We start from the raw sequence: 144179 nt of genomic DNA on the forward strand, positions 1-144179 counted from the left end.
AGGGTATGTGGGGTGAATGCAAGTGGGGAGATAAAGATAATGTCAAGGCAGTGAGCCTGGAGGAATGGTGGTACCCACAAAAACAATAGGGAAGTTCAGAATAAGGCAGGGTTCGAGAAAGAAACACAATTAGTTCTGTTTTATACATGTTTCGGATGCCCTGGAGGCAGTAAGTAATGAAAAGACTGGAGCTCAATTGAGAGGTTAGAATTAGATATATAGATCTGAGAATCAACTGCATGGAATTGACAATTGGCTCAATAGGAACCACCAAGTAAGACAGTACGAAGGGAAAACACAAGTATCCTTGGGAGAGAGGATAATGGACATGTTAATGGAATGACCTGGAAGCAGATCCAGCAAGGAGCCTGAGAAGGGATAGTTGGACAGATAGGAGAGGAGCTGGCAGAGAGCAGTGCTGGGTCAATCTAGAGAGGAGGGAACATCAGGGGAAGAGAGAAATCCACAGTGTCAAAAACTTATCCTTCTTAATAAGGACTAAGCAAATCCTTCCAGTTCCAACATTCAATAAGCTTTTGTTTCCTGACCATACTTTTATCCATCATTTTAACAGTAGCAACCACTGGATCTCTAGAGATTTTGGTTTAATAAGCACAAATGCACACACACATACATAGCACACCCATAGGAATTTCAAAGCATGAGTTGGCTGGCCCACTTAGCAATTGATTGACATATTGCTCATAGATTATGCTTATCTATTCATTAGAATAGTTCCCTTAGAAAGTACTTTAGTAGCATATTTCCATCTGAGCTAAGTATTTGAACTAAGCATTTGAAAATCATTCTCTTTTCCTGGAATGTTTTCTCTCTCTTTTTTTATCTGTTGATTCTGACCTATCCTTTAAAGCTTGATTCAAATGATGCCTTCTTTGGGGATCTTTCTCTGATGTTCATTTGGTATTGACCTTTCCCCTTCAGACTTCACGTGGACTAGTTTCTATTGGGCTTATCATGTTTAATAGTGTGTTATGCTTGTTTTGCGTTAGACACTTCAAGTAGACTATAAGCTCCATTAAGATTGGAACTATATTATTTCTAAATCTTCTGTCTTCCACAATGCCTAGCAGAGTGTTCTGAACACAAAAGATGCTTAGTACATAAGTGTTGATTTTGATTTGTTGACAAAAGCACTTTGGATCACAGAGATATGTCGGTATGATGTTTTAAAAATATATTTCTAAAACAGATCTCTTGATAAATTTAATGACCAGAAAGGATCAGAAGTTATCATGTTCATTTTTAATAATGAAAAATCCACACATTTAAAATATTCTCAGGCACGCCTAGCTTGGCAAATACCATTGACCTTCATATTATTTTTCTCTGGACTCACTTATGAACTAGCCAGCACTTTGGTGCTGGACAGCTCCCTTTGGCACGATAATGCAATAATTTATTAAAACTCCAACAGTTAATTAACAAGGGTGCACAAATATCATGCAAACATTGAAGCTGTGCTCACAAACAAACGTGCATCATGGACAAAAAATTATACCAAAAAATCTTGGAGACAGGAAGGGGGGTGGAATGTTCGATAATTTCTGTACAAAAATGCAGGGTGTTTTTTTTGGTTGGGGATAATCTGTAAAAGATGCGTCATAACGTCTGGCATTTCCAAAAAGAAAGAACTGTATAAAAATAAATATCCTATGTACAAACACACACACAGGCCAATCCAAGGTTAGGGCCATCACTGCAAGAGAAAACAGATGCAGGTTAGTTTCAATGTCAGACCTGGGCTTATTTCAAATATGGTTAAGGCTGAGATCCCATTTTATGATGGGAACAAGGCTTAGGACTTATTTTTGTTAGACTACAGGCTCCTCAAGAGCATTCTCAATATTCCTTGACTGTCCCACTCTGTCTCCATATAAAGTACATGTTCCTCTGAGTCTAGCTAAGACTTAGGACAGTCGGTGGTTCCACAAGGGCAGATCTCATCTCCCCCAGATCTTATGATGCCTGGAAATGGGTTTGTTTCCCCCACACCCTTGAGAGGTTCCCAACCAAGGTGATTAATTTCATTCCTCAGGGTTTGAGGCAATCCTAGAAACCTCAATCCGAAGGCAAAGTGTTTGATTATCTTACACCATCCATCTTTTAGTACATTCGACTAAATCTAAAATGTTGCAGATAATAGTCCCATGTATAACTTGTCCTGGGCTTCCTTTCCTTTTATAATTCAACTCAAGTATTATTCCTTCCAGGAAACCTTCTTTCAGGCACATACATCTTAGTCCCAGAAGCTCATTGATAATTGTTGTGCCTCTCGAATGCCATAGGTGATTGTATGTTATAGTTATCTTGCTGTAGGGTTTAAGACACAGATTCCACTTTGATTCCTTTGATAGAGGGAACTCCTGCAGAAGGGAAATTGCTCTCCTTGCTCTACTTCTCTGTATATTTTAGTATGAGAGCTGCCTTGTTAGTTGGTTGACAAGCATTTATTAAGTTCTTACTATGTTCTAGGTACTGTCCTAAGAGCTGGAGATACAAAGAAAGGCAAAAACATAGTGTCTAGAATAATCAGAGGTGTAATGACTTATCCAGGATCACAAAGCCAGTATATGTCAGATGCAAGACTTGAACTCAGGTCTTCTTAGTTCTAAGGCCAGCTCTACCTACTCACTACATGTTGCTTTTTCTATTTGTTCAAAGTTAATCATTATTGTTTATCTCCTTACTAAGGAAGTAAGCTCTTAGAGAGCAAGGTTTAGAACATAGCTCTGTATCCCCAGCACCTAACACAGTACCTCCATGTGGCAGCTATGTATTAAATGCTTTTTGTTGAATTAATGACTATGTATTTGTTTCATATCCCTCAACTAGACTGTAGTCTCTTTGAGAGCAGGGGAGTAAGTCTTAAGTACATTTTGTATCTCTTCTAGTATCTATCAGCTCATCTGTATGCAGTTGGGGCTTAATGAATGTTGGTTGGATCACTTGACTTATTCACATTGGGGGAGGTGAGGGAGTTTAACAATTATGGCTTAAACCGCTGGTCAGGTGTCCTCTGGTTTGGCATTCTAAGATCTGTCCAATCAGCCTGAAATGGACTGATTCCCACCTGAGCCAGGAATTTTAAGAATCATGATGAGCTTCTGAAATCCTTCGGAACAAGGACTCCCTCTTCTCATTCTTTGATTTGGCCATCACGGAAATTGAGTTGACTGTCAATAGTTTTTTTTAGATTTTTACCAAAATGGGCTACGTTTTAAAAGTTTTGACTGAAGCTATGAGCTCACTGAGGGATGTGGGAAGGATGATGACTGATGTCCTTGAATAGATTGTGGGGGTGAAGAAATGGCAAATGGCTACTCTGTGAACTGTGAGCAAGAGTTGTCCCAGTCACGTCTTCCCAGAGCCCCCTCAAACGCCTGTGAGTCAGAGGAAGCAGGCTATAGCAGAGCCTGTGGATCTCATCATTCGAATTAGCATGGTAAAGTGGAAGGGTCTCTGACACTGAAGATAGAAGACCTGGGTTTGAATTTCCATTCTATTTATTGACTGAGTGGTGTGGGGCAAAGACCATTCTGGACCTCAATTTTCTCCTCTGTGAAAATGAGTGAGTTGGACCAGGTGATCTCAAAGGTCTCTTCCAATTCTAAATTCTGTGATTCCACAGATCTAACTGAGCTTTAAGATCAACCAATTAATCACTGTCCATGGGTTAGGGAATACATCATAAGCAGTACTCCCATTTCTTTTGCAATAAACAATTCACGACAGCTCAAGAGGGACTATTTTGGTAAAAATTATTATTCCTATTTTACAGACGAAAATGCTAAGGCTGACTCATAAAGTGTCAGAACCAAGATCTGACCTTAATTCTCTCCTGATTCTAATCCCACTTAAAATCCATTTACCAGGGGCTAAGCCTTCTTATAATTTAAGTAGCAACTTCTAGGAAGAGATAGAATGATCTAATTGGCCTTACATTTACTCTGAGAATTAACAGCTAATTAATAACCAATTTATAAGTATCTCTCAGAACTCCTTGAAGAAAAAGTACAGCAGAAATGTAAACAGAATAGATGACCCTCCCTGATGTGAGAACCCCTGAATTAGAGCTACCTGGATGCCAAAGAAAGATCTATCTAAAAATGTTTCTTGAAATGGCCTGCTTGGTAGTGAAAAGGGGAAGAAGGATGTTTGAGAAGAATATGTTTATCTGGAAATGAAGATAATGTAAAAACAGGAGATAGCAATAAGAATGAAAAAGAATGCATCCTGAATGCTTTGGGGAAAGAATACTTTCTGGCTATAGAACGGTACAGGGATGTGTGTGTGTGTGTGTGTGTGTGTGTGTGTGTGTGTGTATGTGTGTTGTGAGTGTGTTTTCACTATTGGAAGATATCTCCAAGTGTACCCATGCTGCTAATGTACTGCAGGCTTCAGAAAACCCTACCTTATTCCAGCAGCCCTGGACTGGCAAGCCATCTTCCCCCTGTAATAGAGAAGGACAAAAGTAGGGCTTAAACTCTCAGGTTTAAGGTGGGAAAAGTTTAATAATCTTGGGCGCCTGCTACCTATATTTGAGGCAGGTTAGGATGGGATCACCAACATTGTCTTTTATGTCTTTTCCCTACTGCTGACTTAAAGGTGGAGGTTCTAGATAACTTGGTCTCCTGGGTTGGGTCTCCTATGTTCTCTGTGTGAATGAAGGGACTGGGGCAACCTAAATGAAGGATCTAGAAAATAACTTTAAGTTATTCTATATCTCTTGGTACTTGACCCATCCATGGTTCTGAAAATTCTGCAAAGGAAATGATGGCTAGCCTCAGGTCTTTCTTGGGATGAGAATCTTGTAAAGGATGGGATCAGCTGGGTAGGAGCCATTGATTCTGATTGATTTCATCCAAATGCAATTAGCAGAATCTACTGTTTAATGCTTCTCATTGAGTTAGTGGTGGGTGTTCATTACAATGATGGGGAGCTCCAAGATTATTATCCTTACATCCTAATTATCCTAATAATACTGATAATTATAATTTTAAATTTAGTTATTTTCATTTAACAAGAATCAATTTTTCTTTCTCTTAATTTTTCTATTGTTTCAAAATTTAATATCTTCAAGAAACCAAAATCTATTTTCTTGCCCTCCCACCTGCCCATCTGCCAATAAAACAAAATTCTCATAACAAATATGCATAATCAAGCAAAACAAATTCCCACAAGGCCATGTCCAAAATATATGTCTCATTTTGCATCACGAATCCATTCCCTCTCTGTCAAGAGGTGGGTAGCATGCTTCAGATAACAATTATAATTTAAAAACCCACAAGATCAACAAGTATAGCACTAAAAAATAGCAAAGGGAAAAGGCAACATTTCTACAGGATGTTTTTTTTGGGGGGGAAACACTTCTTTGGGATAACATTTTCTCAACGTGACTTGTTTTTGAGAAGAGGAAGGAGAAGATCGGGCTTTGTTGTTTCGCAGAGTCATTCTTGCGACCCTTTGATATATAGGGTTTGGGAAACAACACGAACACCAGGAAAGGAGCCACCCCTGGCCAGAGTGGCATTCCCATTGGCACACCAGTGACGGAGGAGTGATGTGATGTGGAGCTCGGGTCAGAGCGGAATGAAGTGTTAGGTGTGTGGATGGAAGCGAGGGGGACGAGGAGTTATGACTTGCAGATCAAAAGATGGTCTAAGGAATAACAGGAAGAGTTTGGGGCGGGTGAGTTTGGCAGAGGAAAGGGCCCTTGCTGGTTATTGTCAGGGGCTTGTGGGAGAGATGGAAGAAATCCCTATGGAGTGATGTTAGACGGCATGCTGCATGCTCTGGGTTTAGCGGAATGGGGGATCCGAGAAGGGGCTGGTGAGTTTTAGTGGGCCCATGCTCATTCAGCACCTGAATGGGTTCTGAACTCTCCTAAAAGGGATCTTTCACACATGAGTTCTAAGAGGAATTCCCTGTGGAAGGATTGCTGGTACTCCTGCCCCTTTCCTGATAATTCTTTCCATCTGAAGATGGATCGTTGTGTGGATGGGGAGGAGGATGAAGTGATGAAATGGAATGATACTGGGACAATCAAGGATGCTTAACCCTGCCTTATTGAACTAAGGGGGATGAAAAGGCCATCAAGTAGTCCCCACCTGCTTGTGACACTGAGAACGTGGTAGGGGCTTCCTTGGCCCAGGCACAGTTAGGTGCAAAAGGGTGAAGAACAAGGACCTACGGTTATGCTTCCTAAATAATACTAGTAATAGTTAATGTTTATATAGCCCCTACTATGTGCCAAGTGCTGTGCTAAGGACTTTGCAATTATTATTGAATTTGAAGTAAGTGCCATTTTTATTTCCATCATGCCCATTTGGGGGCAGAGTTTAAGTGAGCTGCCTAGAGTCACACAGCTAGTGTCTGGAGCCAGATTTGAACTCAGGTTTCCCTGATGGCAGGCCTGGCACTGTCTGCTCCACCACCTAGCTGTCTGGAGAAACAGCTTGTCAGAATGGGGAGAATGCAATGTACTCTCTTTTATCCTCTCCTGATGTCTCCTTTACTGCTTTCTTCCTTCCCTTTCTTATCTCTCTCAACTATTCTCTACATCTTTATTCTTCTCCTGACATGCTTGCTTTGGGTATTCAGTGATGAACAAAACTCTTCAAAAGGAAGACAATCTGGGGATGGGGGAGAGAAGGCGGCTTCTTGGCTGTTTTTTAATTTCACTCAGAAAGGATGAATTCTATTTTGTTATCTCAGGCTGAAGCCTGGTTGGTTTGTTCCTAGATTTTGGAGAATGAGTTGGTGACAATAAGGTACCAATTGTGTTAGACACAATTTGGAAGAAGGTACAGCCTCTAGAACAGGCCAGATGCGGCAGCTGAGGACGTTTATCCCCCTCACCCAGGGCTATGAAGTTTCTTTATTTAAAGGCCCACAAAACAAAGTTTTTATTTTTACTATAGTCCGGCCCTCCAACAGGCTGAGGGACAGTGAACTGGCCCCCTATTTAAAAAGTTTGAGGACCCCTGTTCTAGAACCTCTCAAGCCATTCGACAGCCTGACAAAAGAGACTGGGGCTGCAGAATTATGATCGGGGCACAGAGGAAGCAGTGAACTAAGAGAGGCAGTAGGGTACAAATTGGACTCTGAACCAGGAGACCTAGCCCCCACCCTTCTTTCTAGCTGTGTGATTCTAGACAAATAGTTTTACCTCTTTGAACCCTGGCTTTTCATCTATAAAAGAAGGGTACTAATGATGTTTTCCTTAACTCTAAGGATGATCATAAGAGAAACATTTTGTAAACTTGAAAGGGCTGTGGAAATGTGAGTTATGATTAGGAAAAATCCAAGTGAGAGTAGAGAAGTAATCTCGACTTATTAGAATGGAGGCAGCTTGGAATGGTGGAAAAGAACATTGGCTTTTGAGTCAGAGCCTGTGGATTCAGATGCCACCACCTCTGATGCTTGCTACTTGTGGGATGTTGGTTAAGTTACTCAACTCCTCTGGGTCTCAGTTTCCTCATCTGTAAAGTGATGGGTTTGGATGAGATGGTCTGATCCTTTCAGCTCTACCCACATTGTCCAGTGTTTCCATGGACTACTTGCCCAGCATGGCAAATTTCTTAATGTCATTGAAATGTCTGGAAGTTAACTAGCTTCTAGTCAAGGTCCACATTTATTACTCTTCATGTGAAGGGTATTATGGGGGGGGGGAGAAGGAAGTAAGTTCAGATGTTAACTCACAATTTCAGGTCACATGATCCAGAAGAGAAAGCCAAAGGGAGAGAGGGAAAGGCTGATTATCCATTAGAGAGGCAGATCCAAGCAAGAAGACACCCACATCTGGCGTCGTTAGGAAGCACACCATGGAGGACGGAGGAAAGAGACATGCGGGAGGAAGGTCCATGAAAGCCAATAGAAACCAAGCAGGAAAGGGAAGGTAATGCCATACCAATGGGCACGGGGCATCCAGTCCGTCCAGCCCTGGTAACCCCGGCTCCCCCTTCTCTCCTTTAAAACCTCGATGTCCCTGTTCACAAAATCAACCACGATGATTATTTGGGTCAGAGATGGCCAGCTCCATCCCATGGAGGAGAGGCCCAGTCCTCCCCTGGCCAGGACATAAGACACTAAAGATGTCACATCCAGGGACCAAGATGTGGGGGCAAATCTCTCCAATATAACTGTGGCTCATCCTTTTATTTCTCCAGGAATTCAGAATTTAAGCCCTGGGAAAGTAGGCTCAGGAAAGGGCTTGAGTTCTCTCTCTGTCTTTACTCCCATCATGGATAAACCTGGTTCAACATCTTAACAGGATTTTAATGAAAAGCTATAGTTATAATTAGATTAGCTGTCCCTTGAGGGCAGGACTGCTGGTTCTGTAATCTTTATGTTTAGTCTTGCACATAGTAAATACTTAGAAAATGTTCTTTGAATTGGATTGAAGAATTGATAGTGGATGGAGAAAGCTTTTAAGCTCAATCAATTATTGACTGATTGATTGGGGGGAAGGCTCCTGATAAACTCTTGCCTATTTCTTCTAATAGGCATAAAAGACCTTTTCTCTTTAAGAATCTTGGTCTCTTGCTAAGTCTTTGGGTGCTGAGACTTTCCTGGCTGTTAGCAGAAGGAATCAGGCTGACTGAAGCAATCCCTTGGCTGGCTTTTATCCTAGCAGAATCTGAGATAGATCGTCTACCTGGGGAGCTGAATGAGCCCTAGTGTCTTGTGTACTCAGGCCAAGTGAGGACCCAGATCGTTGGTAGTTGATTGGAGGTAAGGAAACAAAGAAGGGCAACTCCATTGCTGGCAGTTGTTATTCTGGCTCCCAAAGTCAGTCCCAGCTGAAAGCACGGGCCTCCTTTTGGCCAATCCCTTTCCTCCTGGCTTGCTCTCTACAGCACTTTTATTTATGAAGCTGCTAAAAAGAAAGGGATTTTAACCAGAATTTTGTACTCTGTGGCTTTGAGCCCAAATCAACAGCATCCAGAATTCCTCCAGCCTTTAATATAACAGAAGAATTTGGGTACCAGGGCTGTAATTAAATTTCACATTTTAATCTGAGTTTTCCTTCTTTCTTCCCAGTTTGTGAACCTCAAGGAAAAACAAAACAAACAAACAAACAGAAACTACAATACAAGCGATTAAATTAGAACATACCAATGGACAGGGGGCATCTAATCCAGGCGCTCCTTGGTCTCCCTTATCCCCTTTAGGCCCCCTAGAGCCTTTCTTCCCCCTTTCCCCCTGCAAATAATGGTTTAGGCCAAGAAAAAAAAATAACATCAAAGCTTTAGGATCATCCATTGTATCAAAGTTAGAGACAGAAAGATACAAAATAAAACAGAAAGCCAGAAAAAGTAAAAGTAGATCCTCCTAATTAATGTAATGTAACTAATGCAATCTTCTGTGGAGATGTGAACATCGGCTCTGAGCATCTGCAAGTCTGCAAGGTCTGTGTGTGTGTGTGGTGTGTGTGTGTGTGTGTGTGTGTGTGTTCTTGTCCCTAAGGGGACCACAGCTGGTGATGGGGGAAGGAGCTGTCCAAAGCAGATCTTGCCACTGTCTGCAGTGTCTGTGTAGCAAGTTCTAAGGGGCAAGATCGGCTGCTGAGCAGCCGCTTTCTGGAGCATCTGGATCACGTGAGGCTTCCTTCTGACGCCAAGTTACCCTCAACTAGCTCTGCCTTTTCCTGGGACTGGTCATTTCCTAATGATGTCTCACTCGGGATACTCTTGCACATGAGTTTGTATTTCCTAATTGTGTGTCATGGGTGGGGTGAGGGGGAGCACCTGGACTGAGGGTAGAAATTGATCATAGGTAATTAATAACAGGATAAACTACGTGTAATTGGCTAAGGAGTGATCACGTCAGACTCTTGCTTTTAATAAAAAAGGTTGGAGGTCTTAACTTTATCAGAAAGAGGAAAGTGTCCTAAAACTGAAGATATTTTAAAGACCCATTTAAAGAAAATGGAAAATTCCCCAACTCACCTCCTCCCAAACCCTCAGAGTTACATAAAATGAGATGAAAGAGGATTGGTCAAAGAGAGGATTTTATTCAGCATTTGGCAGGGGTTAGAAGGTACAAATAAAATCAAGCAAAAGAGATGTCTAAAAAAAGTGGAAAATAAAAGAGTTTAGATAAAATAAACTCAAAATTGGAAAAAAGAATGGATGGGAAAGGGAGATGACTAGGAGAAATTGTCTACAGGGAAAAAAGTCTCCAGGGATGCAGAGGGAAGAGGAAGGAAGATCCAGGCCAAAGGGAAAAAAAAAGAAGAAAAAAAAAAGAAGAAAAGGCAGCAGGGATAGAGGTAAGGGGATAAGAGAAACCTGTAGAAATAAGAAGCAAACACACATCACATGTTTCACATGCCAGATAGAACATTTCAGAAAGAGACTTTTTCTGTTGGGTGATTCAAAGGTTATACCATGGCATCTACATCAGTGCAATCACTGCCACCATTTTTAGGCAGAAGATGTACCTTTTTCAGATATTTCTCAAACTAAAATTGCACATGGGCCAAATTTCCAGAGAACTTCTGGGTAGAGGAGACAGATGATGTTTATACAACTGCAATTTAGGAATAGGACATTATTATTTTTGTCTGGTGTCCTATTTGGAAAATGTTCATATTCTTGGCATTGGAGCTTAGAATGATTACTGTCTTTTTATTAGAAGAGGACCAAAAACTTTTAAATTTTTATTTTTTTGCAGAATGTCAGTTCTTTGAGGACAGGGAATGTTTAATTTCTGTCTTGGAAATCTCAGGGCCCAGCACATAGTAGGCACTTTAAAAGACCTGTTGAATTTAATTGAATTAATAGAAAGGAAAGACACTCATTTCTTAGGCTGGACTTTCATCAAATCACATGAGAATCGCTGCATTGGATCAGTCCCATGATCTATTCAGTTAAGCAGAGAAAATCAAGATCTTGATGACCAAGGCAGGGGTTGAAAAGGATACTTTTCAGTGATTTAGAAATATTGTTTTTGGAGAAAGTTAGTGGATCCTTTACAAGACCTTCAGATGAAGCCTTCAGCAACTTCCTACTGTTCCCCAGACTTTTGTTAAATAAATCTCTGCATATAGGAGCCATTATCAAATTCTAAAACAGTAAAGAGAAGGAATCTTTATAAGTTCTTACTGTCTAATTCATTAAAAGCCATTTCATGAATTTTACCTCCATCACATCATTTACATCCAGTAACATCTCTGACAAGGAGGAGTCATGGCTCTAATGGCCTTTTCTAATCAGCAGAGCCTGAGCCTTGCCATCTCACATGGCTGCCTATAAAGCTCTCCAAAGAAATCATGGGTTCCATGGTTTGCTCTGACCTCAAACCAACAGAAAGAGTCAAGGAATTCAGTTTGAATAATTTAGCAATAGCAATAACAATTAAGTGAAACCCAAACTCAAAAGAAAGGAGATAGGAAGGATGTTAAAAAACCAAATTGTGGGTAGAATGATCACATTTGTTTGGAACCTTAAGTCTGTCCACAGGAAATTCAAATTTCCCATCTTGTCTAAAATGCCGATTCTGTTTCTCGCAGTTATGTTTTGGGGGGCAGGAAGGAAGTTGAAGAGGGAGGCAGTATGGTGTAGTGGGTAGAAAGCTGAAATTGGAGCCAGGAAGACTGGGCTTCAATTTAACAGATTTAACTCTCTGTGTGACACTGGGCAAGTCACGTAATCGCTCTGAATCTGTTTCCTTATCTGTAAAATGAAACAGGTGGGCTAGGTGACCTCTAAGTTTCCTTCCAGCTCCAGATCTATGGTCATTTGAACTCATACAGTTCCCTTCTTTCCTCTTCCCCCATCCCTCTTAATGGCTAGGATTAATAGAACCAGATTCTATAGTATGATGAACCACTCTGTAAATATTTGTTGTAAATGAATCAAATTCATCTTCACTGGCAATAAAAAGAAAAAGGAAGTATCTATATTGCCCCGTCATGTGCATTAATGTTCTCAGGTACTTGCTAGCAGACTAGCTGGGTTGCCAGTGCAGCAGAGTGACCAGCAATCTTAGCCACAGAATAAGAGGGGCTTCCTCAAACAGTAGCTATTAATGCCAACTACTTAATTCCATTTCCAGCTCTGTGGAGCATTTTCCCATTAGAATGTAAGCTTCTTGAGGGTTTGTATTTGTATACCCAATGATAAGCACAATGTACTTAATATTTATGTTTCTTCCTCCCTCTTTCTAATTTTCTTTCTTCTTTCTTTTTTCCTTCCTTCTTTCTTTCTTTCCTTCCTTCCTTCTCTCCCACTTTCTTTCTTTCCTTCCTTCTCTCCTTCTTTCTTTTCTTCTTCCTTCCTTCTCTCCTTCTTTCTTTCCTTCCTTCCTTCTCTTTCTTTCTTTTTATTTTTTCTCTTTCTTTCTTTTTTCTTCCTTCCCTCCCTTCCTCTCACCCTTCCTTCCTTTCTTTTTTCCTTCTTCCTTTCTTTTTCTTTCCTTCTTTCTTCCTTTTCTTTCCTTCCTTCCTTCCTTCCTTTCTTCTTTCTTTCTTTCTTTCTTTCTTTCTTTCTTTCTTTCTTTCTTTCTTTCTTTCTTTCTTTCTTTTCTTCTTCCTTTCTTTCTTTTTCTTTCTTTCTTTCTTTCTTTCTTTCTTTCTTTCTTTCTTTCTTTCTTTCTTTCTCATTTTCCCACCTGTCTGCCTATCATGTGGTTGTCTATCATCTTTGTCTGTCTGTCTTTATCCATTTTTCTTCTATTTGTTTATCTATCATTTTTCTGTCTGTCTGTCATCTATCTGTCACCTTTCTGTATGTCTGTCTATCTAGCCATCCATGATTGTTTTACTGGAGTAATATCTTGGCAGAGTGTCATGCTTCTAGGGAATAGAGAGCAGACAAGAGCCAATGAAAACATTATTAGACAGAAGGAACAATAAGAAAGTGGGGAGAGGCTGATCTTTCTCAGGAAGGGCATCTGTCCGGTCAGGACTCTGTCATCTGGGATAAGGAAAAGGTAGAAAGGTCACCCTTCCATAGACTAAACACAGCCTCATTATTTTAACCAGGGCATCCAGCTTTCTCAGTAGCAAGTACCATGATGAGAAATCCACATGTGTGTGGGGCTGAATACATTTTGTAAAAATAACTTCAATTATTCAGCCAAGTCTGTTAGCATGACCTTTGATTATACCAAGAGGTAGGTGGTCAAATAATTAAATCATACTGACCCACTAGTTCACGTGTGCTGGTTAGCCAGGTATAATACATTTTTGTTTTTATTTTGCCGAAAATTTCAGACAGGCTACATCCTGGGGTTAGGCAGGTCCCAGATGGGACACCTGCGTTTAGACCTTTCTGTCTAGCTCCTCTAAGAGGAATTACAGCTGGAATTTCACAAAGAACTGACTGCTTAAATCACCTAGACTCTCAGACTCGAGCTGGAATTCCTTGCCGTCTTTGCCGGTGATTTCAGATTTAATTTGACTCCTGTTTGTAAAACCTCAGTCCAGGGTATTGATGCATTTAGACATGATTCTGAGGATCATAGAATTGGGGCTAGAAATGAACTTAGAGGGCATGTAATTCAACCCTTTGGTTTTACTGATGAGGAAATTGAGATTTCCCCAACGTCACAGAAGTATTAAAGGTCAGCCCGTTTCCTCTGATTCCAGGGCTAACACCTTTTCCACTACCCGATGTTGCCTTCTAATCTTGGCTAGTAGGGCACAAACTTTGGCAAGTCTTAAGCCTTTGAAAACAGGCCCAGGAACACGTCTGTTGTCCAAAGTCCAATCTTGGAAGGCTCATCACCAGTAGGGTGGCTATTAACAAATGGATTTTTGGGGGTAATAACTCATTTACGAAGGTGTGGAGAGGAAAGAAGGCATTCATACAGATGATGAAATCACAGATTCTTGCCGTACTGAGGCTTAATTATTTAGAGCAATATGGCCAGAGAGATATAGGCACGAGGTTATTTTTCATGGACACTTAATGTGACTATAAATGGGCGCCAAAAGGTTTAAATCTTCCTATATTGCATTAAAAGCACATCTTTTTGACTCTCCACTGGGAGTCCAATCTCAGTATATATTACAATATTAAGCATCTCACTGGAAAGCCCTCTAATTTGGGGTGATTTATCAAGGAAACTTGAACTTCCTCCTTGGGCAGGTCATTTCAAATTGATCATTCCACCACATCCTGAAGACATTAGTAACCAAATACAAGGAATTCAGCTCCTGACTCACCCGGTTTCCTTTGTCACCGGGTGGTCCGTGCAAACCCTAGAATAAATCAGAGTCAAAGTCACAATAACAAGCGAACCCCCTGGATAGTCCTCAGGCCCCTTCCCTTCCAAGCTTCGGAAAGCTCTTTCCTGACATCCTACTCTGGGTAGGTTGGGGGGGAGGGGGCCACAGAGAGAAAATTTAATTATCCCCATTTTACAGACTGGAAACCAAAGGGAAGAGAGCCTGAGTAAACTGACCTATAAAATATAGGATGAGTTATGGGCAGAACTGTGAATGCTACCCCAGTTTCCTGGCTCCACGGTGGGGAAATGAGCTCTGTCCAGGTGGCCTCTCATCACCTCATTGGGAGTCCATTTAAACAAATGAATAACTGGCGCAGAGGGCATGTCTTTGGAGCACATGAAAGGCAAGCAGACTCCGGCAGGGAGGGCCCGCATGTTGCCATTCTGTCTGCTTCCTCCTTTTCAAGCATGTCGATGAGTTGGGGCTTTTTGACCATTAATCTCAAAGCCCCGAGTGCCATCTCTGGATGTGGGTAGGGGGGATGACAAGCTGCAGTGTAGGGCTGTCCTGCAGCAACACAAACGTGGTTTGGGCAGCCTGCCCCGCTAGATTGGGCAGGGTGTACTTTGGTCCTCTTCCAAAACAAGGATGAACAACAACGAAGCTTCCCAAGATCGGATCTTGCTAAAGTGTCTCCTAGCTGGTTAGTCAGACCTTACCCATAAGTGAAGTAGATGGCTGGCCACATGGGGTAATCGAAGGAGCTCTAGGAGGCCTTTCTGTCCTAAGTTTTCTGCTTTCCTCTATTTTATTGCTTTTGTTCAGTTGTTTTTCAGCAGTGTTCAATTTGTGATCCCATTTGGGGTTTTCTTGGCAAAGACAATGGAGTAGTTTGCTACTTCCTTCTCCAGCTCATTTTACAGATGAGGAAACTGAGGCACATAGGATTAAGTGACTTGCCTAGGGTCACCTAGCTAGTGTCTGAGGTGAGATCTGAACTCAGGTCCTCCTGGCTTTAGACCCAGAGCTCTATGTACTCTGCCACTTAGTTGCTTTTCTCCATGAACCGATCCAAATCTTAGCATAAAGCATTTCAGTTAAGACCAAGAAACATAACGAAGGGTCATGGAAAAAATAGGCTGGATGTCCCTTTAGTGAGGAGAGACTCAAGTTCAAATTCTGGCTCAGATATCAGCTGTGTAATCCCAGGTAATATTGAGTCCCCTTAACTTCTCTGGGTCTCTGTTTCCTTATTTATAAAATAAAAAAAATTGTAAAATGTTTCCTCATCTGTAAAATAAGGGGACTTGAACCAGTGATACCAAGTTCACAGGCTCATCGAAGCTTGCCTATATGAAGGTGAATTAAAACATCAATGGTCCCAGTGATCTTTTAAAAAAAAGATGTCAATGGATCACACTGAGCCGGTGGTGCCCTCTTGTGAACGATCCCCTTACAGATCTCGGGGTCAGGGACCATGGCTTCCTCTCTCCCCAGCCACCTTCTAGTCTAGGTTTTGCTGCTCTCTGAGTCTTGGTTTATCTTTGCAAAATGAAAGGGTTGGGACCAGTGATTGACCACTTTCTTTCTAGCTCTGGGATTCTCTGACTCTCTTCCTGGGAGAGTTCCCTCAAGTTTTGATGGAGGAAAGCTGGGACACGGGATCAGACAGTGAGAAGCAAGACTAATCCTGTGGAACGCATGGATCGAGTCAGGAGGGATTCTGAGCTTAGGGGGACATGATCTTAGCCGAGGGGTATAGAGAGAGACGAGCTGTGGAGCTGTAGTCAGAGGACATCGATTCAAATTCCAACTCCATGATTTGTTATTTGCCTGTTCATGGAAAACTCACTGAGCATCTCTGGGACTGTTTCCTCATGATGAGGCAGTTAGAGTAGATGCTCTCTGAGATCTTTTCTAGTTCTGATTTCTATGATCCAATGAGTCTGGGTCCTGTGGGTTCTGGGCTGAAGCTATTTATATCTCCGCCACCCCCTCCAGGGTCATGCTGCCAGTCTACATTGGCCAACTCCAAAGCCCTCATCAGCTTGGGAGCCGGAGCCCTTCTTTTGTTCATGGGACTCTCCCTCTGGCTTCCACTCTGCCCTTCCCCCCATGAAGTCCAATAGTTTCACTTGCGATTTCCATAAGAGCAGCAAGAGAGAACACCCAGGATGATCAAGAGCATCCTCGGCTGCTGAGAACAACGTGGGGATGAGGAAAAGCCCGCCCAACTTACAGGAAGCCCAGCTGCTCCCATTGGTCCTGTGATCCCAGGGTCTCCTTTACTGCCCTGGAAGAAAAGACAAAGCCACGTGTGATTCTCTCTGACGAGATGACTCATGTTCCTTGATGCACAGAGAAAACCATCTGACGATGACTGCCCCTTGACCAGAACCACCATTTCTCTCCCCATCCAAACCCACCATGGGTCCTTCAAAGGTCAGCACGTCAAACCTGGGATCATGAGATTTGGAACTGGAAGGGATTTTAAAAATCATTCAACTCACTCATTTTACATCATTTTACAGAGGAAAAGGAGTCAAGGAGAAGATATTTGCTTAAGGTCACTGGGCTAATAAGTAAAAGGGACAAGATTTTTCCAAAAAGTCTTGTCTGCTGATCGGCTCAGCTGGCCAGCTCCTCCCTCATCACTGTGATTTCGCAACTAACTGGAGAAAGTCTCTTTTGGTAACAGAGTACGGGACTTTTGGTGGGTAGATCTGGGATGACCTATATTGGAATTCCATTTGGGACACCGGCCATGTGAACCGGAGCAAAATACTGCACCTCTCTCTGCCTCAGTTTCCTCATCTGTAATGATAATAGCATCTACCTCAAGGGGCTGGTGTGAGGATCAAATGAGATCATATTTGTCAAGTGCTTCGCAAACCTCAAAAGACTCTATAATTGTGAGTGATCAGGGCGTTATCATCTAACTTCTAACAACATAATAATAAAATAGCAGCAGGGTGCATCGTTACGGTCCTTTACATGGGCTTGCCCCACAGACCTGCCCCTTGGAGTTAGTCCAACAATGTAATTGAGAAATAATGAACCAAATAAGTAAAACCACTATACTAATCATTGAACAATATTAGGGCATCTTTCTTATCTATAAAATGAGCTCATCACGTACTAACTCAAAGGAGTGGGTCCATGGGACATCCCTTGTAAAGGATCCTAGCGATGTGACCTGCTGTTATTATTTTGTTGGAAGTTAGATGTTAACGCCCTGATCACTCACGGTTACATATCTTTTGAGGTCTGCAAAGCACTTGCTCTCATTTGAGCCTCACACCATCTTCTCGAAGTAGGGGCTGGTATCATTACAGATGGGGAAAATAGGTCGTTTTTGAGGTCAGTCTGGGGCTTGTGGAGATGGATCCTGACGTGCTTAGGGGCACCCGCTGCTGTTTGAGTTTGACATTACTGGTCTGGAGAATTGTGCTTAAATGACTTGCCCAGGATCACACAGCCAAGCTCCGTCAGGGGCAAGACTTCGAGATGGGGTTTATAGCACTTGACGCTCAGAGGACTGTTGTGGGGAAAATGCTTTGTAAATGTTATGTCACCAGGAGGGTATGGATCGTTATTATTCATTATTGTTGTGTCACCATTGCCATCTGGCAGTCGGAGGTGATGAGGAGGGGAGGATGAACCCGCCGGTGAGCGGGGAGGAAGGGGCTCGGTCAGCCAGAGCCCATAGACTGACCACATGAACCAACGCCAACGCTCTGGGTCAGCAAAGCATCGTGGTGACTGTCTGGCGTCTCCCCATCCCTCCTAGAGCTACTTGCGGCCTCCAGCTTATTTCTCTCCCCTTTCAGAGCCGCCTTTGGTGTTTATCTTTCTCCAGCCGTTACCTCGTTACAGCCCTGGGAGAAGGGAAGGGGACTGTCCCTGCGTTGTTCTCTTTGGGTGTAAGTGGTGGCCAGAACCACCCACAAGGGAACAGGAGCTTATTCCCAGGCTAATGGAGGCACCTTGAAAGCTATAAATCCCATCCAGAAACCAGCTAAGAAGCAATAATTAGAACCTCTCTTAGTGTACGGAGCGCTAAATGTGCTCCGTCCAAAGCCTCCCACTGACAATTTCTAGTGTGTCACTTTTTCTCATGTAAAATGGACATAATTATGATAGACGGTACCTGCTGTGCAAAGTTCTGGTGAGCAAACCTCAGAGCGCTACAGAAACATGAGTTATTATTACTGTTATTATTCTTAATTTTATATTATTCTCATATTAGCATTATCACTGTTATTATTGTTGTTAGTGATGTTGTTGCTGCTATTCGTTTATTCGTTGGCTGTGGGCAGCCGGGAAGCCCATTTCCATGTTCCTATCAAAATGCCGGGCCCGTAATGGCGGCTGGCTGAGTGCTGGTTGGCTGGCTGATTCGGGGGCACCCCTAACTTTGGTCCTGGGACTCTCCATCCACCCCCCTGCCCAGTCTGGCGGGCACAGCTCAGCTGAGCAGGTACACTCACCCTTTCCCCTTTTGGTCCTGCTGGGCCGGGAACCCCAACTGGTCCTGGAGTACCCTGTGGGGTTTGAAAAAAAGGGGAGGGGGCGGTCACGGCCCTGGTGATACGGGCAAATCTCATTAAGGGACAACGGACTCCTGCAGGCAAAACCACAGTGGATGTGGCAGAAAATCTGGGGAGCAGAGGCTCGGTTTATTTGCTGACAGTTTTCAGGGTTGGCAAGGCCAAGGTCAGGGAGAGTTGGGCAGCTGCGGTCCAGTCCCTTTTGGGCTTGGGGGAGGGGGCCAGATTACTGGTTTCAACATCCCAATTCTGCAGAATTGAGCCCTTTTGCCTCACAGCCAAGCCAGCCAAGCCGAAAACAGGAGGAGGGGAATGGCGCATTTTCTGAAAGCGTTTGAGAGGAAAGTCAACGGAGTAGAGAAAGGCCCTGGACTGGTAGGCCCAGTATCATGCAGGCGGGTGGGCAGGTCACCATGCCATGGGGACAAAGGCAAGATGCACACACAGACAGAAGCAGGCAGAAGGGCTTCCATTTCCTCTCCTTCCCTGAGAACTCCGGCCCCCTGGAACAACCCCCAAGCACAGCCCTTCATCCTCTGTAAACGTGGGCCCTTCCTTTCGCCCCTTTCCTTTCATCCACGGCTACCATACCAGGAGAGCCTTGGAAGGTCTCCAAGACCATCCCTTAGGGATCCAGGACCTGATGCCGCTGGCGGGGGCCCTGTCCCTCCCTCATAACGTTCCATCTCCCGGCTTTGTGACGATCCTCCACCGCCTGGAAAGCCCTCGCTCTCTACTTCCACTTCACTGAGTCGCTCGCTTCCTTTCAGTTCTGGGTCATGGATTATCTTCTGGAGAAAACCCTTCCCACTGCAAAAGCCCTCCCCCAAGCCACCCCACATCGGGCCACTCTGCACATGTGTTCGCTTTCTGCTCATCCCAGAGACATTTTTGGATATACTGGTCTGCCTTTCTGGGATGCAGAGGAGGGATCATTTCCTTCTTTCTATTTGTATCCCAAATGCAAAAAAAACTTAGCACATAGTAGGTGCTAATAAGTACTGGAATGATTGATAAGTTTTCTTTTAGCTCTCTCATTAAAAATATATGCACAAATAAGCACACATCAGTGCTTATGTGTATATACACAGACTGTACCAAAAGTCTCAGTGCGTTTTTTGTGATATTAAAAATTATAACTGCACTGAGACTTTCGCTCTCGCTCTCTCTCTCCCTCTCTGTGTCTCTCTATTTTGTATGGACCCATTTATATTAAGCTGCTTCCTTCATTAGGCTGTGAGCTTCTTGGAAGCGGGAACCTGTTTTCATCCATTGTTGCATTTCCTGGCTTGGTACAGTGCCTGGCACATAGTAGGCAATTAACAAATGCTTGTTGACTGACTGTGTGACTCCTAATTCTCAATCTGTGATCCTGTGTTAGACTGATCTCCCATCTTAGGAAAGTGAAACTGGTCCTCTCAATGCCTCGTCTCAAAATCTATATCAGCAAAAGTAGTGGGGCAACGAGTGTGGTGGCTGGCCCTAGAACCAGTGGTCCGGCATTGGAATTCCTGCTTCTCTGTAATTCATAGTCTGGGTGATCCTTGGCAAGTCACCCCCCTGAAATTTGGTTTCCTCATTTATCAGCAGAAAATAGTGAGATCTTGTTGTTTAACAACCAAGGATGTCATGGAGATGGGAGTTACTCTTCTTCATTAATTGAGCTGGGAAGAAGAGCTTATGATTATTCTAGTTCAGAAATAATGGAAATGGGGTGGATGGGCTTGGAGGCAGTGCTGTCTGGAGACCATTTATTGGAGGACCGTAACATTGGGGAGATGATGCCATAGTGTGCAAGTGAATTGGATTTAAGTGAGGGAGGGCTGGGCAAGGTCATCTGCCTCACTTTCCCCTCCAGAACCATCTGGATCCAGATATATATATATATTTAATATATATTATATTTAAATTTTAATTTAATCCATAAATATATTTTACATATAAATATATTATAACATATTTATTAGGATGACTGGAGATGGCCTGGATATAGTGGGGGACTAAGCTAAGGTCTTCAACAGGTCTCAGTTTGATCAAGACTAATTTCTACCCAGCCTTAATCACTAAATAAGAGACCCTTAAAGCTCCATTTTGTCAACTGAACCTTCTACGCGATAGAAATAAGAGTTCAACAGCTGGCCTTTCCAAAGTCTCTGTGCCCCAGACCAAGCTAAGCCGGACTTAGAGTTTGCAGATCTGACTCAGAAGGAACTCAGATCTGTGAGCCTTGACCTCTGTGGGTTGATTTCTGAGTTGTTCAATCAACTAGCATTTTCTTTAAAAATCTAGTGCGAATGAAGACCTGGGACTGAGTTCCATCCCTTGCTGGGAGCAATAGCTTAACACAGAGAAGACGTGGTTTTCTGGCCCCAAGACACTGATCATACTCTCAACCCAACAGGCCTTTGGTTGGTTCCAAGAAAGCTGGGAAAAGGGCACTACTTGCCACAAATGGAAATTCAGTTCCAAGCGAGTGTGTGTGAGAATGAACGGGAAAACTGCTTTTGTATTTAAATACAATATGATGTAATTGTTTTGGGGGAGAGGAAGGAACAGAAATGAGGGAGACTCTAAGACTGGATTTTGTATCCATTTTGTAGTGTGATTTTGGACTTTTTCTGCAAAGTGAGCAGAACTCTAAGGCCTCTTTCAGCTCCTACATCCTACGTTCCAATGTCCCTTTTACCTCTGATATTCAATTCTCTCTTCTAAGGAATTTTCCTTCTCTGATATTCCATGCTCTCAGGTCCCTATGTATCTTGGAACTTCTTCCCTCCCTTCTAAGGACCTTTTGAGCTTTGACTTCTGTGAAGATTTTTTCTTTTGGGGGGAATAAACTTCTTAATGATTAAAGAAATTAAAATTGTTCTTTGCCTATGAGTCTTCAATAGACATTAATCTATAGACATTAAGACCCATTTTAAAATGGGTGACTGTTAATAAGATTACCATGGACAAGAATGAGATGAACCCAGCTCAGAGCATGAGGACAGGGTGAATAGTGTAATGAAGACAGACAAAGGATGTTCCTGATTCCTTTCAGTAGAGAAGATAACCTGGGGACTGGGGAGGTAGTGTGAAAAAGCAACGACTTTCAAAGTCTGCTTCAAAATCAGCCATCTGCATTTGGTAAACTTATAGCTGGTCATCCTAAAGTGAGGACAGTTTATGGGAATATTTAGACTGGGCTCAGCCACATTTTAAGGCAGGATGATTATTGAATCCCAGTTCTGGATAATAGAGCCCAGCAAGACTTGGGCTCTAGAAGCAATTCCTTCACTGTATGGTATTAGGGAAAAAGTCCTAAGAAATTGAAAAAAATTGGTTTCCTCCTCTGGGCCTTGCCTTTCTGCTCTGTAAAGTTAGGAGGTTAAAAGAGGTGGATTTTAAAGATATTTTGTGTTGTGACATTCTGTGTTTTATACTCTAAAAGCCACACCCAGCTAAGACGTTCTATGTTCTCGGGGTTCCTTCTAGCTCTGAAATTCCATGTTCTACAGACTCCTCCAGTTCTGATACTCTATGTTCCTCCACTTCTGACACCCTGTGTTCCTCCAGTTCTGACACTCTGTGTTCTAAGATCCTTCCCAAATCTGACACTGGAGAACAAGCTCTCTCTGAGCTCTGACCCCCTTACTGTGCTCTAAGGGCCCTCCCATCTAACATTTCAGGTTCCACGTTCTGAGCATTTCTCTCACATTATATGACCCATTTGCCCCAGGAGAACTGCTTTCAGATTAAGCACAACTGGTTCCTTGATGGTGGAGGCGGTAAAACGTGGTGACTCACAGCATAAACGAGGCTACAGTGGGACAGACAAGACAATCACAGGCTGGGGCTGGGGGAGAGGGAGGTGAGATAATGGAGAAACAAGACTCACCGGTGGCCCAGGCCTGCCGTCCAAACCTGAAGCACCCTGGACAGAAGGGAAGGGTTTAACAAAAAGAAGGCAGGGAGGAACGGGAGGGTGTCGGGGTGGGGAGGGGGAGGAGAAAAAAGGACATGGGGAGGGAAGAAGTGAGTGAAGCAATGACTCTGGACAAACATAACGCTCGTAATCAAACAAAACGGGAAAATAAGCTCTCGAGGACAGGTGATGATACCGACATGGAAATCAACAACAACATGGAGACACTGGATGCAGTGTGGGCTGACCAGGCAGGGCTCTCTGCAGGGAATCCAGGAAGGCGGCCAAAGGGGTCCGCTGTGCTTCCCCCCTCCCCTCCCAGGAACCCTTCCCTTCCCCTCTCCCTCAGGCTCTCAATACCCCATGGCTTTCATGCAACCAAGCAGGGTGGTAGAGTTGAAAGAATTCTGGATTGTGGAAGCAGAGGGCTTGGGTTCGAGTTTCCTTTGGGTCACTGACTCCCTACGTGACCTTGGTCACAAGCTCTCTGGTGCTCACTTTCTTCCTCTGTAAAATGGGAGAGTCTTTCTGACTCTAAATTTACTTTAAGTTTTATTAATGTCCCCTTTTATTTTCAGAATTTCAAACTTGGTATTGAAGTGAAGGTTTTAATTTGTTCTTTTTCTAGTTTTTTAGTTGCAAGCCCAATTCATTGATCTATTTATTTTATGCTAATAAACATCTAGATATATAAAATTTCCCCTTATTACCACTTTGGATGCATCCCACACATTTTGGCATGACGTCTCAATATTGTCATTCTCTTTGATGAAGTGATTAATTGCGTCTGATTTGTTGTTTCACCCATTCATTCTTTAGGATTAGATTATTTAGTTTCCCATTAATTTTTGGTCTATATCCCCCTATTTGGCTCTAAATTTATGATCTCTTCAAAGAGCAGGGTTGGGGAGGTAAGTCATGGTCACCACTTAGGAGATATGGCCCTGGCCAGCTGAAGACAGAGGGATAGCAAGCCCTGGGTTGGGTCAAGGGAGACAATGTTTCTTCCTTTGGTCAAAGTGGGAATGAATAAAAGGAAAAATCCTCTTGTGTAGGGATTGGGGAGGGGAATGCATTGGGAGTTTGACTTTAGAAATTATAACCCAGCCTCCCAGGAGTGTTTTAGATGCTCTATATCTGGGCAAAGTTGCTTCATTTGTAAAATAAGTGTGTGTGTGTGTGTGTGTGTGTGTGTGTGTGTGTGTGTGACCTAGTTCTGATATGCATGGCTAGGCAATCAATGCTTTGGATAATAGTAACTCCTAAAGAAGTGTTTAAGAGAGGAGACAGAGACAGAGATAGAGGGAGCTAGAGAGACAGAGAGAAAGAGGACACAGAGAGAGAGCAGAAACAGAAAAATGAGAGAGAGAGAGAGAGAGAGAGAGAGAGAGAGAGAGAGAGAGAGAGAGAGAGAGAAACAGAGACAGAAGGCAGATCGAGAGAGAAAGAGAGGATACAGAGAGAGACAGCAGAAACAGAAAAATGAGAGAGAGAGAGAGAGAGAGAAACACATATACATAGAGAGAGAGAAAGAGAGAGAGACAAAGACAGAGAGAGAAAGAGAGAGAGGGAGGGAGGGAGGGAAGAGAGAGAGGAAAGAGAGAGGAGGAGAGTGTTAAGTGGTTTCCATGTCAGGAAGACCTAGATTCAAGGCTTGACTCTGTATATACTGGCTGTGTGACCCTAGTCAAATCTTCTCAATGCTCTCAGGACATTTCTAAATCTAAAAGTTGTAGGGAAGGTGCCAATTTGGATTGGGAGAAGGAATTTCCTCCTTTGGGAGTTCCCTAAATCAATGAGATTACAACTCTGGTCTATTAAGGCATGAAAAGGTTAGAAGGGAGATGATATTGATGACATGGATCCTTAAAGCAACATGGTTCTAGGATTTAATATATTTTCACCTTTGGGGGTGATTTTTGTTTTCTTAGAGAATCACAGCAAGGGAGAAATGTTTAAATCAAAGGAATGAATGCAAAATGGTGGAATCCCTATTAAAATAGGGGTGATGCCTAAATTCGGAGCAGTGACATTCTTATACCTTCAAATCACACCATGCAAGTGGTTTTCTTTCCATTTAGAATGGTCCAAATGTTGGAATTGGAGCCTTGAAATCTTGACGGGCCAATTTCTGCTTTTGGTGGAGATGGCAATCAATACTGTGAGATGGCTCTTGTCTAGCCTGAGCCATAACTTAGGCTGATGCCATTCTCTCCCCAGAGTTCAATGACAAGACAACAAAGGGGCATTGAAGTCAGAAGACCTAAGTCTGAATTCTGCCTTTGACATGTCTGTGTGACCATGAGCAACTTAGCTGAGCCTCAGTTTCCTTCATCCTAAAAGAAGGAAGTTGGATGAAATGAAGTCAAAGGTCTTCCCAGCCCTAAATGTTGGACCCTATGATCTTTTTACCTCAGGGTCTGAAAGATGTTTGCAAAAGACGCATGATTGGCCTGTGGGGAGATGGAGACATAACTTCAGATGGCATTGTCCTAAAGTTTGTCTCCTTCATCGTTATCCTTACAGCGTAAGAAAAAATCTTCTAAAAAACCTTAGTTTTTTAGTGAATGGGTATCTCAGAACTAGAATCTGAAGCCAGATCTTTCTTTACTTCAACCCCACAAGTCTCTCTGTTATGACACACTGCCTCTCTGTCCTTTGAAAAGCTATTAGAAGATAATAATATATTCTCTATGGCAGTCAGCTGAATAGTCAAAAAAGAAAAAAACCCAACCCTCATAGGTCCCTTGCCAAGCCCTAATTGGTCAGTGTTCAGATCCTGATTGACTCAGAGTAAATGTAAGTAGCAATCATTTTGCTCTGCTGCTCTGTCTGGAGATAAAGCAGCACTGAGACAGTTTCTACATGGCCATCTCCCTGGAGAAAACAGTACCAACTCAATGTGACCTTCTTGGAAAAATGGCACATGTTTGTATGGCACCAAAACGCAAGTGTGTTGGTTTAACTTACTTTCCAACTCGGCACCAAACTGTTCCCTCTCAGGGAAGCACTAGAATCCATTGACATTAATTCTTTTAGTAGTCTTTTGCCTTGGGGTCCCCACTTTTGTTGAATGTGAATATTCAGCTTGGAGAGGATAAGTCTATGATCAGTCCAGCACTCTGCACCATACATTGCCTTGGTCATTCTCACTTCCTGCCGGTCTCTTCTTCTGACAATCACATAGTTTATTAAATGACAATGTTTGCCATGAGGGTGCAGCCACAAAGTTTTGTTGTGTTTAGGTAAAGAAGCTATGTCCCAGGAGTTCAAGGACGACTCCAATGTCCATATTTATAAAGGTAAAGGGAATAGATTGTCCTGTGACAATCACAGGTCAATCTCTCTTAGTACTTGCTGGCAAAATTCTTCCCAGAATTGTAGACTAACCTACACCTAGAAAAAGGTCATTTACCTGAGAGCCAGTGTGGCTTCAGAAGGGACCAAAGAACAGTCGATATGGTGTTTACTGCCTGACAACTCTAGGAAAAATTCCAAGAGCAGAACAGAGGTCTGTATAGAACATTTGTAGATCTGACCGAGACCTCTGATACTGTTAGTCGTGAGGGCTCATGGAAAATTATGTCAAAATTTGATTGCCCAGAGAAGTTCATCAGTATAGAACGTCAATTTTAGGATGGCCCGGATTCTGGACAATGGGCAGTGCTCTTGAACTTTCCCTGTCTCCAATAGAGCGAAACAAGGCCGTGTGCTTGGTCCCGTGCTTTTTAGCAGGATGTTTTCAGCCATATTGCTAAATGCCAAAAACCCATGTAAAAGCTGAATGTAATAAGTCAGTGAAATATTTGGATATTTTGTCTACATGACACAAAATAACTGGGTTTTGGGGGATATCTTAAAAAATGGTTGGATTTTCTAGTTTTTTTTCCTGGTTGTTCTTACTGTTGTTGTTTGTACTTGGTTCTTGAAAAGAACCGTGACATTAGGGAGGTGATACCATGATGTGCAAGTGAGTTAGACTGAAGTGAGGGAGGGCTCGGCAGGGTTACCTGCCTCATTTTCCCTCAAAATTATCTGGATCCAGTGGCAAGACAAAGATCAGAGTGCATCCCCTAGAGGCACTGAGAGATTTGGCCTTTTTAAGGGAAGATCCTTATCATGCCTCAATTTGCCTTTCCCTTCAGTGATTAAGGCTAAGGTAACAAAGGAGGTAGAGAATGGTCTTTTTCACCTAGCCCTTCCCCCCTTTAAAAAAATCTGAATAAATAATAAATAAATCAGGGCGGGGAGAAGACCTTCAGGTTTCTGGCCAAAACAGAAATGATTGCTATTTACATTTACTCTGAGTCAATCAGGATCTGAACATTGACCAATTAGGGCTTGGCAAGGGACCTATGAGGTTTGGGGTTTTTTCTTTTTTTGACTATTCAGCTGACTGCCACAGAGAATATATTGTTATCTTCTAATAGCTTTTCATAGGGCAGAGAGGCAGTGTGTCATAACAGAGAGACTTGTGGGGTTGAAGTAAAGAAAGATCTGGCTTCAAATTCTAGTTCTGAGATACCCATTCACTTTGTAACTAACCAAAAACTAAGGTTTTCTAGCCTCTGCTTCCTTATCCGTGACACAGAGATAATAATATTTATATTCCTTCCCTCACAGTGTTGCTTTGTAAGTTTTAAATGTGAGTTATTATTATGGTGATTTCAATCACAAGACTGGATAGATTAATCACTCGGTACACAATTTACAACAGTGGAAAATATTTGCTAGATGTTAGCTTTGTGCAGTCTATTAGGGATAATTCAATACTTGACTATTTCTACATGTGATGGATTAGCAGGAGAGTAATTCTGCCTTTTGCTTTTACGTTTTAGTTGCTATTATACAAATGAAATCCATCAAACTTTAGAAAAACATAGAGGAGAATTCAGGGCCTTGTAATTATGTAGTAGTGTTTCTTATTGGATTCTTAGACAGGGAGCTGGAATGGAGTTTGAAATGTGAGGCAGAGGAATGAATATCCTCAAGGGCAAGTGGTTGGAAGGGAATCAGTCTGAAAAGGTCATAGGAGAGTGCTAGGTTAGGGGTTGGAAGCATTTTATTAGCTATGTGAGCTAGACCAGGGCTTCATAAACTGTTTCCACTCATGACCCCTTTTAACCCAAGAAATTTTTAAACAATCCTGGGTATATGGATATTAAAAATAGGAATGCAAATCAAATATTTATTGATAATAAATCATAATTTTGAAAGCCCCACATTCAATTATAAGATCCCATATAGGATTATGACACAGTTTAAGAAGCTTTGATCTAGACAAGACTCTTTTCTCTCCAAGATTTCCTAAAATGAAAACTGAACTAGTGGGAACTCTGGAAATAGCTCTCTGGCTTTTAAAATAAGGAAAAAAAAAGGCAAATATCAGTTCTGAGTCACCAGGGTGGAATTGTAAGACTGAGACCAATGCATTGGGAAGTCTGTGACAGAATTTCTTTTGAATGCTGGAAAAGATCATAGGAGTGGAGAAACTGAGGCCCAGAAAGCTAAATACAACTCAGTAGGTGTTAAGTTCCCCATCCCTGGAAATCTTCAAGTGGGAACTGGATAATCAATCATAGATTAAAGCACAAATTAGCTGCTTATACTGTGCTAGGCAGTCACATAGAAGACAAGCAGCATACAAGAATGGATGGCCTGAGACAGGAGGACCTGGTACCTCTGAGCCCTACTCTGAGCCCTTTAAGGTATGGGTAGACTAGAAGAGCTCTTCCAACTCTGTGATTCTATGATATAGTCTGGGCTATAAGGATGATTAAAAGTTAGCAGATGCCCAAGAGGTAGGGGATTCTTTCAGGTCACTCTGTTCTCACAGGTTCAATACACTTTCAGGCTCTCCAGGGCTCAAATTCAGTTGGGCTCAGACCCAGTAATCTATATTACTTAGACCTTTTGGACAGGTAGTATCTGTCTGTCCATCCATCCATCCATTCATATCTCCATCCATCCATCCATCATCCATCCATCCATCTATCTATTCATCTATCTATCCTTCATCCATCTATCCAACTATACATCTAATCTAATCTATCCATCCTTTCTTCCATCTATGAATCATCTATCCATTCTTTTTATCAATAATTTATCTATCCATTCTTCCATCCATTCATATCCATCCATCCATTCAACCATCCGTATATCCTTCTATCTATCTATCTATCTATCTATCTATCTATCTATCTATCATCTATCTACCTATCAGCATACCTATTCATTTATTTATTCATCTATTTATTTATTTTTGGAGGCAATTGGGATTAAATGACTTGCCCAAGGCCACATAGCTAGTAAGTGTTAAGTGTTCTGAAGCTGGATTTGAATTCAGGTCCTCCTGATTCTAGGGCCAATGCTTAGCAATATTTGTTGAGTAGAAAGGATCTATTATCCTGGACTTAAAGTAAGGAGATTTAAGTTTGAATTTCTGCTCTGGCACTAGTTAGGTAGCCCTTGGTGAAACTCTGAACCTCAGCTTTCTCTTGCAAAATGCATGCCCTTTTCATCTCATGGGATCGTTGTGATGAAAGCACAGTATCTGGAAGGTGTGGTGGCCATTTTCCATAGCTGGGTTTTGAGTCACATTTCTTTCCTTACTTCCCATCTCCCACAGGACAGCCCAGCCTGGTAACATGTACTATTCAGGATTAAACATCACTTACAATGCTCTTGCTAGTTCCCAGATACTTACAGGCAATCCCAATGGACCTCGGTCTCCTTTTTCTCCCTGGACACCCTTTTCTCCTTTCATTCCATCAAGTCCAGCTTCCCCCTGAAAGAAAGACACATTTAGGGGGAAATCATGACATATTGTTCCCTAAACAACACATCTTGAATTATGGAATGGGAGGCAGGGTCCTGGTCCCTAGTTTTGCCACAACCTGTATAGCTGGAGGCATTTGGTGGTCTCTTCCATCACTGGATAACATGGATGATCAGAATGGCTATTCAAGCTTATAGAGTACCAGAGGACTCAGAGACAGAATGGTACAGTTTTTTGGTGGACAGAGAAGGACTACCATATGATATGATTTGGGGAACAATGAGAAAGCCTTGATGATGCAAAATAATCCTTTCCATATGTGAGGGATGTAGAAGACCCTTACCCAAAATGATTACTCAGAGATCACTCAGTAGAAGGCAGAAAAGTTGTTTATTGAAAACCTCCAGAAGATGAGCTGTCCCATCGCGAGATAAGAAAGAGAAAGCTCATGGTAGGAGGGCTCAACCTCCGGAGGTTTTCAATAAACAACTTTTCTGCCTTCTACTGAATGATCTCTGAGTAATCATTTTGGGTAAGGGTCTTCTACATCCCTCACACATATATTGAATAGTTAATCAGTACACAGATATTTATCAATATGCCTACAATGTCCCAGGGACTGTGCTAAGAGCAAGGATAATTCTATGATAAGTGCTTTGTCTTAGACCCAGGAGTCCTCAGTCTTTTGGCAAGAGGAAACAATTTCTTGTTTTCTTGAAGTTTCTCTCTCTCTCTCTCTCTCTCTCTCTCTCTCTCTCTCTCTCTCTCTCTCTCTCTCTCCCCCCTCTCTCCCTCTTTCTCTCTCTCTCTCTTTCTTCACTTCTACCCCCTCTCTTTTTGTATACACATTAACTGAGGAGGATTTGGGACCAGACATGGTTACAATATCCTTTGACCTCCAGCCATAGTTGCAACTCTTATCAAAGTGAAGCTATCTTCAAAGAATGACACTGTTTCATGGGATGGCTAAAATTGATTTATAGCTACAAAGCTGCAACCATTGACGCTTTAGGTGAGTGAAGGATGGAGAAACTTTTGATTGGAAGGTGGGAAAGGTAGCCCTAGAAAGTTAAAAGGAACCTCAGACACTTTCTAATCTAACCTTCTTGTTATCTAGTTGAGCAAACAGATCTAGAGAGATTAAATGACTTGTGCAAGTGCATACAAGTGAAAGAGAGAGAATCTGTCTTCTAGAGACAGTCTTCTCCTGGCTTGGTGCCTTTCCTAACATCATCTCCCACATCTAGTATAGACTCATTCCAACTATATTTGTCCAATTCTCTCCCTTTCTTCAAAGCCCACCTCAGGAATGACCTGTGCCATGAAGCCTTCTTTGAACTCCACCAGGTGAAAAGGATCTCTTTCAAATTTCCCTTCTCTGCTAGTAAAATCTTCCTTTGTATCACAGCTCTTTGCATCTATGTCTCCTCCTCCATTAGATTGTAAGTTTCTTGATGGAAAGATTTGATTTGTATTTCGATTTACCTGGCCTTACATAATAGGTGCTTAATGTATGTCCATTAAGGTGCAGGGAATGGGTAGAGATTCAGACATTAGCAATCACAAGTCAATGGCAATAAATGCTGATGGAGCACAGGACTTCCTCTCTTTTGAGACTGTTTCTACCTTTCTGCATCGGTTATTTATTTCTTAGATGTATTGGGAGATGAAGGGAGGCTGACGGTCAACCATATTGGGAGATGAAGGGAGGCTGATGGTCAGCCATAGTGGGAGATGAAGGGAGGCTGATGGTCAGCCATAGTGGGAGATGAAGGGAGACTGATGGTCAGCCAGACCGCTAAGTGTTCTCCTATTACTCCCTTCTTTCACTGCTTTGGCTCCTTGGCTGTATCTTACCTTTGGTCCAGGAACGCCTTGGAGACCCTGCATTTAGAAGAGAAATAAAGACCATTAAAATGCATTTCTGGTAGACCAGTCATCCCCTTGCCCATGAGGTAGCATGTCCTGCAGCCCAGCCATGAGAGAACTCCAAGGCTTTGGAAAGGATGACTTCATCCATGATCACCTGGGTACAGTCCATTTGCCCTTTACGAGTTTACAGTCCCATTGTGAGGGCTACTCGGGACTGGTATGGGGCCCTGGGCATGTGAAACCATCTGCATTCAGCCACGCTGAGATGAAGAATATATCAGTTTGTCCATGAGGAGCATCAGCTGAAGCAGTGATTGGCTACCATGATAATGTTTGTGAGATGGCACTGGCTAGAATTTCCTGGCTCATGAGCTCTGGATTAAAGGTGGGAAAAAGGAAGAATGTTATTTATCAGCAGGCAGCTATGGGAAAGTGGAAAGAACACTGGATTTGGACTAGAAAACCTAAGCACAGATCTTGGTCCTGCTGCTTACTAGCCACGGCCAACTTCCTTAATCTCTCTGGAGATTAAATAGTCTTCACCGGTAAATAATATTATAACACAGGGCTGCTGTGAGGCCCAAGGGAGATGGAAAGTCCTTTGTTAATTTTGCTGAAGCGTATGATTGTCAGTAATTACTATTTCTTTATCCCTAAACCTTGGCTTCCTCATAGGGATAATACCCTCACCCTTTTACTTGTGAGGATCAAGTGATTTGGGAAGTATGTAGAATAATAAGCACTGCCCTTGACTCATTGGGACATACCCAATGAGTTACTAATTCTTGTTGCTTCACCTCCTCAGTATCTCTTCCCTCCATCCCTTTCCATCTTCTAACAGTCACCCCCTAGTTCAGCTGCTTAGATTATTGCAATAGTTCCTACTGGTCTCCCCATCCTCAAGTCTCCTCCCTATAATTCACTCCCTTCCCAAAGCTACCAAACTGATTTTCTGAAAATATAAGTGTAATCACATCATTCTCTTATTCAATAAATGCCATTGGTTTCCTATTGCTTCCAACATCAAATATAAGCTTTTAAAGTCTCTCACACCCTAACTCCAAACTGTTAGTAAGTAATTATGCATTACTTTCCCTTGCATGGTGCAGGGGTCCTCAAATTATGGTCCGTGGGCCAGATGCAGCAGCTGAGGACGTTTATCCCCCTCACCCAGGGCTATGAAGTTTCTTTATTTAAAGGCCCACAAAACAAAGTTTTTGTTTTTACTGTAGTCCGGCCCTCCAACAGTCTGAGGGACAGTGAATTGGCCCCTTATTTAAGAAGTTTGATGACCCTGGTACACTCTGGCCCAACTGTCCATCTCACTATTCATGATCTGCTCCATCTCCCATCTCTATCCTTTTGAATGGGCTGTCCACCATACCTGGACCACACTATCTAAGCTTAACTTCTTCCTTTTCTTTCTCCTCTTCCTTCCTTTCTTTCTCTCTTTCCTTTCTTTCTCTCCTTCCTTTCCTTCTCTTTATTTTCTTTCTCTGTATCGCTTTCTTTTTTCTCCTTTCCTTTCCCTTCCTTTCCTTTTCTTTCCCTTTCCTTTCCTTCTCCTAATCTCCCAGCTATTGTCACATTCTCTCTTACAAAAAATTTCCAGCTTGATTTATTGTGTATATATTTATTTGTGAATTATCTGCTGAGCATCCCAATAGAGTGCATCCTCCTTTAGGGCAGGCCCTGCTGTATCTTGTCTTTGTTTCCCCAGTACCCAGCACCTCAGGAGCCCTTTCTAAATACATGCTGATTGCTTTATTTTGCAGAGGTCTGGCTTGAACACTGGGGTCCTGCTACCTCTTAGGGTAGATGGTCAGATTGTATTGGAATGATGAGTCCCACAAGACAAGAATGTTCATTGGCTTGGGGCAGAGTCCCTTTAAACAAGTCCTTTGAAGTAGAACTCATGGAAAGATGGCCCAGCAGGGCTTGTTTTAAATGGGTCATTTTCTATTTTAATGCTGATGTTCTTGCCAACTTGTTAGCATGTGAGCAGCAGACAGGAAGGGGAGGATCAGATGCCTCATAGCAAAGGGTTAAGTAAATACGAAGCACCGTTTTTGACAGACAGGGTCCTGGAGGGCGGTACACCAGATGTTGCGATGGCTTGAACCAGTGGCTCCCCAATTCATTAAAAAAAACCAAAAAATCAACTATTGTGCTTTGTCAGGACAAACCTCCTCATTGTGACTGAGATTCAGCTCAATTAAACAAAGACTGATAAAGCACCTACTATGTGCTAGGATGTGCTGGGGGAAAGAAGGAGTCCCTGCATTAAAGAAACTTATACACATCTTGGAGGATGTGGGGTGGGTGGGACAGATTATTTAATCTAAATAAGGAAAGGGGCAGGACAGGGAGAGGGCAAAGTCACAACGCTGACTGGGAAATCATCAGGATTCAAACTTAGTTCTTCTCACTCAGAATATAATGTTCCCTCATACGCTTCTGCCTTGGAGGGAAATGAGATGTCAACACCAACCAGTGGCAATGGAAAGGCCGTGGAATTACAGAGACTATAGAGGGATTGAAATGCCTCCATCATCCACTAACCCCAAATCAATAATGAGAACTTACTGGGGGTCCTGGGGGACCTTGGGGCCCTGGTGGGCCAGATATCTAAAAGTCAAAAGAGAAAAACATCAGAACATATTTGCCAAATAATTCTCAAAGAACAGATCATCTTCTTCCAATATCACAGGATCGTGGGTAGAGAGGGGCTTTCAAATCTAAAGCTGTAGAATTCCCTTTAAAGTATCTGGTCTAGGTTGGGAGTCCAAGGTTAAGAAGAGGTAGATGTGGGGAAAACAGAGAAAGTCTAGAAGACATTCATCACTTCCCCTCCCTCCATATTAAGTACATAGTAATGTGCCAAACACTGTGCTAAGTGCTTTATAAATAGTCATCTCATTTTATTCTTACGACAAGCTTTGGGAGGTGGGTGCTATTATTATCCTATTTTTAAACATGGGGAACCTGAGGCAGACAGAGTCCCACAGCTAGTAGGTGTCCATGGCTCCATGCCAACCAAAATGAGGATGAATTCTTTAGCAGGAACCTCAGAGTTTCCTAAGAAATCTGGGGAGGAGGAAGGGCAAGGAGAGATGGAGCTGTTCATTTCACATGATAACGATAATCCTCAATTCTATAGTTCTTAAAATCCACAAAACATACTTAACTCACCACATAGGAAGAAAAGAAAAAAAGAATTTACTAAATGCACATCATGTGCCAGGCACTGTGCTAAGTGCTTTATAATTATTATCTATTTTTATCCTTGCAACAACCTTTGGGAAGTAGAACCTATTTTTTACTTTACAATTGAGGAAACTGAAGCAGGTAGAGATTAAATAGCTTGTCCAAGGTCCAATGGCTAATAAATGTCTGACTCAGGTCTTCCTGATACAAAGACCTATGTTCTATCTCATAGCATCTCATGGGCGACCGTGGTAATCTGTCCCTGATTTCAGGGGTGATGTCACAGGAGGCAGACATGTCCTTCCACTAATAATCTTTGTGATTATTAATTAATTAATAATTAATAAGCAAAGAACCAAATTCTAAGACAATGGAGCTTCTTTGGGAGGGAAGTTCTTATATTCTTATCAAGTAACTGTGAACATCCTTCAAGATGAGGATGTACTTGTGGAGTATTTGTGGCCCAATAGTAAGGAAAATTAGCTCCCTGTAGAGCTATTCTGCATGAATGAGGAGGAAGAAAGCCCACCTACCTCTGTTCCTGGGTCACCCTTCTCTCCAGGTTCTCCTTTCTGTCCCTGTGAATGCAACACTTTGGTGTGAATATCTGTACCAGGGTGAGTCCACATTCAATTTAATTAAATTAACCAACTTTTATTAAAGTGCCTATCATGTGTTCCTTTGTTAAACATCTCAAATCTTTGACATATTGGAACATGTCTAAATGAGCATGACCAGGTCAAAGAGGGACCATGTGACATGAGGAATAACTGAAGAAAATGGGGATATTTGACCTGGAGAAGACTAAGGAGGAGGGAGATTTAAAGAGTTGGTTTACTCTACATGGTCCCAGATAGGAGAACTATAATAGGACCATGGACAGGAAACAATAAGGTGGAAGATGTTGGTTGGTCTCATGAGACTCCAAGTTCACACAAGGAGAAGCCAAATCACCATCTATCAGAGATGTGATGGACTCAAGTAGCAGCAAGAGACACATTTTTGGACATGGTCATTATGGAGATTTGTTTAGCTTGACTGTATATTTGATACATTGTCATTTTGTTTTTTCTTTCTTTTTTTTTTGATGTAAAGTCTAGATGGGAGGGAAAGAAATAACTGTTTTTTGAAAAGACTAAATTGAAAATATACAGTCATTTTTCAAATAACTATCAGAGATTCTCTAGAAAGACTTTTGTCTTGGGTGACTGTTTGCATTAGACAACCTTTAGCTTCCAAGACTATGATTCTTATAAGACTTAGAAATGGGAAGTCCATGGAGATCATTGACTCCAGCCCCCTCATTTTATAAAAAAGGAAATTAAGGTCCAGAGAGCTTCAGTCACTTGTCCCACAGTTCAAAGATTGCACCGGTAGTGGGGTCAGAATTTGAATCCGTTTCTTGGATTCCATTCATCCTCTTCCAACTTCCAAAAAGGATTACAATCCCAACTAATCCTATGGTTTCATTATCATCAGGAGCTCCCTATAAGGAAATTCTCTCTCCCGATTCAGAGGCACATCTGTTCTGCAATTTGTAATCTTAGTGAGATTGCCCAAGGTCACACAGTCAATATGTGGAGAGTCAAGATTTGACCCCGATTATTTTTCTGATCCCAAGGCTGGCTCTCTGTCTCTCCTCCCTCTTCCCCCGTCATTGTCTCTGATTCTGTGAAATCCTGTACAGAGGAAACCCTAAGCCAGTGGGCAGTATCAGTAGGCAGCTGTAGCTGGAGTCTCCTTCTAGTCTCTAAATTACTTTCTACAGAAACTCGCACCAGTTAGCAGTTAGCAACTTCCCAACCTTGCCTTGAAGGATGGGGGTTAGTGCAGTGCTTGACTCATGGCTAGGTCCATGGCATGATGCCGTGGCAGTGCCCCGGAAGCCGTGTTACCCTCCACCTCCACCTTCCCCTGCCTCAAGACGTCCTCATGGTGGGACCCTCTTACTGTAAATCCCGGGAGCCCAATTGGACCAGGCAATCCCGCAGCTCCTGGTCTCCCTTGGTCACCTGGTTCTCCTTTCTCTCCAGTGGGGCCATCAAGACCCTACAGATCGACAAAGATGCAGGTTAGTTAGTTAAGCTTGGGGTGGTTATCTCGAAGCACTTTTTTTTAGCATGCATTCACAGCTCCCTTCCTTGTTAGGGCTGTGAGGGTGCCCATATTGCTGATGGAAAAATGGAATGCGGAGAGGAAGGAGTCTCCCCTAGACAATTTCTTGTGACATTAAAACCCAGCAGTACCCACTCTCTGAGCATGAGTTGACAGTTACCTTTAGGCTCCAAAGGATGAAGGAGAGAGCAATCAGACTTAGAGATAGAGAGAGCCTTAGAGTTCATCTCAACTACCCTACTTATTTTACAAAGGAGACAACCAGGGCCAACAGTCACACAAGGAGCAGGTGGCAAAACCTGGATTTGAACCCAGGTCCCCTGATCCCAAATCCAGTGCTCTTTCCAGGACAAACTTAATGTCTTATATTTGCTTTATCCTTTATCAAACTCTTTTCACGAAGAGTCATTTCATTAGATACTTAACAACAACCTGGTGACTCTGGCAAGGAGGTTATGGCTAATCCCATCAGTCACTTGTTCATGGATGCATGGATAAGTATCCTGGAGGCAGTGTGATACAAAGGAAAGAGCAATGGGCTTGGGAGATGAGGACCTGAGTTTGCTGTGTGGTCTCAGGCAACTAAAGCTACGACTCTAGATTACATTTCCTACATTTGTCAAAAGAGAGGGTTGGTCTGGCTGAGGAAGCAACGTGATTGTTGTTGTTTAGTTGTATTTCGTTCATGCTCTTTGTGGGGCTCTTTGTGATCAAATATAGGGTTTTCTTGGCGAAGATCTTGGAGTGGTTTGCTATTTCCTTTGCCAGCCCATTTTATATAGGAGGAAACTGAGGCAAACAGGGTCACACAGCCAGTAAGTGTCTCCAGTGGAGGCTGGATTTGAACTCAGGGAGATGAGTCTTCCTAATTCCAGGCTCAGTGTTTTGTATACTATGGTGCAGCCTAGTCCAAGCAGAGTGGTAGAAGAGAAATAATGTAGGGAAGATTTGAATTCAAATCCTTTTCTTTGGGTTTCAGCTTCCTCAACAAGAAAATGTGAAGATTAGGTTATGAAGCTTAGAATCTTCTAGTTTCTAAGTTACTTTCATCTCAAAGGAAGGAAACAAACATTTATTTGGCACCTACTATATGCCAGGCACTGTGCTCAGTGCTTTACAAATATTACCTCATTTGAGCTTCACAACCTAGGAGCTAAGTGCTATTATTATCCTCATTTTACAGATGGGGAAACTGAAGCTTAGATTTCTGAAGCTCGAGATCACTCAGCTGACCAGTGACAGGTCTTAGTCCTGAACCTGAGTTTCCTGAATCCATCCTCAGAATACTTTTGGTCATCCTGCTCTATTTTTCTAATTGCATACATTAAAGCACTTACTGTAGACAGTAGGGAGAGAGGAGAAAGAAGACAACAAATCATTTCTGCTAACTTACGGGAGAGCCAACTTGTCCTGCTTCCCCTTTCTCTCCAGGTGTCCCCACATTTCCTTTTTCTCCTTTTAGCCCTGGAGGTCCATCCTTTCCTTGTGGTCCTTGGGGACCAGGGGGGCCGGTCTCTCCTGGTTTTCCTCGAGGTCCCTAAAACAAATACAAGTGACTCTTGCTTTTATATGCTAATGACAAGAAAAATAATCTAACAAACACCTAGAACTTTAAAGTTTGCAAAGCAATACATATACATATACACACAATTTCACTGGGTCCTCACACAATTCTGTGAAGCAGGCACTTTTGTGATTCCCATTCTACAGATGAGGAAACTAAAACTGAGAGAGGGTAAGCAACCTTTACTCAAGCCTCTAAATTTAGATCCTATGTCTGTGGTTTGTCTCTACAGATTATTCTTGTCTCCTTAAATTAGAAGTTATTTTTGGTGGTTTGTCAGGGAGCCATTGTATGAATCTGGAGATATGCGCTTACCTTTTCCCCATCATGTCCTGGAGGACCTGGCAGACCAATTTCCCCCTAAAGCAGAGAACAATAAAAAGTCACTCTATTCAAAGCTTTTACCACTCTTTTTTTTTTAAATTGCCATGTGAGGGCAAATGTTTCATAGTAGTAATCACCACAGATGACTGACTTGGGCTGTCATTTTGAATAGCATCCTAAATTCTAAAGGTTTTTCTAAAGAGTGGCTTGGGTTCCTCCTGTCTCTGAGAGAAAAATGAACTGATGGGTGGTTTTTTGTGATGGATTTCTAAGTTAATAGCTGAAGTAACTCAATTTTCTATCAGATTCCCCAAGAATATAATTAAAATCCAAAGGGAATCTAAATGGGGGGAGGAAATTGAGACAAAAAGAAAGAATTATATAGCAGAAAGGACAGATGGGGAAAAATGACTGTCTAATGAATGGATGAGGGACTTCTGGTATTGCTGAGAATTATAGGGCATATGTGGAAAGGGAGAGAATGACAGGATTACATCCTCTGAATAGGGATGATAGTGGAGTGGGACCTGAGAGAATTATAAGACAGACAACAAACAAGAGAAGGAAGGTGGCTACAGTCTAATGATATTCTGGGATTTCTGGAATTTTTGATGGATTCCCCTCAGAACTGGAGAAATACCTTACCTTTTGTCCTGGTACACCAGGAGCTCCTGGTGGGCCTGTTTGCCCTGGGAGTCCAGGAGGTCCCTAGGGAGAAAAAAATGGTTCCAAAGTAAGATTTTTAGTTGACCAAAGAAGGGTGAATTCTATTCTGTCATGTACAGTAGTTTTGAAAATATCTTAATTCCTAAATACTGAGTAGAAGAATCATAAAGCATAAGTATTTTTTCCATGAAAAGTTACAATAGCTCATACTTCCTGAACATGGTTTTATGTCATTCCATAAGACAAAAGATACTTAATAATCACTGTGTGCCCTTCTTGATTTATAATTGGAGGAGGTCTGAGTGATCATCAGTCCAAACCCATCATTTTAGAAATGTAGGAACTTTGACCTATATCATAGAGCATCATGGAATCATAGGATTGGAAAGGACTTAGAGGTCATTAGTCTACTTTCCCCATTTTATAGCAGAGACCCATTGAAATTATATGATTTGCCCAGGATCATACAGGTGATGGAGCCTGGGACTTGAAACCAGATCTTCTGGGTTTAAATTTGGTATTCTTTCCATTACACCACAGCTGTTAATGTGGAGTAGAAACATTTTAAAAAATCAGAGTGAATTGAAATTAATTGGATTTTGTCTTCCCTCTCCTTTTTTCTCTTTCCCTCTCCTCCCAACTCCTCCCCTCCTCTTCTGTTCCCTTTCCTTTCCCTTCCCCCTTCCCTTCTTTTCCCTTCCTTTTCTTTCCCTTCCCTTCTTTTCCATTCCCTTCCTTTCAATCCCTTCCCTTTCCTCCCTTTCCCTTCTCTTTTCTTCCATTCCCTTTTGTTTTCTTCCCTTCTCTTTCCATCAGTTCCCTTTTCTTCCATTTCCTTCTTTCCCTTCTCTTCCATACCTTTCCCTTCCCTTCCCTACCTTTCCCTTCCCTTTTCTTTCCTTCTTTCCCTTCCCTTCCTTTCCACACCTTTCCCTTCCCTTTCCTTCCCTCTCCTCCCCTTCCTCTCCTTCCCCCTCTCTTTATCCTTGAGATAAATGAAGACCCTGTGAGGTGGTTAATTAACACATACTTAAGGACAGCCTAATGCATACAAGGCATTGATCTAGGTGCTGAAACTTAGGACTAAGGCCAAATGAGACTCTATAGAAAGGAGCAAAGTCATGGAGTGTTGCTTCAGATATTCTGGAGCTGGGACTCCTCTCCTCCTTTATCTTGCTATCTTTCTCCAAGTTACCAAGGGCAGCTGCTTTCATTTGAGCCCTAGAAAGTTAGAGCTGAGAAGGGTCTCAGAGATCACGGAGTTCACTCCCTTTGTTGCCTCCTTCCCTCTGTCCTTCCCCTTGCATTTTATAGAAGACTTCTTATGAGACCCAGTTGTAAAAAGAAACACGACGATCTCCTGACATACTTAGCAGGAGCATCCTGGCCTTCACCATGTCCCCAGACAGAGGCCCTTTAGCGATATGTCCCCAGAACACAGGGAGGGTGGCCTTGGCCATGGTCTTGGAGGCTCCTTGTCTCCTGGCGTTATGGTCACACTGTCTCGTCCTCTTCTTGTGATTTTAGAAATCTACCCATCAGTACTTCGACAACCCTGAGTGTCATCGTTTTCTCTCCAAACTAGTTCCGTTTTCCAAAGGTGAGAAGAAGAAGCCATGGGTACCAGAGTCTGCTCCCCAAGCCAACCCCTGAGCAACTCTACCCACCCCACCCCAAGGATAAAGAATGGGCACTCACCATCAAGGCCAAAGTGCGGATCTCCTGCAAGGCAACCACCACAAAGTCAACAGTTGGGCAAACCAAGACTCCTCTGAGAAATGTGTCCAATTACAACCCCCAGGCTGGCCAGACAAGGCCAGAATCTTGGTGTGGGTGACAATGGCAGGGGTGAGTGGGTTACCTTTCTAACAAGACCTCAGGATAGAGCTGTGAGACACAGTCATAAATGGGGAGATTCTACCCGTTATTCACTAGTCTTTGGCGGTCATAGAATCCTTCATCCAGAGCTGAGTGGGGTCTTAGAGGCCATTTTACAGATGAGGAAACTGAGGCTTAGAGAATTTAAGACTTGCATTGAGTCATATAGTCAGTGTCAGAGGTGGGTCCTTGCTGCTAACTCTCCCATTTTGCCCGCTGCATGCAGCTCTTATATGGGAGGCATCCCTTCCCCCACCACTTCAGGAGTTTTTCTCCGAGTCCTCCAAATGCCGAGCCAAGAGGCTCCTTTTGTTGGAGCTGAAGATCACAGATGCTGCTGGAGCCAAGGCAGCTATGCCGGCGGCCTGAGGCAAGAACGACTCTCTTTCCTATACGTTCCAACATGGACTATGAGGACATTCACTTTGCTCGTCTGACTATGCTGAAGCCTAATTCTGAGGTTTAACATGTTTGGTCGCTTTTCTTTGTTCATTTGGTGAAGGGGAGATGGGGAAGAGAAAAAAAACGAATATTTGTTAACTGAAAAGATACAATAAAGTTTAAAATGTGATTCTCTTTATCCCCTCCATCTCCATCAGTGAAAGTATCAGGGTTTTCCCCTGATGCCGGGATTCATCAAGGAAGTCAGTGTGAGGAACTGGCGGCTGTTGCTGAGGGGACTAGAGACTGAGAGCTTGCTTACCCAAGATGCTTAGAGTTTAAGCACCAGTGGTTTCCCTGATGTGTGAAATTGTGTGTGTGTGTGTATGTGTGAGAGAGAGAGAGAGAAAGAGACAGAGGGAGAGAGACAGAGGGAGAGAGAGAGACAGACAGACAGAAAGAGGGACAGAGAGGCAGAGACAGAGAGAGACAGACAGAAAGAGAGAGAAAGAGAGAGAGGCAGAGAGAGACAGAGACACAGAGAGACAGAGACACAGAGAGAGACAGACAGAAAGAGAGAGACAGACAAAGACAGAGAGAGAGAGAGAAAATGAGAGACAGAGAGAGTCCAAGCCATGAATGGGACCTTAGGGATCATTTTCAACCCCCTCATTTTACAGATGATATAACTGACCATCAGGAAAATTAAGGCTTGCCTAAGCTCCTGCAAGTAGTAATAGTCAGAGGTAGGATTTGAACCCTGGCATCTCTCAGTCCAAATGGTGAGTCAGTGGGCATGGCTGTGCTGGCAAGCTTCTGACCCATCTCACCAAACAAGGACTTTTGTAATGTTTCTGGTGGCCACATTCTCCCTCTTCTCCTCCCCTTCTCTCAGGACTCAGATTCTCAGGCATAGATGCCCATCTTTAAGCCAATCCCATAAAGGAAAGCCTGGACCCACAAAAGCGATCTCAGGGACCATCAAACTGAATCTTGTCATTTTTAGAGACAAGGAGCTGAGGCTTGTGAGGAAATTTTGTCCAAAGTCCCTAAGTGTAAGCAGCAGGGAAGAACCTTGAATCCAGGCCTTCTGAGTCTTTCAAATCTCCTCTAAATGGGAGTAGTGATTGCCTTACAAAATAATTATTCTTATAAAAGGATTCACATCTTTAAAAAACTATAGTTTTTGCTAGCACGTTTAAAATACCATTTGATTTGAAAAAATTGCAGTGGCTCAGCCTGCACTGTAGAAAACAGGGTCCCCTTATTAGTTTTAGTGCTCCAAGGGCACCAGAAAATCTTGATTTGTGCCTTCTGTTCATATGCTGGAGCGCCCATAGACCAACCACATTCAGAATGAGCAAGACCATACAGTGGGTCTCATGCAGTCTCCCATTTTATGAAGGAAAAAAGAAAAGCCCAAATCCACGTGGATAGTAAATAGCAGAGCCAAGATTTGAACACAGAGCCTTTGATCTGAAATCCAAGGCTCTTTGCCCACCTTTAAGCACAACTTGGAGCCATGGCACTTCTGATGGGGAAGGAAGGAGAATGTAAAGGGAGCAGCAAGGCTGGCAGCTCTGGAAACGTCCTGCCCAAACCACTCGTTATTGGTCTTTTCCCCTTGTAGAGGATCCTGATGGCCAACCTGGTTTCCAGAGCCATGATCTCTGGCTCTGGGCTTCCCCCTTGCCACCTTTTGGGTCACGGAGGATGAGAGCTTGGGAGGACAGAGGTCAAGGGAAGCGAGGAGTCCATTTAGGCTGAGCAGGGGAAAGGACCGGGAGCAGAGATACTGCATGGACCTCTCACCTGGAGAGCTTCATTGATGTTTCCATTGTAATCCACCATTTCTCCTTTGCCCGGCTCTCCCTTGGCACCCTGGAACACAAATCAGACCTCCTGATCAAGATGTCTGCGGCTGCCCGGCACGTGGCCTTCATGTGAGGGACAGAAGAAGCAACTGTCCTCAGGCCCTAGAGCTGGGCTCCTGGGACAGTGTTTTCTGGCGCTTCCACGGCATGTTAAGCCAACCTAACACAAGTGGTGTGGCAGGGGAATTTCCTGTTCTAGCGTGGGAGACAAGAGGCTCTTGGGAGGGAATTCTGGAACCTCCAGAAAGGATTCCATGAGGGAATTCTGAAGCTCCAGAGGCTTTTAGGAAGAAATTATGCAGCTTTAGGGAAAGGCTTCCTCAAGGGAATTCTAGAGGCTACTACCAGGGAATTCTGGATCTCCCAGACAGGCTCCAGACAGTATTCTGCTGGACATTCTAGAAAACTCAGAGAGGCTCCTGAGAGAGAATTCTGAATTCTCCCAAGGGGATTCTGCTAGGGAAACCTGGAATCTCCAGAGAGGTTCTGCAAAGTGGCCTCTAAAACCAACCGGTCTGGGTCTCCTTGCCCTTTCTTCCTCTCTACCCCAGCATTTTAAAGTCTGCAAACACCATAGCAACTGAGAGCCCCAGCAGGAAGCAGTTAGTGGAGAATTGTTCTCACCTTGGGGCCGGCAGGTCCCTGTTCTCCAGGGGCACCGATTTCTCCCTGAAACACAACCAAAGCAGAGTGAAACCCCCGGATAGAGGAATATCAGGGTGCTTTCTTGCCCACAGGGTCAGAGCACCAAGGGGTGCCAGAGGGCTATTCCTAGCTGGGCCACTGATGTCCTAGGGTATTATGGGGAGTATTCTCCCCTCCTCCTTATTCCCCCCCTCACGAGGCTGGGTTTTATTAGTAAAATGGGAAGATAAGAGCTTCCTTCTCCAGTCCTCTGACTGGCTAACAAGCCAGGAAATGCTGCTTGCCTCTCATACACTGACTGTGGGATCCTGGGCAAGTCACTTAAACTGTCAGTGCCCCGGCCAGTCTTTTAAGGCACAAGATTCAGAGAACGTGCAGCCTTAGAGGGAGCTTCCTCACCAAGTCTTTCATACTAATAAGTCCCAGGGCTGGTCCAAAAAACTGGAACATTCCCTGCCCCCCGCAGTCAAACTTCAGACGCCCACCTGATACCAAGTCACCAAACACTATAGCATCAGGCTGAATCATGTACCAGTGAAACAGGAAGCATATTGATAAAAAGCTCAGATTTCAGTGTTTTATACCCACGATATCATTTGGCCAGCACAATAAGTCCGTGAGGTCCGAGGCCTTTGGTGAGCTGTACAGAATTATCCTAAGAGGGAAGAGGCCCACGTCCAGGGCCCTCATCTTTAGCCTACGCCTTGGGGGCAGCCACCCTGTGGCCAGAATCCCTTAAATGACCACTTAATGAGAGTCCCTGGAGGCCAGACTTCTGTGTACCTTGTCTCCTTGCCTCCCAGGAGGCCCAGTCTGGCCACTGGTGCCAGCTTCTCCCTGGGAAAAAATGAGAAGAGATAAGGGGAGGCAGAATAGCTCAGGGTGCGAAGGGGGACAGAAGAACCTTAGTTTAGGATCATAATTTTATGCATAAATTTAAAGCTGTAAGAGATGTTAGAGACAATCCCCATTCTACAGATGAGGAAACTGAGTCACAGAGCAGTTACTGTGACTACCTAGAGTCATATAGCTACTAAGTGACTAAGGTGGGATTTGAATCCAGTTCTTCCTGACTCAAAGTCCAGTGCTTGCTACTATTTAGATCATCTTGGAGAAGGTTTTTCTGTATTTTCATCTTACTTTCATACTATGCTCTTCAGCAATGCTGATCTCAATTATTGACCTCAGCACCCAGCATGTTGGTCTGGACAAAATAAATACTTCATAAATATTAATCAATGAGAAGAAAGAAACTGATCATCTGGGTGATAAACCATTAGCCAGGTTTTATCTTGGACACCACATTTCCTTTTTCTGGGCCTGATTCCTTTTTTTATGAAATGAAGGAACTGGATGGAAGATGTCCAAGGATCCTTCTACTGGTACAATTGCACAGCTCTTTAAAAGAAGCTGGAAACGTTTTTGGGTCTTTGCGTATCTCAGGTTGTGGGATTTATTGAGAAAAGGTCCAGTTGGGGGTGAGGGGCAGGGAGAAAAGGGCAGCCTCACTAGGAGCTACACCATGGAGAAGGGCTGCGGGAAACTACCCTTTCTGTGGGGTCCATTCTTAAGGGAAAACTCACTTTTGGTCCTGGCGGTCCCGGTATCCCTGGGGGCCCCGGCTCCCCTCGTCCGCCTCCAATGGCATTGCCTGCATCCCCTTTCTCTCCCTGTTGAAGATGCAGAATTGTCATTGCCAGTGCAGAATGTCACAGGAGAATGAGATAGCGGAGGATGTAAGGGGACACAGAGGAAAAAATGTGAAGACAACAATGAATTCTAATCTAATACTGTGGGCTCTTAAATGGACACAGGGTTTGTCAGCCTTGGGATGCAGGGCTGGAGGGAAGAAAGATTTGAGGGAGCAATGAAGCAACTGTAAAATGGAAAAATCATTAGGGTTGGGGGTCTTATCAGAAGGTGGGTCTACAAAAATTGGATCAGGAAATGGCTACAAATTTATCTCTATGAGCTTGCAGAGTCCCCACCCGGTCAAGGGTCTGGCAGGGATCCCCATGACAGTGTCTAAAACTTCTGACCATAACTTTGTTTTGCTCACCGCCTCCCAATAGCCTCTAAGCTACAATTCAGACATATCAGTCTGGCATTTAATACACAGACTTTCCCCATCTTCTTTCCAATTTCACCTACTTATGTGCTTTATCTTCCATACAAATTACACAAGTTACCATTTCTCGACTTCAGATGCCCCTTTCCCATCTTTACGCCTTTGTCATTTTCTCCATGGCTGGAGGACACTTCTTTTCTCTGTTTCTTGATAAACTACAGTGGTTTTTCCCCAAAATGCATGTGTACACACACACATATATTTCTATATACATGCATATATACACATATGCATATATAAACACATATGTGTACCTGTATGCAGATAGGTATGTATATTCCCCTCATTCCCATTTAGTTTCTTCAGCCCTTGACAATCTGGCCAGATCTAATCTTCTTCAGCTTTTTATACATCCTCCTCCCTCCCAAACTCTGACATCCAGCCCCGTGGGCCTTCTCTCCCTTCCTCCTGAGTGACAGACACGCTGTCCTCCGACTCCCTGACTTTTTTCTGACGACCTGCCATGTCTGAATCCTCACCTCCACTTCAAGGAATCCCTCTCTTCCTTCGAGGCTCAGTTCAAGGAGCGCCTTCTGCCAGATCCCAGTATCCTCCTTCCCTACTTGCCTGGTCTGTAATTACTTGGATTCTTCTTTTCATATTTGCATTTGTTGTGTCTCCCATGAGAACTTAAGCTCCTTCAGAGCAGAGACTGTTTCATTTATTATATTTCTATTCCTAGCACGGCTGCTTGGAGTACTTAAGTATGCACTTAATAAATACGTGTTAATGATTGAATGATTTTTTTTCATTGTTGTATCCCTAGAGCCCAGGACAAGACTTGGCACATAGTATTTAATAAAAGCTTGTTGAATTAAATTGAATTTTCCCAATTCCTTGCCATTCCCTGCTTCCCTGATTAGATTATAGAATCAAGGCCCCTCCACCTCCCAGCCCTCCTGACCTGACAGAGTGCCACCCAATAATGTCCATGCCTCCTGTGGGTGATGAACCATCAACCAATTGACCAACGGGAGCATTCATCAAGTGCTTACTTCTCACCAGTACTGAGCCAGGCTTCTGATAAGACCTCCCCTCCCCCCCTTCCCCTACTCTATTCCATCAGAACCAGTTACTGACCTTCTGGCCCAGGAATCCAGGCAGGCCGGGGGTACCAGAACTTCCCTTCTCACCCTGGAGGAGAAATACAGGTAGGTTAGAAGGTCAAGTACGTGGAGAGTCCTCCCAGAGGATTCGACTTTTTCTCCCCAGAAGCCTCTGAGGCTTCACGCTCTAATATCCCCTTATGTTTTTCTGGGTTGGCTTTTGACCTCTGACTCCCAGCTGAGTCATGGTACCAGCACTCATGACTCCCAGCCCATCATCATGGGCCATTGCCTGGTGAATAGCGACTCGCCTGCTCACCCAGCCTGAGAGGCCATTTGTGAAGAGCAAACTGTCTATTCTATTCTTTGGGCATCTTCCAAGCAAAGATGATGAGATGGAAAGAGCCTTGAAACCCAGGTTCTAGCCTTGCCTTCGGTGTTTGCTATCTGTGTGAACTGTGTGCCTCTCTGGGTCTCAGTCTCCTCATCTGTAAAATGAGTGACTTGGTCTGTGCAGCTTCTAGGGCACCTTCTAGTTTTGATTTTTATTATGCCTTGTCTGGGCTTGGTGCCAGTGAATTGAAGTGGATCTATACTGACAAAAGAGCTCTCAAAGAAGTATAGTCCCTGTTCTAGGAAAGACCCTTGGGGGCTCTTGATGCCTGCAGTTAAGGGGTATCCAACGGTCTTTTGTGAGAGCAGAAAAGCACTCACAAGAGTAGGATTCTAGGAAATAATAAGTTTCCACATAACATCTCCTATTTCCATAATTGGTAAACAAATAGGTATTAAGCACCTACTATGTGTTGGGCACAGTGTTAGGTGATGGGCCATATTTGAGAGGGACAGAACCTACTTCCCAGGGGCTTTCATTCTACCAGATTTCTGTAGCGCTTTAAGATTTGGAAAAATTTAAAACATAACATAACAAAACAAAAAATTTAAAAAAGAAAAGAAGAAAGAAAGAAAGAAAAAAGCATTTGGAAAAATTTAGCCTAGAATCTTCCATAGACATGATAGGTCAATGTCCATTTCACAGATGAGTAAGCTGAGGCTCAGAGAGAGGCTGTTCCTTGTCTATGGGTGTACCATTGTTGGAGCCAGGATTCGGGTCTTCTCCATCCCATATTTCCACCTCTCTGCATTGCCAGTTAAACCTAGCACACTCAGCGACACATCTCAAGTCATTCCCTTCATACCCGCCCAAAGTGCCTTTCTTTTTTCTTTCTTTCTTTCTTTCCTTTTTTTTTTTTTTTTGGCTAAGGCAATCGGGGTTAGGTGACTTGCCCAGGGTCACACAGCTAGGAAGTGCCTAAGTGCCTTTCTTGGCCCTCTCCCCTAAAATGCACTAAGGTCAGTGAAAAGGGAATTTGCCTTCGGCAAGTCTGAGAGTGAGACAGCTGGAGGGGACAAGGGAGACCCCGGAAGGCAGAGCCCGAGGGCACAGAAGGACACACCGCTTCCTCCGGCCTCCTGCCTCCCCCCGGGCAATAAATAGCTCCTAAGGAAGTCGGGTAACGCTAAGCAGAGCCGCGCGGGGCATCTCGGGTGTCAGCGCTCGGAGCCCTGGCCAAGCTCGGCTCCCTCTTCCCCTGCCCGGGGCCGCATGCACACGCGCGGAGGTCCCGTCCAAGTCCGAAGTGGGGGGGGGAGGGAGGGAGGCAGACGCACGGGGGAAGGGGGGTGAACGAGCCACACGCAGAGTCCTACCCGCTGCCCCCTCTTCCCTGGCAAACCTGGGGGCCCCGGCATTCCCGCAGCTCCAGGCTCTCCCTTGGAGGCAAGGCAAGAAGACAGAGTCACGGGTGAGAAGACGGACTCGGGCTCCCACCCGCGCCCCCGGAGCCCGGCCCGGCGTCCCGTGCGCCCTCGGAGGAGAAAGGCTCCCCCCAGAGCGGCCCTGCAGGGGGAGCGGCCGGCCTGACGGCCCCCAGCCCCGGCGCCGAGCCCTCCCGCAGCTCCTCGGCCCCTTCTCTGCGAAGTCGCCCCCTCCCCCAAGTCTAAGCTTCCTTCGGGCCGGAACCAGCCGGGGAGCTCATTTCGAGCCTCAGAACCAAATTGGAGAAGGGAACCTCTCCGCTCCCTTCCGGACGTTCAGACCCTTGAAAGCAGCTCGGGGCCCCTGCGGTCCCCCTTTTCTGAGTTAAACAGCCCAGCATCCGCCAACGGATTCTCCCTTCTCTAACTCCTTTTCAGTTCCCTTTTGTGTGGAGTCTGCCCCAGACTCAAGGCCGTGGAGGGCAGGGATTTCTTTTTGCGCATTAGTACCATACCTTCCAGACAGTAGTAGGTGCTTAATCCTTCCTTTCTCTTTCTGTCCTTCCCTCCCTCCCTTCCCTCTCTTCATTCCTCCTCCCTCCTCCCTTCCTTCCTTCTTTCCTCCTTTTCTCCCTCCCTCCCTTCCTCCCTTCCTCTCCCTCTTTCCCTTCTTTCCTTTCTTCCTTTCTCCCTCCTTTCCTCCTCCCTGCCCTCCTTCCTCACTTCCTTTTTTCCTCCCTCCTTCCTTCCTCCTTCCTTCCTTCCTCCTTCCTTCCTTCCTTCCTTCTTCTCTCACTTGAGTCTTTCCTTCTTTTCTCCCTCCTTCCTTCCTTCCTTCCTTCCTTCCTTCCTTCCTTCCTTCCTTCCTTCCTTCCTTCCTTCCTTCCTTCCTTCCTTCCTTCCTTCCTTCCTTCCTTCCTTCCTTCCTTCCTTCTTTCCTTCCTCTCTTGCTTCTGATATCTGACAGTAAAATATAATATCTTCCTCTAAAATATGATCTGACCAAGCTGGAGGACAGCACGTTGGGATTTTCCATATGCTAGGCTCTATGCCTTTAGTTATGTAGTCAAAGGTCATGGTAGGGTTATGGGGGGCATAGTGGATATTGTTTTGGACTTGAAGTCAGGAAGAGCTGGGCTTGAGTCCTGCCTCACAGATTCATGCCCCGGGTGACCTTAAGTTACTTGGCCCCTCTGGGTCTCAGTTTCCCCAACTTTAAAAAGGGATTGGAGTCTAATTTCTCTTTGTGATCCTATGATTCACCAAACATGTAACCTCCAAAAATCTATTTCCATATAATGGAGACAGGGGCAAGGCTCTCCAGCTGAAGGAGATTCAGAAAAAAACTGAACAGACACCAACTAAAAGGGGCAAATTGAAAGATCTCATATACCTTAGAGCTTGGTATAGCGTACAGAGAACTGGGTTTGGAGTCAGGGGTCCTGTGTTCAAATCTACCACAGTAACTGTGTGATTTTAGACAAATATCACTTTCCTTTCTCTAGGTCTTTTTCTTCCTTTGTAAATTTAGTTTGTTCTAGAATAGAACAAACAATTGTTGGATCAGTTGACTTCAATGATCACTTGTTAACTCTACATCTGGGGTGGGGAATGTCTGTGAATCAGGCAGTGATGAATTGAAAGCTAGGTACAGCAACCTCCCACTGCTTGAGTTTTTAAGGTGATAATCTTATATGGCCCGAGAATTATGTTATAAATATCCAAATGGTCCTTGGCAAGGAAAAAAAAAAAGGTTCCCTACCCAGGCTCTAAATCTTAAGGCAAATGCCTTAGGCCACTTTTCCATTTATTCTGTATTTATCTTGCCTATTTTGATACATTGCTTTCCTCACTAGAAGATAAGTTCCTGGAGATGGGAGCTTTTTTTTCTGAGCCTGGAGTAGTACCTGACACATAGTAATGCTTGTGGATGGGCTAGGTGAACCTGATTGCAATCTGGCCCTTTCAGCTCCAAGATCCATGTGCCTAACTCATTGTTTTGACTTGTTCTCACATGTTTTGGATCCCTAACCATCAGGAATGGCAGCATGGTCCTCTCCTTAGTACTTAGTACCCAGGAAGGGTACTCCTAAACCAGGCAAAGACTTCTCAATTTGCTATATTTAATCCAAGCCCCTTAGAAATATTTTAATCCAGGGATTCTTAATTTGGGGTCAGTGGACACTCAAGACATTTGTGAACGGATCTGTGAGTGTCTGTGAGCTTGGAACAGAAAAAAACAACATGTTAATTTCCATTCCATTCCAAACCCAATGGTTTGCTTGGCGATCCTGGGCATTTTATGTATTCACAAGCAGAATTCTGAGAAGAGTCCACAGGTTTCACCAAAGAGATTCATCACATGCACACACAAAACATGAAGATCCTCTCATCTAATCCAATCCTATTATTTTGCAGAGAAAAAGGAAACAGTCTTGGAGAATGACAGTGACTTGTCTAAAATCATACCTAGGTAGTAAGTAGCTGAGGCTAGATTTGAACCCAAGTCCACTGACTCCAAATCTGGCATTCCAGGATGAGAAGTGGGAAAAGCAAGAAGGAGCAGAGCTGGGGCCAGGGAAAATTGGGATGATTTTTGAGTTCTCTTACCCAAATGCTACTCCCAGCGGGGTCACACACAGGACCTACGCTTGGGCGACGGAGTAGAAATGGGGGAAAATAATACTTTTTCTGGCAACAGAGAAAAGTAGAGGGAGAAGAGTAGAAGGAGAAAGCAGCTACCATGATGAGTTGGAAGCCACATGTGGGCCTATCAGTTGCCATAACAACTCAGTGGGTTTGCCGGAGACAAAGTAGGAAAATGAGTGTGTCCACTGTGCAGCAGCAAACACCAGGAACCTTTGGTGGAGAGGACCAGAGCATCTTTTGCCACTGGTGCCCATCCTCGCCCACTAGGATATTGGGAAAGAATAAAAAAGCCCTGGGCAATTGTATAGTGAGGGCAGCCCTGCCAAGGAAGTTTAAAACGCCAGGGCAATACTTTGGCTTTAGGGAACTGTGGCTCAGCCTGTGAGTAGGAAAGATAGAAAAATAAGGAATGAAGAAGAAAAGGGAAACAAACTCCGAGGCAGAGGCAGAGAACATCCTGTCCTTTCGGAGCAATGCCCAGGGAGTCACTGCGTCTTGGAATGAGTTCAAATCCTGACTTTGACACATGCTACCTGGGTGACTATGGACAAACATCTCAACCACTCCCCTGCCCCAGAACTTCCTGGGGCTCTAAGTTATGGGCATCTGTGGCAATTAAATTACAGGGCTGACTGGTGTCCCTTCTCCTCCACCTTCCCCCAAAATCCTCCTTGCTTTGGCTGAATGATTTTCAAAATGGGAAAACAACACTGAAGTAATTCATCTTTACTGCCTCCCATATTTACTTCCCTATTTTGGAAATCCCTGTTCTCCTCGCAGGGGCAGGAAGATGATCATGTCATGGATTTAGAGCCAGAATAGACAACTGAGATTTTCCAGTCTCAAGTTGCTCATCATATGGAGGATGAATCTGACATTCTCCAAAGCAAAGTGACGCATCCACCAATTCCCACTCAGATTAAATAGGAAGCCAGAATTTGAACCCGGGTCCTCTGATTCCACATGCAGCAGCATCCTTTTAGTGGGAGGGACCGTGAGGACTGTTTCCATAGGCACAGTTCTGTTATGGGATTGTGCAGGACTGCTGGGAAATGGAGCCTGGAAAGAGCATCATGGAAGGTGTGGGATCCCTGAGGGAGGGTCAGCCTACCCAGGAGTCTGGCGGATTAGGGAGGAGGAGGTGCGATTGTGTTCATAGAGTTCCTGGGTTTGTCTTGGCAGGTAGACAAACAAATATTTTATTTTGCCTGCAGTTCTTTTAAATGGAATTTCTCTTTCTACCTCCCGTGGCTGGGCTTTGTCAGTGATCTATGGAAATGCTGACGATTTGTGTGGATTTATTTTATATCCTGCAACTTCGCTAAAGTGTGAATTGTTTCAAGTAGGTTTGGGGGCGATTTTCTAGGATCCTCTAAGTATATCATCCTATCATTTGCAAAGAGTGATGAGGAGGAGGTAGGGGTCCTATATGGATAAAAGTACACCAAATGAGAGAACGTTCATAAGCACTTGGCAAAATTAAAGCATGAGAGCTCCTATCGTCACCCCGAGTTCAAATCCTGGGTAAATCACGTCATCCTGTTTGCCTCAGTTTCTTCATCTGTAAAATGAACTGGAGAAGGAAAGGATAAACCACTCCATTATCTCCGTCAAGAAAACCCCAAATGGAGTTAGGGAGAGTGGGGTGTGATGAAACAACTTAATAACACCAGTAGTATTTATATACCACTTTAGAGGCTTGCAAAGCATTTTACAACTATCTCATTTGATCCTCACAACAACCCTGAGATGTGGGTGCTATTATTAACCCTATTTTTACAGATGAGGATACTGAGACAGGAAAGTTAAGTAGCTTGCCCAGGGTCACACAGGTGTCACACTCCGGGGCTAGATTTGAACTCTACAAAACGACAAAACATTTTCCACACAAATTAAGTCTGATCTAACCAATTGGGAAAATATTAAATGCTCTTGGATAGGGCGAGCAAATATAATCAATATGACAGTAGATTTGAACTCTAGCTTGTGTTCTTCCTCTTCAGTCAGTGTGAGAGGCTGATAGAGCGAGTCTTATCATTCCCATTTTACTGATGAAGAAACTGAGACACAGAAAGGACATATGAGAAAGCCAAAAGTCACCCAGGAAGTAGGGGATTTGCTGGGATTTGAGTTCATTCCCAGCTTCGAGGATTTTGTCTTTTTTCCTTGCACAATTGTCCTAGCGCTGCTTCTGCTCCTGCCCTTCCCAGATTAAGTTAAAATGAAACTGACCTTCATCCCGAAGGCAGCTGTCCCTGGAGCCCCCTGACAGAGAAAAAAGACAAGGACATTTATGGGAGGAAGGAGAAAGACAAAGAAAAAGCGGTATCACACTCACAGCATGCAGGTGCCCCCTCAGCCCTCTGGGCTCCCACAGCTGGGTCACCTAGGCAGCCTGTCCTTTCACTGGCCGGGGGGAGGGGGCAAGGTGAGGTTCCCTATGTATGGAGCCCACTGGGGGCAAGAGGGGGCCATAAAACAAAGCCAGATCAGGATGCTAAGGGAGTCCTGTCTTTCCTCTGCCGCAGCCCAAAGACACACTGAGACCCTGGTGGGGTTTTTCAGGTCTCAAGGTGATTCACAGTACTGTCAGTGGGGAGATTGGAGCATGGCAATCCCCGGGAGGGATTCTGGGTAGAAGAGAGAAGGCAGCCAGTTAATGACAGAGCCTTCAGCTCTTTCTCTTCTCAGAAAGGTTACACAGGATGCCAGGGCTGAGAGGAAGGAAGGAGGAGAAGGTTAGGAAAAAATGCTCAGGCCAGATCATTGGGGATTTCCTCAGAGATCAAGGAAGGAGGGGTGGATGAATGCAAACTAGAGCCATAAGGGAAGGGCTGAGGAAGAGATGAGAATGACTAGCTCCAATTACTAGCAGGCTGTAGGGCACAGGAAACGATTTCCTCACAATACATCTACGAGGGCGACACTACATCTATTATTAAGTCCATTTAAACACATGGGGAAACTGAGGCACAGAAATGGGAACCTGACCTGCTTAAGGACATACACAGCAAGCTGGGATCAGAGCTGGGAGGGGAGAGAAGGGAAAATGCAGGGAAAACAGCAAAGCTCAGTTCATTATCCTGAAAGGTACCTTGGGTCCCGGCCTTCCTGGCATCCCGGGCATGCCCCTCTCCCCCTGAAGTAAGAAATGAGAAACAAGAGTGAGAACAGAGGTGGGGCTACCAGCAACATGCCGCCCTGCCCAGAACAAGCCAAGGAGGTCTTTGCCAGAGAGAACCAGGGTGAATCCCTCACAGAAACCATAATCTTAACAAGTCACATTTCTATGGAGACTGAAGATTGCAGAACACCTGGTCCCTCAACATAAGGTGGGCCAATATTATTAAACCCACTTTACAGGTGGGTTTGAGGCTCAGAGGTGATTTTTCCAAAGTGATCTAGCCAAGAAGAGCTGAAAGCAGAATTTGATACCAGATTCCATCTCTCCAAGACACTTTCCCCTGTTCCATGTGTGATGGAGGGGCTTGTCTGGCCCTGGATCCACTCCCGGGGTAGATTATGACACAGCCTCCAGAAAAATCTATTGTATTTCAAGAAAGAGAGTGATCCTAGGACTTTAGCTTCAGAATTGGAAGGGATCTCAGAGGTCAATCCAGTCCAACCCGCTCATTTTACAGATGGGGAAACTGAGGTCCAGAATAGTGAGTGTCCTTTCCACTGTACCAAGGGAATGGGGGACTGAAGACAAGCTTCTTATCCAACAGTTTGCCCTGAAACTTAATACCCACAAACACCAAGTAAGCCCTCCCCAAAATCATCATGGCGTTGTCAGTTTTAAAAAGAACTATCCTTAGCAAAAAAAAAAAATGCTGAGAGGATGGGGCAGGAGTTAGAATACCCATTATACAGATGAGAAAGCAAGTTCAGAAAGATCAGCCAGTCAGGTCAACATTCAAACCCAGGTTCTCTGAACCAAGTGAGTACTTGAATCTGCTGGCAGCCATTTTTCCCTCTAAAGGCTCCAGGAGGTGCTTTCCTTTCCTGTTTCCTAAATTTGGTCTATCCCAGAGGGCAGCAACCCATCCAGGCATTTGTCCAGGGGCCTGTGGGGCTACTTGCATTTCCCCAGGAGTGAGGAAAGGAGGAGTAATCCTGGTAGCCCTTATCCCCATCTCTATGCTCACAGATTTAATAAATAAATCAAATCATGGGAGCCTGCCCAGTTAGTTTGGGAGAGATTTCCAATTCTCCCCACATCACCTGACCATGGTTTTTTTAAATGACAAGTTTGTTCTAATATCAATTAGGAGAAGAGAGAGAATTAGTTTTCCTTTTCTGAGGGGATAATTTTCAAGCTGGAGAGATTATCTTCAATTTACAGATGTGGAAACTGAGGCTCAGAGAGGGAAAGGACTTCTGGGAATGACCAGAAATCCTCTTGCCTCCAAATTCCCTCCTTTTTCTCCTCTATGCAATTGTCACTGGTTGTTGTTATTATTATTGTTGTTATTGTTATTAGTGAGGCAATTGGGGTTAAATGACTTGCCTAGGGCCTCACATAGTAAGTATCGATCATCTGAGTTTAGATTTGAACTAAGGTTTTCCTGGTTTCAGGGCTGGTGCTCTAACCATTGTGGAGTCTAGCTACCCTTCACCAATTAATTTTTTTTTTGGTTGAATAGGAGGAAAAGGTAGTGGTGGATGGGTGATGGGATGGAGATCACCAGATAACAGTAACATAACATTTCTATACACTGAATTCTTACAACAAATTCCATTATGATGCCCATTTTTTCAGATTAGGAAACAAGTTCCTACTACTTAGAGCATGAATCTGACTACTCCACTCTCCAGCTCAAGAAACTTCAATGCCTCCCTATTATCCTTATAGAAAGATATAAACTTTTCTGTTTGACATCGTAAACTTTTCACCATGACTCTTTCCAACAATGAGATGATTCATACCAGTTCCAATTGTCTTATGAAGAGAGACATCTACACCCAGAGAGAGGACTGTGGGAACTGAGGGTGGACCACAACAGAGCATTCTCACTCTGTTATTGTTCACTTGCATTTTGTTTTCTACTCATTTACTTTCCTTTCTGATTGGCTTTTTCTTGTGCAGCAAGAGAATGATGTAAATATGTTTATGTACATTGAATTTAACATATTCTTTAACATATTTAACATGTATTGGCTACCTGTCATCTAGGGGAGGGGGTGAAGGGAAGGAGGGGAAAATCTGAAACACAAGGTTTTGCAAAGGTCAATGTTGAAAAATTATCCATGTATGTGTTATGAGAATAAAAAGCTTAAAAAATTGAAAAAAAAAGCTTTTCACCCTCTGATTCTAGTTTCTTTCTAGACTTATCACACACTCTTCCCCTTCATCACTTCTATTTTCTATTCAAATTTTGTGTTCCTCATCTATGACATCCCATCTCCCATCTCTTTTTCCTACTGGCCGGTCACTATGTCAGGAAAGACCTCTCCCTTCATGGCTGCCTTTTAGAACAGGTCTTTTAAATTTCAGCTCACATGACAGGAAACCATGGCCAGTGCCCTCCCAACACCCACGTTACTTATATTTCTTCCTATTTATCTATATGTATACACGCTGCTTCTTCCAGAGAGAACAGAAATTCCCTGAGATCAGGGATTGTCTCATTTTTGTCTTCACATCCAGTCTGACACACAGTAGGCGCTTTAGTGGAATCCCTATCCATCATACTTTCTGCTCCTATTGAAAAGGCTAGTGGTTCAGCTGGGGGAGGAGCACAGAAGAAGAACAAGGCCAGCATTCTTTGGGCAGGAAGCCCCCGCAACCTGGTCCCCCAAATGAGAACTGCCAAGCTTGAGAGCTCAGGGCTAAGCCAATCTGATTGTCATTACTGCCTATTTCCTGAAGGCCAGAATCATTAAATGATGAATCAGGTCCTGCTCCCTCTGCAGCTGGTTCCGGGGGCCCTTCCTCAGGCCCTGCTCCCTCTCCCCTTCATTTCTGGCCCCTCAGGACAATGGCGGGGTCAGCAGAGTCTGGGATGGGAGCTAAAACAAGACCCCTGAGTGGCTTTCATTCAGTCTCGATGACCTCTTCACCTTTACTTGCCTCTGGGATCAGCCTCTTCTCCTGGGAAATGACCAAGTTCCTTTAAACCCACATCCCCAAATTCCCTGGCAGCAGGAAGGATGGAGGTTTTCCAGTTTGAGCCTGGTTGTCTCCCCAAATCCTCCTTTCTTCCAAAATAATGCGTATTAGAAATGCTACTTCCTCCCTCAAAAATCTTCAGTGGCTCACTATGACCTGTGGTACAGTGAATACACCACTGAGTCTGTAGTTAGGAAGACTCAACGTCATGAATTCAAAGTCAGTCCTAGGTACTAATTGGACAAGTTGCTTAACCCTCTCTGCCTCAGTTTCTCATTTGTAAAATGAGCTAGAGAAAGAAATGGCAAACCATTCCAGTATATTTGCCGAGAAAACCCCAAATAGGGTCACAAAGAATTGGACAGGCCCGAAACAATTAAACATCATCAAGATATTGATCTGATTTTTCTTGTCTGGCAAGAGAACTGTATAAATGTTTACACATAATGGATTTAACATATATTTTGACACATTTAACATATATTGGATCGCTTGCCCTCTAGGGGAGGGAGTGGAGAGAAGGAGAAAAATCTGAAATACAAAGCTATGCAAGGATCAATATTGTCAAATTAGCCATGCATATGTTTTAAAAATAAAAAAGATTTAAAAACGAGTATGACAAAACTAAAAAAAAATCAAGATATGCTTTAATGTGGCATTCAAGGCCCTTCCAAAGTCTCTCTCTAATTCTTGTTCATGTACCTTATATTAAGTAAAACCCAATAATCTAATAAAGACATTAAATGCCAACTATGTGTCAGGCACTGTGTTAAGCACTGGGGATATAAGTAATCAAATGAAAGAATTCTGAACAAGCACTTAGCCTTGATCTCAATCTCTATACAACTCCTGAGCTTGGATAGGGTATTGCAGATGGTAGACTGATAAAGTGCAAGATTTGGAGTCCGGAAGGCTTGAGTTCAAATTCTCCTTTTCTGTGTGACCCTAAGAAAGTCACTTAACTCCTCCATGCCTCTATTTCCTTGTTTGTGTGATGTTCTCTTACTCATAGAACTTTTGCAGAACTTAAATGTCTTAAAATATTTAAAGTACTTTGCAAACTTTAAAGCCCTTCCTAAAAGCTACCATTATTATTATTATTAATATTATTCTATAGCACCCGAAACTCTACCTGTGAAAATCCTAACTCTCCTGAAAGTAAGAAGACCTGAATTCAAATCTTGCCTCAGACATTCACCAGCTGGGTAACCCTGAAAAAAATCACTTAATAGCTATCTGCCTCAGTTTCTCCATCTGTAAAATGGGGATAACAACAGCACAAGCCTCCCAATCTGTGTGATGTTCCCTCACTCATAAGATTTTTGCAAACCTTAAATATCTTAAACTACTTAAAGTACTCTGCAAACTTTAAAGCCCTATCTAAAAGCTATTATTATTGTTATTATTAATATGGTTATTCTTCAGCACCCGAAACTCTACCTGTGAAAATCCTAACTCCTGAAAGTAAGAAGACCTGAATTCAAATCTTGCCTAATCGGTCACCCTGAAAAAAAATCATTTAACATCTATCTGCCTCAGTTTCTCCATCTGTAAAATGGGGATAACAACAGCACAAGCCTCCCAGGTTTGTCGTGAGGACCAAGTGAGATGATCATTGTAAAATGCTCAGCATAGTGTCTGGCACACAGTAGGCATTTAATAAATGTTTGTTTCCTTCCTTCCTCCAGCTGAGACCATCTCCTTGAAGAAATCTCTTCTGAAAACTGCAGTTGAAAAGCAACCTTCTGGGATTTTAACCCTTTCCTCTCTCCTGCTCTGCATCGGGCTTATTTTGGTCCCGAGGATATCGCCTCTTTATTTAATTTTTGTTCAGACCTGTGGGTTTTTTATTGGTTTGTTTTGTTTTTGGTGTGAGGAAAATCTCTCCTCCGATGCAGATTGCCAAATACTCTGCAACTTCAAGACTCCGAAGGTATTTCTTAGGTGTCAAGAAATAAACGGAACAGTTTGTACGGGGCCTCCCTCGGTCCCTGCCCCTGCTTATTATTATTAGGGCTCGGAGCAGTCATGGCTGGCTTAGGGAGGGATTCATAAAACTTGCCGGGTCCCACAGATGTTCTTTCTTTGAGTTTTCACACCGCCGCTGGCGGGGAGGGCACGTCAAAGGCAAAGAGCTGAACAAAGTAGCCAGAAAGTTCCCTTTTTGAGAATAGCTACTAAGTATCTGAGGGTTTTCTTGAGGAGGAAACTGTATCTGGTTTCATCTTTGTTGACCTGAAACCCGGCCCAGGGTGGGTGGATTGTGGGCTGCCAGATGCACCTTGGGAGATTACTAGAAGGCTCAGAAAGAGCCCTCCGCAGCCCAAATCCGGCTGGCTCCCGCTCACTGCCAGCTCATCGGTTCAGAAGATAATGGGGAGTGTCCTTGTGTCTACTGGGAGGGAGTTATGCCTGAGCCTGGCCCCTGCTCCCGTTTGCCTGCAGTGGCCAGTAGGGGGAAGCACAGGATCTTGTTTGGAGCCCCCCCATTCTTGGAAAAGTTCTGGGCCCCGAGCTCCCCCCCAACCTTTTCCATGCTCAGTCCTGCTTGCTTTCCACCTCCACCAAGAGGGCTCCATCGCCTTTCTCTCAGCTGGAACCACAGGCTGGCCTTTTGCTGGGGTAAATGTGGTGGGGGTCTCCGGGCTCCCTGGACAATCGTGCTGGTCCTTCTCTCATGAGCAGACCCCGCAGACCTTTCGGCTCTCTGGGGTTCCCTGAAAGACCGTTGCAAACTTATTCTCCCTTCCCCTGGGAGACCTCAGAGAAAACGTCCCAGGGAAGCAAGATGGAGGAAGAAGGGCAGTACTAACTGACTCACCTGCTTATGATCTAACCTAAATCCCAGCCTCCTAGAACCCTGGGTGTAGAACTACGAAGGCTCCCTGAGGCCAGTTCCCCCTTGGACAGATGAGGAAAACTGAGGCTCATCAGGTAACATAACATGCCCAAGGTCACACAGGTAGAATTTGAACTCGGCTCCTTTAACACCAGAGATAATGTTCTTTACACAGTACCAAGCAAACTGGCTTGGCTCCTTGCTTTCTCCTCCTTATGAGAAAGGCAGCTGCTGGAGCACTGGAGAGAGGCTGGCTCTGGAATCAGGAAGACCTGAGTGCAAATACACCTGAAACACTTTTCACATCTGTCTCCCGTAGTTTTCTCAACTGGGGATAATAACAAATTATACTCCCAGGGCTATTGTGAGGCTCAAATGAGAAAATATTTGTTAAGTGTTTAGCACCATGACTGGTATACAGTAAGCACTTTATAAATGCTTATTCCCTCCTTCTCTTCTCTTGCCTTTTTAGGTTGTGAGTTTCCAGCGGATTTTAACTGGAGCCGGGCCTTTGGTCCCAAGCTTTACTTTTGTTATTGTCCATGTGACCTCTGGCCAATTGTTTCCTATTTCTATTCCTGGGTTTTTAATGCTCTATAAAATGGGGTCTCTGGACAGAATGTGACTTAATTAATTCTCCCATTGCCGTGAGTGGGTGCAAGCTGTGTGTGCCGGCTGCTGGGATCTTGTTTAAAGTTAGGAAACGGGGAAGACTTGGACAGGAAGGACATTTCTGGCTACTTTCTTCAGCTCTTTACTACTGAATTTTGGCATTCCCTCCTCCCCCCCCCCCCCAGCCAACTGTTGGGAACGGAGGCCTGGGGGCCCGCGGCCAACTTTTGGTCTGGTTTCTGTGCTTTAAGAAACAATGGGTCAGGTTCTGATCCCAAGTACTTTGAGAAAGTCTGTTCCTGCCACTCCTGTGGAATAGGGGTGATTGATTGTCTCAAGTCGTGTAAGCCTGTGGTGGGTTTCTCTCTCTACACGTACGGAACAGTCTCTGACCGGAGTTTCAGGATAGAAAATGTCCATTCTGAATAGAGACAGATGTGCCAGATGTGCTTATGATTAAGGGTAAAGAAAAGGGTGGGAGTGGAGGAGAGAGAGAGAGAAGAGATAGAGAAGAAAAAAGGGAAGGGAAGAGAAAGGACAGGCAGGGAAAAGGAAGGGCCCTCAATTAAATCTCTGACATAGGTGTGTATATATACATACATACACACATTTGTATATGTATATTATATATAAAATAGACATATAGTGTGCATATATATGTATGAAATATATACTGTATATATAACATGTGTATGTGTGTATATATGTGTGAATATGTTTATATACATATATAATGGGTATATATATATTCATCTGAAAGTGTGTGAGAAGATGCACATGTGATGTTTGTGTAGTCAGTCATTTTGATCATTTTTTCAGGGTTTTCTCAGCAGAGGTACTGGAATGGTTTGCCATTTCTTTCTTATTTTACAGATTAGGAAACTGAGGCAAATAGTGTGAAGTGAGTTGCCCAGAGTCACACAACTGAGGTTGGATTTGAATCCAGGCCTTCCTGACTCCAGGCCCGGTGCTCTATCTGCTGCATCCCCGAGGGGCAAACTTGATAAAGGGCAAAGAGGATGGGATTTGGAGTTAAAAGATATGGGTTTAGAACTTGGGCTGCTCACTGTTTTTAAGTCCTTGGAATACTATTTCCCCTAAAGTAAATGGGTGAGTCTCCCAGGACTTCAGGATACACTTTCTTCCCTGCTCCGATCACATCCACAGTGTTCTGTTCAATTGTAGGGAGCACACTTGTGGCGGGTGGTTGGTGAGCTGGAAAGCGTCAAGAGAAGTGGAAGCAGGACGGTGATGGCCTAGAGTTCATGCTAGATTTTAGTCAGTTGAAGAAAAGTGGGCTAGTTGGCTTGGAGAGGAGAAGACCCTGAGAGGGAGCTGGGGGGGAGGGACGTGTATCTGGTGAAGGAGAATTATACTTGATCCTTCAGGCTCCGTGTATCAGAATAGCAACAATGAATGGAAGATACAAAGGCGCAAAGTTAAGTTCAAAATCATCGAAAATCTCTTCCCGTTAGAGCGGACCGGCCGGCCTCAGGATGTGGCGGGCTGGGCCTGGATGACCATCTACTGGCCGGATCCTCATTCAGGAATGGTGTAGGCTGGGCGGCCTCTGGGGCTGCATCCGTCTTTAAACCCTGGAAACCAATGGCCTTGGGAAAGCAAGAGAAAATGCTGTTCGGGATAGAAAGGCCTGGTTTCAAGTCCCATCTCTCCCATTAATTTCCTAATTTCTCCTTCTTCAATCATAGGACATGAGGCTTGGCGTAAATCACCCAAAGGGTCCCAGGCAGCTCCAGTGTCTGTGACTCTGTCGGCAGGCAGGGTAAGGGCCTCTTTGCAAGTTTCCGCTCATAAAGCTTTTTTCCATGACATGTTTTAACATGAGGCCCTGTCTAGATGTCTCCGATTTTCCATTTCCTACCTACAAAATTTTCCATCTAAAAAGGTTTAATAGCAGGTCCTTCAGAGAAGTCTTAACAAAGCCTTCCCTGTGCATGCATCCAGCACTTAGGTCTGGGAAGGACGGTAGCTCCATTTCAGATATATGGGAATATCATGTCACTTGTAAACTCTGGGCATAGAACCTGCGGAGGTCAGGGCTTGGAAAATCCTTGGATCGTTCGGCCCAAAGCCTTCATTTTACAGAAAAGAAAACTGAGGTCCACCTTCCACACAACGTAAGTGGAATGGCTCTGCCCTTGGGGAGAGGGGATTTACCATCAAAAGAGTTTTTGAAGCAAAAGGGGGTGGGAAAAATATAGAGGAGATTTCTGTTTCAGCAAAGTTTGGAGTCTGAAGTCCTCCCCATATGTAGGATTTTGCGAGAAATAAACTGCCTTGATTAACGTCACAGAGCTGAGACTCAAAAAAGTCTCCTCCTCAATCCTCATCTCAAAGACGTTGGATGGGTAGTGATCTGGCTTCGAATCTTATCTCTGCTGTTTGCTTTCTATCTGTTGGTCACAGACAAGTCACTTCTTCCCGGCCTCAGTTTCTCCAGCCGTAAAATCAGCGGGCCGTGTCAGAGTTCTCCCGGGCCGCTTTGGCTCACAAGAAGGGGCCCCGTGAACAAGGTTGTATCAGGAAACAGCTAAATCGAGCAAGCTCTGGCTTCAATGGGCTCTCTGTCCTGGGACAGCTCCAGATGGAAGGGCCATCCTTCACGGAGATGACAAGGAGGAAGGGGCGACTCCATGATGCACAAACCCTCACACGTTTCTCATCCTGTGGGAGGGACTGGCTAATGGGTGATTTATAGTTGGGGAGTCCCTGCAGCTCCCGGTCCTGGGAGGGTGGGGATTGGGAGGAAACCCATAAAGGAAGGAGGCCGTCAAGGTCAATGCCAGAGACAACTTACATTTCTATAGCGTTGCAAGGTTTATAAATCACTTTCCCTACAGTCACCCTGTGAAGAAGGTAGTGTGTTATCCCCATTTTACGGAGGAGGAAATCGAGAGTCAGAGAAATCAAGGTGGAAAGGATCTTAGAAGCCCCCAAGTCCAAAGTTGAGGCCTGGGGTGGGGGTGAGTGACCTGATGAAGCCCATGTAGAGAGTAAGGACAAGGGCCAGGATTAAAACCAGCTCCTGATCCCGGTCCGAGGCCCTTTCCACTACTTCTCAGTAGAGACAGCTCGAATGAATAACACTGATGGTAGCAAAGGGGGCTTTCGGAAACAGACCCTCCCACCCACAAATAGAAAAGCTGAATGGGAGCTGTGGGGGCCAAGAATCCTGAGGTTCACACAGACTTATTGTTCTCTGGAGTGGAAGAGGAAGGCTGCATGGAGTCTGTGAAGGCTGGAGGGGAGGTGGCCAGAAGGCCCGTTGGCGCCCCTCACCCCCCAGCCCAAACGACAAGAACAGACTGTTCCGGAGAGGGGCCCGTGAGTAGGTGCTAGGGCCCACCCTCCCCCTCAGAGCCGCCCTTTCTTAAACAGCCCGCTTCCTCTTGCTGCCGTTCCTCACCTCTGTTCCCATCCAAGGGTGAGGGAGCCCAAGTCTAGTCTAAGCCCCCCTTTAACTCAAGAGAGGAAGCGATCAGTATGATTGAAGACGACAGAGGGAATTACCTGGGCAAGGAGCCCTACCCAGGGAGGCCAGAAGTTTGGGGGAACTTTGCGGCCTTTAAATCTGAACTGCGATTAGTCAGTCTCGCGGCTGGCTCCAAGAGGCGACTCCAGAACTCATGAATAGATGGACTCTAGAGTGGAGTCTAAGCAGGTGCCAGGAAGTACAGACGTGGGGTTTGGGGTTTGGGTCCTCACAAAAATACCCGAAGGCTCTGCGATCGCACACCTAGTTCTCACCGCCTGCAACCCTTTGCTTGAGGTGATTAGATTCAAGACCTGTGGCCTCTATTTTATGGATGGGAAAACTGAGGTCCTCAGTTTGATATTTATAGCTAAAGACAAGTTGAACAAATACTAGGAATCTATTTAGAACTGGAGGAGGAAATGGTGAACCACTCCAGTGTCTTTGCCAAGAAAACCCCAAATGGGGAAGCGGAGAGTTGGACACAAATGAAACAATGAATAACAATAAACAAAAATCGCGGGACCAAGTCATGCAAGCAAAATCTAAAACTCTGGTCAATGTATTTATGGTAGCTCCCAGAAGAGCTGAGAGATGGAAGGGACCATGGAGACTGTCTAATCCAACTGGCTTATTTTAGAGATGAGGCAACTGAGACAGAGGAAAATCAAAAAAATTTGGTCAAGGTCCCGTAGTAATATTGGAAGATTTGAACTATGGTCCTTTCCATCACACCACCGGGGTCTCAGAGAAGCGAATGAGTGTGATGGCGTTGGACCCGGGGGTCTTAGATTCAAATCCCAGTCCCGGTCCTTTCTAGTTATGTGATTGGACAAATACATTTTTCAGCACTAATGTCCTACTGATTTCTGAGCCCTTCAGGGTGGGATGAGGTTACTGCTTCCTCCATCTGTGAAGATTGCAGTTCTTTTTTTATCTTGCCTGGTTTTTGTCTATATTCTTCCCCAAATGCCCTCTGTAGAACCTATCCGAAGTACTAGAGGCTTCCTCTAAATCTCCCAACATTCTCTGGGCTCTTCCGTCTGCAAGCTCTCTAGCTAGAACATGGCTCTTCTCCCCGCCCCCTCCACCATGAGCATCCCCTTTCTAGGGGGCATCTTTTTGATCACCCCTTAAGCCTGAGGCATCATGGATGATCTATGCTGCCGCTGGCTCACACTCACTGCGGGCTTCTCCATCCCCCTTGGGTCAGCTGCCTGTGTGACTCCCCATGTTTGTATACATCACTAGAACTGTGTCTATACATCAGACCACAATGTTCCTTTAAACCAAGGGTCACTCATGGCCCCTGAAGAATCCATCGGTGTCTCCAGGGATCCTCAAACTTTTTAAATAGGGGGCCAGTTCACCATCCCTCAGACTGTTGGAGGCCGGACTATAGTAAAGACAAAAACTTGGTTTTGTGGGCCTTTAAATAAAGAAACTTCATAGCCCTGGATGAGGGGGATAAACGTCCTCAGCTGCTGCATCTGGCCCACGGGCCATAGTTTGAGGACCCCTGGCCTAGCCCCTCTTGGCCTGGTTATTGCTTTCCCTTCTCCTTTCCCATTTGGATAGCTTGTCAACATCCCTACTAAAACGAGGGGTCTCAGGAACAAAGCTACTGCAGATGGGGTCTGGCCGGGGCAGAGAGCCCCCATTCACTTGGTTGCTAAGTCTCGGGGATTGATCTCTTTCATCTGTCACCTTCTTTTCCTTCACACAGATACCCCCGTGCTTTGGGTCTAATCACCTCTCTCCTAGACTATGGCAACAGCCTCCTAATTGACTTTCTGGCTTCTAGCCTCATCCCTTGCCATCCTCCAAGCAGAGGCTAAAACAAGAACTCCGAAGTACAAACGTGACCCCATCATTGCCCTGCTCAGACCTCCAGTGGCTAAAATACAAACTGAGCTTGGTGTTTAAAGCCCATTCACAATCTGGCTGCCATCTACTTTTTTCAGGTTTATTGCACTTTTAAACATATTTAAACCTATATTCTGGAGTTCCCAGTGTCCCATCAGCTATCTTATATCTTCCACCATCCATCTCTTCATACCTAGAATGGCCTACCTCCTTTTGAGTCACTATTTTTAAAATTTTACTTATTTGTTTGGTTTTTTCATGTTTTGATAAAATAAATGCTTATTGGGTCACCTCACTTTGGAAGCACAGCCCGAGCTTGTGTCCCACTGATGACTTGGATGGAACTTATGGTCCACTAAGTGTCTCCTGGTCTTTTTCATCAAGGATCCCTACTATCCAGACATTACTTTTCCCACTTTGTACCTGCACGGTTGATTTTTTTTGGATCTAAGTACAAAACTTTCTGCTTATCCTTATTAAATTTCCTCTTGTTAGATTTGGCTCCTTGTTCTAGCCTACTGAGATGTTTTGGGTTCCAGATCCTACTATCCAACCGCGATTCCTCCCAGCTCTCTGCCATCTGTAAATCCGACAGGAGGGCCAATTGTGCCTGATGCAGCGAGGGGACGATCGGAGGACGCGCTGATTAATGATGCGCTATGAAAAATATGCTTCCCCATACCTTACCAGCCTCTGACTTCAAATGCATTGTGCACATTGCATGCCTTTAAATACAAGTATTGATACAGTCCGAGATAAACCGTTGCCAGATACTTGGAATTTACGGTCTGATGATCTACTCCAAGCCCTCTGAAAGCCGGCCAAGGTTGTAATGTTTTAACCATACTTTATGTCTTGTAACATATTTTAAATAGATTGGCACAATAAGTCGTGATCAAATAGATAACACATGGGTGCTGAGCACAGGCCTACGTGCGTGCGCATGGGGCTCGTGAGGCAGGAGGATCGCTTGGCCCAGAGAAGGGAGGGGGAGCTCGAGCGGGAGGCTGCCTGTTCGGTGCCAAACCTCAGCTTTGATCTCACTGTGTTGGCGGGGACCTGACATATTGGCTAACCAGCCTTTGTGAAAATAAAAAATGCCAGACCCGTCCTGTCCAACGGCAGGCGGGGGTGGTGATGGGGGGGGGGAAGGAAGGAGGGGAAGGAAGAGGGAGGGACAGAACAAATCATTAGCCAACTTCAGAGACTGAAAAATGCCTTCGGTAAGACCCAAATCCCACCCAGCACAGGGCGTGGGGGGAGACAGTGAGCTGGAGTGGAAAGAGTAGCAGACGCCCGGGGAAATCACTCGGCCTCTTGGTTCTATTACTTATTAGCTGCGTGACCTCAGTTTCCCCCTTTGTTCAGTTGGGAGTTGGCCAGCTCTAACAGTTTTTGATTCTTGGGACAAGTTACTGCCTCTGGTGAATCAAAACCCAAGTGGCTCCATGTATCACCCACAGTTATATGGCAGCAGTCGGCCGGACACCATGAGAATGGCCACTACTAACGTTCACCTCCTCTTCCCACTTTTCCTTCCTCCTCTTACCCCCTTTCCTTCTAAGACACAAATCCGTTCTCACGGCTCTTTCTGAAGGCATCCACCTTCATGATGGCAGCCCCTGATTATGAACAGAGAGCACAGAGGAGGAGTGAGGGGAAAAAAAAGGACAGAGAAAGAGAAGAGACAGGATCCACAGGGATCAGATGATGGACCGACCCATGTTCAGAGGCAACTCGCCATCAAGGAAAGGAGAAAGTAAGTACTTTGATAATCCAGGTTCAACTCAATCCAATTCAACAAGCAGCTTCCTGCCATTCACTCCCAATAATGGGTCAGTAGCTACTCCTTTCTCTTTTAATCACATCCCTCCTCTCCTCTCCACTCCAGTTGGGATCTTCATCCCCTTTTATGTGGAGTAAAACTCTTAAATCTTGCAGGAAGTGGAGAAGTAGCATATCACAGTGAGAAAGAACAAGTGATTAGGAGTTGGAAAACCAGTGGGCATCCCAGCTGTGCTCCTGACTACTGTAAGATCCTGGACAAATCCCATCCCCTTACTGGGTTCCTGGTCTCTTCATCTGTAAAATTCAAGTTGTATTTAATGTTCTACAAGGCTTCCTCGAGGTCTAGATCTTGGATCCCAGTTGAAATCCCATCAAGTCTCCTTCTCCTGAGCTCTAGATCCTGAATCACAGTAATAAATTTCAACAAATCTCCTGCTGAGCTCTAGATCCTGGGTTTTTCTAGATCCTAGCTTTTAAATCCCATCAAGTTTCCTTTTCCTGAGCTTTAGATCTTGAGTCCCCACTGTGAATTTCAACAAGTCTCCTCCTGAGCTCTAGATTGTGGGTCCCAGTTATAAGTCCCAACAAGTCTCCTCCTGAACATCCTGCCCATTCTCTTTGTCCTTCTGCTCTCCATCCATTACTCCCTCAATTTCCCTCTTCTGTACAAGGGGATGTTCCTCAGTCCATTTTCTTCAACTTGCCTTCTTTTTTGAGTCAATGGAGAGGCCTTTTGGGGAATTCTCTTGAGGGGTCAGGTCTTTTTGGAGCCGCTGACTCCAAGGTGACATTAGTCTGGTTTCTCCTTGTTTTATCAGAAAATTATCCTAATTTAGGTTTTTGCGTATGTTCCAGACAAATGCAAAATATACAACAATCACTTCCATCTTCCCTATTCTACAGATAGTGAGCTTGAGACTCGTGTCAGTTAAATTACTTGCCTAAGGTTAGGCTGCCGGAGGGGTCAGAGAGTGGATTTGAACTCAGTTCTTCTTTTAAAAAACATATTTTTCTAATTAGCTAGCATTTATTTTCTCTTGCTTTCATTTCTCTTCCCTACACTTTTTGTAACAAACATACGTGGTTAGGGTGTAGTATCTCTTGATGTCAAGTCCAGTACTTTCTCTATTAACTACCATATGCCCCTCTGGCCAAAACAAAAGGGCTGGACAAGCCATTCTTCAGAGTCCAGCTCTAGTCTTGTGGTCCTGTGATCTTTTTGAACCTCAGTTTCTGAAGCTGTGAGATGGGTATAATTATTCTTATAATTATTTAATATATGTCATATATTCAGTTGAATATATACCATAATTATAGTATAATTATACTACTTATTTCATTAGATAATTCTAACAGTGAACCTTCAAGTGCTCTAGAAATGGGAATTGTTATGAGGTCGGCCCACCTCCGTGGCCAACTAAGCTACAGGACAGCAAGATCACATATTTGATCCATAGAAGTCCATATTTGGCCTATGCCTTCTGCCGAACTGAGGGGAGCCCTCGCCAGCACCACAGACTGCCCAGAAGGAGCTCAGGCACCATCTGGCATGGCCCCCACCCAAAGGGGAGCCCCCTCTATGACAATTCCAATAAATGCCTTGAGCTGCTCCTCGAAGTTCTATCAGGCGGGAGAAAACTCCCTACCTCTCCATGGAGCACATTGGTCTCTGGCAGCTCTCATCACTCAGGAGTTTCTCTTCTCCACCTAAATCTACTTCTTTGCAGAGTCTGTGCCCCTGATTCTGTTCCCTGGGGCCAAAGCTTAAGTCACCTTCTAATGGAACAGCTTTTGAAATCCAAGAAACCCTAGTTGGTTGGTCAGACTGTCCTGGAGTGAGAAGAGACCAGAACTTCACATTTATGGAATTACGTCCTTTCCCATCCCTAGGATTTGGGTAGTATCGGGGGGTACATTCTCTGATAGGATCCCAAAAGTCCCCAGGCCACCGTGGGGTGAGCCACCACGCCACCAATGGCGGGGAAGGGTGAATTCTGGCAGCAGGTACACGCCTCTCAGCTGCCACAGCCATGGTGGCCAGCCCCCAACCCCAGAACCTGTCCCCCTGCGAAGGGCCAGATGACGGCTAATGGGAAAACCGACAGTTTGCAGAAAGGGGAGGCAGTAAAATTTGTGAGCTCGCGTGAATGGACGGAGAGGTCCACGGGGGCTATAATTTTCATTTCCTGACATAACACAAACTTCTCGGTTTATGCAGAACTAATTAAAGATCTCTCAGGTCTCCCCATTTCACCGCCTGCTTTCCATAAAACACGGCAGGGCCGGCAGCCCGCCCGTTACGGGCCTGCAAAGAATGCACGTCTCTGGCGCTCTCCTCCTCACATTCCTTCCTTCTCCTTGTCCTCCATGGCCCTTCCACTTCCTGTCTCCTTCCTTAAAGGTTTCCCACTCCCGGAGGGTCCCCAGGATGTGCCTGAAGGGCAGGGCCATTCCTTCAGAACCATTGAGAATGGCCAAGGTGAAGAAGAGCAATGTTGCAGAGAATCAGAGATTCAGAGAAGGAAGGGGCCTGAACTGTCCCTGGGAATCACAGAACCCTACTCCAAAGGAATCCCCATTCTAATACACCAGCAAGTGCTGCTCTGGCTTCTGCTCCGAGGCTGGAGAATCCATCCTCTCTCAAGCCAGTCATTCCGCTTTGGGACAAGTCTAGTGGAGGAAAATTTCTCTGACTTCAGCCTAAATTGTTCTTGTTTCACTTTCCGCCCTTGGTTCCTGGTTCTGCCATTCCGGGCCTATCTGAACAAGGCCAATCCCTCTTCCATGTAACAATCCTCCCGATACTTGAACCCAGATCTCACGTTCTGAGGGAGTCTTTTCTTCAAGCAAGCCATTTCCTGACCTGGACCCTGTTAAGGTCCTTCCCCAACCTAGTTACTTTCCAGCTTATCAATGTCCTACTTAAACCAGAACATAATGCCTTAAATGATCTTCACAACAACTCTGGGAAGTAGATGCTGTTCTTAGCCCCATTTAACAGTTGAGGAAACCAAGGCAGACTCCTTGGTTCTTGTGAGAACCAAATGTGACTCCTAGGGTTCTTGTGAGAATCAAATGAAATAGCATTGGTAAAGTACATGATATAAATGCTAGTTATTAACACTATTTTTTTCAATTGCCCTCTTAAAAAAGGTAATCCTGTGGAAAAAGGGTGATCTGGTTTCAAATTTAGTTTGTCTCAGGATACTCCAAAGCCTCATCTCCTTCATTTGCAAAAAGTTTTCCTTCTGGCCCCTCGGTAAGACCAGCAGTTTGTTCTTATCTCCATTTTTCAAATAAGGCTCAATCATAAAACTAGCAAGTGTTAAAGCCTAAATGTGTTCTGGGTCTCGACTCCACGTCCATCCATCACTCATTCCATTACCCCGCAGCCAGCTCTTAAACCATAAGGGGAGCTTACTGCCTCTGTGGAAGGCTCAGGTACCATCTGCCACCATGGCAGAGGAGGGGGTTTGCCCAGATTAAGTGGCCTAGGAGCACAGAATGTCTGAGCTGGAAGAACAGTCAGATGTCACCGGGTCCGGTCTCATTTTACAGATGAGCAAACTGAGGTCCCGAGAGGGCACCCAGCCAGTGAGTCATAGAGAAACAAATAGAAGCTGGATCTGCTGACTCCAAGTACAGGCTCTTTCGAGTGCACCAAAAGGGAGAGCAGACACCGGCGGGGGTGGGACAATAGTGCTGACAAGATCTGACAGTTGGGACCTCTGAATATTTCCAATCAGCTGGTTCAACATCATTCACGGCGCCAGTTTTTGAGTCTTGGGCAGTCAGCCCCGCTGGCCTCGGGACATTTGATAAGCATTTGCTTTGTAGCCCCTCTGCCCCCCATAGTCCATTCCTCCCATCACCCCTTGCCCCACACGCCCTTCCCCCTGACCTTTCGTCCATGATATCCCTGAATTCCGGGGTCTCCCTGCCAAGACAAAGAAAAGACCATTAGGATGATGATGCTCAGGAGCAGAGGAAAAAACCATTTACCCAGGGAGCTGGCCCTAGACTGGAGACTGTTGATTGGCTGCCAGAGACAACCATTTGTTTTTCTCACCCAGCTCTTGGCCCCCCGACCCTTAGAGCAGGAAGGGATTTTGGACGCACGGTGGCCAGCCCCCATATGGGAGCCCTGTGTGAACTTGCCAACATCCTTACCACGTGGTCACCCTGACCTTCCTGGAAGAGCGCTACCCGGCCCCCGAGAAAGCCTGGTCTCCTTGGGAAGAACTTCAATTCTTAGGAAGTTTTTCCTCATATTGAGCTGAAACTTGCTTCCCTACATCTGCTCCTCCATTGCTCTGGTTCTGTCCTTGAGCCAAGCCAAACAAGCTTAATCCCCCCTTTCACATGATATCTTTCTACTCCCCCCTTCTCCCACTTAAGTCCTTTCTGGTTAGCTAAACATCCCCATTTCCTTTGGCAAGCTTTCCAGTTCTCTTTCTACCCCAGTCACTCCCTTCTGTATGTGCTCCATCCCAACCGTGAAGTACCCACATTGGAAGGAACCTCAGAGGACAGCGGCCCAATGGATGCCCAAAATGTAATCCAGAACTCAAGAGAATTTTCCAAATGGCTTCTGACAAGGGTGGAGGACCCAAGGATGATTGCCTCTTCTCTTATTCTGGGTAACCTAAAGCCTAAGGTCATTTAAACCATCATAAGGACCTGCCATGTCGCACTGTTCGCTCACCGCAATCATTAAAACAATGGCTCCCCATCCCAGGTCAAGTAGGGAAGCCCAATCACAACGAGCAAGATCCTTCCTTTCTATTTCTACTTACACCCTAGTCATTCTTGGATTATAGAAACTGAAGGCCAGGGAAGCTCCTTACACACTATCCTCTTATTGGTCCCATCATGGAGGCAGCTTCCGAGCCTCTGCAAATTCTATCTGTCCTTCAAGGCTCACCCCAAATTTCATCCACACCATTCCAAGTCTCAACTTTTACTTCCCTTTTACTGTTCTTTCTCATCTGGTCCCCCTCACTGGAGTTCTGATTTTTCTACTAGGCTGGGACATAGCAGAAAACCAACTGGACTAGGAGTGAGAGATCCGGGTTCTAGAGTTAGGTCTCTGACCCAAATCGGCTGTGTGACCCTGGTTAGCCTTTCTAGGCCTCCATTCTCTTGTGTATTGAATAAGAAGGTTGGGTTACAGGAGGCTTAATTACCTTTGTAATTCAGCTTTAATGTTCCAGAGTATAAGGGACTGAATTTTCAATCAGAAGACCTGAGTAGTTTTTATTTACTAGCCTATGTATGCGATGGAGAAAACCTTTCTCCTCCTCTGGGACTCAGTTGCCTCATTTTTGAAATGAGGCTGGTAGGCTAGAGGGCTTCTGTGGCAAAGTTGTAACTAAGGCTTGTAGGGGAACTCTCACAAAATCTCCTTTAGGGCAAATGGCATAAAGCAAGCCCCCAGTTGGAGTTGGTGGGAATGAGGGAGGGGGAGTGGGAAGGAGCGGGGGAGCTGCTTCTAGAGACACTATTGATCAGGATGGGGAAGGGGCTCACTGAAGCCCAGTTTCTGGGAATTACTTGGTTTGACTCATTATTTTTGTTAACTAGATGCTAAGCTCTGATGTTTATATATAACAGGACTGGTGCTAATAGAATCCTCTAAATTTTGTACCCTGAGGCAAAATCCTAGTGGCCATAGCCTAGTCCTAGCTCAGTTCTAGGATCACAATTTTTCGCTATTCCATAGGCTCTTTCAGCTTTGGCACATGTTGTGATGTGAATGTTTTCTGTACTCTAATCCTTTAGTTTTCCCAAAGTGTGGTATAGGAAAAAGTATTGAGCGGGGAGTTGGAGACCTGCACTCAATATGGCCCTCCTTGGGGATGTGGCTCCCTGTTCTCTCTGCAGGAGCTGGTGAGCTCCCGGTCAGTGGAGGTGCTCAGGCAAAGGCCGGATGACCATGTGTCAGGAATGATGTAGAGAGGATTTCTGCTCTTGTAACAATTTCCTCTTTTGTCAAATGAAAAGATTGGACTACACAGTTGGCGGTGGCTCTACCATTTTCTGGTTTGCTCAGTTTCCCTGAGAACAGGGGTATTCCTTATCCTCCTTTTGTTTTCCCACGTTTCTAGTATGGGGCTGGATAATTAGCAGATGTTGAATAAAAACTGGGGAAGTGATTGATTTCCTAGATGGCTTTGATGTCAGCCAAATTAGGCTATTCTTTGTGCCATTGGCCAATGAAACACTGCTGTGTGTCTCAAAGTCTTATCTCATCAACTCCAACTAACTCACTCTCTCTCTCTCTCCCTCTCTCTCTCTCTCTCTCTCTCTCCCTCTTCCTCCCTCCCTCCTTCCTTCTCTCCCTCCTTCCTGCCTTCTTTCCTTCTCTCCCTCCCTCCTTCCTTCTTTCCCTCCCTCCTTCCTTCTTTCCTTCTCTCCCTTCCTCCTTCCTTCCTTCTCTCTCTCTCTTCCTCTCTTTCTTCCTTTCTTCTTTCACTTCTCTCCCTCTCCCTGTCTCTGCTCTGTCTCCTCTCTTTGTGCATCTTTCTCTCTCATCCTCCTTCCAGTTTCTCCCTACCAACCCCAGGCCACCATATTGCTTCATTGCTCTCACCTTTGGTCCAGGAGGTCCAGGTAAGCCCTGTAAGTGACAAGAATAGCAGAATATGAGACAATCTTTCTTCCCTAAGTGGTTTGCAATAGCAGAGGACAGAAAGGAAGACCAACAATCTCCCAGAGACCCCTTGAGCACGATATATGCAAGGGACTGTTGTCAAAAGGAAAAAGGAGCCTGAAATTCTGGGTTTCAACCTTTTTCTAGGGACTGTGCAGCCATGGACAAATTCCTTTTCTGGGAACTAGCTTCCTCTCTCCTGAAATGTGATGTTGAATAAGGTCCCTTCCAGCTCTGCCTTTCTATGATTCAAAAATTATTCAAAATGAGATGGTTGTTATAAATTAAGGCAGGTGAACCCCGAAAGGTTCTTGGAGAACAGAGAATGAACCAGGTTTCTTTCCTTTTGACAGAGATGGGAGACACTTGGGCAGCCTGTTGAATCCATTATTAGAAGAGCTTAGAACTTAGCTCAGTGCCTGGCACATAGTAGGTGCTTAATAAATATTTATGATTGATTGAGATACTCTTATCAGATGACTTTTCATAGCATAGTTTTCATTTTATAAGGAAGGGCTCAATTGGAAGGGAAGAGGTTTTCCTAGAAGTAAAGAGTATGAAAACAACAAGCATCGTAAAACTTATTTTTTAAAAGACTGATTGAGATAGGGGTAGGGGAATAATTATAGGGAGCCGATTCTCCAATCTTAACCTCATAGATCTCGAGCCCAGAAGGGACCTAAGAGTCATGCAGTTTAAACTTCCTGTTTTCCAATGAGGTAATTGAGCCCAAGAGGGGAAAGCACAGGTGGTAAGAAGCAAAGATGGTTTTCATCCATTGCCTCCCATATGGGTCCCCCGGGAGATCTAAGATCATGCTTCCCCAGAAGATGGAAGAGGGTGTTCAGACTCTGGAGAGGCTCCTGGGACAAAACACGTGTGCCTGAAATTTATAAAATGAAATAGTGTCGAGAGAGGGCATTTTAATTAAAGACTTAAGGGACCTGAGATATCATTTGGCTCAACCTCTTCCTCTCTGAGGTGAAGAAACTGGGCTCTGAAGAGGGAGGGGAGCAACTTGGAGAAGGGGAATGCTTTTTCTCTAGGCAAATAGCGAGAACATCTTTGGAGATGGGATGGTTTGCTTTGGTTTGGTCCAAGTCCACACTTCTCCTCCCCACATCCTCCCTCCCCCCAATCTTGCCTGTTTCCAAGTTCAGATCCCTTCCTAAAAACCAACTTCTTCCAGCAGCTCCGGCTTCCTGAGGCTATTTCTGAACATACTCAAGTCCCCAGGGCCCTGGTTTTGGCAGCGGTCCCCACCTTCTCCTGGAAGGGATGGCTGCATTCTCTCTCGGGTGAAGGACACTTCCAAGGGACAAGCAGGGGACTGGGGAGAGGAGAACAATGCCGACTCTCCTCCGAGCCACGCTGGGTGGGGGTGGGAGACTGGAGCCTTCCCGTGGGCTTGGCTCTGAGCCTGGATGGGTATCGTGATCGGCCGATAGTTTGACTTCTGGGGTTTGAACTAGATGAGATTGCTGAATCTCTGGGAATGACCAGACTAGTCTGAATTCTAATGGATTTAAACAGTGTGATCCTATGGAGGAGGGAGTATTCGTTTTGCCATTATCCCTATGGGACATCTAAGGAGACCGAGGCTCATAGAGGCTAAATGGGACAGAGTCCGGGTTCCTAGGCCAACGGCTTTCTGTCTCTCAGGGATTGCCCATATTCTTCTCTCATACTGGCATTTAATCTCAAGAATGAGCCTTACAATGAGTGGGATGTGGAAACTCAGGATTCTAGGGCCATTCCTATGTGACCTGTAGTTGGAAAGCAGCTCCCTCTGGGGGCAGGGGAATGGCGTAATCGCCCTCTGGACCTGAGGCTCTTGCGTCCTACTGGTCTTTGGCTCCACTGATGGGCTCCATCTGACCCTGTGGCAGAACCACCAGACTGGATCCGCATGGAAACCTACCTTTCCGTCCTTGCCTGGTTTCCCTGGTTCTCCTGTTCTGCCCTGGGATCCAAGAGAAAGGTATAGAGAGAACATTAGAGAGACTGAGTTACGGCGCCCCATTCCTCCTTTCACTTCTCTCTGAGCCCCACAGCCCAGAAATCCTTTTCAAGGCAGCCCTTCTCCTGGAAGGCTGGGCCCGACTGGGGAGCCTGGAGGCTGGTTCCCGCTGGTCACGTCCCTACCCGAACGTTCCCTCTTCCCCCGGAAGGCCCTTGATCAAACCCTGAGTGGGGACGAGACCAACATTTCTTCAGGCCCACGGTTTGAGAGCGGGAAGGGCAGATGATTGTTTTTGGTTCGCTTTTAGGTTTCTTCCTGCCATTCTGAGAGTCGGGCAGGAGGAGTGGACACTAATAAGCTATTCTCCATTCCTTACAGGGAGGGACGATGAGAGGACAGTGAGAAGATCATACTTACAGGGGGCCCCATGGGCCCTGGTTCTCCTGGGTTACCCAGAGGGCCGATGGGTCCGGCAGGTCCAGGGGGACCAGGCGGCCCAGGGGGGCCTTGGATGCCTGCTTGTCCCTGTTCACCCTGAGGTTCATGGAAAAAGCAGTTAGAAGATGAGGCTGCACTGTGGTCTCCCACAATGTGCAGTGAACCCCAGGAAGCCTCAGCCCTCCAATGGTGACAATGAAGGTGATGGTGAAGGAGGTGAGGGTGGTGATATTGGTGATCACATGCAGGAAGGCGTGTGGTAGTCAAAGGAGGAGAGCCAGGAGCACCGGAGCCCAAACCGGTCTTGGTGGGGGGTCACTCCCAGACTGGCCTTTTCCCAACTGGTTCCAGGGAGGGAGGTTTGACTGTCCCAGGAATGCTTGCTAATATTACACCAGCGGTGTCACTCCCTGAGCTAAATTTGTGGGGAAGCCTGAGACTTCATTTTCCTAATTTTAAGAAAATTGTCTTTTTCTCAAGTAAACAATCAACTTCAATGGCCTAAATAGCTTTCCATTTTTCTCTTGGAAGGCAAGACTCCAGAACCAATGGCCGGGAGTTATGCAGAGGTGGATTTTGGCTAAATAAAAGGGAAAATTTCATAAAAAGTCTAACTGGCCCCAAATGAAATAGATTGTATTGGAAAGTTTCAAGTTTCCCATCATTAAAGATCCTTGAGCAAAAACTGGATGTTATCAAGAGGATTCAACACTTGGGTCAAGGGTGGACTGGGTCCATCTGTGGAGCCTCCTAAAGGAAATCTAGATAATCGAGGTTCTTTCCAATTTGTTGATTCTTTGATCATAGATTTGCCTTCAAAGGATTCTGGGAGGGAACTAGTACCTCCCTTATAGAATCACGTCTACTGGCCAATCTGGGACTCCTACTCCTCCAAGGATGTGATACACTAAGACTGGAGATTGAGAAGTAGCCTATTCCAGCATCAAGGGGAATGGGCCTGGACTTAGGAGACCCGAGATCTATCCCATTAGCTGTGTGACCGTGGGTAATTAATTTAATCTCTCTGGGCCTTAGCTTTTTCTCCTGTAATAAGAGGGCTAGACTCTCACCTAGAATACCAGACTAAGAAGGCACTGCAGAGGACAGTTAATCTATCGGATCGTAGTTTAAGAATTCCCTCTATAGGAGTTTTCCATGTGTGGATATCCAGCTTCTAATTTTAAAAAATCCTTGTGATGGGGAACACATTTGATAGTGCCTTAAAAACTTTTCCAAGGAAGGCAGAGTATTTTGCAAAGGACTAAGGGTCTTTTGTGGCTATAATTATCCCAATTTTACTGAGGAGGAAACTGAGATGCAGAGAAGGTGCTTATTTGCCTGTGGTTTTCACTAAGAAAAGTGAATACTCTTTAAGGTTTAAAAGCATATAACAAATATTACCTCATTTGCTCCCCGCAATAACTCGGGGAGGTAAGTGCTGTTATTGCCTCATTTTACAAAGAAGGAAACAGAAGCAGCCCGAGGCTGAATGACTTATTCAGAGACCCACAACTAGGAAAAATCTTTCTGAGGCTGGATTTGAATACAGTTTTTCCTGACTCCACGCCCAGTGCTCTCTCCGTTGCCTACTTAGCCACTTATGCTAACCTGGAAAGGTCTCCAGACTCCAAATCCCATGTTCTTGCCCCAATCCCTTCCTGACCCAGCCCTGTCCACTTTCGTATAGACCCACTGGCCAGGAAGTTTCCCCTCATATCAACGAGGATACTGTAGCCCATCAGCCCATCAGTGCTCCCTGTCCTGGCAGCCACGAGCAAAAAAATGGCATCCCACCTGAAAATGGCAAGGACATCTCCCCATCCCCCCCCACATACATCCAAGTCTGCTCTCTCTGGGCTAAATATCCAACGGACCCGAGAGGCTCTCGAAGGCCCTGCCCAGCGGGAGGTTTTATGATGCCGTGATTAGCTGCGGGACCATCCTGCGCACTCAGTGTGTGTGTGTGTGTGTGTGTGTGTGTGTGTGTGACTGCCTGAGCAGGGGGAATCTGAGACCTTTCTCCTGTACACGCATGGAGCTTCGAGTGTACCCATATATGGAGCACTGAAAGCCGCTCTCCGACAGACATTTAGCTAGCTCACATATTTTCTCCATGACCTCCAAAGAAATGATCTGAGCTAAGCTCCTGGAGGAGGAGCCAAAGAAAAACCAGCTCTGCTTGGTTTGGGGCCAAGAGCCGGGGACTGGTGATCGGGACCCCAGTCAAAATCCAGTTTTAGCGCTGACCAAGGATTTGGATTGGGGGAGATTTGTGAAGTGGGAAGAGTCTTGTCTTTGGAATCTGACCTTAGGTCTCTGGGTCTTGATTTGTTCATCTATAAAATGGGGACAAGTATACCTGCCCTCCCTCCATCTGAGAGCCTCAGATTGCTCATGTGTAATGAGCACTCACTTCTCAGGATTGCGCTGAAGCACAAGTGAGATAATGTAGGTGGGGGCTTTAAAACCTTAGAATCCACAGCGAGGATCCTCTTTACTATAGGACTGTGGAAGGAAACGTCTCTGTACTATATGGTATCGGATCAGATAGTTATTTCGTTAGCACAGGGAACGCTGGGTATTGTTGAGGATCTGTCTTTTTCCGGTGGGCTCAGCAGCCATTTTACACCCTGCGGGCAGAGAATTAGCCGGACCACGCGCCCAAGGCCCCCTCAGCCCAGTGTGACGCGGGTGGGGCTCAATGCCAGACTCTCTAGCTACGCTTTCACGTTTCCTTTCATATGTTGTCCCTTGAACGCAGAATGATATGATAATATGCACGTGCGAATATTATAGCATCATCTCTGTTATTAAACATGAGGGGTCAGAGTGGGCTGGCCAAGTACGGCGCCGCTCTGAAGCTGCTCTGGGACCCCTGGTCTCAGAGCCCTGCGGAGTGACGCCTGGATTAGGGGCCCTGACTTGGCTGGTCCTACCAGGGTCAGGGTACACGCGCCTCAGGTGCCCCTCAGTATTTTTAGTCATTGATCAGTCTCTGGTTTTGGGTCTGCAGAGAGGCTTATTTACTCCCAGCCCTCAGACAGCGGCCGCCGACCCTCCCACTGCCCCCTGCTCTATGCCCCTTCATGTCAGGACAAAGGCTTTCCAGGTCTAAGGGACCTTAAAAGTCAACGCCCTCATTTAAAGGGACCCTGGTGGGAGTGAGGTCTTGTCTGGGGTCACAGATAGCGAGCATCGCAGCCCGCATTCACCTGAGATCGTCTGCATGGCTCCAAACCCACCAATGCCTGCCTGATCCTACAAGATGGACTGGGATTCTGAGCCCCAAACTACAGCCCCAAGCAATGAAGAAGGTGCCATAGAAAGAAACGAAACAATTCTGAAAGACTTGGGAATTTGGCTCAACACAGTGGAACCCTCCACCGCATCAGAGGATTCCTGATAAAATAGGACCTTTCCTCCAGGAGCTGATAGGGGCAGAGAGCACAGGGAAGCAGAGGGGTTTGAGGTCTGGGTTTTTTTTTTTCCTGATATAACTAATGTGGGAATTCTACCTATTTTTAGCAGATTTTGTATTTTTTGCTTTCTCACTGTGGGGAACTAAAAATAAAATAAAATTGAATTAAAGATGAAAAATAAAAGTAATTTCAAATTGAAAAAAATTACTTGCAATCAGGATACCTGATTATACACCTTATTAATTTGATCACAGTGGACCCTCTAGTCTCAGTTTTCTCATCAGTAAAATGGGAATAATACCTCCCTCAAATAATTGTTATAAATACTTTGTAAACATCAAAATGCCATAGAATTTCAAACATTCCATACCCTAAATGGGGGTGAAGGCTTCTGACAGCTTGGGTGATCTCTTCTGTTGTTTAAGTTTTTGAGTTTTTTTTTTTCAAAAACACTGAAAGTAGCCAGCTGCTCTGCCTCTCACCAGCTTTAATACCAGTCAGAGGGAAAAGCTGTCATGGCCATTAGATCATAGGATTCAGAGCTAAAAGAACCCAGGAGTTCTTAACCTGGTGTCCACAGACTACCAAGTGGTCCTCGGAGAGACATTCTATGAACTTGTATGGGAAATTAAAATGACATCTTGATTTTTATCAACCTCTAACTGAAATTTAACATTTTCTTTAATTATTTAAAAAGATTATGCTGCAAGATTGTGTGATGATCAATTGTGATGGACTTGGCAGTGAATCAAGATGATTCCAAGAGACTTGGGATGGAAAACACCGCCTGCATTCGGAGAGAGAACTGGGGAGACCGAGCATGGATTGTTTGTTTGTTTGCTTTTTCTTTCTCGTATTTTTTCCCTTTGGGTCTAATTTTCCCTATAACATGGCAAATATGGAAATATATTTAAAAGGAGTGCACATGTATAACTTACATCAGTTTGTCTGTCGTGTCGGGGAGAGGGGAGATATGGGAAGGAGGGAGAAAATTTGGAACACAAAAGCTTTCAAAAATGAATTCTGGAAACTATCTTTCTGTGTATTTGGAAAAATAAAATTCTACCGAAGGGGAATTGCCAGAGGGGCCCATGGCACCAAAAGATCAAGCATCCTTGGTCTAGAGTGGGGTCGGCCCTGTGCAAGTGTGGAGCCCTTGCCCCGCCGGGCCGACCTCCCCCTCCTGGAAGCCTTCCCTGCAGAAGTCACTGCGCCGGTCAAGAGAAGGCGTCTACCTGGAAGGTGCGTCTTTTTATGACGGGGGGTGGCGCTAGCCGCACCGAATTGAGAAGAGGCAGCAGCTGAGGAGGTCAGAGAGAGAGGCCAAAGTCACAAGGAGCCAGGAAGGTGCCGAGGTCCCAGAAGGGCAGGTCAGGACAGAGAGAGGGAGAGAAGAGAGGGAAGAAAGGTTAATGAGGGGGAGCCGCGGGGAGAGGAGGCGGCGGGCAGAGGGGAGACCCACGGGCAAACCTCAGAGCTCCGGGAGCCGCCAGTAGGACGAAGAGCCGAGGTTCTTCGTCCCGCGGGGGCCAAAGTTAGTGCTCGCCCTGACGGGGCTCGGGAGGACTTCTGGGAACGGGATTTCCCATCTTCCGAAGCCATCTCTGCCGATGGCAAAGAGGCTGGCGATAACCTTACCCACAGAGAAACTCTCCTCGCCAGATCAACGGACCGTGCAAAGGTCGTTGGGGTCCCCGAGGATGTGCCCCCTTAATCTGCAGAGGGAGGGCGCGTCCCGGGGGAAGGCTCCCCTTCTGCCTCGGAGCGAGAGGTTTGCCCCAGCCCCGCCCCCGCCCGCATCCGTCCCTGCCCGTCCGACGTGGCTCTGTGGGAGCCAAGGAGCCCGCCTTGCCGAGGGGCCAACAGTGGCCCAATATCGTGCTGCCAGCGCCCTGCCCTGACCACGCCGGCCTGTGGTTCACCAGCCGTGGAGGCTCTGACGCACAGGCCACAAGCCAGCGCGGAGGAAGGAAGCGGATGCTTAAGTCCCTGCGGTGTTAAGTGACCTTTAGGGCCTTCTTTTAGTAAATGGGGAAAACCTGACTGACAGCGGTGGGGGGTGGGCGGTCAGAGGCCGGGCACATGGAAGTGCGGGCGCTCTGGAGGTGGGGGTGCTCCCCCTAGGCTGGAAACAGGGGAGGGGTTTCAAAATACAAGCCAAAGATCTCTCTGGAGTTCTCGGTTTTTTGAATATGCTGAATATGGATTAAGTAACAAGGGCTATGGCAGTAATGTAATATATTCTGTAAAATAATAATAAAAATAAAGTAGGAGGGGGTCTTGACCCGTGATTTCACAGGTAGGGGGAGCTCTATCGATGCAGATCAACATCTTCCCTGCATCTTCAGCTCAGACATACAGTAGGTACTAAATAAATGCTTATTGACCCATGACGGCCCCTAAGAGGTTAAGTGACTTGCTCAGAATCACACAGATAGTGTGTGTCGAAGGTCTCCTGGCTCCAAGGCCAGTTCTCTGTCCACTCCCACCAGGTGCTGATGAGAATAAAGAGTTCTTATCAAATATAAAATGAGGAGGAGAATATATCAACAACCATCATGAGGAGAGCAGAAAAAATGCACCGGGGGTATATGGACCTACTGAGAATAAAGTGAGGGGAAAGTGGGCTTTGCTTGTCACTGAGGAGATCATTGGCATCGCAGTGGGCAGGGGGCAAGCGTTGGCTCACTGCCGCGCTCAGAAAGACGTCCCTTCTACCCCGGATCCCTTCCCATTGCCACGGGATGTACAATTTTGGGGTCTTTGCCTGCGAATGCTCCTCGGCAGAGCGGGCTCCACAGAGACCATCCTTGGAGCCCACAAACCTTCAGGGTAATTATCTGGTTGGAACGCAGGGCTGCCAGGGTGGTGCTTAGGTATTCCTGGGGGGCCGGGGGGGAGAGCGGAGACAGAGCATACAGTGAGTTGTCCAAGCCCATCCGACCCAGCTCTACACCAGTCCCCCCCTTCCAGATCTGAAGGGTCACATCCCATCTATTTCATACCCTTCTAATTGTCCCATCCGGTTACTGAATGAACCCTCAGGGTGGGCTTGTAACCTTTGCCCCCTTTGACCTTTATCTGTCTCACAGGGTCATGTTGGGGAGTGAGGAGGTCACCCATTGAATAGCCAGAAAACCAAGCTCTTTAGAGAAGAGACAAGGGCTACCCAGAAATCCTTTCTCTCTCTGATTCTCCCTCTCCTCCTAGTTCCTCGCACATATCTTTCTGTAGCCCACGGGAGGAGGCTGTGTGTGTGTGTGTGTGTGTGTGTGTGTGTGTGTGTGTGAGCATGTGTATCCTGGAGACAGAGAGAACACTGGGTTAGACTAAGTGCTGGAGTTCTGGTGAAGACACAGCAACTTGTAGAGGGTAGAGACCCCCTTTCCCACAGCGTCTACTTTTCAATAGTCAGCAATAGGAGAAGGAAGGGCTTTTTTGCCTTGTGACCCCCAACTGGGTCACATGTCAGATGACCATCAACATGGTTACTGGGCTAATCTTTGAGATTGGGATGTGAGTGTTTTATTTTTTTTCTCCCTCCTTTCTTCCTTCCCATTGTCTCTGTCTCTGTCTCTCTCTCCCTCTCTCCTTCTGTCTCTCTCTCTCTCCCTCTCTCCTTCTCTGTCTCTCTCTGTCTCTCTTTTTCTCTCTGTCTCTCTCTCCCTCCTTTTCTCTCTATCTCTCTCTCCCTCCTTCCCTCCTTCTCTGTCTCTGTCTCCCTCTCTCCTCTGTCTCTCTTTTTCTCTCTGTCTCTCCCTCTCTCCTTCTCTGTCTCTCTCTCTCTGTCTCTTTTTCTCTGTCTCTCCTCTCTCTCTCTCTCTCTCTCTCTCTCTCTTTGTCTCTCTCTCCCTCCCTCCTTCCTTCTCTGTCTCTCCCTCCCTCTATCCCTCCTTCTCTGTCTCTGTCTCTCTCTTCCTTTCCTTCTCCCTCCCTCCCTCTTTCTCTACTTCCTTTATTTTTCTTTCTTTCTTCCTCTTTCCTCTCTTTCTGTCAGTCTCCTCCCTCCCCCTCCCTCCCCTCCTCCTTTCCCTCATAACAATCCTATGAGTCCATTGTTCCAATAGCCTTCTATTATTATATCCGGGCCGGAACACACGAGTCCCCTCCGCCCCACCCATCTCCCTTTCCCAATCCATATGCCCCTGGCAGGTTGTCTTCATACCAGCGCTCCAACTAGCCCCGAGATCTGAGCTGATTATCTTGGCCAAAGCCAAGCTGCCATGTGAGTCCCTGCAGGGTGGGCTAGGGTGACCAGTTGTGTGGGTGTTCACACCTCCCCAGGAGGTGGTCTGAGCAGGGGAGGCTGAACTTAGGGGTGAATACGCCCTCTTTGAGGTCCACAGTTAGCTCACTCCACCTCTGTCAATAATGTGTGCTTGACAGGGCAACAGTGGAGGGGTGGGACTATTAGCCTTGGGAGCCTGCTTGGCGACCCATGGGTATGTGTAAATATATCCCAGTGTCCACAGTGTGTATTCCTGAATGAACTCTTTCTTTCTCTTCCTCCTTTTCCTTTTCCCTTTCTCTTCACAGAGACTAGCTGGATGAAAGGTGAGGTGACCTCCCTGTTCTCATCCCTAAATGAAAAGTAACCATTTTTCTGGATCAAAATGTCACTGAATCCCCACAAAGCATCCTTCCTTGCCCCCTGGCCCTCCAAAATACAGCTCGCTCCCCAGCCATAAATATATGACCTCAAAGGATCTTGCTATGAAAGGAGAGGCCTCTGGGACACCATCCCTGAGGGAGGGGGTTCCGAGGCTGAGGAAAGCCATCTCTTGCTCTGCCTGGGAGTTGGGTTGCAGTCGAAGCCCTGGGCTGAAGCGAGGGCCTCCCCTCAGTCTTTTGGCCACTCAGCCTTCAATTTTCTGCAGCCATGGCAGCGAAGGGAGGGGATGTGTGGCTCACCCCAAAGAACTGCTTACATTTGGCTTCGGATTCTGCTTAGGCACATGCCGTGGAGCACGTGGTCGGCCCGGAGTCGGGCACAAGCCCCGGACACGTCGGCCCAGCCGAGCGCCCGGCCGCACCTTCGTCCCCACACGGCACCCTCCGGCACCTCCTCCCCCTGAGCATGGCCCCAGCCCATTTCTGGCTTGACTGAGAGTCTCCCAGTCTGAGCCTTTAATGGGGTGGGAGAGATGAGGTAATCCCAGAGACCCCATAAAGCGGAGAATGGAGAGTTTACTTTGATCCACTCTCTAAATCCCCCTGAAATATCGTAAGAAGCCCTGTTGTGGTTGGGGGAGGAGGGAGGAAGAGCATCAGTCTTCCTGCTAGCAACAGGTCAAGAAATTCTGGCTAAAGGAGCCCACCGCGGGAATCAAGTGGTTTGGAGAAGGAGAAAAGAGAGATCAACTTACCCTGTGGGGATAGTCTCCACACTGACCCTGGGAAAAGAAAGACAAAGACGATTGTTAAGATGCCCCCTTCCATTCAAAGCCCGGTAGTTTCCACTGAGGGTTCCCCGATCTGCCAGTCACCATGCTGCTGGTATGCAAGAGAAACTTGGCCCTCTTTCTTTTCTATTCCTAGAATACAGTATACAGTACTGTATATGGTATACAGTAAGTGCTTAACAAATGCACGTTGCCTTAGACTAGCAGTGTCACCTGGGACAAGTCATTTTACTGTGCTGAGCATTTACTCCCATGTAAAAAGGGACAATGATTCCACACGTGTCTTATGGGGGTCAGCAAGGAGAAAATGCTTTGTAAACCTCAGGGTGTAAAATATGTAAGTATGATCACATTCTTCTTCTTTTTGGCTCTCTCTCCTCTGAGGGTACAGGAGGAAACTTGTCACTTCCCAGAACAGTATTTGGGCAGGGTTGGAATAACGCTCACCCTTTGGGTGAGCTCCAGAGCCCACTAGATTTGCTTCTCATCCAATTTTCTGTTTTCAAAATCAAATATAGCCGAATTAATAATAATAATAATAATAATAATAATAATAATAATAATAATAATGAACCAACTGTACCCAGAGGAGGCAGCTAGGTGGTACATAGATAAAATGCCAGCACTGGAGTCAGGAAGAACTATCTTCCTGAGTTCAAATGTGACCTCGGACATTGGGCAAGTCACTTAACCCTCGGTTTCTTCATCTATAAAATGGGTTGGAGAAGAACATGGCATATCACTTTAGTATTTTTTGTCAAGGAAACTCTAAATGGGGTCCTGAAAAGTAGAACATGGCTGAAAATGATTGAAAAATAACAACACATCCAACATGAACTGGAAGAGCACTGTAACCTTCAAAGCAGATGTCGGGCTCACCATATGAAAAGTCTGGCTCTACTGCCGGAGAAGAGCTAGCCTTGGACTCTCAGAGCAGGGAGGCTCCTCTTTGGCATCTCTCTGAGTCTATACCTGATAGGAATACCTCTGACAGTGGCCGTCTAGACTCTGTTGAAGACCTTCAAGGCCTGGGGGGGGGTCTCCTCAATAACCCCTTCCACTGTTGGCCAGCTTTCACGGGTAAGCCGTTATCCCTAAGCACACTGGATTTGTAGAGTGGAGGCGAGGTCTGCCCTTAATCGCTTACCAGATGTCTGATTCTGGGCCAGCCTCAGTTCCGTCATCTGCAAAACAGGGAGGCTGGACCCAATGGCCTCGAAGGTTTTTTCCAGTTCTAAAACTAGGAGTCTATATCATGTCTAATTGTTTCTAATTCCACTCTCCGGGACCCGGGAGGACACGTCTAATCCTTCTTCCTCCACCAGTCTACCTCCAGGCTAAACATGTCACCTAGCAATGGGTTAGAGTTGGAAGGGACCTTGGAGACCGGGTAATCTGCTTCCTGTCTCATACAGAAGTGGAAAATGAGTCCCAGGGAGGGGAAATTACTTGCGCAGGTCCAACAGGTAGTAAAGAACAAATCTAGCATTTGAACCCGGGTCTCTTTACCCTTCAGTGCCGGCTGGGAAAGTGTTACTTGCTTTTTGAAGACACTGAGACTGTTTAGTCTGGAGAGACGGGATGCGATTTCGGTCTTCGAGCATGTGGATGGCTGTCATGTGGAAGAAGGATTAGTCTCGTTCCGCTAGGCCCCGTGGGACAGAATCGGGAACAATGATTGGAAGTTGCCAAGAGACACGTTTCTGCTTAAAGCAAGGAAACCTTCCTGAGGACTGGAGCTGTCTTAATTGAAAAGGCTGCTGTTGGAGGTGGCGGGGTAGAGGAGCCCTCCATCTGGAGATCTTTGAGCGGAGGTTGGGGACCACTGCTCAGGGATGCTTGAAGAAGGGCTTCCTGACTGCTGAGGTCGCTTCCAGCTCTCCGGTTCTGTGACTCCTGATCCGAGGCTTTCTCCACTCTGCTCATTTTATCATTTTGTTGTTCAATGGTGTCGGACTCTTTGTGGGCCCATTGGGGGTTTTCTTGGCGGAGATACTGGAGGGATTTGCCATTTCTTTCTCCAGCTCACTTTACAGATGGGGAAACTGAGGCAAACAGGGTTAAGTGACTTGCCCAGCTAGGAGGTACCTGAGGCTGAATTTGAATTCAGGAAAATGAGTCTCCTTGACTCCAGGTCAGGCACTCTATCCGCTGCCTTTCCCTACCATGCTATACCATGTCAAATCATTGTCAAAAAAAATCAGCGCTAAGAAGCCATGAATTCTCTGCATCTCTTGAGAGGCTTCATATTTCATTAAAAATAAATCCCACAGGGGTAGCTAAGTGGTGCAGTGGATAAAGCATCAGCCCTGAAGTCAGGAAGATCTGAGTTCAAATCTAGCCTCAGACACTTAACACTTCCTGGCTGTGTGACCCTGAGCAAGTCACTTAACCCCAATTGTCTCAGGGAAAAAAAAATCCTACAAATCCACAGTGGGACTTACCTTTTCTCCTTTTTGTCCTGGGGGTCCCTACAAAGAGAAATTAGAAAAAGGAAAGAGGTGAGGATTGAGACCTGGGATAAAGAATATCCCTTCCTGGTTCTCCTCCCCCCTCCCTTCCCCAGCTAGCATCTGCCCGCTGAGACTTCCCTTTGTCTGCTCTGACTAGATCTTATAAATTGGCATGTTGTTTTCCCTTTAGACTGGGAGCTTCCTGGAGGCAGGGACTGGACTTCTGCCTTTTTTTTAGCCCCAGAATTTAGCACAGCGCCTGGCACGTAGTAGGTGTTTAATAGATACTGCTGACTCAAAGCTAGCTGGGAAAGCGCCAGACTCCGGCTGAGGACTCACCGGTTGTCCCTTGGGACCCGACAGACCCTGTGAGAAGAAGGAAACACTCAATCAGCCAAGACAAGTTGAGGAGTAAAAAGAAAATCAAAAGGTTTTCAGCGTTTTCACTGGCAGGGCCACTGCTTCTTCCCGGTAGCTGGTGACTTTCTAGGTAGAACACTAGGCCTGAAGTCAGGAGGACCTGAATTCTGCTCTTGCTTAGACTTTTTGCTCAAGTGATCTTGGACTCCATGTTTCAGCCTCAGTTTCCTCATTTGTCAAATGTGGTTAATTAAATAGCACGGCATAGGATTGTTGGGAAATCCTCTATGAACTTTTTTGTAATTTGTAATGAGTGCTTTGCAAAGCACAACATAAATGCTAGTTATTATTAAAACATCATCACTTATATTGAATTATAATTATATTAATATAATCATAATGTTAATAATTATTATTATCTCACTCAGAGTGGGGAGAGGGAAAGAAGGTGGAAGTGAGTGGGGAAAAGCTTGATTTATTTCTTTAACTGCCCTTGGCAAGCAGGTGGGGTGCCCTCCCCCTTCATTAAAAAACATCCAGGAGTAGTCAGGGGCGGGAGAGTCTTTGCCCAAAGTCTCCACCGACCCCAACCTCTACAGGAAGGAACTGAAACACGGTCTGGTATCACCAAGGCGCAGGAAGCAGGCGGAATGATGTTCAGTTTGAGGGGCATTTATCAACGAGGGGCCTACTGTGCACTGGGCCTTATGCCAGGGTCCAGGAACATAATGAAACACTTCCTGCCTTCGGGGAGAAGCGGACTTGGATCCAGCCTCAGACACTCATTGGCCCGATGACTCTGGGCAAATCCTTGAATGTCTCTGGGCCTGTTTCCTTATCTGTAGAATGAAGGTGTTGGACATATGATGGCCTCCAAGGGAGGGAGAGGAGGGGAGAGGGGAGAGACAGAGACACACAGAGAGAGACACAGAAAGAGAGAGGCAGAGAGAGAGGAAATGAGGGAAGGAGGGGGAGAGACAGAGACAGAGAGAGAGACAGAGACAGAGAGAGAGAGAGAGAGAGAGAGAGAGAGAGAGAGAGAGAGAGAGAGACAAAGAGAAAGAGAGACAGAGAGAGACAGAGAGAGACGCACACACAGAGACACAAAGAAAAAGAGACAGAGAAAAAGATAGAGACAGAGACACAGAAAGAAACACAGAAAGAGAAAGGCAGAGAGAGAGGAAATGAGGGAAGGAGGGGGAGAGACAGAGACAGAGAGACAGAGACAGAGACAGAGAGACACAAAGAGAAAGAGAGAGAGAGAGAGACAGAGAGAAACAGAGAGAGACACAAAGAGAAAGAGACAGAGAGAGAGAAAAAAGAAAGACAGAGAGACAGAGACAGAGAGACAGAAACACACAGAGAGAGACACAGAAAGAGAGAGTGACAAGAGACAGAGACACAGAGTGAGACACAAAGAGAAAAAGACAGAGACAGAGAGAGAGAGAGAGAGAGAGAGAGAGACAGAAAGAGAGAGAGAAAAAAGAGAGACAGAGACAGAGAGAAAGAGAGAAAGAGAGAGATGAAAGAGAGAAGAATGAGTGAGAGTCTCTGAAAGATGTCAGAAGGCGGAGGGCAGCAGCAGATGATAAACAGGGCAGGATAATTACTTTAAGCAGCGGTGCTGAATGAGTAGTTCCTAGCTGTCAAGTCAAAGGGAGGCCGGCGGGGCTGAGGGCTGTCTCCTTGTGATAGATGGTGATGAGGAAGGAGGGGAGGCAGAAGACAGACTGGGGTCTCTGGAGGAGGAGCGCACACACCTCCCCACATGCCGTCCCTCCTTTCCTTCCACTGGCTCTTTGGGCTTCACAGGGTGATGGGATCAGCCCAGTAACGGAAGGCCCGCAGACAGGCTGGGAAGACCGAAGCTGTGGGCCTAGGGAGTACATTTTCCTTCTCCTTACATACAAAGGCCGTGCTCACTGAGCTGGTAGGTACATCATCCCCGCCTCAGCTGTTTTACAGAAGGGCAAACTGAGCCCCAGAGAGAGGGGGAGATTAGCTACCCCAGCTCACGGCGCTTGTGAAGGGCCACAGTCTAGAGATGCGAGGGCAAGAAGCAGAGAAGGCGACTTCATCTTTATGGGTCTCAGTCTCCTCATCTGAAATATGGAGAAGCTGGACCCCCTGACCTCGTAAGCTCTAAATGTCCCCATGAACCTCGCTGGGATGCAACAGTAAATGTGAAAGTAAAGATCACCTCGGCTTGTGGTCTTGGCCCAGTCCCAGCTGACACGGAAAGCCCACGTGCCACCTCGGGAACGCTCTGGGCCTGCCGAGGGTCTCTACGATACCTGCCTGAGCCTCGGGGGACCTGCGACAGACCTCTAGAGCACTGATTTATGCCTTCCCGGTGCCCCTCCCTGGGGACATTATGTGTCACAGTCATTCGCGTGTGTGATTTCCCCTCTATGAGGGCAGGGACTCCTCCTCCGAGGTCCGGCTAAACCCTCTCTAGGCCCTTATCATGGGAGGAGAGGAGCGGTCACTCTCTCCAAACTATTCTCTCTTCCCGAGGCCTGCTTAGCTCGGTGTCCTGCAGACAGAGGGACTTCTAAAAAAATCTGGCAAGTGAATAAATGAGGGAACACAGCCGGGGCCCAGGAAAACGAAGAAACCTGTTCACGGTCACAGCCTGAGTGAGCTAGACTAGAACTCGGTCCCGCTTCCCTGTCTGGGTTTCCATCCAGGGGCAGAAGGTCTGGCCGCCATTTTTCAGGAGCTGTGTCCTGTGAGCAGCCGGGCCAGCCTTGGGAGAAGGGGGCTCGGGACTGGGCAGCCTGAGCCATTGTGGCTGGGAAGGGCCGCCCGAGGGGCCGGAAGGAAGGCCCGCCCCCCTCCAGGCCCTGCCACGGGGAGGACCCTGGGCTCACAGGTGTGATGCTGCCTGTGCTCCCGTGCTCGGCCCCTCTCCAGTCGGGCTCTGGCCTAGGGGGGCTTCCCCAACCCAGCAGGGCCCAAGCTCCCTGCAGAACAAAACAGCCACATACAGACAAGGCACATAAACACCCCCCTACAAACATACCCATACAAACACAAATACACACGAACACACAAAGACAGTCTCCCTCACAGACACAAGCACACACACAAACACCCAGAAATACCCACAAACCAGGAGGTGGAGGCAGGGAAGCCGGGCAGAATCCCTTCTCAGCCCCGGGGATTATCCAACAGGCAGCAGAGCCTGGAAATGCTTTTCATGTCTTTTGAATATCCCCATTTTACAGATGAGGAAATGAGGCTCAGAGAGATCTGGTGTATGAAGGGATTATGGGGGTGTAAAAGACATGGAGGGCTTGGGTCAGAGGACACAGGCTTGAGTGCTAGCTCTCATACTTGCTCCCTCAGTGATCTCGGGCAATTCAACTAAACTCTTCCCAGCCTTATTTTCCTGAGCTGTACAATAAGAGGAAGGGTCCAGAGTCCCTTCCAGCACCAAGGATCTCACAGCTACTGGGTCTTAGAGTCAGGACTCGAACCCAGGTCCACTTGCCCAAGGCCGAATGTGCCTTCCTCTGCTCCACAAGGAGGGAGGGCCAGCTAGCCTGGCCACAGTGGCTTCTCCCCTGCTGGGTGACCCAGGCTTGGGAACAAATGGGCTGTGCTTCAAATGTGAGGGCTCCCTGTTTCAACATGGTTTGTGCCATGGCCCGGGAGACCCCCCTCACCCCTCCATCCCTGCTACAAGAGCTTACCATCTCCCCCTTCGGGCCAGGGAAACCCTGAAAGAGAAGACAGTGAGAGCGACAGAGGATAAGTGCTAAACACAGAAGCCTGCTCCACCTCTTCACTTCCCTCCCTCCCTTCCTTCCTTCCTTCCTTCCTTCTTCCTTCCTTCCTTCCTTCCTTCCTTCCTTCCTTCCTTCCTTCCTTCCTTCCTTCCTTCCTTCCTTCCTTCCTTCCTTCCTTCCTTCCTTCTTCTTCCTTCCTTCCTCCTTCCTTCCTTCCTTCTTTCCTTCTTCTTCCTTCCTTCCTTCCTTCCTTCCTTCCTTCCTTCCTTCCTTCCTTCCTTCCTTCCTTCCTTCCTTCCACCAAAGCAGCTGGTTGGAGTGTGTGTGTGTGTATAAGGGACTGCGAGCAGTGCAAGATGCTTTTCTACTGAGGAAAAGTGTGATTCCCTTCCCAAACTTAGGCTACACTAAGGAGTCCTGGTTGCTTGAGTGGGAAAGACGGAGACACCCCGGCCTTTGTGGCTGAACTGTGTAAACATGGGCTAGTCCGTCCTGGGGATGCCAGCTGTTAGTTCTCTGGTCTTCAGTGTGTGTGGCCCTCAATGGGTGCAGAGCTGGCCCTGCCCAGGAGCAAGCTGGCATTTTCCTCCAGGAGCTCCTGAAGGAGCTGACTCCTTGCTGCCCACAGGCTCTGACACACCAACTCCTCCTTCGCTGCTTCACCCTCTCTTGGCAATGGTGGCAACGTGGGCATTCTTGATCCATGGGGACCTCTTTCTCTAGGCAGGATTTGGGTCTGGGGACTCCTCAGGGGAGAAAATCAGACTAGGCCCCTCCCCAATGCAAAACTCTACAAAAACATTTATACCAGGAGATATCCAGACAATGTAGGGAGGGGACTATTTTCCTTTTGTCTTCTATCTCTGTATCCTAGTGTCTGGCACACAGTAGGTGCCTAATAACTGTCTGCTTTTAAACTGTAAGAATGAGAGCTGAAATCTGAAACCAGGACTTCAAATTTCAAGGGGGAGATATTTCCTACTATACCGGGCAGGATCTAGAAATCGAATTTTGAATCTTGGCTGGGAAACTGTGGGCAAGTCCCTTCCCCTTAATGGGCTTCATTTTCCTTATCTATAAAATGGAGACAGAATATATGTTTTATGGAGAAACGATTTGGAAATGGAAATTAAAATGCTCCAGAAATGTCAATTATTCTTAATGAAGGGAAAGAAGTGAGGTGGAGGTGGTGGGAAGAGGGTGATGTTAGGGATGGGGGAGATCATGGGCTGAACGTATGTGAGTGAGTCCCCTGTCTTGTTTTTAATCTCTTTTCCCCGCTACCTGCTGCCTTCCTGAGTCCATACCCAATTCCAGCCCTGCCATGGCTCCCTCCCTTCCTCATCCCCCTTTCACTGTTCCCTTTGGCAAGCCTCTGGCTGTGAGCACTGGGCCTCAGATGTGTGCCTGTGAAATTCTGCTCCAAGGATGACCTTGGCTGTGAGGGCCGTCTCTTAAACGTTACACAGCTCTGGAACCCCTTTCCTTTCCCCTTTCCAAGGATAGAATTGTTGCTCTCCCAGATCCTTAAAGAGAACCATATTTTCTGTTCCTTTAATTAGCTCCAGAGATCTTCACAGCCAAGAATTTCTCAGGGCGCCCACAAGACTTAGGTGTACGTGACCTGGTACCAGGAGAAGGGTAAAACTTTAGCTCAAGGAAAAAGTAGTCACTTACTGGTTTGCCATCTAAGCCGATGGGGCCCTGAAACAGAGAAAAAGAGAAAAGGGTCAGTGTGTCCATTATGGGTTGTATGTGCCCTTAAACATCATGATGGCCTCTCTCCCAGGGAACCTTGCCTCTCCCACTCAGCCCCTGAGAAGAGGGCCATAAGGAAGAGGTACCTCCTGGGAACTGTGCTTTGGATGGAATCCCTCAGTCCCCAAACAGACTCCACTATTCAAAAATGGCACAGTGCATAAAGCACCCGACTTGGGGTGAGGAAGAGTTGATTCTGATTCCCACATGTGGCACTTCCAAATGAATGCAGTTAAATCATTTGACTTCTATATATCTCAGTTTCCTCATTTTGTAAATGAAAATATTGAATTAACTGACCTGTGTGATCCCTTCCAGTATATGAGCCTTTGAAAAATTCCCAGCATCCTTCTCTCCCATATGGAAGCTCAATATGTCAGCTGGTCTTTCTGTTGTGGTAATTCCCCTGGCTAGTGGGATTCGAGGCTCCTCTTCATGTTGACAAGACTTGTAGCTGTGTGTTTTATTGTCCCTGTTGCCACTTGGCTCTTGCCCATTTTCTACCTGTCAAACCTATAAACCGGCCACAATGGGAGCATCATTGGGCCACAAAGCTTCAGAAGGCCTTAGAAGGCAATGTGTGAAGAAGCTGAGAACTAGAACAACTAATAAACTTAGGATCATAGAGATCGAATTGGAAGAGACCTTAGAGGCCATTTAGCCCAAATCTTTCATTTTACCGGTGCGGAAATTGAGGCATGCAAAAGTAAGTGACTTGTCCAGGGTCATATAACTAGCCAGTTGCAGAAGAAGGATTCAAATCTAGGCCGGCTAGACTCTAAAATCTCTGATCTAGCCAGGCTGCTTCAGGTACCTTCCCCATTCCTTGGCTCCTGCAGCTGACTAGAGCACTGGGCCTGGAGTCAGGAAGTACTGAGTTCAAATCAAACCTCAGACACTTGACAGCTGTGTGACTCTGGTTAAGTCACCTAACTTCTGTCAGTTTCGTTACCTGTAAAATGGGAGTAATAGAAGCACCTTCCTCTCAGAGCTGTGGTGAAGATAAGTGTAAAGGGCTTTGTAAACTCTAAAATGCTATGGAAATATTAACGATTATTATCTCTTCTCTGTGTCTAAGCCAGGTTAGAGGCCCCTTCCCTCCAGGGTAAATCTTTCTGAATCCCCTATTATGGTAAAACGGGCAGTGGATCAAATGCTGGGTCTGGAATCAGGAAGAGGCACTTCCCTAAGTTCAAATCTTACCTTCCTAGCTGTGAGCCTGAACAAGTCATTTAACCCTGTATACCTCAGTCTCCTCATCTTTAAAATGAACTGGATATGAAAATGGCAACCCACACCACTATCTTTTCCAAGAAAACCCCAAATGGGGTCATGGACAGTCGGACACGACTGAAACAACTGAAAAACGTTGAAAATTACAGTGTCAGGCTGTGGGTGGTTAGAGATTTCTGGGTTTCATTGCTCTTTCTCTTTCTCTGTCTCTGTCTCTGTTTCTGTCTGTCTCTCTGTCTCTTCTCTCTGTCTCTGTCTCTGTCTCTATCTGTCTCTCTCTGTTTCTATCTGTCTCTGTCTGTCTGTCTGTCTCTGTCTGTCTCTCTCTGTCTCTGTCTCTGTCTCTATCTGTCTCTCTCTGTTTCTATCTGTCTCTCTCTCTCTCTGTCTCTGTCTCTCTCTCTCTCTCTCTGTCTTTCTGTCTCTCTCTCTTTCCCTTCCACCTCCCCCAGAAGTGGTCTGAGCTCAGAGCTATCCCACAGTCGGCCACACTTTTGGAAGGCTGAGGAGTAGAGCGTTCCATGAAAGAGCCACTGTTGCTTCCAGTGGGAATGTCAATGCAACTGGTAACTCAGAGCAATGAGGTCTGGCTGACATGGATGGACAGGGACATTACATAAACCCTCCCCCCTCACCGGAAATCCAGGAAAGCCTCTTGTGCCGGGCTGACCCTGAGAAGGAGAAAAAGAAAGAATAATCACAAAAGTGAACAAACCCAGGAGAGGAGAGCTCCTCCCACACAGAGGCTCCAAACCCCCTTTTCTTCTTACAGCAATAACTTTGGGTTCTAGAGCTGGGATCGACCTTGCTGATCATCCAGTGGAATCCTGTCATTGTACAGTTGTGGAAACTGGGACCCAGAAAAGGAAAGTAACATGCCCAAAGTTGTACACCAGGAAATGATGGGACCAAGATTTGAACCCAGGTTCACTGACTTTCCTTTCCCTACATATTGCTATTTTCTTTGAATGACAGAAAGAGAAGACAAAAACTAGTGAGCCTGGAGGGGGGACACACAGAGAAAAGCTGGAAGAATTTTCTGAAATTCATTCAGTCAACAAACATTTATTAAGTCCTGACTGTATGTAGAGCACTGAGATTCCTACAAAGTGCAAATGAGACATAGTCCTAATCAAAGACATGTAAGTATGCTTCATTAGGGGTTGTAACCGGGGATTTTTTGAAAATGCAAACATTTATTAAAGACTCTTTTATAAATGCTATTATTTTTATTCACATAAATGAAAACTTAGCTAAACTTAATTTTAAATTAGCAACTACATTTTATTTTAAAAATACAATTTTTAAACATGAGGTGGAAAATACTGTATTTGTTTGGGACCATTTTGATGTGGCAGGGCATACCCAGAATGCCTTGCACATGCGCCTATGTGTAGTTGGCAAATGTGCCTATTTTAAATTGGGGAGGGGGAAGGAGATAGTGATGGGTTCAAGGGGATTTCCTAGCACTCAAGATGGCCTTATGAAAGACAAAATAGTAGGAAGGGAAAAGAACTTGATTGGGAATCGGGAGAACTGGCCAGCTGTGTGATTGACCACAGGCAGATCACTTCCTCTCCCTCACTTTCTTTCTCTGTAACTTGACTTTATGCTATGAGTGGAAGGGAAGAAGATGAAGTGGACAACTCAATATTTGAGATGTGTCTCCATCCCTACCTAAATAAAAGGCAAAACTCACTTGGCACCCTGGGCCTGCTTCCTCATCTGTAAGATAATGTCCCACCTTCACAAAAAGGCACTTTTAGGATTCAAGGAACAAACACATAGAATCACACAAAATCCTGCCCCTTTGAAAACCTGGAGTCATCACCATATCTTAAGGAAACACTGGGAGTACTTCAGTGGAAAAATTGTTTTTTAAATTAATTAATTAATTTATGTTTCTTATTTATTATATTATATATATTATATAAATATTTATTATATATTTATGTTTTATTAATTATTAATAATTGATTTGTTAATTAATATTAATTAATATATATATTTTGCTGAGGCAATTGGGGTTAAGTGACTTGCCCATGGTCACACAGCCAGGAAGTATTAAGTGTCTGAGGCCAGATTTGAATTTAGATCCTCCTGACTTCAGGGTTGGTGCTTTATTTGCTACACCAACTAACTGTCCCCCAAGATATTTATATTTATAAGACTGTTCACCTGCTGAAAATCTCATGCACACATGTTGGGAACTGGGACAGCTGAGTACCTTGGGAATTATAGTTCTTTTCCCTCCTTATCTCCCCCCTTAGCCAGGGAGAAGGGGAAGGAAATGTTGAATGGGATTTGGGGATTGGGGACCAGATCTTGAGCCTTCTTCTCCTAAAGCTAGAAAAGGTGGGTAGTGGAATTTCCTCATTTGCCCATGAGTTTTCTGCAAGTGGGGTAATATGTTTTAAATATCATCATCATTTCCAAAGATATTTCTCTTTCTTCCTTCCCATGGAACCATCATTTGTAACAAAGAATAAAAAAAAAAAGGAAAACCCCAATTTAAACACACCCGCTGAGCCTGCCTGTACCCATAATTTTACTCTCTTTCCTTCATTTCTTCAGTGAAGGGAGGGAGGTGAATTGTCTCATTTCTTCTTTGGGACCAAACTTCTTGATTTTAATTAGTGTTCAATTTCTTTGTTTTTGTTTTTGTTTTGTTCTTTGTTGTGCTTTCTGAGTATAGTGAACTCTGTAGAATACAAGCCCAATGAAATAGGCAACCTGGAGTTAATATATCAGTCATCTTTTCCTGGGAAGTCAAGGAGGAGATATAAATAACAATCACACATACATCTCCTTCAGTTCTTCTCGTGGAGTTGATTGTATTGGGCATATCGCTTTCTTGGTTCTGCTTAGGATCATGGATCTACAGGGGAAGAGCCCTCGGAGAGCACTGAGTCCAATCTTCTCACCATACAAAGGAGGTAAGTGAGGGCCAATAAGATCAAGTAATTGGCCAAAGATCACACAGCTGGGTCGATGGCGGAATCTGAACCGAGGCACTGACTCCAGAATCGGGAACTTTTCCAGGTTGCCTTCCTCCATCTGCTACATTTTATCTGTCTTCCCACTCTTCTCTGAATCCTTCACTCATACTTCTTAGGGTGTAGTAACATTCAGTTACATTCACATACAATGATTTGTTTAGGCTCTAGCTACTTTATTTCCATTCCTTGTGAAGACATCAAACATTGCTACAAATTTTCTAGTTTACATGGGGCCCTCTTTGTATCCTTGAGATCCACGACTTGTCCAGCAGAGGGATTATCCACTGAGGATGGTGATCATGGAGTTCCCCAATGGGAACCATGGTACTATGGCTTCAACACGCGAACGCCTGAGTCTGTCTTTGGCGTCATTCACTCATGTTACGGCTTTCAGCACGGTTGGGAATAGAGAGAAGTCTCTGAAACCAAAGGAAGAACAATTCCAGGGAGACTTTAAACAAGTTTCCTCTTCTTTTGCCAATGTCAGTTCCGAACAATGAATTTGGGTTGATCTTGGGCAGGTGGGGATCACCACGGATGCTGATTGCGTGGCTACTTGTCCAGATTACCACGTCAAGCAAGTAAGGAAGCAAGCTCAATGAAATAGGAGTCCATAGCGAAGTCACCGGCCTTCTCTTCTCTAAGGTCTTTTTCAATGACCGACTAGCTTGGCCATTCACCATGCAGTTTGCAGGTTGTTGGGGTCTTAGACGTGCTTCCCCCTCTAAGCCCCTTCAGTGGGACCAGACTCCATCCCCCGGTTCTTTCAGAGCCTCTTTATAAACACTGACTCAATGTGGTGGAGGCCCATCCCTGATTTCTCCAATATCCCATCCATCCTGGGGCTGTCCATCTGTTATCCTTCACTCTCGCTGCCCAACAGCCCCACCTCCTTCTTCAGGCCTTAATGAAGCCTTTTATGTTCTTTCTCATGTGCAAGTCATCAGTGGGAAGAAACTGTTTACCAGTCAGCGGTAATTCCAAACTTCTCAGACATATGGCACTCTGGAAGAAGAGCCGTGTTCACAAAATGGGTTGTTGCAAGAAGTTTGGGGTCATTGAAAGTGCCTTGTGGTTTCCCAAATGGGGTCCAGCCTAATCCCAAGCACCCATAATTCACTAGAGCTGAAAAAGACCTCAGATAATCCAGTCCAAAAGGGTTGAGACTTGCCCCAGATCACATAGGGGGCAAATGTAGAAGCCAAGGTTAGGGCCCGGGTTTCTTGAATCCAAGAATCTTTCCGTGATATTTCATCGTCTCTAATTTCTCCTCCTATTTGATTCTGGTAATTGTCAGGTATGTCTCTGATCTAGGTACTGATGGTTGCCCTTTAATTCTGATCTAAGTATTGATGCCCATCTAGCTGGCTTTATCACTGAGATTTCTTGAAAAAATGGTTTGCAATTCCTTCAAGCAGAACCCAAGTAGGGGACGAGACCTGAATCCTTTCAGATTAAACACAACACCGGTGTGTCTCCCCTCTAACTCTAACCTTCGTCTGACTTCAACGTCCTTTCCTGCTCCACGATCCTAGGGATTCTTCTATAGGGAATTATTTGGCTAAAAGACATCTTTCTATAATTCAGTGTATATCACCTATCCTGCCAACCTACTCCACCCAGTGTCTGGTGTCTGCGAGTTGGAAGAGGGGTCAGAGAGGTACTGTGGGACCTACTTGTGGCAGACTTCCCAAAGGTTAGGAAGGGAGGGGAATCCATTCATAAATCAAAAGGCCCTCCCTCCGCCATTCAGGCTTCTCCTGGGGACAAGTGGTGCTAAGAATAGTTTTTGAGGAGAAAACCCGGAAACAGTTCAGTTTGGCCTTGGAAACTTTTGTGTAAACTTTCAGCTGCTCTCTGTTCTGCCTGGCCATAGATTAATCTCAACACCGAAAAAGGCTTGACAAAAGGTCAGGAGCAGGAGGAAAGCTCCTCGAGTCCCTTTTCTGGATGCTGTTTACACTGTACAGATATTCATCCCGTTTGTAAAAAGATGGCGGCTGCTCTGTCAGCAGGGAACAACTCTCAAGAATGAAGAGTCTAGCCAGATTAAAAAGCTTAAGGAGGCCCTTGTTGTTGGGATTCCCTCTGCTCCAGGGGAAATGAGAAAATCATTTGGCAGAAGGGCCGACTGTCCTCTGGGACCTTCCCATTTGCCTGTGTGTCTCCCTTCTTTCCTCTGCTCAGGTCTGGGACCATTTATCCGAGAGGAAGCTTGGAACTCTAATCAAGGCAACTATCTCAAGGAATGTGTTAAGAGACCGGTTCGGCCCTGGTCCCTCTTTTGAGAAATGAGAAATGTCTTGTCTCAGGTCACAAGGTCAACAAACTTTTATTAAATGCTTAGCAAGTGCCAGGCTAAGCTCTGAGGTTGCAAAGAAAGACCTTCAAGGCTCATAATCCAATGGAAAAGACAACATGCACATGATTATATTTATATAAAGACATACATATATACAATACACATTCATAAAAGAAATGTGCAGTATAAAGGGTAAATTGGAAGCAATCTCAGTGGGAAGACAAGAGCATTAAGAGGAATCAGGAAAGGAAAGGCACAAAAAAGGGCCAAGGTTTGGTGTCTGGCCCTTTGCCCCCAGAGCCATAGCACCATTCTGGTTATCTAGCCTGAACTCTTTATCCACAGAGGATACTCCTGATGAAGGTCTGAAGAGTTCACTGGAATCTCTGTCCTCCCTTAGGCCTGAGTGATAGAGAAAACAATGGATTTCCAAGCATTTGGAAGAGGACCACTAAATGGGTATACCTGGGATAAGCTACAGAGTTGACAGTCATGTCCAAACAGGGTCCTCATCCTAAAATGCCCTCATCTACATTGGCCAAAGAGAACAAGCTGAGACCGATAGCTCTGGAGAGGAAGAACTTAACTTTATCTTAGCAGAAAGACTTAGTGGACACTGGAATTGAAGCTAAGAAATCCTTGATTTGAATCCTAGATCTTCCATGCCTGTGTGATCTTGTGAGCTACCTCCCTTTTCAGGCTTTATCTGTCAAATGAAGAAGTTGGACTAGGTGACCTCAAAACCCCTTACAACTTTAAATTCGTGATCCATGATCCTCTGTTTATTCTTGACCTCTAGAATTAAGATTTCCTGCTCATGGATCCTCTCATTTGGCTCCAGCTCTGAGAGGTTAATTGATTTGCTCAAGATCATATGACTATTAATCATATTCCTGTGGGCAGAATTCTGATACACTCTCTTTTGACTGAGCTTGACTTCTGATTTATTTTACTTCATTAGATTGTAAGCTCTGCACTACAGGGGATGGTTTCATCTGCTGTATTCGTCATCTAGCACTGAGCCAGATATATAATAGGAGCTTAATAAATGCTTTTGATTGCTTCTCTGTCGCCAGTGCCTTCTTTCCCTAGAAAGGTTCTTCCTTTCTTGAAGGAACCACAATCATTGGTCTTCAAACGGTCCCATCCCCATTAGGTGATTGTGGTCTTATGCTCAGAATCACAGAATCCAAGAGTGGAAAAGAAACCAGTGGCCCTCCAGTCTATCTCATGCTGATTCTTTCCCACTCTGACTCCTATCTATCCAACAGGACAATGGGAATGTGTTCCTTTTTGCTAAAGGAGAAATCTGAGCGGGTGAAGAAGAAAGTGGCCAGGATGATGAGAGAATGGAAACATGCTATTCAAGGGTCGATTGAAACAAATGGAGATTGTTTAGCCTGGAGAAAAGATTTAGCTGGAATATAACAGCTGCTTTCAAAGATCCAAAGCACTGTCATGTGGAAGAAAAATTGGTCTTGTTCTTCTTAGCCTCAGAGGGTAGAACTGAGAGGAATGGGGTAGAAGCTTTAGGAAGCCAGTTCTCAGTTCAATAAAAGGAAATACTTCCTAACACAACCGATAAGGCTCCGAGATGGGGTGAGCTGTCTAGGAAGGCAGTTTCCCATCACTGGAGCTTTTCAAGTGAAGATCTGATGGTCATTCATCCTGTCATTGCATTTCAGAGGAGAGACCTGCTCAGGGACTAAATACTTTTCGAGCTTCTTCCTAGATCTGACATTTTGTAACTTCATCCTCAACATCCAAAGGTTTCATAATGTATCCAGGTGGATCCCAGGGGAGGATGTATGTGGCAACCACCTCCTCTGGTGAGGTAGATCACAGGATTTCAAGGTGACCTGTCACACGGCCATCAAGTCCACTCTTCTCATAATAGAGAGAAAGGATTCTCTATAATGAGAAAGGATTCAAATCCATGTCTGTTGCTTGAAATCCTCTCTTGCCATCGCACCACCTTTCCCTGCAGGAGGTGTGCCCCCCCTGACACTCCCTCTTTGTTGTCTGAGGAGTAGATGGGCTCCCTTTAACAGGAGAGCTTTTCGCCAACCCCGGAGACTTCCTGAGGTGCTACTGACAGGCTCAGCTGGAGGCTCCAGCAACAGTCCCTTCAGTGGTTTAGTATAAATCCATTAACCTCCCCCTCCTGCTGCCGCTAGAATGTAAGCCATTGTCTTCTCAAGGACCTGGGTCTGTTTTCCCTTTGGGTCCAACCATTCATCAGTCTCTCCAGAGTCTGGGACAGGTGGCCCCAGGAACTCTTAAAGCTGTTTCTTATTAGTAGCACTTAATTCAGAGCTTCCCATGGCTAAGTGGAAAACCACCTGTTTTCACTTCCAGACCCAGGCTGCAGGGTCCTGCCCCACTTGACCTTGACCTTCAAATGGCAAACAAAGGTCCCCTTTGTCTTACATAGACACACAGACACAGACACAGACACACACACAAACACACAGACACACACACACACACACACACACACACACACACACACACACACACACCACCCTAGTCACCCTAGGCCAAGAGTGCTGCCCTCTAAGGTCCACGTTCTGAAGATGAGAGGGAACCTTTTTGCTCTCCTGATGGAGCTGACTTGATGGAAGTGGCAATGAGACGCAGCCATAGAAGAGAGGAAAGAATGCTGGATGGGGGACCAGGGATCTAAGTTCATTTCCAAGCTTGGAAACTTTTAACTTTATCTTTGGTCAAACTTCTGTCTCTCTTCTGACCTCAGTTTCTTTCTCTGCAAAATGATCATGAGACAGATTTAGTCTAGAAGCAGGAGGCCGTGGTGCTAGGTTGGACATAAGACTTATAATGCACAAATGCTGCCTAGGGAGCAGGAGGAAAAAAGATTCTTAAAAGGAAGAGCCTTCGGTGGCCAAATGAGAAATGGAACCTGTGGCCCATGCACAAGCTAATTTTCATTGTTTTCAGGTAAAAATCATCAGTATGGTATAGAGAAAAGAATACTGTATTTGGATTTAGCAAGTCTTAGTTTAGAATCCCAGCTCTGCTGCTAATAGTAATAATAATAATAATAACTATTACTCTTCATATAGTTCTATGAGGTTTTCAAATATACATTGTCTCCTTTGATCTTTAAAATAACTAACCCCATTTTGCAGATGAAGAAACTGAAGCTGATAGTGACTTGTCTGGGAGAGATACACAAATGCACAGAGAGATGCTCTCATAATAGATTAAGAGCTACTGAGTAGGAGCAGCCACAGGCAAGCCTCTATTCTGATGGACAACAATGAGTGCCGTAAGTAGTCACCGGGAGCCATTGAATGGCTGAAGTTGATTTTCAGCATTGTATGAAGAAGGAGGCAGTATGATATAGTGGAAAGAATAATGGATTGTTCCAGGAGGCCTGGATTCTGTCCTGGTCCTGTCGCTCACATGCTGTGTGAGTTTGGGTAAGTCTGTTCCTTTCCTGGAGCCCCATATTCTTTCTCTGTATATAAAATAAAAAGGTTGACCTACACATCTTCCTGGTCTGATGGTCTAAGCATTCTCTTTTAATGGCTCTCAACCAGGTATAGGCTGGTAAATGTTTAATAATCAGCTCTCTTCTTCCCCCAAAATAACAATTTTACTTATATATGGAACACTTAAAAGTTTAACTTGCATTAACATTTTCTCCATCACTTTCTTGAATCTAGACAGTCCCAAACCCAATAAATCAAGCCTCAATTTGTTGTTCTTGCCAGTTTCCAATGTATAAATGGTCACGCTCAAAATTAACAATCGGCTCTCAGGATCTGGCTTAAGCGGCTTACCGCATATCCCTGCTCCCGGTTTGGATATTCCAAATTAATGGAATATTCATGTTCCTAGGAACAGCAGCATTCTATATTCCACATTCCATGGGCCCTTCCAAATCTTTGGAAAACTTGGCTTGTGAACCCCAATCTGTAATTCATTCATTCATTTATTCATTCATTCAGCCAATAAACACTTATAAAGTGCCTCCTATATGCCGGGCACTGTACTAAGAATTGGGGATTTAAAAAAAGGCAAAAGGCAGCCCCTGCCCTCGAGGAGTTTACACTTTTATCGGGGTGACAACATGTATACAAATATATACAAAACAAGCATATGCAGGATAAATAGACAATGATTAAGAGAGAAAGCCCTGGGAATTAGGCAGGGCTGGGAAATTCTGCTGCTTTAATACCATGACTGAGTCCAGCAGGAAGTTCCTTCCCTTGCTTCTGTTCCTAAGGAAACCATATTTCGAGGCTCCGGATGGAAGCTTCTTGATTTGTTACAGAGCAGAGCCTATCAGCGTAGGGGATAAACGCAAACCTTAGAGAAGAGACCACTTAGATTTAGGCCCGAATGTCTGGGCTGTGGCCCCTGAAAACTTGGATACCTTGTGGTGAGTCAGGAGCGGAGGCGAGCCCATGATGAGGTTGGACGTGGGTCTGCCATAAGCAGGGCTGTGCTTTCTCTCCCTCTTTGCCACAAACAGCAGACCCACGGAGCAGTTCCGTGACCGAAAGGCCCAGCCTGGCAAAGCCTCCCAAACCCTTGCACGAGGCTATAATTTGGTTATATTTAGGCAGGCCCCGTTTTTTGGAAAACAACATCAATCTGGTCCCATCTACTAAGCCACATCACATGTTGTGGCTGCCCTGCCCAGAGGGAACTCAGCCACTGAGCTCTCCTTTCTGCGCTCTAAGTCTTATTCAGTAGCTCAGCCACAGTCCTCACCCTATTCCAAAAGAAATGAGGAAGCAACTTACCGGGGGACCGCGAGGACCGATAATAGACATTCCAGCATCTCCCGGTGCTCCCTGTATGGAGAGAAAAAGGAACGAAGAGAGACAGAGGGAAAGATGGAAGGAGACAGAGACAGAGATAGAGACGTAGAGAACGACCCGGTCAGAGACATCCAAGGATTAAAACAGAGTCACAGATACAGAGAAAGCAAAGAGACAGAAAGAAAGGTTCACAGAGAGACAAAGAGGAGAGAAGATTGAAGGAATGATAGAGAAATAAAGAAGAGAAAGGGGATAAAGGGAAGAAGGGGGAGGATTGGTAGAGAAAGGGACAAGAACAGATAGGAGAAAAGGAAGAGAACTGGAAAGTGAGGAAAGAGGAGAAGGAAAGTGAGGAAATGGAAAAACAGAGAGAAGTGCCAGAAAGGGAAGTTGGAGAAATAGATGGAGAAAAGTGGAAGAAAGGGGATATGGTAAGGAAAGAAGAGAGGAAGAGCAGGAGGAGAAACAATGGGTAAGTGAGGCATGAGAGATAAAAGATCCCTAACCAAGATTAAACCTAGGGAAAAGGGCAGGAACCATGAACCTGGAGCCAGAGCCGAGAAAGGAGACGGATCCCAGTGATTCAATAAGAGAAAGGAATAATGGGTAGGCCATGGTGCTTGCCCTAGCGATTTTGCCACTTTGTTCTGACTCATGGATCTAGAGCTGGGAAGTCATCTAGTTAAAGGCTTTCTAAACTTTTTCTACTCGTAACCCCTTTTTTTATATGATCCCAGTTATAAAATAGTAGACAAAGCATTTACTGATAACAAATGATCATTTTGCAACCCTCACATTAGATTACATGGTCCCATTGTGACCCAGAGTTTAAGAAGCTTTGATCTAGTTCAATACTCTCATTTTACAGATGAAGAAACTGAGGTTCACAGAGATTGAGGGGGTTGCCTGGGATCATACAGGTAATAAATATCAGAGATGGGAGTTGAGGATAAAGTCGGGGCTTTTTCTGCTGGACTGGGATATCTCCTGACATGGAGGACCCCACAAAGCGCCATATCATTGAGGATCCTTCACTTCTTCTAGAAAGAAAAGCCAACTTGTTTCTATCTCCAGACATGCAAACTCTATGACTCACATCTTCTCATCTCTTGAGGGTTAGAAGGAGGCCCTCAAAGTTGTGGGTGAACTTCAAGAAGATCTCTTAGAGTCCAGTGCCTTTAGGGCTTAGTTTGAAGAGATGTTTCCACTAAAGCCCGCCCCAAGGTTTCATGGGTAGGTAAGTGACCTTGGATCCCGCTAAAGTTAAGGTTTCAAGAATGGATGTGGAGCATGGCCCAGTCTGCTGCTGAAAGACCAACCTTGTTCTCTTCAAAGAGACTCGCTGATTAAGAAATATCAATTAAGTGCTTAGTGTTTGCCAGGACCTATTAATAGGACCAACACCCGATGGCCAACCGCCATGTCCTAAGAAGACTGATGTGGACAGGGAGACGATACCCATGCTAACACTGATCCCTGAACGTGGAAAGGAGAGAGGAGAAGTGACTGAGAAATGCCCCCATTTCTCAGAGCTAAAAGAGAAGACCCCTTTTTTGGGGTATTTTGGGGTCAAGAAAACTAATCCCCCAAAAGGAGATAATGAAACAAGAGATGGGCGGCATCAAAATACGCTTCAAGGGATACCTTCAGAACCAGACAATGGAGACCACCAGGGACTGCATCTAAGCAGATCTAGCTTGAGGAGTGTTGCCAGCACTCCTCAGAAAGTCCACTCCATCCAAAGGATCGTAAAGCTGGGGCTGGAAGAGACTTTATAGGCCATTTAATTCAATATCCTTAAACTACAGTGACTGGTGCCTTAAGTCCCATAGGTCAGATCTGAGGCAGATTTTGAGATCAGGTTATATGACCCTAGACCCAGTGCTTTTTCCAGTATATATTCTTTTTTTAAGTGAGCTCAGATTTGATACAAGGATACCCAGAGGCATGGGAGAAAGGCAATCCTGGTAACTAAGCCCAGAATAGGGCCGGCAGCTCCCTGGAAGGATAGGTGGAGGGATCTGGGGACCATTGCTCCTGTCTTGCTCCTGTAACCATCTGGGGGGAGGTATTTATTTTGGCCTTTGTGTGCCTAGATACTAGCACATTGCCTGGTACCCAGTAAGCACTTAATAAATGTTTGCTTGATCGAGGGCAAAATGATCACTGATGGTAATCTGATCCCAAGGGAGCCTGGATTTTCTTTTCTTATTTCTTCATCATGCAAGTATATGCATTTGGGGGAAGGGGAGGAGAATAGAAGCATCTCTTGATAATCTATTAGCCAGCCATCTATAAAATGAGGGGGCTAGACCAGATAACCCCCTAAGGACCCTGGAGGGACTAGTCCTTTATACAGTCTCCTAAATGACAACACCCATTTCCACACAACAAACCTCTTAAAGATCATTCTAGCTGAGGATTCTAAAGCCCAGAGGATGGCTGACTGAACCAACCCATTTCACAGAATTCTCACAGAATGTCGAGGGGCATTGTAGCCTGAGGTGATGACTTTTTCCCTACTCTCTTGAAAAAAAAAACTAGGCATAATAAATAAGGAAAAATTTGCTTTACTGCTTCCATTTTCCCACTTACTCACAAGCCAGTTCAGATTTGGTTCGGTCCTGGAGTGAAAGTGGGGTGAGAGGGATCCTTATTTTTCTTTCCTTGGATTTGGGGAGTCGGGGTCACTCATTATTATATCCCAGGATTTAGAGTTGGGAGAGCCTTGGAAATCATGGGGCCATAGGGACTTTAAAAGTCAGACAGCCCAATCCCTTCATTTTTACAAATAAGGAAACTGAGGCACAGACAGATTTTTTTTTTTTAGGTGTCCATTCTTGCAAGAATAAAAAGGATCCAAAGCCAAGGCTCTCTCTGCCACACCACAATGTCTGGGCTCCCTCCACAGTCTTAGTTATAAAGTGAGTTGGGAGCCCCATCTAGGAGAATGGGTGCTGAGGTCCAAGTGAATTAGAATGATTCCAAACCCGTTTCTTAGGGCTGAGCTGGGCTGCAGCCAGGAACAAGACTGGGGCTGGAGGAAAGGGAGCACCAGGGCAGATGGGATTTAGCAAAGACCACAGAATACAGATATTAGAAGACATCTTGGCTGTTGTTTTCTGACCTGCAGGAAATGGTGACCCACAAAATATCCAAATTCTGCCCTCCACGAGGGAGCCTAGAGAGAGACCAGGCCGGAGCTGGAAGCAGAACACACAGGATGTGGGGAAAGGACCCAGGGCTTTAAGGAGTTTATCTCTAAAAGTCATCTTTCTACAGGACTTGAATGTGTTCCTTTTAGTTTTTTGAGGTCCAAATCACTCCTTTTCCCCCGAGGAAAGTGTATCTCTTAAGAGCCTTAATTCGAGGCTCCAGATTTCTTAGTCAGCGAGAGCAGCCGCCCCAGTGGGAATGAAGGCCTGGGTGTACAAAGCAGGGGAGGCCCGAGGCCCCAGACCTCCTTGCTCTGGGAACGGCCCCTGCCTTGTCTGATGGGGAGGGTTTGGCAGGCGGGACCCTGCCCGCGTGCCCACACGGCCAGCTGCGGTATATGGCAGGGGAGAGAAAGGGCAGGCTGGGGAAAGGAGGAGGAAGCTCATGATAACATGAGAGCCAGAAGGAGCTGCCCACGTATCCTGCCCCGGTCTGGAGAACAATATTAGTGCTGGGATGAGTGAAATCCAAACAAGCAGGCCGGGAGAGGGAAAAGGGGGGCACGGTTTGGCCCGGCGGCCGGGGTCAGAGGGCGCAGGGAGAGCAGATGGGATGGTCTGGCTCGCACACTGAACAAAGTTGGGAGGCAATAAATTGTGTAGTGCAGGAACGGGGGTTTGGAGTCACTGAATCACAGGATCCCAGCCTGTCCAGAACCAAGAACCCCCTGTATGCCCCCCAAGAATATTCACTCTTTGCTGAAGGCCATTCGTCAGTGGGACTGATTCACCCCCCAAAACCAGCTCCCTTTGCTTTGGGGGTGCTCGGATTCAGGAGATCCTAAAATCAAATCTACTCAGGACCCAGGAGACCAATGATTAAACCCCGTCTCTGCTCTCTTCTGCTTCTATAACCCCCCCCCCCCCCGCACATTGTTTTCTCATCTGAGCCTCAGTTAACTCCCTTTAAAACGAGGCAGCTGGACCCGGCGGCCTCCAAGGTCCCATGTGTGACTTTTCTCCTTAGGCTTTGCTGGGGTCCTTGGGACAGTGGGAGAAAGGGCAGAAGGACAATCAGGAAAGAACGGACTCACCTTCTCTCCTGGCTGGCCCTTGAGTCCCTGAGGTCAGTTACACCAGCCACATGGAAAACGGGGCGAAGGGGATGAAGGGAGGACACACACGGGGGAGGAAGGAGAGAAAAGAGAGAAAATCGAGGAATCAGTATCGATGGCCCACTGACCCCCAGGGCCTGCCCCATCCCCAGCCATGACAAAGAAACAGGGCAGCTGCTGGAGCGGGCGGGACTCCGCGTTCAGACAAGCACACGTGTGTATGTGGAGGGGAAAGCCGTCCCCCTGGCCCGCCTGCCGCCGACTTAGGCTTGGGAAATCTGGGCTCAACTACAGTGGGGATGCTCCCTTGGGCCCTGCGTGACCCTGGATAAGTAACTGCACCTCTCAGGCTCAACTTTCTCATCTGTAATATGGGGACAATAATGTTTATATGACCTACCTTCAGGGGTGGTTGTAAGGAAGGAAATGAGAGCCAGTGTTACTAAAACTATTATCAGTCAGAGGCAGCCTAGTAGAGTGGTTAGAGAACTGGCTTTTTACCAGGGAGATCTGAATTCAAATTTTGCTTCTGAGAAGCATCCGTAGATGGTGGGATATGTCATCTCTCCGCTATAAGACAATAAGCTGCTGACCTATGCTAGAAGAGGTAGTTCCTCAGCTGAGAATGGAACCGCCAGGTTAATGTGGGTCCCAGCTCCATCCCCAACTTAGGCCTAACTGTTATGGGAGGAGAAACGAGTAGGCTGAGGTAGACCCAAGGGATACTTTGGCACTCAGGGAGAAATTCATTAAGTGTGTGTGTGTGTGTGTAGAGATCATATTTAGATCAGAAAACTTGTCCAGAAATGAAGTTTCCTGCCTGGGGGAGCAGCTCTGGTGAGAGGACAGTCCTGGCACACGGGCCTCCCGCAAGGTCAATGCTTTGGCAGCCAGACAAGCCAGGGGTCCCCAGATAAGCGGGCTGGAGGGTGGCAAGGGATGGGATGATGGATGACCAATCAATGGATACCTGGACAGATGGAGGTTTGGGACCAAGCAGGAAGGGCAGGGATGGGTGGGCTGGTCAAAGACCCCTCAGTTGACAAAGCAACTAAAGAACAACCTTAATTCACTCTCTTCCTCACCAGGAAAGGGTTAATTTCATTATACAATGCACCCCATGGTGAGTATAGGAAAGCAGGGAGAGTGAGGAGTTCTGAGTGCCCCCCGGCTCTGTCCCTCCCTGGCTCGGCCCTTCCGGGCCCCGGCCCCCCTGGCTCCGGTCCTCCGCTCTCTCAGCTCCGCCTCGAGGGGGCCGGGTCACCGCCGGGAGGCTCTGTCACCAGCATTCCCATCACTAGAAGGGCCAACACCGCCAGCATCCCAGGCAGGCAGCCCCCGAAGCATCTGTACATCTGGAAGCAGGACCGAGGCCGAGAGCCCCTTTAGGAGACACGGGAGGAGGCGAAGAACCTCCTGCCGGCTGTAACACTCGGTCCCCACAGCGGGAGGTGCGGGGGGTGGAAGGATCGGGCTCTCCCTAATTCATCCAGCCTAAAGCCCATAATTATCAGGGCTCACCTTTAAGCCAACACTCGGCCCCTCTGATCCTCCCTCCCACTCTGTGGAGCGGTCCGTTAGGGTTGCTCCCATTTTACACTGGAGTGCACTGAGGCTCAGAGGGCAGGCTGATGAGTTGGGTTGTAGTTGGGAATTGGCTCCTTGGTCTTCCCGACTCCAAGCCAGCCCTCCCTTACAGCCCGCTGAGCTTTGTCCCAGGGCATCCATTTTCACATCCCAGGTCTTAGTTTCCTTCTCTGCGAAAGGAGCACTCCCCAGATGGCTCCCTATGACCCCAGGACCTCCCACAGGGGCAGCAGCCAGTAGTATTTTCAGTGCAGAAGGAGAAGGGACCCAGTTCCTGCCCCAAGGTTGAAGGGCCAGAGGGGAAATGCCTTCTCTGCTTTCCTTGGCAAAGGGAGCCCCAGGGGCGTGAGGAGAGAGAAGGGAGAGGAAGTGGGATGGTTTGGCTGGTGTTTCCATTGGAGAAATAGGGAAGCCGGATTGTTTGTGCAGGGCCTGCATTAGGTACATCTGCTGGCTGGGGATGGCTTTGGGCCCTCCTGGAAATAAATGGAAGAGGAGGAGGATAACATCTGCCCCTTACTCCAGGCAGCGTCTCCGGCCTAGGGGGGCCAGCTGTGCTGCTGTGGGACCCCGAGAGTGCTAATAATCATAATGATGGCAGATCTATTCCCAGAGTGCCTCAGGGCTCATGGAGCCCTTGCCCATGAGCGAAGGAAGAAAACCCCAGAAGAGATGCACTGGTGGGTTGAACGAGTTTCTTTACAGGAGCTTCCTATATCAATGAAATGATAGGCCTGAAATTTTTCCAACCTTATTTAAAACTAAATTAAAGTATATTACATATAGTGGGTGCCTAAAGCTTTTTAAATTAAAAACATATTTTTCCTTTATAAGGAAATAATATAATATCCCAATACTTGCTACTCTGACCTCCACCTGAAGGTTATTGCCCCCATCCCTGCCAGGCCGCTAGAATGGTCCCCGTAGCTGTATCTGGTTGGAAAACCATGAGTAATGTGGCCGATTTGGCTGGGTCTGCTCTGGGGAGGGTAGGTGGGGGATGAGGGGCTGGGTATGGAGGGATAGTCAGGGAGCATCATAAGCCAGAGGCCAGAGTGGGTAGCGGGCAGCAGGGTGGGCTCATCGATGGAGAAGGAATGGGGAGCCACAGTGGAGAGCCTGCAGGACAACAGGAAAGCACCTGTGATATCCAGCCAGCTTCCACTTTCTATACCTGTCCCTGGCAGGGGTTCAGGGGCTAGTCCGCACCCATTGGTCCTAATCTAGGTTAACACTTAGATAGGAGAGCACCATTTCCCCTAAGGACTGGTCTTCCTCCCCATGGAGAAGAGTCAGGCAGCAAGAAACAGCTGGGCTTTTGGAAACTCTTAGGACAGACAGGGAGAGACAGTTGGGATGTGGCAGAGTGAGCCCTTGGCTTGTCATCGAGACACCCTACTCGTACCCTGGCTCTGCCCCTTACAGCCTTGGAAACGAGCCACTTAGCATCTCAAAAGCTCAGTTTCTTCATCTGTCAAATGGGGGTGATAATGCATACGCTCCTGGAATCCAAACCATGAAGGTCTGATGAGTTATTATATAATTATATATTATATATATAGCATGCACTGTACTTTATAAACCTAAATGTGCTCGTATAAATACAAGCTCTATTATTATTTTCCATCTGAAATTTTCGTCCCCAGACATTACAGATCTCAGCCTTTTTACAGGCGCTCTGAGGCCTGAGGGATGGCTCTGGGGTCAGACGTGACTGGCTGGCTGGAGTCCATCTTGTTTTGCAGAATAGCTGGGTTCCTCTACACTGGCTGTCAAGACACTTGCTATAAGTTCAAGTTTATATTTATCTTCCAGGGGCATCGACCTGGGGCAAAGGGATGGGGCGGGTGGGCGCTTATATTCTTTTTGACTTCTGCTCTTCTTGCCTAGGGCTGATAACAGCCCAGCAGGACCCCTGGGAGGTCTAACTGTCCATCAGTGGCTGTGAGTCAGAGAACCGGGGGGAGTTTCTCACATCTAGTCCAAGATGTGAGTCTTCAGGGAATGCGTTCTGAATCTGTTCCTCAGTTTTGAGTGACATTATGGCAGATTCCCACATGGTGGAGATTGTCATGAGACAGAAGGCGCCCCGGGTCCTAAAGAGGACCCGAAAGAGCTTCTCCACCTGCCAGAGGGATCGCCGACTCCATCTAGACACCTTCACCCACTGCCACACTCAGATGGCCTGGATGGCAGCGCCGGGACCCAAGAAGCAAGCACATGGCAACACAGGCAGAAAGATGCAGGGGTCAACTCACCACTCGTCCCGGGATGCCAAGGGCGCCTTTGTCTCCCTGAGGAGCGAGGCAAAAGAGATCAGACGGGGGTGTACGGGAGGGTGGTCTCAGGCTTCAGGAAAGGGAAATAAGTCATACCAGCGGATGGCTGGGCATGGAAACACCCTGACCAGCCACATGTGCCCTGCCTGGCTTTGGGCACCTTCCCGCATGGTCCCCGCGGTGGGTACACAAAACACCACGTCACCAAGCGGGTATGGCGTGACGGACCCCACCAGGAACTAGTGCTTTCCCCCACTTTGTATTTGGATTTAATCTGCATACATTTAAATAGCATACAGGTCCTGATTAGTGTGGCTAATGGATCTCCCGGAGTAGTAGCATATGTTTAAATTCAAACTATTTGAAGTCATCCTTGTATGAAAGATGCTAATTGGTTCCAGCCCAATAGGAATAGTCAAGTGTGAATTCGATTAATACCATTACATCAAGGGGTGCATTATTCACACTAATCAGAACCAACTGTTTAAGTATAAATAATATATTTATGATACATACTTATTTACTTTGTATATGTCTATATAATACATTGTATATGTCTGCATTTACTTAATATTTTAATATCTCCTATATGATACTTTACATTTATTTTATCTATATTTTTTAATATCTCCTCCCGATAGAATAGAAGCTCCTTGAGGGTGGGACCTATTTCTTTCTTTTTTTTTATATATTTATATCTCCAGCACTTAGCACAGTACGTGGACTATAGTAAATGTTTAATAAATGCTTGCTGAAAGAATGAATGCTGAAAACTATTTTTGCATGTATTTTGAAAACAAAAAGCTATTATTAATTTTTTAAAAAATGCTTGCTGAATGAATTATGGAAAGAAATTAAAGAATCAGGTGACCTGGACTCCACTTTTGGTTCTCCCATTAATGAACTGTGTGAATTTTGGCCCATCATGTCCCCTTTTTGTGCCTCAGTTTTCTCTTTTGTTAAAAAAAATCAAGGAAGTTGGAATAGTTGATGTAAGGTCCCTTCCAATGACAGATGGTAACACCGATCACAAAAATAATCCACCCTGTCTCAATAGCATTCTTTCATTTACAAAACTTTCTTATCAGCAACCTTGTGAGATAAATAATGGCGATATTATCCAGGGGGGATGCTTTTTGTCTGTGGATCTCTAGCACCCAGCACAAACCCTGGCACATGCGTAGGGAGTTTGGTGAACTGAATTCACTTGAATTTCTATTTTGCAGAGAAGGCAACTAAGGTTCAGAGGCTTTAAGTGAATTGTCCGACATTCACAGAGCTGGGAAGTTCCTGGGGCTAGAGCTGGGAACCACCCACGTCCTCCCCCCATTTTGCCAGCCATGCTCATAAAGACCTTTATCTCACCGACCTAACAACTGTAGAGGGCATTTTTTAGGGAGGTCTGCTGTATCTATGTGACAGAAAACGAACAGCACGGGAAAGCAGACACCCCAAGTTAGACTCTCCTTGGCAAAGCTGGAGAACGGAAGCCAGGCCTTCTTTCTCTGGTTTGGTCTTCCCCAGGGCCCCAGAGTTGGGGGAGATGAGTGAAAGTCTCCCCAACTCTCCCCCACCATCTCCTACCCTCAGAAAAGACAGGAAAGAGAGAGCCAAGTCACAAGATTCAGCTGTTCTGGGAAAGCGACTTTGTTTGGTACCCAAGGGTTACATCTTCCCACTCTGGAAATCTCCTTATAGAGGCTTTGCCGCTGCTCTCAGTACAAAATATTTTTTTGCTATCACACAAATGCAGACCTTGTAAATTCTGGGTGGAGAACTGAAATTCAGTGCTGGCCAGGAAGAACGGAAATCAAATGAATGTAGAAAACAAGATGGTATCTGACCGAGCGTGTCTGCTGGAGGAATTGCTCGGTTCTACAGCCCAGCTGGAAAATTAGTGAGTCGTGGGCAGTCCTGGGGCCTGATCTCAGAGTCTGCTCCCCTCGCAGAGGTTACACATGACCTGAAAAGCAGAACGGGGAGGTCCGCTAGAATCACCGGCCGTGGACGGCAAAATGGTGGCGGGGAATAACCAGCAACAAACTCACCCACTGGGATTTTTGTGCTTCTGGTGTCAAGATTCATCATTTGCTTTCAGGAAAAATATTCTACCTTCTTTAAAGCCCAGTGCCCATGAGGAAATGATTTTCCTGAAGGTGTTTGGAAAGCTCCATGGAGACAGGGATTATTTTGTTTTTGTCATTGGATCCCCAGCACCCAGCATGAAGTCTGGTACGCAGCAGGCACTTAATAAGAGCTTGTTGACTTTATGCCAGCCATCAGCTAGTCCAATCTTCCAGGTTTTACAAATGGGAAAACCAAGACCCGGAGAAGGAAAATGTCCAAGCCAAAGACACGGTGAATTAGTAGTGCAACTCGGGTCTAGAACCTGGAGAAAATGATAGCACGCCTACCAGAGGGCCCAACATGTAGCATCATTAATAAATGCTACTTGAATTGACTGGAATTTTCATGACAGGGGATCCAAGATCCGTAGGAGAATTGTGAAAGTGCTGGGTCAAATTCTAGCCACTGCACTTATTACCTGTGTTATCTATGGATCAAATAAGGGCATTAGATCCAGATGATCTTAAATATCTCTTCAGGCTCTAAATCTATGATCCTAAGATTATCTGAAATCTACCTATGATTTTAATTCACAAATGATAATCCCTCACAACAGAAGCATAACCAGAGCCACAATTCATGAGTTTGCTAATTGTTCTTCCTTCCTGGGCTTGCTCTCAGGTGTCTTTTTTTGCCATAAGTTGCACACAGTCAAGCATATGGCTTGTCAATGACATTTCATGATGTGTATATTGGTATATATATTATATATACGCATGTGTGTGTTTTAAATTAATGTTATTCTCAGTCTTAGTCATAAAATGCATGGGTTAGGATTAGGTACGATTGGTGAGGAGGCTGGAAACTATGCATAGGAGCCTCTGCTTCGTGAATTTTAACCTAAATGCTTTTTAAAGGTGGACTTTGGAAGAAAAACAAAAGAAGCTGCCCCTGTGAGTTTTATGCATTTAACCGCTGCCCGCCCTCTTCCTTGCATCTCATGGAGTTGATCCATCAGCCTTCCCAGCTAGTTGTAATGCTTTTCTAGAGCCAAGGATGGTCCCAAATGCCTTTCATTATAAAGGTAACTTGTTCAGGGTTTTAAATTGTCAATAATTGTAATGATCATTAGCTGTTAAAGGACTACAATCTTCTGTTATCTTTGGAAAGGTGAGAACTAGGGGTGACAGGAAATAACGTAATGTTTTGGAGAACTGGAATCCCTCTGACTGGGGTTTGGAGAGTCTAAATCTAGAGGCGCGAGTGGGAATTTTATGCAGGGAGAACTGGAATCCCTCTGCCTGGGATTTGGAGAGTCTAAATCTAGAGGTGTGAGTGGGAATTTTATGCAGGGAGAACTGGAATCCCTCTGCCTGGGATTTGGAGAGTCTAAATCTAGAGGCGCGAGTGGGAATTTTATGCAGGGAGAACTGGAATCCCTCTGACTCGGATTTGGAGAGTCTAAATCTAGAGGTGCGAGTGGGAATTTTATGCAGGGAGAACTGGAATCCCTCTGCCTGGGATTTGGAGAGTCTAAATCTAGAGGTGTGAGTGGGAATTTTATGCAGAGGGCAGGAAGAAGGACAGGTCCAGGTGGGGTTTAGCTCCAGGGGCAGCATGTGAGCATTGAGGGAAGGAAACACTCCAGGAGGAGGCAGCTCCATGAAGTGGGGCTATAGAGAGGAACTCACTCCCCGAGAGTATCTCTCTTGGGAAGAGAGAAGGGTGATATGGGACCAGAGCAGGATCAGTGCCTTCTAAATATCGGCACTTAAGACAAAGCCCTGAGCCTTCCACTCTAGGTAGAGCTCTATCTGAATCTAATACTGCTTTAGAATTAGGGAAGATGCTCGTCAGCTATCTGATCTCTGATCACAGGTAGACTGTGGGGTCCATAATATTGGATTGGTTCCCCTAATCCTAAAGGTTATGAAATTGGAAGCTTTGGGTTCAAATCCTGACTCTGACATTTATTTCCTGTATGACTTTAGGCAAGTCATAATCTCCTTGAACCTCAGTTTTCCCTCATGAGAGGATTGGACTAGCCAGCATCCGAGTTCTCCTCCAGCTTCTATGCTCCGTCTCCTTGATTTCCCAAACTCATCTCCGTTCTTACTCTCATCCTCTGGGACTTCCAAGAAATCAAGCAATGGCTTTCTAAGATACTTGCCCAATCTTTCTTAGCAACCCATTGCCTCCCAAAGTAAGAGCCATAGACAAGTAAGCAGCCTCTTTCTTCAGCTAGTCACTCATTTCCAACTGCCCCTTGGACATGTGTATTGGACACTTCACAGGCGTCTCAAACTCAGCATATTTAAAGAAAGTTCATCAGCTTTCTCTTCCCTTTTAGCCTCCCTATTATAGTCTAGAGCACTGTTATAGTCTAGAGCCTCAGTTCATCCAACTGTGCCATCTTCAACCTTTTACTCTTCTCACACTTATCCAATCCCTTGTCAAATCTTGGCTCTACCTTTTGGCTACCCAGATGACTCCTTTGGCCATCACAACCTACGAATCAAGGTAAATTCAAATTGATCTCAACCCTATATGGTGGGAGCCCTCTTGTATTCTGTATCTAAGGGGGCAAAATGGTAGGAAAGGAGGCAGTGGGTGCAGAGAGTCAATCACATGGATTCTAGGATATCTAAAATACCACCTTAGTCATTGATTTAGTGTTCAAATCTTTGATTAAGTTGTTAATTAAAGGTTCAGATCTGGTATTTGGGGAAAACCAATATTCTAACCCAAATACCCTTTTTGCTAATAAGCACCAAAAAAAAAGAGACAGGGCAGGGGGAAGTACCACCTCCTCTTGAATTCTGGGTCCAGCTCAAAGACCATTAGATTTAATTCAAGTCAACGCATATTTATTAAATATCTACTAAGTGCTAGAAGATGTCACAGGCCTTGCCCTCAAGGAGCTGCATTCTTTTGGGTAGAACCAACAGATATACATTAATTATGCATATGATAGAAATTACATATAAAATATTATATTTCTATATTATATAATACATATTATACCTGATCTATATTTATTATATTAGTATGTATAATTATGTTATTATATTTATATATTAGTATATATGATTATAAATGAATTACTTAGAAAACAAATACAAAGTCATCACTAATAGAGGTGGGGAGAGTCCTGATATTGGATTGGGGGGGGGGAATCAGGAAAATTCTTGTGAAGGAAACAACACCTGAGCTATGCTTTAAAGCTAGGGTCCTCAAACTTTTTAAATAGGGGGCCAGTTCATTGTCCCTCAGACTTAAGGGCCGGACTATACTAAAAACAAAAACTTTGTTTTGTGGGCCTTTAAATAAAGAAACTTCATAGCCCTGAGTGAGAGGGATAATCGTCCTCAGCTGCTGCATCTGGCCCACGGGCCATAGTTTGAGGACCCCTGTTTTAAAGGAAGTTAGGGAATCTAAATAAATGGCCTCTAAATAAATCCTGACCATCTTCAGACCATCAGATATATCACTATACAATGTATTGGTCAATGACCAAAATTATGGCTTGTAGTAATTGAAACCATCTTTGTTGTTCATACTCTTCTGGTTGTATGAAATGTAAGTAGATGCTACCAAGGGATATGGATTAAAGACTATGGTCATGGGCAAAGGCTGTATTTGCTGAGACCAGGCTGAGAGTAACTTCGGAGAAGTCATTTAAGTTTTCTAAGCCTCAGTTTCCTTATCTGTAAAACAAAAGAGCTGGGCTATGTCCTTCAGGGTCAATAGCAGGCGCCTGAAGGTCAAAGATGCTCTCTTTCAAGGGCTAGTCTCTACTCAGCTTTGGATTGCAGGTCTCAGACAGGGGATTTCATCAACGAGAGGGGAATACAGACAGGGCCTTCTTATTTGGACACAGAAGCACCGATAGTGGATTGTAAAAGTTTCAAGAAATAAGCCAGCCAAATAAAGGCATAGAGTGTGTGTGGAGTAGGGAAAGTTTACAGGTGCGATGTAGTAGCCTGAGTAACCAGGGAGAAAGAGCCATGGGAGGAAAATGAAGGAAAAGAAAAAAGTCAAGAAAAAGAAATGAAAACTATTTACCGGAAGTCCAGGTCTTCCTGCAGGACCCTGGATCAAAAGGGCAAAAAAACAACAAAAAAGAGAAAAAGAACTCATTAAACTTCATGCCAGGGAAATGGAGCACACAATCCTGCATCTCCTAAGGATGGAGGGGACAGGGAGACATAATGGGAAGTATCCAACACGAAGACCCGATAGACCCAGGTTCAAGGGCTGACTTGAACACGTCAGGCTGTGCAGTGCCGGACAAATCATTTATCATCTCTGACCTTTAGTTTCCTTGCTTGTGAAATGGAGAGAATGTATCTGCCTCTTAGAGTGGGGTTTAGTGGGGTTAAGTGAGAAGCCCTGGGAGGGCTGTGCTGATGCCATTGGCTGCTACTAAGCCATGGCACAGTCACAGTCTTGCCCTTGCTGCTCCTCCATCCTGGAAAATGAATTTGAGGGGTGGAAATCCTCCCCCTTCCCTTCCTTCAGACCTGCTCCTGAGCAGAGGATGCTGAGATGGCAACCACTGTCCTGGGGCATGGATCTTGAACAGGAAGGGGCCATAGAGGATTTGGGTTCAATGTCCTCATTTTACAAAGGGCAAAACTTAGACCAAAGACTTAGACATGGTCAGTGACAGTTTCACATTTTGAATCTGGATCTCCCAGGACTCCAACTTCAGCGCTCTTGGGAGCCCCAGTTACAAGTCCCCTCGACCTACATTCCTGTCCCTTTCATTCTTAATCCCCCTGGACCTTTTCATTCTATATCAGTCCAGCACACAGCCTTCACCTCCTGGGAGGAAACAGATGACACTTCTGAAGAGTGACAGCAGGGAAAGGCTTTTGTGGGGCAGACAATGGGGAGCCAAGACTTGGCTTCTATGTCTATCCTCACTGTGGGTCAGGCATCTGCTGTCCTTCAAGGCTAAAGAGTAAGCTCTGGATCTTGGGACTGATCTCACAGAGCCTTGGAGCTAGGGTCACGCAGCCTCCACAGTGGGACTCCCCAATATGCCAGGGAACTACTCAAGGTCTCTTGAAAGAGACCTCAAAGGGGAGGCAGTAGGAAAAGTACTAAAGGTTTGAATTTGAATCTGTGTAATCTTTGGCAGGTCCTTTCACTTCTGAGTTTTGTTTATCTTTTTGTAAAACCAGATCATCTCTAAGATCTCTTTCAGCTTTAAATCCAATAATCCTAGCTCATTCTCCCTTCCTATGCAGGAATCCTATTCATTCTGCTCTTGGGCACAGCTCCCAGCAATCTCTGTGTGAGCTTTCCAATAAATGTGAGCCCTTCCTGACCTTGTACAATCTATCCCACTGTGGCAGCATGCTGAGCTTCTTCAGAAAGCATCGGGACCTAACGAGTCACGGAAACCAAAGGCAACAAATTTCCAGGAAGGTGAGACGTGGGTGAGAGACAGTCCAATATTTGGTTATGTCAGGGGTAAAAGAAGAGGATGGGGAGGGGGCCTCCGAAGAGGCTTGTTTTCAGCAGGTGGTCCTTCAAGGCTTCCTTACTGCCAAGTTTATTTTGGAAGACTGACGATAGGAATTTTATCTGACATCCAAAGCATGCCATTATAAATCACCCCTTTTCATTTCAAGGGCTAAAATGACTCTCCAATTCCAATGTGATTTATCCATCAAGGGACAGAACAGATTTCTCAGTATGGGATCAATTTACCACTCACAGTAACAGATGGAATATTAAATAAGGACCTTATGAAAATCATGAAAGGCTTTCTCCCAGGTATGTATTTAGAGGCAAAACAAATATTGAAATGCCTTCTCTTGAGCACTAGAGACCTCTGGCTCTAGTTGGTTTCAATAACCTCAGGGGTGGACCAATTTCAAAGAATGTCATTCTTCCCATCTCAGTAAAAATCTGATGCACCCACCATGTGTTTGGGCTTTTAAGTTACTTTACACGGGCCCCCGAATGGTCTTTGAGCCTTTTGTTGGATTTTCAAAACACTGTCCCTCAAGGAAAGCTCGCTACTGTATTGCCGGGTATCAATTTACTCCTTTGAGAGACTCTTCTTCACCTCTGATGTTCTTTCTTTTGGCAAGACTATCCCCACCCCCCGCCACAGGGGACTCGGTAGAAAGGTCTGAGAATGAAGAGAGGCATTCTGGCTCTAATGTATTGCTTCTTCTGCAGCTTAACTTGCCGACATCACTTTCTCAATCCCCTTCCCTCCCCATCTCTTTTCAAAATATGGACCAAGCCAGTTGGCCCCAAAAGAAGCTGCCCACATAAATTCTCTTGGAAAATAGCACTTGCCCGATGTGATTCACATTCTCACTAAGTGAGTGGGCAGGGATGTATTCCACGGAACCGCACATTGAGAAGAGATGTCTCCTTTCTTGTTGATAATTACGCCCTTCTTCTACAATTGCCTCCTTTGAGGACAAAGAGAGTGTCTTATTACTGAGACAAGCTAGTCTTTTGGATTTCAGTTTAGAGCCTGCTTTGTCAAGAAGGAGAGAGATTTCTTGGGCTTTGATGTTTCTGAGCCTGGTTAAAAAAATGGCGGTCTCTTTCTCTTTCCATCACTCAGACACAGGCTTTTAGAGGAAGTCTAGAGAAAAACCAGCTGAGAATAGGAGATTCTGGGTGACTCCCAGGTTTAAAGGGGGTAGGCTAGTTGGATAGACTACTTCACTTCTCTTTCTCCCCCACCCCAAGACCCTTTACCGTCAGAGAGAACAGCACATTCAAGTTTGGGGCATTTCAGCCGTGACCTCGGTACTTACAGGGGGTCCTGAAAGAAAAGGAGAAAAAGCATCGGTCAGTAGGTCTGCTCAAGAGATCGTAAAAAAACTCAGCGAGTTTTAGAAATCACACCTGCCTTTTACATTTAGGTGATCGGCAAGATTGCTTGATTCAGCATCAGAAAACCTGGGTTGAAATTTTGAGACTGACATTAAGTTACTATCTGACTATGAACAAGTCACTTCATCTCCTTTGCATTAAACCTTCTCTTCTTTTTCCAAACCTCTTACACCATGTCCTTGCTCCTTCCAGAGACCATTTTCTATAAACTTCCTCTTTTCTCCTTCATCAGTTAGTCAATGAGCACTAAGTCCAGGCACTGAACTAAGCACTGGAGCTACAAAGAAATGTAAAAGCCATTCCTAACCCTCAATGAGCTCATGTCTAATGAGGGAGATAACATCCAAAAACAATGTGTGAGCAAGTTATATACAGGCCATCCCTCTGCATGCATTCTCAATCCCATTCTTTCTCCTTTACAATAGGACTTCTTAAATTTTTTCCTTTCATGACCCTGAGAAATTTTTACATGATCCTGGGCATAGAGGTATATTAAGTAGATATAGAAATCAAACATATACTGATAATAAATCATAATTTTGTGACCCTCAGTTCAGTTATGAGACCTCATATAGGGTCACAAATTAGTTTAGGAAACTAGATTTTAAAAGATCTTTCTATACACCTGTCAGATTGGCTACTATGACAGGAAAAGATAATGATAAATGTTGGAGGGGATGTGGGAAAAATGGGACACATACATTATTGGTGGAGTTGTGAAATGATCCAACCTTTCTGAAGAGCAATAAGGACCTATGCCCAAAGGGCTATCAAATAGTGCATACCCTTTAATCCAGCAGCATCTCTACTGGGTCTGTATCCCAAAGAAATCAGAAAAAGGGGAAAAGACCCACATGTGCAAAAATGTTTGTAGCAGCCCTTTTTGTGGTGGCAAAGAATTGGAAAATAAGTAGATGCCCATCAACTGGGGAATGGCTGGATAAGTTATGGTATATAAAGTTATGGAATATTATTGTTCCATAAAAATGATCAGCAGGATGACTTCAGAAAGGCCTGGAGAGATCTGCATGATCTGAAGTGAGTAGAACCAAGAGAAACGCTGTACATGGCAAAAGGAAGATTATGTAACAATCAATTCTGATGGACGTGGCTCTTTGCTACAATGAGGTGATTCAGGCCAATTCCAATAGACCAGGAATGGAGAGAGCCATCTGCACCCAGAGAGAAACCTATAGGGACTGAATGTGGATCACAACCTAGATTGATCCCCAATCCAATTTTGATTGAAATATGTATAGAAGAATTGCGCATGTTTAACACATACTGGCTTATTCACTATCTGGGAGAGGGGTTGAAGGGAAAGAAGGGAGAAAAACAATTTGGAACACAGAGTTTTGCAAGAGTGATTGTTGAAAACTATCTCTACGTGTGTTTTTATAAATAAATAAATTTATAAATGAAAACTTTTTTTAAAGAAGATCTCTCTCCAGATCATCCCAAATATTCCATCCTAGTCATTTTAATCCCACATGCCCATTGGGTACGTCAAACTGAATATCCTGTAAACATTTCAATGTCAACATGTCTAAAGCCGAAGTCATTATCTTCCTTTCATCCTAACCACTCCTCTCCAATGAACTTCCCTATCTCTGTCAAGGGACCACTGATCTTCCACTCACCCAGTTTCACAAATTCTTCTTCCTCGTGGTTTTCCTATCTAATCACTTACCAAACCCTGCAATTTCAATCTAACAACACTTTCCTTATTTTTCCTCTTTTCTTTACTCACATGGCTGCCATTAACCAAAATTATCTCAGTAACCTTGTAATGGTCTCTCTGCCTCAGTCCTCTTCCCTCTCTGGGCCATCTTCTATTTTGTTGCCAAAGAGATTTCCCTGAGTTAGGCTGTGACCTTGTCACTTACTCAATACTGGTTCCAAATACTAATATCTCTGTTCAGCCTTTAAAGTTCAAGATAAGCTGACTACAACTTGCCTTTCTTTTTTCTCCCTCAATAGTATTTTATTTTTTCCAATTACATTACAATAAAGATAGCTTTCAACATTCAACATTTCAACATGTATTGGTTATACATGTATAACCAATTTAAATATTTCTATATTAGTCATATCATGAAAGAAAAATCAAAACAAAAAAGAAAACCGTGGGAAAAAAAGCAAACCAAAAAATGAAAATAGTATGCTTCAATCCTTCTTCAGTCTCCATAGTTCTTCCTCTGGATGTAGATGGCATTTTCCACCTCAAATCTATTGTAATTATCTTGGATCACTATATTGTTGAGAAGAGCAAAGTCTGTCACAGTTGATGATCACATAATCTTGTTACTGCATATAATGTTCTCTGTACAAAGTTCTGCTCAATTCACTCAGCTTCAGTTCATCTAAGTTTTTCCAGGTTCTTCTAAAATCAGCCTGCTTATCATTCATTATAGAACAATAATATTCCATTACATTCATATACCATAACTTATTCAGCCATTCTCCAACTGGGCAGCCACTCAGTTTCTGAATCCTAGCCACCAGAAAAGGAGCTGCTACCAGCCTGCCCTTCCAACCTTCTTTCACATCACTCCTCATCACAGCCTTCTTGCTGGTACTTACATAGCACACAGCATCTTCCATTTCTGCAATTCTGGAGAGGCTGGCCTCCACACTGGGAATGCACTTCCTTTTCAGCTCTACCTCTCAGAAACCCTTGTTTCCTTCAAAATTCTGCATTGGCAACCCCTTTTCCCATTCCCTTCCTCCCTGTCCTACCCCTCAAGCTACTGGTGATCCTGACCATTTTACTCATATTTAATATTTTATATTATTATTATATCCTATATGTTTTAAATTCTCTATATATTATATTCTATAAGATAGAAATATTGTACATGTAGTCTTTCCCAATAGAATGTAAGCTTCTCAGAGGCAAGAACAGTTTCACTTCTTTCTGCATCCCCACAATTCAATCCAGTGATCCTTAGTAGGCACTTAATAAATGCCTGTTGATTGATGCTTGATTGTCTGACAGATTGTCTGACAGATGATTGATCTGTCACATGGAGATTATAATATTTATTTTGCATGCATCAAGTATGATTATTATAAGTATTGTTAAGAAATTTTCTAAATACTCATAGGTTGAGGAAACTCTAAATAGTCTATACTGTCATTAATGGGCAGCTAGTGGGACTGAGATGTCTAGCTGGGCAGTAGGCAACACTGATGACTTCAGGAAGTCATCACTTGCAAAAAGATGATCAAACTTGGGGAAGTCATTAAGAAGGAGGCAAGAGTTGGGTTTAATAGTCTTCAGGTGTACCAAAGTCAAAGGTATGATACGAGTAATGATCCAGCAAAGGGGACTGAGGAAGAGCAGGGAGAGAGAGGCAGCAGGAAGGCAAAGAATGAGTGAATGTCCAGAAGGAGGAGGAGGCAAGTGTCCAGTGCTGCAGAGAAGTCAGAGAGGATTGAGAGAATGCCTGTGGATAATGGTTTTATTATTTACAACCTGGGCAAATCATTTCACTTCTTTCTGGTCTCAGTATCTTCATTTATAAAATGGGCAGGGGATAGTGATAGGGATGGATTATATCATATGATCTCAAAGGTCTCTTGAAGCTCTAATATTTTGGCCTGCCTTCCTTCCTTCCTTCCTTCCTTCCTTCCTTCCTTCCTTCCTTCCTTCCTTCCTTCCTTCCTTCCTTCTTGCTTTTCTCCTTTCTTCCTTCCTTCCTTCTTTCTTTCCTTTTCTCCCTGCCTTCCTCCCTTATTTCCTTCCTTCCTCCTTCTCTCCTTTTTTTATTTCTTTTCTTCCTTCTTCCCTTCCCTTCCCCTTTCTTTTTTTTTTAATATCACTGTTATTACCCAATGCTTCCCTGTCCACCCCAACCACTGATTTCTACCTTCTCATAAATGAGAAGATCTGAGCAAAGAAAATCAGTGTCTTTGTGTGTGTGGAAACATATGTCAAATTTTATACCCATAATCTGCCACTTCTGTGACAAGAGGCAGTGCACATACTTGACCACCTGACCTCTGAAGTCATAGTTACACACCTTATCCTGACATTCTATTTAAAAGTCTCTTCTAGCTCCAACTTTTTATATTCTGAGGTCCCTATCATATCTGCCATTCTAGATTCTAGGTTTTAAGGTGTCTCTCAGTTCAGGCATTCTATGTTCTATGGACTTTCCAGTTCTGATATTCTCTGTGCTATTTTCTAAGACCACTTCTAGCTCTGATAGTTTATGTTCTAAGGGCATTTCCAGTTCTGACATTCTATGTTTAAGTTTTAAGGTGCCTCCCACTTTTAACATGTTATGTTCTAAGGTCCCCCTCAGCTCGGCCATTCTTAAATCATAGGTTCTAAGGGTATTTCCATGTCTGACATTCTGGGTTCTAAAAGATACTTCCACTAAAGTACCTCACAGCTCTGGTATTCTAGGTTCTAGATTCTAAGCACCTTCCAGTTCTGAAATTTGATATGCTAAAATTTCTTTTCAGTTCTGACATCGTAGGAGTCTAAATGTTATAAAAATGGGGAAAGGTTCAGAGTGCCCAACAACTGTAAAAGATTATTTCCCCATGAAATGAAACCAAACAGGGAAGAACAGCCTCCATTCCTCATTAGGTCGCTGCTTGATTGCTATCAGGAGTGCCCTAGTTTCTTTCAAGTAGACCCATGAGCCAGCCTGTCTGAGCATCTTCTCCTCAACATCCATCTCCCAGGGTCCTTTGTGGGCTCTGAGACTCTTTGCTCCTTCCAAGCCCATGTCTCCCCTTCCTCCTCCTCTCCCCTTCCTGCCTCCCCTCTGTGAACCCCTCACAAAGGTCCCTGGCCATGAATGACAAAGTTCTATGTTCTGAAAAGGGAGGAGGGAAGGGGAGAAAGAGGGAGATGGAGAAATCAAAGCTGCATCTCTGCAGAACATGAGTCAGGAGCCCCTAAGGCGTGTTTGAGCCCCAGCTGGATCTGCTCAGTCCCTGGGCACCTGGGCCGCTGGCTCAGCAGCTACTTGGGCCCCTCCTTTTATGCTCAGCTAATAAAGCATCCTCATGTTTCCCTTTCACTGCTCACTTTCTCAAAGCTGCTCTTCTGTTCTCCTTTATCTTCCCTTCCCACGATCCTGGCCTGCTTCCATGAAGGAACTGTGGCTTTTATGCTGCTCTTTGTCAACCGATCACATTTTAAAAAATCACCAGCAATCAGAAGTTAAGAAATACAGCTGGACCGAGGAGCTTTCGGCTCTGGGTTCTGAGACCCGCGAGCAGAGCTTCTCTTGAAGTGTCTAGCTGTGACAACCTGGATCTCGGGGTCCAGTGGCCCCTGACACAAGAACTAGGAAGAGAACGAGGAAGGGCTCAGAAGATATTGTCCCAGCTGCCACTGGTGATCCAGAGAGGATCGATCAGTTCATGGCTATTCTCTATTTTTAAACCCTCAGCCAACTTTTGGGTTGATTGTCCCAGGGTTCATAGGCTCCTACATTTTAGAACTAGAACCAAACTTAGCTGTGTCCTGATTCAACGCTCTCATTGTACAAAGGGGGAAACTGAGGCTTAGAGGATAAAGTTCTTATTTTCTTATTTATTTCTATTTATTATTATATATCTTTTATTATTTTATACTCACTGGCAACTTCCCACATCGCCAGCAACCACAGCCACAAAGGGGAAGACACCGTGGTGTCTAACTTTGCCGGTGGTACCCCGCTCAGACAAAGATGTTTTCCCCAGAGTCACCTGCTTATTTCTTCTGTCAACAACCAGCTCTATGGTGAGAATAATTGCCTGGCACATCGGAAGCACTCTAAAAATGTTATTTAATAATATTATGGTTAACAATAATAACTACTATAATAACATTAATTAAAATTAATCAGGAATCTTAGCTATTATCACAGTCACAGGAAAGGGTTGTGTTTAAAGACACTGACCCAGAAGCCGGGCCTCTGTCTGGTTTTACGAAGTGCCCAGAGAGAGGCTAATGCCTTCATTGGGGTTAATGGCAGCTCATCCCAACTATTGCAATAAAAAAGGGGGAAAACAGCTCTGGCTGTGAGAGGATCAGTAAAAAAAAGATCAGCGACAAGACCGAAAACACAATGAACTGGGGTCAGGCCCAGAGTCTAGGGCCAGTTTTGCTACGAATTCACTGTGTAACCTCAGCCACTGCCTTCCCACCTGTGAAATGATGAGTTTGGACTGTAACGACTGGATGGTCTTGAATGATAAACGTCTAATGAATGGAGTCTACTCTGGAGCAATACTATGGAAGACTTTCTTTTTTTTCCCATTGGTCTCTTCCCAAATGAGGTGTTATCCCAGGCACCTAAGCCCCTAGTGTCCAGCACCATGAACACACTACTGGAAGTCAGTCAGTCAGTCGATGAATTTTTATTAAGCCCCTGTTTTGTGCAGGGCATCGAACTGAGTGCTGTAGGATGTCTTTACAGAACTGATGTGTTTGTAATAAAACCACCGTCCCCACCACAAACATCACAACGTGCTCACAGGTGGAACGTCAGCTAGAAGTCATTTGGTCCAATTCTCTGCTTTAGAGACAAGGGAACTGTTGTTGAGTCCTTTTAGTTGAGTCCAATGTTCTGTGATATCATTTGGATTTTTTGGCTAAGATCTCCTTCTCCAGGTCACTTGTACAGGTGAGGAAACTGAGGCACACAGGGTCAAATATTGCTCAGGGTCACAAGCTAGGGAGTGCACGGGCCAGATTTGAATTTGGGAAGATGAGCCTTCCCGATTCCAGGCTTAGGTGTCCCCTGGCCACCCATGTTCTTTCTTAAGTCTACATAATGACCCAAACAACAAACCAAACTCTGATTTGGAGCGTGTGCCAATTTTCAAATACTCTGGAAGTTTAACACTCAGCTCTCCCAGCAAGCTGCTCTGACCCTAGTGTCCACCCCGTGTGTGGACCTCTGCCCTCTGTGGATGACCCAAGTTGGGCTGACACCTCAGCCTACTTAGACCTTGGTCTCATGGCACCCTTGCTGTTCTAAAGCACAAATGTGATCTTTTCTCCGTAACCTTCAATGGCTCCCTGTTTCCAATAGCAAACTCTTCTGAGGGCCGTTTAAAACCCTTCATTTCTTTTCTAGCCATATTCCATACTACTTGATCCTCATTGCTCCTCACCTTCAGCAGTCCTTCTCCCATCCGGCCTGTGGCACAGGCTGGGATGTTCCCCCTCCTCCCCTCTGTCCCTCAGAATTCCTGGTTTTCTCCAAAGTTCTGCTTGAGAACCTTCCCTTCCCCCTACTCAAAGCAAGTGCCTGTTAGCCCCAAATCATCTTGTATTTATTCTGCGTGTAGTTAAACAGGGTACATTGTCACTCAATAAAATGTAAGTAACTTGAGAGAAAAGTCTGTTTTATTTTTGTGTTTGTATGCTGGCTGCCCACTTCAGTCCCTGATATTTATTAAGGGCATAATAACATTAGAGGCAGCTGGGTAGTACAGTGGGCCTGGAGTCAGGAAGATCTGAGATACTTCTAGCTGTGTGATCATGAGCAAGTCATTTAACTCTGTGTGCCTCAGTTCCCTCACCTGTAAAAAGAGCTGCAGAAAGAAATGGCAAACCAGTCCAGTATTTTTGCTAAGAAAATCCCAAATAGGGTCAGAAAGAATTGGACATGATTAAAAACAACAACAAATAATAAATATTTGTTGACATTTTAAATAAATTTTTAATTACTTCCCTTAGTAGGAGAAATAGTAGGAGAACTTGCAACTGAAGATAAAATTGAAAATAAATACATGAGTAGTGAAGTTAGAAGCAGCGTGGGGTAGTGGAGAGAAATGGTGCTAGATTCACATTCTAACTTTCCTTTTCTAGCTTGGTGACCTTGGTACATTGGTTTCATTCTTTTTAATAGGGGCATTTTCTAGGCTTGTCTCTGCATTTCCTAAATTGTGTATGACATTCCTTATCCCTCTGGGTCGCTTCCTGGAATCCAATGTACCCTCTGCATTCAGATTGCATGCTGGGTAAGTTCCCATCAGAACAGATTCTACCTTGAGAACCCCAACTTTGTCTTCACCCCAGATGCCCAACCTTTCCCATCTGGGCCCATCCAGAGCCCCATCCAGAGGTACAGGGAGGATGCACATGCATCCTTCCCCAAACAGAGGAGAATTGTGGGTCCTCCTTTAAGCCTGAAAGGAAAAGATTTGGAAGACATAAAAGAAAGTGTCTCTTGTGAGTGAGTTTATGGAGTCACTGCCCCCAAGAGGTGGAACAAGCTGAAGTTTTATAAAAATATTTAGATAATAACACAGTATGGGTCTGTCACCCGCGAATTGAAGGGAAGCCGGCTACATTTTGGGCGTGTGCAGCCTTTGAGGCTGGCATCGGTGGAAAGAGTGGCTCCGTAAGACCCTGAATTAGAAGCAGAGAATCCCCAAGGCTGGCCGAATGAAAGTGCCAGTGTGGTCTTTCTGCCGGTTTTAGGCCAAAACACTAGGTAGGCACAGTCTGGCTGACGGCAATCCTTGCTTCTCCTCCCCTAGTTTTAAAAGTGAAAAACAGGCAGCTCACTGACTCTCTGGGCTTCCTGAGACACACAGACAATGCTCTCTGCCAGTTATTGCAAAACTCCTTCATTCACTCTGGATATCTTTGTCAAGTACTAGCCATGTTGGCGGCACCAGGCTGAGGGCTGGAAAATGGGGTTCAAGCTACGTGACTGCTTCTGTATGGGAAGTGTTAGGGTCCCAAAGATCCCAAAGTCTCCCATGAGCTTTCCTCTGCTCAAAATAGCTTATGGAATCCTCTACTGCCTCCTAAACACATTTCAAATCCTTTAGCCTAGGACTCAAGGCTCTCCACAACCTGGACTGAAATTTCTTCCAGTTTTAAAAAATATTTTGATTGCTATTTTTTATTTTTCATAACTCACATTTTCAAATAATATACATCTCTTCCTCTCCATCATCACTCAAGCTGTTCCTTATTACATAGTATTAAAAAGAGAAAGAGAGAAAAGATCCAATTCAGCAAAATTAACCAACACATCAATCGAGTTCCACATCCAGTGTTTCACATCCGTAGTACCCCACTCTTGCCAAGAAGGGAAGCAGGTTCATTTTTTTCTACTTTTCCTTAGGGTCAGACTTGGGTCATTATAATAATACAGTGTTTATTTTTATTTTAATTTATTTTTTATTATAGCTTTCTATTTACAAGACATATGCATGGGTAATCTTTCAACGCTGACCCTTGCAAAACCTTCTGTTCCAACTTTTCCCCTCCTTCCCTCCACCCCCTCCATTAGATGGCAGATAGCCCAATACATGCTAAATATGCTAAAGTATATGTTAAATCCAGTATATGTATACATAGTTATACAATTATCTTGCTGTACAAGAAAAATCAGATCTAGAAAGGAAGGAAAAAACCAAAAAGGAAAACAAAAATGCAAGCTGACAATAACAGAAAGAGTAGAAATGCTAGTTGTGGTCCACACTCATTTCCCATAGTTCTCTCTCTGGGTGTAACTGACTCTCTTCATTATTAAACAATTGGAACTAGTTTGAACTATCTCACTGTTTTTTTTATTTTTGTTGGATATTAATTCTCTTTTAATCAGTAGAGAGTCAGCATTATTCAGCATTCAACACATATTTCATTTATTCAACAAATATTCATTAAATTATTATTAAGGATAAGAATTATTATTCATTAAATGGTCCCTGCTTTCATGGAGCTAATGTTCTAATAAGGGATACGATGCCAACACAAAGTATTTCAATATTATATGATATTGATATTGATATGATATGACATTGAATTCAAACATTATCAGTGTTTATTTTTGTTGGATATTATTTCCATTTCTATATTGTTTTAGTCGTTATGAATCCCCTTCCCTGGTTCTGCTTACTTCACTTTTGTATCAGTTCCTATAAGTTTTTTGTGTGTGTCTCTCTGAATTCTTCATGTCTATTATTCTTTATAGCCCAGAAAGTCCACTACAATCACTTCCTGTATTTGGTTTTGCCATTTTTTGGTATATACAACCTTGTCTTTACTTTATATTATATCAATCTGTGCAGCCTACATCCAGCTACCCTGGACAGCTCCTTCTTCTCCCTCCCAACTGCTCTGCCCCCCCTTCAACTGCCTCCCCCCAGCAAATTTCAGGTTCCAAAGCACTTTTCTCACACCAGCTTAGTGAACTAGGCGGCATAGGTATTAGAACACCTATTTTATAGCTGAAGAAATTGAAAAGTCACAGAGCTAGCAAAACCAGCATCCCTTCCAGTATGCTCAATTCTGTTCATGTGTGGAATAACCGCCCCTTTTAATCTCCCAATCCTAATTTAATGTGCAGCTCAAAGGCCTTACCCTTCCATTAAGCTTTGCCACCCTCCTTGTATGTGATGACTTTCCCCCTCAGACCTCCCATGATGCTCTCTGATGCACTTATTTCTGTTTCAATTTTAACAAGCACCGATTAAGCATTTACTATGTGCTAGATCCTGGAGATATAAATACAAATGTGAGATGGTGCTTCCCTTCAGGGAGCTTCCATTTTTTTTGCAATATCATGTAATATTGGAATACTTTGTGTTGACATCGTATCCCTTATTAGAACATTAGCTCCATGAAAGCAGGGACCATAAATTGCTTATGGAGTACTGTTCACAGCAGAAGTTTAATGAATACTGTTGAATAAATGAATATACGTTGAATGTTAAATAATATTGGCTCTCTACTGATTAAAAGAGAAAAATACCTAATATCAGCTTAACCTGTCAGATGAAATTGTCTTTTTTTGTCTCTGTCCTGGGCTCCTGAAGCCCCTCAAATATCATAACGGATTCCCATGACTACGGTATGAGATTATTGCACTGGGGTGACTGTTAGGTACAATCTCAAAGCTGCCTTTTCTTCACATTCTCTCTCATCTTTCTTACATCCCTTGATATTGGTGTGACCTTGTGGAAGCATAAAATTGGGTTGACATGATTCTATCAAAGGCTCAGGTGCCCACTGCTGCTCCTGCCTTAGCACTCATTATACTGTGTGAAATAGAAGGCAGTAGAGAGAAAACCAGCTTTGGAGAAAGAAAAACAGACTTGAACACTGACTAGTTGTGTAATCCTAGGCAAGTCACTTGACCCCTTAGTTTCTGCATCTGTAAAATGGGAATAAAAGTAATAGTCCTTACCATACAGTTATTTATCACATGTATAAAGCACTTTGTACATGTCAGCTATCAGAATTATCATCATCATCATCACTCTAACCCTCCCTGTTCTTATTCCCTCTCTTCCTCTCTTTGTCTATTCCTAGACCACAGCCTAGAAGCTGTCTCTATTTAGCATTCTCCCTTCCTTATCTTTTTTAAATCCCTTGATAATTTTTTCTGGAGCGGGGTGGGGTAAGGGAGACCCAAACGTTTTAGTCCCAGTTCTTTTGTCATAACCATTTCACCTGGGGACAGGGAAGGAAGAGATTCCTGGGTGAAAAATTTAAAGAGCTGGGCCTTTAAAAAATTCTCTATAAAAGCAGGGGAGACAAGGAAAATGTCTCCCATTAAGCAGCAGGCACAGATGAGGAGATGCTTGTTGCTAGGAGACCAGCCATGGAGGCATTTCTTAAGCGAGCCATGGGCCACTTCAGCAAAGACTCTCTCGTGGGAACAGCATCTCTGGGAAGCTTTAACCTCAGCTTCCCCAGGTGAAAGCATCTCTCCCCATTCTTCTGACTCTGTAGCTACCCACTGAACTTAATCTAAAGCCACGACTCCTTGTAATTTGTGCATTTCAATTGCCAGATATTCCAGCATCTGTGCTCAATGCTCTGTGAAATCCAAAAGCATTATTACCATGATGTTAATTAGATCCTAGTCTTCATTAAGAGAATATGAGCATTGCTTGAGTAAACTGCAGATATTTAGTCTTGAAAAGAGAAAACTTGGGATGTGTGTATGGGGAACATGATATTTGATTCAAGCATCTGGAGCTGTCACGGGGAAGGGATAGATTCTGGTTGGCTCACAGAAGAGGGATCCAGGAAGAATGGGTGGATGATGCAGAATTTTGATGTTAAGGGGAAAAAATTTCCTAGTCATCAGAACTGTTTCAAAGGAAAATGGGCAGTATTAGAAGGAAGTAAATGCCCTTTCTGGATATTGTAAAGAAAGCCATTCAAATAGGTTGGACCAGCTGCCTTGAAAGTCCCTTCCAAACTACCCTGATCATAAAAACCCAGACCTTTGGGGAATTAAACTTATGACTGAGGGAATTAGGGAGGAGAGAGGTTAAGTAGTTTGTCCAAGGGTGACGCTTTCAGCCCTTAGGAAAAGCTTCCTATTACTGCTTTAGCCAACAACAGCAAAAATTTTAAAAATAAAAAAAAGTTAAGTTTTGAGTTCCAAACTCTATCCTTTGACTCCCTTCTCCCCTCTCTTAGATGGTAAACAATCAGATACAGGTTATATATGTGCAATTATATAAAACATTTCCATATTAGTGATTTTGTACAAGATTCAAATTTTTAAAAAAAGGAAAGAAAATGAAAAATAGCATGTTTCGGTACGTATTTGGTCAACATCAGTTCTTTCTCTGCTGATATTATGAAGCAGTTAATATGCTTCATCATTAGTCCTTTGGGACTGGCTTGGATCATCATATTGCTGAGAATAGCCAAGTCGTTCCCAGTTCCTCATCAAATAATATTACTATTGCTGTGTACAACATTCTCCTGGTTCTGTTCATTTTCCCTATGGATCAGTTCATACAGATCTTTCCAAGTTTTTTCTGAAATCATCCTACTTATCATTTCTTACAGCACAATGATATTCCATTACAATCATACACCATAGATTGTTTAGCCATTCCCCAATTGATGGGCATCCTTTTGATTTCCAATTCTTAGCCGCCTCGGACAAATAGGTCCTTTCCCTTGTTTTGGATATCTTTGGGAGAGAGTCCTAGCAATGGTGTTGGAGTATCTAAGAATCTGCATAGTTTTATAGCTCTTTGAGCATAGTTCCAAACTGCTCTCTAGGAGGGTTGGATTAAAGTTCACAATTCTTCTTATATCACCATAGTGTCCCAGTATTCCCATATCCCCTGCAACCAACTACAGTAAAATTAATTCACATATGTTTACCAACTCTCCATGTGTATCATCTCTCCATCATGTCCCATGCATTTTCAAGTGAAATTCTAGCCACTTTCCTTTCTAGCCTAAGTTAGGGACAGCCAGGACTGATGATATTAAAGTCAAAATTGATGATGATAATAACAATTGATTCTATTCCTCTTTGAATTTTTTCCTCCACCCTAACTAGCTTAGTAACATCCAAGCCCTGCAAAGCCCCTCTACTCCTGCAGCCCCTTTTTCTGATTGGTCAGTTGCTTGTGGAAACTTTATTTTAAGGCAAGCAGCCAGACCCCCCATATTTATTGCTTCCTTTTTCTCTGAGTTTTTGCTCTTGATTCTCTGGAATTCTTTCTCAGACAGAAGAGAAATACTGCTTGGACAGAAAGGGGATGAACGCTGAAAACTGAACTGGGAATAGACTGCATACAACTGAGAAGAGTGCATCCAAGAAGCAAGGTTAAAAACCAGGACAGTCCAAACTCTGGCCTCTCACTGCACTCCCAGTCCACTCCCCACATGCAAAGGTTGTTTTTTGAAAGTGTTTTCTGACTTACATGAACTGATGCTGTGGGAAATGAGCAGACCCAGGAGATCATTACAACAACACTATATGAGGATAAATTCTGATGGACGTGGCCCTCTTCAACAATGAGATGATTCAGACCAGTTCCAATTTTCAGAATCAGCTACACCCAGAGAGAGAACTATGGGAAATGAGTGTGGACCACAATAGAGCATTTCCACTCTTTCTGTTATTGTTTGCTTGCATTTTTGTTTTTCTTCCCAGGTTATTTTTACCTTCTTTCTATTCTTGTGCAGCAAGATAACTGTATAAATATGTATACATATATTGTGTTTAACATATACTTTAACATATTTAACATGTATGGGACTACCTGCCATCTAGGGGAGGGGGTGGGGGGAAGGAGGGGAAAGTTGGAACAGAAGGTTTTGCAAGGGTCAGTACTGAAAAATTATGCGTGCTCTGGGCTCTGTCAATAAAAAGTTATAATAAAAAAAAGAAAGAAAAATTACCCGTGCATATGTTCTGTCAATAAAAAGCTATAGTAATAATTAAAAATTTTAAATTAAATTAAAGAAAAAAGAAAAAAGAAAGTGTTCTCTCCCTTCCTTCTCATAAATGCCCTCTGAAACAGATAAGGCTACATCACTAGCCCCATTGAACTGATCAAGCAACTTGAAGTTGGAGACTTTCTCAGGCTAATTAACGAGTGAGTTAATGAGTTAGTGACCAACTTGGGAACATAGCCCAGACCTCCTGGGATGGATCTCAGGACTCTAGAGTGAGGAAGGAGTTTGGAAATCTAATCACAGCCTGTCAGGGAAGGGAGGAGACATGTAGGAGAAGCAGAGGAAATGTCCAACCCTTGGTCCTTTGATTCCAGAGACAATCAGTCAACAAGCATTTATTAAGTGCTTACTAGGCTTTGTTTTGCCTGACTGTGCATATTTATTACAAGGCTTTTGTTATCAACATCTGTCCACCGTCACTGATCATTCTGACAACTTCATGAAAGCAGGTTTTAGGACCTTAAGGAGGCAGCTCCTTGTTATCCTATTTGGAGCCGATCAAAGGCAGGGCCGGGACTACAAAGACATCAAGCAGATTCTATAAACTGCATCCAGAAGTCAGTTTGGGGTTCGAATCCTGACTCTGACACTTATTAGCTACAGTCACTTCCCTTCTGGACCTCAATTTTCTCTACAGAATGGGGACGAATAGGGATTGAGGTGAATGGTCTTTAAGATCCCTCCCAGTTCTGAGATTCCAGCCCCAGAGATTTAAGTGCCCTTCCAGCTCTGACATCTGGAGTTTACTAAATTGGCTACTTCCGAAGTCTGTATTTGCTCTGAAGTGATGGATGGAGATTGGTGAGCAGGCTTTAAAGTCAACACCCCAACCTTAAATCAATCTTATCAGAACTTGGAGAAATGCTTCCTTATTCTCCCACTTCCTTGGGCCTCTAGCGTTTCCTGGTTTGGTTTAGAAATAGGCCAAATGAGGAAATCCTAGAAATGCTTCAGGCTGGAGTAGACTGCCCACTCAGCTCCACAGACTCCAGGAAGGGGAAAATGTGTTCATGCGTGCAGTTTGGGGACCTCAAGGGGCCAGAGAGATCCGTCCCTATCTCCCCGATACAGATGGATGGATAGGACATCCCACAGCAGGGAAATGACTCATGGTTGGGAGAGAGAGAGAGAGAGAGAGAGAGAGAGAGAGAGAGAGAGAGAGAGAGAGAGAGAGAGAAACAGTATGAAAGAACCTCAGAGATCATTTTGTCTAAATTCTTGGTTTTTTTTTTTTTCAGAAGGAAACTGAGCCCAGAGAATTTAAGTGATTTGTTCAAAGTCACAGAGTTAGTAAATGGTAGGACTGCTATACAAACCCATCCTGCCTCTGCAAATTCAGCAAATACAGAAATAACTAGTATTTATAATAATGATAATGAGCATTTATATAGCAGTTAGAGGTTTGCAAAGTGCTTCAAAAATATTATTCCATTTGATACCCTATGAGGTAGGGACTAATTATTATCCCCATTTTACAGATGAAAAAATGAGGCAAACATAGGTGAAGTGACACAGTCACCCAGCTAGCAAATGTCCCAAATTAGATTTGAATTTACGTCTCCCTGATTTCAGGTCCCGTGCTCTGGGCACCATGGCTCCGTCTGACTGTGGGGCACCAGGCCAGGTGCTGGATAGGTAAAGATAGCCATCCCACAGGCCATTCTCTCACTGGAACAGGGAACATGGAATGAATAGGAAGAAGCACAAGGCTAGGAGAAGGTGAGATTACTTTCACCCTAGGGATTAGGGAAGGAATCGTGGAAGAGCTGGTCGGAGCTATACTGGAGGAGGTGGATGGGGCAATAACTGTTCTATACATGAGAGAGGACTCCAGCAAGAAAGTATGAATGTGGAAGTAGGCAGAATAAAAATGGAAATGGAGAAATGGAGGAAAGGAACGGGGGGAAACTAGGAGAGAGAGGTCAGAGTTACACTGTGGAAAGTCTTGCCTGGACTTTATCCTGTAAGGAACTGGGAGCCACCACAAGATTGTGAGTAAAGGAGTGATGTGATCAGGGAATGCAGCCTAAGGTTGGATTGGAGAAGGAAGAGACATGAAGCAAGTAGAGCCTTTGGGCTAAGCCAATATTTTAGGTGAGAAGAAATTAGTCTATGGTAACATCATCCTGAATGATCCTGATCTTGGAAACTGAGCAGGGCTGGGACTCATTAGTACTTGGTGGGCAAAGACCTAGGATTATGAATGCTGCAGAATATAACATCAAGCTGAGGCAAGAAGACTGCTGACTAAGTACGTTATATTTTTTATTTTTTGCTGAGGCAACTGGGGTTAAGTGACTTGCCCAGAGTCACACAGCTGGGAAGTGTTAAGTGTCTGAGGCCAGATTTGAACTCCGGTCCTCCTGACTTCAGGGCTGGTGCTCTATCCACAGCACCACCTAGCTGCCCCTGATTAAGTATGTTATAAAGAGGATTCTTTTTGTGGATGAGTTGGATTATTTTGGAACTGGAAACTCCAACCAATTTTCTACCCAGTGATGCTTATTCTGAAACAGACACATACAAAAATAAATGGTATTGGGTGCTCCTTAGCTTGGATGCACACATACTTTTGTGGAGCTTTCATCCGAGGTCTTTGGAACTTGTTAACCTTAATTGAATTCACAACAAGTTTCTGAGATACTCCCAAAGGGCTTGGAAATAAATTTACCAAAAATACCTACATCCTCTCCTCCTCCTACTCATCTTCCCTAATCTTGACTTCTTCCTGAGGAGTGAAGCTGTGGGAATCTGTCCTCCCTTGCCAAAGGGGCACAAAGAGTTCTCCAGTTTTACATTCTCAGTGTTTAAGTGATAGCTCAAGGCCATCTCATCCAGGAAGTGTTCCCTGGTTCACGCCATCCATCATCTAACCAAACATGTGGATCAGCCATAACCCTGTTGATGTACCAAAATTACTGTTGTTTACTTGTTTCTGTTTATTTTGTTTTTCTGCTTGATTTTACCTTCCCCCCCCAAAAAAAAAAAAACAGCTTCCTTTTCTGACTCTGAGGTCAAGGGAATTCTGATAAATATTTAACAATCAGCTCACTGGAAAACCATATTATTTAGGGGATACATTGATATTCAATGTACACTGTTAACATTTTCTCCATCACTTTCTTAAGTCTAGAAATCAACCAAACAATCTCCAGATTTGTGGCATGTGCTGATTTCCAAGGCGTAAACGCTCACACTGGAAATCTGACAGTCAGCCTGTTTAAGGATGGCTCCGGCACTGCCTTTCTTGTCTACGTACAAAGTGTTTCCCCTGGGAAGCAGATCAGGCAAACATTATTGTTCTGGGCTTGGGAATTAACCAGTAGAGGAAACTTCTTGCGTGGAAGTCAACCGAGTTTGGATTCTGATGCCTCCTTATGGGATAAAGGGGATCCGGGTTTCTTAAATGATCTGGCAGAACCCGTCAACTCTGCAAGACTGGCTCAGCAAGGATGCTTACTGTCACGGAGTTAAGTTCAGGGGAAGCTCAGCATCCAAATGTGTGTGTGTGTGTGGATGGATGTGGATTGGGGTGAGAGCAATTCTTATTTCCTGCTGCAACTGGCATTGGCAGAGGGGCCCCCACACTGAGGAAATCCGTGATTCTTTTTTTTTATTATAGCTTTTTATAATGCATGGGTAATTTTTCAGCATTGACCCTTAATGTTCCAACTTTTCCCCTGTTCTCCCCATCCCCTCCCCTCGATGGCAGGGAGTCCCATTCATGTTAAATATATTAAAGTCTATGTTTAATACAATATATGTGTACATATTTATAGAGTTATCTTGCTGCACAAGAAAGATGGGAAAACCCACAGTTCTCGAAGAACTGGGCCCACAGGAGGCCATCTGGACCGAGCTGACCAGGCAGGGCCACCAGGCCGAGGGAACAGCAACCACCTGGTGGCAGCTTTGCCAAAGTGCAAGCCACGTCCCGGGAAGGAATTTTAAAAGGCCGGCTTTGCATCGTCCAACCCGGCCGGCCGCGGCGAGCATCCCGATACTTCCGGTGGCTCTCTGGGTGATGTCACACCGCCCTTCCCCAAGATGTTCCCCGAGGAGCCCTCCACAAACAATCGTGACCCCGAGTGAGTCATCGGCTTCAAATGACAAGCGCTCTGGGAAGCAGCACCAGCCCGGAGACAGCCGGACAGGTCCCAGCTCTGGAGGCTGCCCCTTCCCACACACACAAGACACGTGGTCACAGGGAACAGGCAGCTGTCTGGCCTTCATCACTCACATATTTATAAGTCTAAGCGTAAGATCTATAAAGTGCCTTTCTCACAACAACCCGGCACAACAAGTACTGGCAGAGGAAAAACCTGAAACCCAGAGAGATCCAGTTATTTGGTCAAGAGACACTGGGTGGTTGGATTTGAACTTCATATCTGGAGTCACGTAATCAACTCCCAGTCCCACAGCGCTTCAAAGCTTACAACAGGTTTTGCTTCCAATGACCCTGTGGGATAGTCAGTGATTCCCCATTTACAAATAAAAAATCGATTCTGAGAAATTCGTTTGCCCACCCAGGAACTAAAGGTGCCAGGGCTTGAAGCCGAGGCTTGTGACCAAAGTTCATTAACAGAGACATGAAGGATCTGGAGGAACTTCCTTAGGGATTTTTTAACCCAAGGGGGCCAGGAGTACAGAAGGACTAGGCTAGGCTTGATAGGGCCTTGGAGGCCCTGGCTTCTCAAGTGACCTTGGACAAGCTTTTGCTTGTTGTCTTGGTCTGTACGTTGGGTGCGATGGATGATCATGGAAAAGGTACCAATCACAATCACAAAAATGGTTCTGGTAAAGTGCATCAGAATGGACCTCTGATCCACGTTGTCTCATCTTTCCAGGCTCCAGAAGGCTCCGGGATGGTTGATAACAGAGAAGTTGTCAACTTGCCTTGTGGAGGGAGTTTCCTTACCTGGGACATTCCCAGGTCTTTACCCTAATAAGAGCCAACGAGGAGGGATCTTGGGACCTCTGCTCTTCACTGGCCGAACAGAAATGCTCTAAACTAAAATCCCGCCGTCCTTCAGTCTGTACCCCCAGCACTACAGCTTTGTAACACAGACAAGTCCCAAGTCCTGGGTATCCGGGGCCCACGGGCAGAATTACAGAAGACACGAATGGTGGAAAGTGATCCCGTGCTCCTCAGAGCTTCCTGGAGCTTTACTCACTTAGTCCGGACCTCTCCTCTTACCCCTCAACATCTGATCTTGTCTCGGGCTTGTTTTCGTCAGTGCTAAGTCTCTTTTAGGAGAGTGTAAACCACGGGAGGGTAGGGATTGTATCAGTGCTCATCTCTGCGTTCAAGCCAAGAAGAGCTCAGTAAATAACCAAAGTGGGTTATGGCTCCCTAAGGGTAGTACCAGGGGCACTAAAGTTCAGAATGAGCTAGAACAGGGGAGGAAAAGAAAGGCCAACAAAACAATTTCTTTCTCTCTCTTTCTTTTATTCTTCTTTTAGCTTTCTTTTTTTTCTATTTCTTTTCCTCCCTCTTTCTTCCTCTCCTTCCTTCCTTTCTTTTTCTCTCTCTCTCCTTTTTTCTTTGATTCTTCCTCTTTTCTCTCTTTCTCTTCCTTCTTCTTCTCTCTCTCTCTCTCTCTCTTTCTCTCTCTCTCTCTCTCTCTCTCTCTCTCTCTCTCTCTCTCTGTCTTTGACTCTTTCCTCCTTTAAATTTGTTTCTGTTTTCTCTGCCAAAAAGAATGAACTTTGGACTTGAAAAGAAAGTACAAAAATTCTTAATGAGGAGTTGAAAACCAAGATAAGAAATGAGATGAAAAGGGGGCCCTTGGTCCTTTTATTCAAACCAATAGGCCTGGATGAGCTATGTTCCGGGTTCTTAAGTAACAGGCATATGGGATTGCCAAGAAAGGATCTTGTAAAGCTCATGGAGATTGAGAGAGATGCAAATGCTCTGATTTTTAAGAAAGGAAAGAGAACAGGACTGGCAAACTAACATTCAACTGCATTTGACACAAAATTCTAGACTATATTATTACTCTTATTGTTCATTTGTAATTATGAAAACACCTGGAAAAGGAAGAGTTAACACTTAGGAGCAATCATAACTAACTGCCTTTTTCTGTCATCCTTAGAGTCACTCCACTGGTTGATCAAAGCTGAGGATGATGAACTTCCCTACATGTTAATGGTGGGAGAGGTAAGTGGTACAACGGATAGAGAGTTGAGTCTGGAGTCAAGAATACCTGAGTTCAAATCTGACCTAGCTGGGTGACCCTGGGCAAATCACTTAACTCTGTGTGCCTCAGTTTCCTCATCTGTAAAATGAGCTGGGGAAGAAAATGGTCAATGGCTGCAGTATCTTTGCCAAGAAAATCCCAATGGGTCACAAGAAGTTAAGACATGACTGAAAAATGACTGAACAACAGCAAGAAGACATTAACAAAGCCTCCCTTGCCCCAACGCTACACTGCCTTCCTGCCTCTGTACGGGGGCCAGAGCAACTGCAGGGATTGGAGCCGAGAGACCCGAGTTCTCCTCCGAGCTCGCCTTTGATGGAAGACAGATGTTGTCAATAATAACCTCATTATAAATAACAAATACAATTCCTCGTGCTATTCTTATGAGAAAAAGAACACAAGGAGGCGGAGCAGACCAATGACATCAAACTCAAACATGGACAAAGGCTCCTAAGCCCTACATAAGGGTCCTTGCAGGTGACATACAATCTTGGAACAAAAAGCACATCCTAACAATATCTGAGCCGTATTGTATTTTTATTTATTTTGTTAAATTTTTCCCAGCTACGTTTCAATCCGGTTTGGCTGCAGATAAAACTCATCGATAAAAACGTCAGACAGCACAGGGCCAAGCCCTGGAAGCCTGTCCGCATAAGCCACGAGTGACAATTCTTGGAGTCTGAAATTCGACCAGTTCCGAATCCATTTAACCAAATGCTCCTTGATTGACTGAGAGGGAAAGTTGTTTACGTGTGAGATGAGGTGATATTTATAAGCATTCAGCTTTCATGTAAACAAATGGGAGTGAGGGGTTGTGTGTGTGTGAGATCAGTACCTATTTAGGGGACCGATCCCGGAATTGGGCAGTTGGGCCTGGAGGACTAAAGCCTTTTATTATAATGGGAGAGGGGAGGGAAGAAAGAGGAAGAAGAGGAGGGGAGGAAGAAG

At 44.9% G+C, this 144179-nt stretch overlaps 1 protein-coding gene across 1 annotated transcript; it reads right to left on the minus strand.

Annotated features, from left to right (window-relative positions):
- Positions 1-1248: 1248 nt before the first annotated feature.
- On the minus strand, positions 1249-120047 carry COL13A1 (collagen type XIII alpha 1 chain). The gene is made up of 39 exons (XM_051982548.1): positions 120027-120047; positions 113874-113909; positions 110008-110034; positions 105741-105791; positions 96300-96335; positions 94351-94377; positions 92638-92664; positions 88919-88945; positions 88571-88597; positions 86091-86117; positions 81960-82025; positions 77285-77401; positions 76826-76867; positions 74845-74871; positions 72154-72189; positions 54637-54681; positions 53775-53807; positions 48846-48908; positions 47170-47223; positions 45545-45631; positions 44745-44798; positions 43941-43985; positions 43255-43323; positions 40882-40905; positions 39163-39225; positions 38509-38553; positions 38023-38166; positions 36465-36563; positions 35048-35092; positions 33894-33935; positions 31293-31319; positions 29364-29444; positions 22631-22666; positions 18691-18744; positions 16440-16493; positions 14195-14230; positions 9139-9225; positions 4433-4471; positions 1249-1717 (listed from the first exon to the last, which is right to left on the minus strand). The coding sequence occupies exons 4-39, from the start codon at positions 105768-105770 to the stop codon at positions 1715-1717; spliced, it is 1818 nt and encodes a 605-aa protein (XP_051838508.1). The 5' UTR covers positions 105771-105791; positions 110008-110034; positions 113874-113909; positions 120027-120047; the 3' UTR covers positions 1249-1714.
- Positions 120048-144179: the final 24132 nt, after the last annotated feature.

The sequence above is a fragment of the Antechinus flavipes genome, chromosome 2 (assembly GCF_016432865.1).
Source record: "Antechinus flavipes isolate AdamAnt ecotype Samford, QLD, Australia chromosome 2, AdamAnt_v2, whole genome shotgun sequence".
Taxonomy (NCBI): domain Eukaryota; kingdom Metazoa; phylum Chordata; class Mammalia; order Dasyuromorphia; family Dasyuridae; genus Antechinus; species Antechinus flavipes.

What these genes read in the sequence shown, in the direction of transcription:
- COL13A1 (XM_051982548.1), bottom strand. Translation starts at nt 105,770, where the DNA reads ATGTCTATTATCGGTCCTCGCGGTCCCCCG. An exon ending in AAGGTCCCCCAGGACCCCCA is followed by an intron (nt 31,320 to 33,893) that starts GTAAGTTCTCAT and finishes TTCTAAATGCAG; the next exon opens with GGTCTCCAAGGCGTTCCTGG. An exon ending in GAGGTCCATTGGGATTGCCT is followed by an intron (nt 22,667 to 29,363) that starts GTAAGTATCTGG and finishes CCTTCTGTCCAG; the next exon opens with GGTGCTTCAGGTTTGGACGG.